This window comes from Arachis hypogaea, chromosome 5 (genome assembly GCF_003086295.3).
Source record: "Arachis hypogaea cultivar Tifrunner chromosome 5, arahy.Tifrunner.gnm2.J5K5, whole genome shotgun sequence".
Taxonomy (NCBI): Eukaryota; Viridiplantae; Streptophyta; class Magnoliopsida; order Fabales; family Fabaceae; genus Arachis; species Arachis hypogaea.
In genome coordinates, this window is record NC_092040.1 from 1,206,135 (window position 1) to 1,317,784 (window position 111,650).

Consider the following 111,650-nt stretch of genomic DNA (forward strand, 5'->3'; position numbering starts at 1 on the left):
ATATATATTGACTTTAAATTTTATCAAACATGTTTCTCAATTATGATTTTTCTCTTCTTTTTTATTTATTAACTTTCAACCATTATGTATATTAGAATTTTTTATAAAGATATAACATAAAAATTCATAGATTCTATTTCACGATTTAATATATAGATTATTTTTATTATAATATATAGAGAGTACTACTATATATAGTAGTACAAAAGTGATTGCTGTATTAGTATTTTTATTAATTTATAATTTTATTTAATTTTAAAAGTGATTACTGTATTAATATTTTTATTAAATAATAGATTTTAATATTTATTTCCTAATTTTTTACAAATTTTTTAACACGAGATATAGAATTCTATGTCAATTTAAAATAATAAAATTTGAAATTAAATATTAAAATTTTATATATTATTATAATTCTAGTAGCTTTGAAATAAATATAATTAACTTTGTTGTTAAATTGTGCTTATTAACCCATCACAATAAGAAAATTAATTTTTAATATAAAAGTGATGAGTAAATATTATCGAAAAGTAACTAATAACAAAAAAATGTTTCTCTTTTATTATTGGTTTTTTTACTTAAATAAAATAAGGAGGAACTCAAAAATACATAAATTTTCTAAATGAAATTCTAATACACGAATCTCTTATTCTTATATTTATAGAAATCGTCCTAGTCTATTAAATTTTAGGTTAATTAGTTAAACAATACATTCTAAAACGATTTATATTTAGAAATCCTTTCAATGAATATAAATCATTTTAAAGTAGTCAGCAAAAAAAATCATTTTAAAGTAGTAAATGTTCACAGATCAACATAAATCATCTCAGGATAAAAAAATAACCTTATTTTTGTCTGAAGACACACAGACAATTACTTTAATATAATCGATAGGAAAAATATGGCGCTGCTCGTTTCATTTTCATAAGATTATAAACAAATAGTAATCAGTTATACTTGTTCTTTTTTTATAAAAAATGAGAAGATTCGAACTCACAATCTCTAATTGAGTATAAAAAGATTATGTCATTTGAATTATAACTCATTGATATAAGTTGTACTTGGTTATAACAGCTTTAATTTGCAATAGCATCATTTTTTTCTTTTTTTTTAATTTAAGAAAATAAAAAACACATATTTGTGCAGTAGTGGCTCTTTTTATACCGTTCAGATTGTAAATATTTCACTTTAGTTTAAATAGAGTTTAAATTTGTGATAAATTAATCTATTAATCTATAAAAAAAATATAATGATGAATAACCAATAATTCATCTATACATTGAACATAACATTAATTGAAAACAGAACTAATTCGCTACAATACTACATCAAGAAGTGCCCCGTAAGTATATGTTACTAATAGAATTATATTTTAGAGATAAATCGGATGTTTAAAAATTTTTAGTTAAATAATTTTTAATAAATTTTAATCATTAAGTCAGTTTTTAATTCTATTTTGTTAGACAAATCAAATTTTTTGTCAAATTTTGATTAAAAAAAAATTAATCTCTATCATTATTTAATAAAAGATATAGCAATTTGTTATCTGAATGTATTAGTTATAACAAATTAGCATACTTAACTTAATTAACATTTATGATTAATAGTTAGTTATTAGTTAGTATATTCAATTAGCCTAAAATATTTATTATGTAAGTTGGTATATAAAGTAGGGTTTGTTAACTGATTCTGTTAACTTACCATTTTATCCAAATTATTTTTTTTCTCTACCAAATAAATTTTAGAATCTTCTCTCTCTACTTCCCTTTTCATTCTTTTCTATCATTCAAGCTTCACAACTCTTTTTCAGTTTTCATTTTTCACATGGTACCAAAGCACAAAGTATTGCTCTTTTTGTGGCAAAATAAAACACATTATTGATACATACTACAAGAAGTATGGCCTTTTTCCGTATTTACAGAAATGTGGAGACATCAATAACACTTTCACTGATGAAAATGATAAAATTAGTGGATTACCTTCCACTGCTGTTAAAAATGGCAAGAATTCAAGTTATAGTTTGACCAATGATCAACGGATTGCTTTAATGTCCTTCCTATAACACAGTCAACTCAATCTAATCACACTATCAATCAAATCAGTAAATCAACTGAGCCAAAAGACTTACAGATCACCAAAAGTACCCTTGTAGCTGCATCTTTATCTGTTAATAAAAAATTTCTTAGATCAGATACTTGAATAGTAGACATAGGTATTACTGATCACATTTGTTTTTCTCTAAATGTTTTTTCGGTCTTTCAAAAATATTGAACCTATTACTGTGCACATGCCTGATGGCTCCATTGCCACTATTATCATTGCTGGTACAGTGATTTTTAATACAAATTTTTACTCAGAGAATGTTCTCTACATTTCTATCTTTAAATTCAATTTTGTGTCAGTTTTACGAGTTACAAAGAGATTGAATTGTCTATTTTTGTTTTTATATACATGGTGCCAATTTTAGAATCACCATCTATTGAAAATGATTATCATAGCTAAAAGCAGCACTAGTTTATATGTACTGGATCACTCAAATGATCACACTGTAGCTCATTGTATTGCATAACATTCATTATAAACACTACATTACACATCCAAAAATACTGTCTTGTCTATACAATAGTCACAACTGTAGCACAGCAGACCAGGGCACTTGAATAATTCAGTTTTGTAGACACTGCAAAAAGATTTTTCTTTTATTAAATGTAACAATAATGATGTAGTTTGTGAACCTTGTCATTTTGTAAAACAGAAGAAAATTCCTTTTCTTATTAGTAGTTCAGTAGCTGACTTGCCTTTCGATTTAATACATGTTGATATTTGGGGCTCTCTATCAATTGTATTATCTACCTCTGGTTTTAAGTACTTTCTTACTATCGTTGATGACAATAGCTGTTTTACTTGGATTAAGTTAATGAAAAATAAATTTGAGGTTTTATTAATTCGGCCCAACTTCATCAAAATGGTTGAAACTCAATTTTCAAAAACCATCAAGTGTGTCAGATTAGATAATGGTCCAGAATTCAATTTGCATAATCTCTTTACTTTTAAAGGAATTTTACAGCAAAAGTCATGTGTAAAAACCTCTCAGCAAAATGGAATAGCTGAGAAAAAGCACCAATACATTCTTATGGTGACTAGGACTCTACTTTTTCAATCAAATGTTTCAAAATTTTTTTTGGGATTTAGCAGTGGTAGACGCTGTGCATCTCATCAATAGAATTTCTAGTCCCATTTTACCCCCTTTTCAAAAATTGCATGGCAAATTATCTGATTTAAAACACATCAAAATTTTTTGTTGTCTTGTTTTTGCATCCACTTTAATTTAAAATAGGAAGAAGTTAGATTCACGAGCTAAAAGATGTTATTTTCTAGGATATAAAATAAAGGGTTGGCATTGTCACCAATTAGATATAAACACTGCATTCCTTCATGGTGAGTTGAAAGAAACAGTGTATATGAAGCTTCCCTAAGATTACCGCTTTTCTTTCCCGATTTGGTTTGCAAACTTGACAAGTTCCTCTATGGACTCAAGCAAGCTAGTAGGCAATGAAACCTTAAACTTTGCTCTATTCTCCGTGTTCACAGTTACCAACAGTCAAAGAATGATTATTCTTTGTTCACAAACACAAATCCGAGTCCTCCTTTACTGTGATCCTCGCTTATGTTGATGATCTCATCCTGGCTGAAAATGATCTCGTTGAAATTCAATCCATCAAGACCATCCTTGATTACCAATTCAAGATTAAAGACTTGGAAAATTTGAAATATTTTCTTGGCTTTGAAGTTGCAAGAACTGCCAAAGGAATTGCTCTTTATTAAAGGAAGTATACTCTAGATCTCTTGGATGAGTGTGGCCTATTGGGCATAAGACCAGCAAGTACGCCAATGAAGTATAGTCTCAAGCTTTCTAAGAGCTCAGAAACGCCACTCTCTGACGTCTCACAATACTATAGATTGATTGGTAGATTAGTATATCTTACTAACACGCGTCCAGATATCAATTTCGCAGTGGGTAAACTTAGTGAATTTCTCAACAAACTATCTAATATTCACCTTCAAGAAGCATATCATGTCCTTCATTATATCAAAACAGCTTCGGTCTCGGGCCTATTCTTTACAGCAGATTCTGAGCTTCGCGTTTCTGGTTTTGCTGACTCAGATTGGGAACAATGCCCTGACACGCGATTCTCCATTACTGGTTTTTGTTTTTTCTTAGGCTTTTCACTCATTTTATGGACAAGTAAGAAGCAATCTACTAATTTTAGGTCATCTTCTGAGGCCGAATATAAGTCACTAGCTATGGCCACCTGTGAAGCTCAATGGCTCAGCTATTTGTTGAAGGAGCTCCGCATCAATCACAAACTCCCAATTTTTCTGTACTGTGATAGTCAATCAATCAGGTATATTGCAGTTAATCCTGTATTTCACGAATGTACCAAGCACATAGAAATCGACTGTCACATTATTCCAGACAAATTTCGTAGTGGCCTGCTTCATCTCCTACCAATCATCACTACAGATCAAGTGACGGATCTGTTCACCAAACCTCTATCCCATGCTCTTTTTGATTTTTATGTGTCCAAGCTTGGCATGTTTGATTTTCATCAACCAAACACTGCCAGATTGAGGGGGCATGTTACCTGAATATATTAGTTATAACATATTGGCATATTTAGCTTAGTTAGCATTTATGATTAATAGTTAGTTACTAGTTAATGTATTCAATTAGCCTAAGATATTTATCATGTAAGTTAGTATATAAAGTAGAGTTTGTTAACTGATTTTGTTAGCTTGCCATTTTATCCAAATTATTTTTTCTCTACCAAACAGATTTTAGAATCTTCTCTCTCTACTTTTTTTTCTATTCTTCTCTATCATTCAAGCTTCATAACCCTTTTCCAACTTCCGTTTTTCATACAATTTTTTAAATTTGTAGATAATTTTATCTTAAAAAAACGAATACGATATAAGAATTGACTTGTTTAACAAAATAAAAATTTGATAATTGATTTTATAATTAAAGTTTATTAAAGACTAAAATATTCAATTTAAAATTTGTTAGAAATTGACTTGGCGTATTACTTTATATTTATGGGAAAAATTAGAAACTGAGCTTATGAAGGAAGGAAGCGGGTGCAGCAACAAACATAAAACAGAGTTTAGCTTTGATATGAATGAGTATAAATTCTATTATTGTATTTATCTTCTGCAGTGCGTATTTATATACAGATGAGCCTAAGAGAAGAAGAGATTACAAGCCTTCTAGCGAGCTACTAGAATTAAAAGCTAAACCAGTAAAAAAAAAAAAAAAGCTAAGCTAACATTTTTTACTAATACACTAATATATCAAGACTCTGTTACATCAGTACTATATGGTTTTTCTGTAGATAATAACTACTAATAAGTTATAACTTAATTAAAATTTTAAAAAAATTTAATATAGAGAACTAATTAAAAATATTTAAATTTTAAAATTTTATTTAAAATATTTGTAAAATTAAAAAAATTAAAAAATTAATTAAACTTTTTTCATATTATATTTTAAATATAATGTATGTGGTCATTATTTATTATTTTTAGTTTTCAGTTCAGTTATTTTGTATTATCGATGTCTGTACGTAATACAAAATTACTATCTACAAAAACTAGTGCTAGCTTTTTGTTAAAAGAAATAAATAAATAAGATTTTAGCTATTATTCTTCCCTAATAATCATAAGAAGAATATATATGAGTTTCAAGAGAAAAAAATAAAAAAGAAATGTAGAGTTCATAAACAAAAAAAAAGTAACAATAGAAATAGGGATTTTTCTGTTTTCTACATATATGAAATTTGAAAAGTATGCTAATAATTAAGAGAAATATTTGAGAATTAGTAATTTTTAATATGTTTGGTTATTATTTGGTTAGTCAGTACAAATATCCAAACAAGAATAATATTGGCGTATTGCCATCATAAGATGCCACGTGCTATATACTAAAATGTTCAATAAAGTCTGGCTACTTGAATTTTTTATCCTTAAAAAAAAATATATATAAAAAAAAAGACTAAAAGCACACATGAAAGTAATTGTTTTGAAAACTTGCACGCTTAAACTAGAAAAGTATTTGAGAACTACCTCTAAATATTAAAAAACAATAGGGACATAAACACAAAAGTAGATGTTTTTACATCTTGTTTGAAAATTTATTTTTAATCACTAATAATGAACCAATGATATGTCTCAAACATGAATATAATGGAATAGAATAACAATTTTTATTTGCTGTTGGAATATGCAAGAAATTATCCAGATGAGATTCATATTTTTATTCATGTCTTTCTTATTCAATAAATTTTTACAAGAATGTTATGTGTCCCAGTTAAATTAAATCATTATTAGGAAAACGATACATATCCGATACACGTCCTCTTTTAAATCTGTTTGTGCATGTAGGGGAAAATTGCCATTTAGAGTTTAACTGAAATTCTTGTAATTCACCACATAATATACCATATTGCATGAAAATGGAGAAATCATATGGAAAGTAAAGAGTGTTCACACCGTCAATTCAGGTACGCGGTGACGTACGTATACGGTATACCATACACACATACATACACACACATGCCAGCTAAACTTTGTTTATTCAATTTATTTATCTTTCTTCAATACTGATATTTATGTGTTTGTAGAAAAACCACCTGAATCGTTATTATTCTTTTCCTTTTCTTTCATCATGTGCTTTTCTTATTAATTATTGGATAACATTTATGAATTCAATTATAAAATTATTTTTTTCGTTCCAGATAATATTAGTCACATTTTTAAAGTATTTGTTTTTTTTTTCAATTTTAATATCTAAATTCTAAACTATAAAATTTAAATAATAAATTTTAAATTTTAAACATTCTAAAAATTAGTTAATACTGACAAATTAAAAATTAGTTATACTTATTCAACATTTATTTAATTATGTTATTTATTTTTTATAAAAAGTACAATGTTTTATTGGCTGATACATACTTAGCTGGAAAATTTTCAAGTTTACTAGAATATTGATTGCTTCCCCCCAACTATTTTACCAGCAATTTTTTGCTTTATTATTAATTGATTTACTTTAATTTGTTACAAGCTCCATGCAATCCTTGTGATGGAGGGATCATTAGTGCATCACCTTCAACCTGCACTGAACCATTAGATATTTATGAAGTATTAATTTGTTGGACAAATAAAATGCTATTTTAAGACAAAATCTATATTATATTAGTTTATATCTTATCCTGGAAAATAGTACTCTATTAAGTACTTAGTAGAACACAATCTAATTAACGTTCTATAAATTTTTAATAATATCTTCAAACCACGTACTATATATATATAGTTAAGCATCACATCAATCAGTTACGCTGAAATTATTTCAGCGCCCGATTATTATTTATTATTTCTCTTAGCCAAGTACATACACCCTGATCTTAATCACAAATTAAAATTACTAATAAAAGCATTATATAAGTTATGTCAAAATTTTTGAATTTCTTAATTTTAAGATTATTTATATTAAATTATTAAAAAAATAAACAATAAAAATGTATTTTTACTTATAAGTATAACTAAAAAATTTTAATTTTTTATTTAGATTCAATTTCTTATCATCATATTAATTTATTGTTCTTAATTTTAATGAGTGTTTTTTTTATTATTTCTCAACCAAAATAGGTTAAACTTTTCTTAGAGTTGACAGCAACTTTTTTATGAATAAAAGTTACAAGATTATTTTTTATATGTTAGAGGCTAAAATTTAGTTATTGGTTCTTATTAAATTTTGAAGACTCAAATCAAATAAAATAAAATGCTATTAATTAATTTTATTCTTATTAAGATTCAGATCAATAAATAATATTGATTAATTTGATTATTATTTAAACAAATAATAAGAGCACCTTATATGTAAATCAAAGTTTATATATCGCACACAAAATACATTATTAAAAAAATAATATTACTTAGAATTTTTTTATTAATAATAGATTTATTATTATAATTATTTTTTAGTGAGAATATATAAAGAATACATGATATATAAAGTGTAATAACTCAACAAATATCTTTTAAAAAAATTTCATTTTTTTTAATAATGAGAAGAACTTATTTTTCTTCCTCTCTCACTCTCTTCTAGTTCATCAAATCATCAATATCACAGCTTGAATAATTGTCTGCGATACAAACACCATTTGGACAAATCCACCCGACACTCAAGGCATAAAATTACGGACATCAGGGCTCTCGATCATGTCACTCGCAGTCTGCTATAATGCATCTACGATGCCACTCCAATACATTTGTCCAAATGGTGTTTGCATCGCAGACTATTGTTCATGCATTACCTAGATTAATTTTTATCAGGCTTATTATTGTAATTATTTGTTATTGAGAGTACACAAAGAGTACATAGTATATAAAGTGTAATAACTCAACAAATATTTTCTAAGAGAATTTTCCATTCTCTTCAACAATGAGAAGAACTTGTTTTTTCACTCTCTTAATCCCTTCTGGTTTCATCAACATCACAGCTTGAACAGTTTAGGGCATGATATTTTCTTCATTGTGCGGCGAGCGTGGAAAGTAACCAAGCTGTGAATCAAATTAAAAAAAAGTTGTGAATTGAGATCCAATCCAATTTTGCCATTTTGTTTTTATCCCTAATTTTTCTTTCGACATTTTCTTTCCCCATTCTTACCTCCTTCTTCAAACTCTATTGGATGAGTTTGATAAGAGGCTATTTCGCAAGATTCTTTCTTGGTGAACATAACTGTTCCGATCAACGAGTTGGAAGGAAGAAGATCTGAATCCTTATTACTGTGTGATTCATTGATTTTTCAAAATGGCAAACATGGCAAACAGATTCTCCTATTGTAGAGGTCGTAGAGCTACATTGACATAGTCTCATTGTAACAAGCAATGCCACACAGAAGATGTATGCTATAAGAAGCATGGTACTCCTCCCATTTCTATCAACGGCAGCAACATAATACCACCATCAATCACATGATCAGAGGGGCATGATGATATGCTCAGTGACAAACAATTCCGGTTCAATTGTCTCAAAGAGAACACTGGAATATCAAGATCTCGGTTCACTCCAGAGCAAAGATTTGCCTTGTTAGAGTTGATCAAAAACAAGAGTGTGCAGCAACAACCTCATAATGCAAATCAAATTTTGACTAATTCCATTCAAACTTTTACTCTAGGTAAAACCATTACATTACATTTTAATGCGAGAATTATAAGTATTATCACTCCAAAATCTGCACCATGGATCATTGACTCCGGAACAACAGATCATGTGACTTTTGACTTAAAAGATTTTGCAAGCTTTCAAAATATTGCTCCAATCAATGATATTGCCAAATGGGACCAAAACTGTTAGCACTATCATTGGCACAATCACATTCTATAAAAAAAATTTTCTCAAAAATATTTTATACATTCCTTCTTTTGATTTTAAATTGATCTCTGTGTCAAAATTAACCTCAAACTTACATTGTCAACTGTTGATCAATGATAAATGTTGTGAGATACAAGATTGATTCACATCAAAGATGATTAGCATTGCTGAGTGTATAGGAGGGTTATATACAATGAGTAGAGAACCAGAATTCTTTCACTTTTCCCATCTTCCAACAAAACAAGTTTCATTTGCAGCAACTACGACTACTATTCATCCCACCACACCTTCACACAGTGAGCACAACAACATTTGGCATCTTAGATTAGGACACATACCCTTGCATAAATTGATTTTTCTGAAGAAGTATTATCCTTTTATAGATTGTATTACTTCAAAACTTCCTTGTGATTCATGTCATTTTGCAAAACAAAAGAAACTATCTTTTAATCTTAGTACAACTAAAATAAAAAATTTTTTTGACTTAATTCATATGGATATCTGGGTCCTATTTCTGTCCCTTCTAATGAAGAATATATGTATTTTTTGACTATGGTGGATGGCAAAAGCATATTCACTTGGATTTTTTTTATGAAAACCAAATCTAAAGCATTACAATTGGTTGTTGATTTTGTAAATTTTGTCAGGTACAATTTGAAAAACAAGTTAAGTGTATAAGGACTGATAATGGACCAGAGTTCACTCTAAAATTCTTTTTTGCATCAACTGAAAATTTACACTAAACTTCTTGTGTAGAAACATCATAGCAAAATGGGATTGTGGAGAGAAAACACCAGCACATTTTAGGTGTTATTAGAGCACTGCTATTTCAATCAGGAATTCCACATTGTTTTTGGTAATACGCAGTTGCTCACGCCATTCACCTAATTAATAGGCTGCCCAGCACTAACTTGGATAATGTTAGTCCTTACAAGCTTTTGTATGGTAACTTACATGACCTTTCATATTTAAGAGTATTTGGTTTTCTTGCATACGTCTCCACATTAATAAATTTAAGAACAAAATTAGACCCAAGAGTCAGAAAAACAGCTTTTTTTGGTTTTAAATTAGGAACAAAGGATTTTCGACTTATTGATTTAAAATCAAACGAAATTTTCATATCCAAAAATGTAACTTTTTATGAAACACATTTTCCATTTTTACATTCCACTAGCACTGACATTTCTGTGGTACCCACTCGTACTCCACAATGCATTGATCTTTTTCAATATAATACACCATCCACACATCCTTTGCAATCACTCACACATACCACACTCACATATTCAAATGAACATTTTTCAAACTCAATGCACTCACCAATTTTCTCAGACACCATTGTACCCATTACCACACCACACACTAATAATTCACCTGCATCACAATACTCTGACATCACACATGACTATATTACTAGAAAATCTGAAAGAGTCAAGAAACCGCTTGCTTATTTGAAGGACTATCATTGTATGACAATCCGTACAGCTCACTCTAGCAACTTTGCCAACTCTAACTCTTTATATCATATCCTACAACACTTGTCATATGATAAACTAACTCCAAAATATAAGTCACTTTCTCTAGTCATCACCTCAAATCTAGAACCTAGCACTTATGAGGAAGCGGCTGCACATAAATGTTGGAGAAAGGAAATACAAGATGAATTGACAGCTCTAGATCAGAACAGAACTTGGTGTCTCACTGAACTCCTAATAGACAAGAAGGCTATGGGTTGCAAATAGGTTTTTCGGGTAAAATTTAATCCCGATGACACCATAGAGAGGCACAAAGTGAGGCTAGTTGTAAAAGGATTTACTCAAGTGCAAGGAGTATATTGTGGTAATACCTTTAGTCTAGTTATCAAAATGACTATCCTACGAGTAATGTTAGCATTAGAAGCGGTAAAGAAATGGATTTTGAAACAGCTGGACATTAACACTGCCTTCCTTTATTGAGATTTGGACAAGGAAGTTTATATAAAGATACCACCCGGTTTGGCGGTATCACAACCAGGTTTGGTTTGTAAATTGTAAAAGTCTCTATATGGGCTTAAGCAAGCAAGCAGGCAATGGAACATTAAGCTCATTCAGACTCTTGTGGATGCTGGTTATAAACAGTTTTTTTATGATCATTCACTCTTCATCAAGAAACAATCTGAAATAGCTTCACTGTCATTCTAGTATATGTTGATGACTTGGTTTTAACCGGGAATGGCATTTGCGAAATCAATTCCATCAAGCAAAATTTGGATGACAAATTCAAAATAAAGGATTTTGGTGATCTCAAATACTTCTTGGGAATGGAAGTAGCACACTCTAACTCTGGAATTCATATTTATCAACGGAAGTACACCATGAACCTTCTCAGGGATTTTGGTTATCTAGATTGCAAGCCCCTCTCTCTATCCCCTTGATTATAATAAGAAACTCTCAAAGGAATTAAGTACCATTTTAACAGACAACACTGTTTGAAGACAGCTCATCGGCCGACTCCTTTACCTCACAAACACTAGATCCGATATCTCTTATGCTGTGGGATGTTTGAGCCAATTTTTGGACTGTGCAACCACTTCTCACCTACAGGCTGCTTTTCACGTACTCCGATATTTAAAAGGCCGACCTGTAACTGGTCTCTTCTTCTCCTCTACTTCTAATCTGTATCTTAGGCTGTGTCGATACCGGTCGCTCCGTTTCCGGTTATTGCTTCATGTTTGGGAACTCTCGCATTAGTTGGAAGAGTAAGAAGTAAACCACAATTGCCAAGTCCTCTGTAGAACTGAATATAGGTCTCTTGCTATTGCCATTTGTGGAGCTAGTTAGTTATCTTTCTTAATGGATTTCATTGGTATGCCGCTTCAAACGTCTATCACTCCATTCACATTGCCAATAATTCCATCTTTCATGAAAGAACCAAACACATTGGAGTGGACTGATACATTATTCGTGAAAAGCTGGTCTCATTCATCTTATGCCAGTTCGTTCCAAGGATCAACTTGCTGATTTTCTTACCAAATCTCTGCCATCGGGTCCTTTTCTTACTAATGTTTTCAAGCTAGCATTGTTAGATTTACACAATTCTAACTTGCAGGAGGGTGTTATCTAGATTATTTTTTTTATCAATAATAAGTTTACCATTGTAATTATTTTTTAGTGGGAGTACATAAAGAATACATAGTATATAAAGTGTAATAACTCAACAAATATTTTTAAGAGAATTTTTCATTTTCTTCAACAATGAGAAGAATTTATTTTTCTCCCTCTTTTAATTTCTTTTGATTCATCAAACTATTAACATCACAGTTTGAACAGTTTAGACATAAAATTTTCTTTAAATAAAATTTTCTAAAACTATCTATCTAAAATAACCAAAGAACTTATTAATATTCATAAAATTATAGTACTATATTGTAGCAAATAGATTATATATGAATATATCATAGTAAATTAAACTCTCTTGAAGTCCTTAATGTGGGGCTAAAATCATGATCATATGGAATTGAATGTTTGGTTATTCAAAGACTGACAAGACTCGTTTTGAAGAATAATATTGATGTCCTTAGCGCTCTTACTTATATGTATTTGTATATATATATTGGAAAGTTTGGGAAAATATGATAATATTATAAAGTACTGAGAAGTAATGAATTATGAATCTGTATGAAAACAGTTGAGACGATTGGAAAATTGGGCAAGCAATAGTGGTTGGGAAGCTTTAATAGCGGAGAGGCAACAAGAAATTGATGCTAATTAAATGCAGATGGAAACTGATTGAGACGAAATTTTAACTAAAACAATTATAAACTTACTACTAGCTACTATTCATTATCTATTATTGTGTGTAACTCAGTTTGATTGTTTCAGTCATCAGTTGTGTAGGTTTGAATTCTGCTTATATATCCAGTAACTCATTGCTTAACAATAAATTTTTAAATAAAATTTTAATTTACGATAAATTAATTTTGGACCAATCAAATTGAAAGATACCGTAAAAATAAAAAAAATTATCTACTATTGTGTGTAATAATATACATGCATATATAACAATACAATCTAATCATCTGTCAATAGCATTTATTGCTGTTTAGGACTTTAGGTACAAATTAAGGTCTCTCGATCATGTTCTAGCAAAAATGATTTTTTATTTGAGGAGAAAAAAACGAAACATATAAAATGGTGATGTTGAATAATGTATTCCTGGTTCGGGAAGTGAATGAGAACTATATATTATTTTCTTTGTTTTTTATTTTATTTTATTTAAATTCAACAACAGATGGAGGCAATAGGCATGGAGAATCTATATTCATGAAATATATATAGTTCACGTATTACTTGTGGGACAAGAGATCACAGACTACTCATACGTTGTTTTGTTTTCTCTATTGTCTTCTTTATTTGGGGACAAAAAAGTAGCAAGCCCCATGTATTCTATTGAAGATGAAAATGAAAATGAGATGATATAACTATTTGCTTTGTGTTTTTATTATTATTTTTAATATTTTTATTTTTAGAATTTTTGTAAAAAAAGGAAAGTAACAACAGAATTATACTTTTTTTTTTTCGTTTTCTTTATTTATTTTTATAAAATTCTAAAACAAATATTAAATATAAAAATATAAAATAAAAATGTAAACTCAAACGTGTTCTTAGATTAGACTCACGATTATTTCATTTTGTTAAGTGGTATATATGCCGCGTCTCTATCTAACTCTAAAGGAAACAAAAATATCTTGTTATATACTAAACCTAATTAATGTAAATTATGAACTAATATATAATATCAATCTACAAGCTATATTTATTAGAATTGAAATTAAGAGTATCTAACTCAAATTCAAAAATTAATTTTTAAAATAAAGAATATCTCATCTTATAAAGTTATTGCATTCAGTAAATAATTATTATAAACTTTCATATCATATTAACATTAAAAATGAATAGACCTAGCCAATAAACTATAACTCAAATTGTATAATCTCTTAATACTCATTAGGTCGTGAGTTCGAGTCTCCCTATCTTTACTAAAAAAAATAAAAAATAAAAAAAATTAATTTTTAAAATAAAAAAATTATATTTATAATAATATTAATTCTAAAAATTATATATAAAAATTCATCTAACTACAAGTTAGTTAACCCACACCCACCACATCTTGTTCAGTGAATCTCTATCTCGTAGAAATAGAAGATATCCATGTCAAAACTAAGAAATAAGAAAGCATAATGGTTAAGTAGTGCTAAGAAAAAGAGAAGCAGTGGCTCCCATACTCGCCATTAATTGTCCTGCGAGAATTTTCCTTGCAGAGAATGTATGCAGTAGCATCATCATCCTTCCTTGCGGTTCAGATCATAATTATAACCGAATAAATTCAATATATATAAATGGTATCTTTTTTTTTCATTATTCCTAATCGAAATTATTGGTGTGGTCATTGTGTGCCACACCATCATTTGATCGCATATAAGTCAAAGACTAGAGAATAGCGACAGATAAAAGTCATGTCCAATCCAAATATCCAACACCGAAACCTATTAAGTAATGATCCATACACTGTATTGTGTCAATTGACTCAACCGTCATGAATTTATGAATGTTAAGTGGGTCACATATTTAGGTTAATAATTTCATTTTGGTGAACTTATACAAACCATACTCTTCATACTTGTCTCATCTTTGTTTAAAAATCTTATTAATACTTATAATTAGGGCCGGAAGTGAGTCGAACTAGATAAGCTCGCCTCATCAAAATTGAGCTTGGCTCACGACTCGACTCATTAACAATCGAGCCTATTTTTTAAGCTCAAACTCGGCTCACCAAAAGCTCACGAGCTGGCTCAAATAATAGAAACATAAATACAAAATCTATAATTTTATATCAATAAATTATAACTTATATATTTTAAAAAATATTTAAAAAGAACAATTTTATATATTGTTTATCTGTCAATAAATATAATTTTTTTATTTATGTCTTACATCAAAATTATATGTAATAAATATATATAAAATTTTAAATAATTAAGATCATTAATATATATAATTATATATTACTATTTCATATGTATATATATAATATTAAAAATATAGACTAAATACATATAAGATATATGTATTAATATATAATCGAGCCAGCTCACGAGCTAATGAGTTGAGCTTATCCAAGCTCAAGCTCAGCTCATTTAATTTATGAGCTCGATTTCAGGCTCAAGCTTGACTCATCAGCTCACGAGCTTAGCTTATCGAGCTATTAACGAGTCGAGCTCGAGCTGGTTCATGAGCTGCCTTGACTCACTTCCAACCCTACTTATAATAGACTATAATAGGGGGAGCGTGAGATCTTATGGCAATTTTTTAGGTTGTATTTGGAAAAAAGATAGTAATAATTGAGAGACTAATATTGGTAGACGAAAATTAAAAGACAAATTAATTAAGTTTTTGTATTGTATTTAGTATAAAATATATTTGATTGGATTATATTTTTGTACTATATTTAATTTAAGATAAATATAGATATTAAGAGTAGGTTTAAAATTTTAAAAGTAAAATAAAAGTATTTTAAAAAAATATTATTAAAATTTTGTTTTCTTCTCAAAAAATTTTAATTTTTAGTATTTCTACTTTTTAAAAGTACAAAAGATACTAAATTTTAGAATTTTAAGACTAAAATTTCAAATCTTGAAATTGACATTTTAATTTTAGTCTCTAATCACTGAATATAATATTAAATTTCAATCTTCTAGTTTCAGTTCCAGTCTACTTAACTTATATACTAGAATTTGTGAAACCTAGTTAGACACCATTAAACTGATTAATGAAAACCAACACATAAAAATTAAGGGTTTTTGATGACCCTTTTTCATTGAATAAGCATTGGCACATGATAATGACGAAGGGGAACTTTAATGGCAGGGGAACTTTAATGGCTGCCAGCATAGATAAACAATTAAAGAGTTATATGATGATTGATGACTACCGACGCCTTGAACCGTAGAGAGTTGAGTTGAGCAACATGAGAAACCCGTCTCCATAGCCATGTGAATTGAAATGACTAAGAGCTACAATAATACCCTACATAACTATATATAGTTATATACCCTTTAATTTGTGAGTAACAATAATGCATTCCACCACCCAAGGTGGTTGTTCTTCTAAGTACTATATATGTTGTAAAAAACTTGAAGTAAACAAATCGTAATTTATATTCATGCGGGAGTTAAATCGTTAAAATTAAAAATGTAGTTGACCCATACATTAATTATTTTTTGTTTCTTTAACTATTTTTAAATAAATTTAGCTATAAATTACTATAAAATATTGTTTAGATAAAATTAAAATAAAAAATAAATTTTTAACTATTTTTAAATAATCGCATCTCTAACACGCTCTTTTGATCATAAAAAATTTTAATATAATATTATAAAATTCTCTAAAAAAATTCAAACCGATAAAAAAAATATATTATCATATTTCTAATATTTTTATATATTTCATATATCAAAACTTTAAAATTGATCATTTTTATTAAAGAAATTTTTTAAAATATAAATTATATATATTTTAAGAGGATAGATATCCTAGATTCCTAGTTTCTCAAACACGGAAAGTAGTGCGCATATCATATTTAAATATCTTAAGAGAATGAAACCTTTTTTTTAATTATTAAAGTTTTAAAATATCTAATTTTACGTTAAAATATTTACATTTAATAACATTAATAAGTGCTAGAAGCATATACTCATGAAACCCACAATAAAAGATTTCAAAGACAGGTTTTAATGTTGCAATTTTTTATTTTTGGATTAACCTTTCTTCTGGAAAAGGAAACTCACCTCGGACATCACAAATATGGATCTGGATCAGAGAAAAAGGCTTCAGGTCGCAGTTTTTGGTCAATGCAATCCTGATCAGGGGATGCAGGGAAAAAAATCAAGATGAATGTTATGGTGCTTAAGTTATGATGGCTAATGTACTAAAAAAGGTAAATAAATAATATTTAATAAATTTTAATTATTTTATTTTTATTTTATATATTTTATTTTTTATCTATAAAAACAAGTTAGGCAATTTAGACACAACAATAAAAACACTATAAAATCCACCAAAAATCAAGTACTAGATAGAAGACGACCTCAAAAAGTCAAAATTGTTAACGTTCTTATCTCCTTTCAAATCTTAATTTATTATACAAAGAAGAACAAATTATCTTACTTGAATTTTATAAGCAAAATATTATTATGTATATATCTAATATTTTAAATGTAAATAAAGAATAAAAATATATAAAAGTAATACACATAATATTTTTTTATTATAATTTATGTATTTAATGTTAGGAAATTATTTAATTTCCTAACTTATTTGTGGGCAATACATATATCAATTATAATCACAAATGATGCTATTTCAAATTAAATGACTTATATAATGATGATCTCATTTATTGTTATAAATGTTAATTGAATAAGTCATTATTACTTTTGATTTGGAATTAAATGAGAATAAAACCGGATATTATCTTTTGTTCCTTAGATAATTATCTTTTTGGATTTTAGATATATTATCTTTTGGGCTTTAGATACTATTTTATTTGGGCTTAAGGGTTTAATGGGTGCAATGCTCAAATATAAATAGACCTTCAGGGTTTCGGTTCCCAATATACCAAAGTCGCCTTTGTTGCTCTTTCCCCATCAAAAGAGTTGCAGTTCAGCCGCCTAGGAATACAGAAGACTTTGGTTGAGGAAGATCGAAAGAACCACAAGATCCAAACTCTTCCAATCATAATTTATGTTTATGAATTCAGGTACGCTTCCGCATTATGTTATATTTTTTGGTGATTCAATATGGATGATCTGGATTATTGAAAATTAATTATTCCAACAAGTGGTATCAGAGCCATCCATAATTTAGTCATCAAAAATATTTGATTTTATTGGATCAATATATATACATATGCGTTGTTTACATTATATTGCACACTTAATAAAATTATTTCTGATTGTGTGTGCATCAATACGTATATATGCTTTACATATGAAACGTATTCCTTCCATACCGTTTTGGATTGCTTTTATATGCATGTATCACACGTTACGCATACATATATATATACTGTTGGTAATTTATTATACATATATATTATTATTATTATTTCGATACGTATATATACTAGTGTTAAACCCGTGCGATGCACGGGCTTATATTTAAATTTGATAAGTTAAATTAAAAATAATATTTTATAACCATATATTTTTTTAAATTTAGTATAACACTATCATCGTCGTTATATAATAAACGTGTTAAATATATTGTTTTATCTTTATTCAAAGTAAAATATAAATAGAAGAGTTTGAAGTTTATAATATTCTTAAACCATAAGGAGGGAGACATGAAAAAAATAAGAACATATATAACTGTAATAATAGCATGTTAATTTACACTAAATTTTGTATAAAAAGCTAATAAAAATTTATCGATCGATAACCTAGTATCTTACTAACTTCATTAGAAAAGCAATTGGCATAGGATGTTGTGCTCCTTGTTACACATTTCATTTCAAATCTGAAAAAAGAGTTATAGATAAATTAGTTATATCTATAGTAAATATTTATACAAAAGTATAAATTATAACATGCTATTAAAATAAAAATAATATTATTCTTACCTAAATATTATTAAAAACCTCTTTGAACACGACATTTGTTGTTGATGACTTTGGATTGCCGTCTTCGTCTAGAATTAAAACCCTGAGGCCACTGCGACTCTTAACTCTTGACAAAGCAACATAAAGTTGTCCATGGGTGAACACTGATTTTGGCAAATAAAGCCCTACATGTGATAATGATTGACCCTGACTCTTGTTAATGGTCATTGCAAAGCATACTGTCAATGGAAATTGTCTCCGTTGGAACTTAAATGGCAATCATGAATCTGAAGGGATCAAGTTTATTCTTGGAATGTACACTTTATCTCCAATATTTCTACCGGTCACTACCGTCGCTCCAATTACATTGCTGCCAAGTTCGTTAACTATTAATCTTGTCCCGTTGCATAAACCTGAAGTCTGGTCTATGTTTCGCAGTAGCATTACAGCGACTCCTGGCTTCAAAGTCAACTTGTGATTAGGTAGTCCCGAACATTTGATGTCATTTAGGAACTCTGGTGTGAACCACTCTTGTTGTACATCTTCATTCTCATCAGCTTGACATGTTGTGTCAGAGCTCAAATACTCCTTTTCCATCTCTGGAAAGATTGTCAAGACAAAATTGTTTACCTTCTCGACACTCTTAAGTGTGGGTGCAAGAATTGCCCTACTCTGAAAATACCTGTAATCTGACATGTTTTGCAACAAATTTGGATATGCAAAGTCTACCAAATGAGAGAGAGGGTCATCAGTAGTTGTAATCAATAGATCATTTGGAATTTCAACTTCTGATTCATCACCAACAACAGAGCCAATATTTCCATTTCCAACATCAAGTATCCAATTAGCAAATCTCTTCATTTCACCTTCATCTTGATCCAAAGAAGACATTAGAAGCCTCATATTCGTATGCAGTTTCAGAACCTTACAAAATGACCACAGATGGGATGAGTGAATAGCGGATGCCAATATATCGTGTCTACTTCCTTTCGGAATCACCGGAAGTATCTGTCTGAAATCACCTCCTAGAACAACAACCTTACCACCAAATGGTTGATGTGTCTTATGTTGATCGGTAACTGACATAAGATCCCTGAGCGTCCGATCAAGTGCTTCAAAGCACATTTTATTGAGCATTGGAGCTTCATCCCAAATTATTAAGCTACTTTGGATGAGCAGCTCAGCCTTCAAACTGCCATGCATGATGTTGCAAGTAGATTCATCAGTAATTGTAATGGGTATTGAAAATCTAGAATGAGCCGTTCTGCCACCAGGTAGGAGTAAAGAAGCAATTCCACTGGATGCGACATTTAAAACAATTTTTCCTCTAGACCGAATAGCAGAAGAAAGTCCATTCCAAATAAATGTCTTACCACACCCACCATGCCCATAAACGAAGTAAAAACCACCAGAGTCTGTAACAACAGCATTGAGTATCTCATCAAATACTAACCTTTGCTCATGAGTCATCTTTTGTTCTGTATATAAGTTTGTATGAGTCAACTCATTTGTGCCATATGCTAACTCCTCCTCTATTAGCTTATTCTGAAAAAGGCGAACATGAGACATCTCAGGATATGGCATTGATTGATAGTCTCTTAAAGATCTCACATTGCTGTTGAGTATCTTCTCAATCTCAATAAGGCAGAGGTTTTTCAATTCGTCATCAGTCATGTTTAGTCCTAGAAAAAGCACATAGTGGTTTTATGAAATATTTAATAAGTAATTCTAAAATAAAACTATTAATATTCTTAATAAAAATAAAGATAATAAGAGAATACAATCTTGATATAAAAAAAAGACATAGTAAAATACCTTGGTTTTTCAAAGCTTTTCTCCTCTCATATAGTATTCCATCAGCCAATAATGTCCAAGTTGCATTCCAAACACGCTCTGGGTTGCTAATGCTATTAGATATCAGTAGCATCGCAAATAATTTTCTCAATTGATGACCAGATGCAAGTTCAGCTACCTCATTAATAGCTGCAATGAATTCCCTATCATCGCACAGTAGTCCCATGGAATAGCAAGCATCTTGGAAGCTAGAATATGTAATTCCATTAACTGTCCTAATAGACTCATATGTTGTGCAACCTCTCTGAACAGCTAACAAAATTCTCATATAATAAATATCACATGTACCCGGTGGAACATAATTTAACCTCCCGATAGAATACCCTCTTTTGCGTGGATGCCATACCCTTAATTCTCTATCATAAACAAATTGATTTGGAAATTCAGCATACGTCAAAGTTTGACCTGCTTCAAATTTTTTATTGGCCTCCATCCATGCTAAGAACATTGTACATTTTCCTTCCTCTTCTTCCACGATTTCTTCAAGATCGTCATCATCTTTAAAGATGATATTTTGCTCTCCAGGCAAATGAAAGGTTAATCTCATCGCTGAAGGCCACATTTGATGAATATCATACGCTAAGGTTCTCCACACAGCCTCACATGCAGACAAATATCTGCAATCATAGAATTGTTTGATCTCGTCAATAACCTGAGCATCCTCTCCACTGGAAGCTTCCTTTGTAACTCCAACTGCTACCCTGTCTGGACCTTTATTCACATACTTGAACAAATATTTGATAGCATTCGACTTGTTGCAGTACTCTACATTAACATGCGCTTGATAAAACATCAGCAGATATGCATTGTATGGAACCACATTCCTATTATCCATATGGACTCCCTTCTTCTCAGTAACCACCCCTGTGTCTCGTCTTCTATATGATGGGTATCCACTATCATCGATAACTGTGGTTTTACTGAATGTCTTGGGATAATATTTGGTGCAGTACCCATCTTTCATGCAGGAAGATTTTGAGAATGCTCTACCACATGGTCCATGAATCATATATGTAGATACAGCTCTAAACAATTTTGGATGCTGAGCAGGATCTGGCAACTCTGAAGATATTAACTGATCAATTTGAGTTGTCGTTGTTATCTTATAGTCTCCACTTAACCATAAAAGAATGTGAGCATGTGGTAGACCTCTTTTTTGGAATTCCACCGTATACATCCCTTATACCAAAAAGACAAAAAAAATTATATGTTATATTTAAACTATCTATTTTATGTATGTGCTTTGATAAATTAAGGGTGATAATAAAAAATCAACAATACGTTAAGTAAGAAAATATTTTGCCATTTATTTTATAACAATCTAAAGGAATATTTCTCTAAAAATAAGGTTGGATGATGAGCAATACCTGCATCTAGCACTCCAAATGGAATTCCTTGCTTAAGATCCGAGATTATCATGTCAAGCTTAATTTTGAATACTCTACACGATATATCCGGCCGGTCTTCAACCTTTAAGTTCCTTGGATTGTTAACCCTGCCAATCTCTTGCCAACTTAAGTTACATGTCATTGTGATGAAGAAGTCTGGATATCCATATTTTTTACAAATTGCCATAGCATCTTGACAATTATTAAACATGTATCTCATACCACCAGTGAAGGACGCAGGTAGGATGATACGCTTACCTGCTTTAGAAGCACGTGTCTCACCCTTAACAACTGCATCTTGAATCCCTTTGTATATATCACTCCTCACCTTAGTTTGGTTGTTTCAGTAGTAGGTCAACCTTTGTGCTTCAATCATAGAAAAGCAATCAACCAAGAACTGCTGAAATAATCTTCCACCATTGACAATGGTTGCATACTCGACCTTTCTCTCTTGTATTCTAAATGCTATGAACTCCCTTAAACTCACACACTGTCTCTTTCTATTTTCATCAACCCTATGAGATTCTCGCAAAGGAATGTCTTCTTGGTAGCCATCTTCACCGTAAGGAAACATCATAGGGTACTAAAGAGGAATAAATGCAGTGTGTGTCTCATGAATCCTTTGCAGATGTCCAGACTTTAATTGAACTATAATATCACGTCCTGCATCTCCAGAATTAAAATCTCCTACTATTAGAGCTGCGACCTCGTTAGAAGATGGTAAATTGTAGACTCTTGCATCTTTTGATCTTTTTCGGTACAACCGTAGTCTTATATTTGCGATATCTCCTTGATTCAGGTAGTTTCTCACTATCCTAAATGTGTGAGCAAGAACATTATGTTGATCGATGATGTCCTTGAGATCTAGAACTAAGGACTGGTCAATGTTGTTGTTGTTTGTTCTTGAACTGTATAAAACATCAATTGAAAAATATTAGTATTCATAATTAACCAAAATCAAAGTACGAACTACCTAAATAAATTTTTAATCAGTTTGGAATGCATGATACAAACCTGAAAATCTCTATCCTGTTTGAGACCTCATTTTCTGTATCATAAATATATAACTGCGCAAATTTTGGTCTTTGTCCCTCAATTGGCACCAAGCTTCCAATTCTGTGGTAGTTTTGTCCACTCACAATGAACTGGGGAGGACCTGTCCCATCATTGATAGAGGTCTCTATTTTACCTCCGAGTGACGTGAAGCAAAACATGCTATTATAAGTTCTTATATTATTCTTAAAGTGTTTGCTTCTCTGGTCTGCTCCAGATATTAAACCTTGCAAGAGCTGAGGTGGACGTTGCAAAAACGGCAGTTGTACCTTCCCTCGCATACAACATATTGAGAACTCAATATTGGATCCTGTTTTAGACTTTTCTGATCTCTCCTCATACTACATCATGGCGTCGCAATGCCGACAAAAAAATTATGGGTCACCAATATCTATCACATCTAATAATCACCAAGATAATAAATTATGTTTCAGTTATATCTGAAAAAATACTTTATATAAAAATATATCTTTCTTTCACCATGTTAAGTATAAAAATAATATTTATAAAAGATTACCGAAGATTACAATTTATAGATTAAAAAGATGAGATCATATAATACAATTTTTTTGTGCCAACCTAAAGGTTTAAGTTTTACATGCACACTAATCAAACAATAAGAATTACAATATATCAATGTTCAAATACAAAAATTATAATATATAACCATATCTTAGTTTGAATTTTAAAAACTTGAACACTAAACGATAATTTTTTGTTTATAAGAAGCATAACAATAGTAAATAATAAACTGCTGATATTGCTACTTCTTAGATTACCTGTATTCTCAGCAACATCGAATATGGCTGGGTATTCAATTTGCACAGAATCATCTAATATAGTCATGTTTTCAGTAATATCCTCAACTTCTTCAAAAATTTTTGAAAGATTTATAGCCAATTCCTTCAAGAATGTTTTTCTTTGTCTCAGGTGTCTTCCTTTTTCAGCTATGCACACTTCTTCTAATTCTTTAGTATCTAAATTTGAATTAGATGTACTTGCTCCTGTAATCATTAGAGATAGTAAATCAAGCACTTTATATTATAAAAAAAAAAGAAAAATGAATATATATTAAATGTTTGAATCAGCTGAGTTATGAATATATATTATAAAAGTAGTATTAAAGATAAAAGAAGTAGAATTTTAGCTTTGTGATAATTACAATCTATCATGCTTATCTTACCTTGTCTCTTTTGAAGTAGCATAGTCTTTCTATTCAGTCTTGCATCCCTTTGCAATCTAATTCGATTTGAGTACTCCAATGAATCTATAATAATTATTTAGCATATATCAAACATTGTTTTTAATAGACCAATTGAAAAGTTAAATATTTGGTCTTTAAGTAATAAAAGCATATATTAACATACGCTGACTTTGCAACTGGTGGATATTGTTTGATGTTTGTTGAAAATGTTGTTGACTTGTCTGATGACATGGGCTATCACATGCTTCGCATGTGATACCTGAATTACTAATATCACTAATATTGGAACATCGTTCCTTTTCACCTACAGAGTGTAGATTAGTAGTTGGAGACCTTGATCGATATGATGTTGGGTTATTATCTAATAAGATAACTCGAGATATTAGTTTTTTGAACATATTTTCTGTTAAAGTTTATAATTGAATAAATAGTAGGAATATCAAAATACATAAAGTGCATGTACATTCACATAAGTAAGTTCCAAAAAAAATCATCCAAAAATCAACCTATATTGAGTCCATTTGTAATGTTCGACAACACCGATTGAAAATGCACATCATTGGAACCATCACTCGAATTTTCTGTAATTTTTTCATAAACAAATTTAGTAACATATTACAAAAACAATGTAAATTAATAATTTATTACTTGTCAATAGCTAAATAATATATAGAAAATATTGTATTTTATGGGCTTTCATTCAGCTAAAATACTCATGACATGTTAGTTATTTTTTGTATGAAGTCTACCTTGAATTGTGGTCCGCTTTGTATTTTCTTTGTCTTTTAATATCAATTTTCTCTTCAATCTTGCTTCTCTTTGGACTTCTTGCATCTTTCAATATATATCTGGAAATACCAAATAAATAATTTTTTTAACTAATTAAAAATATATATACATTATACCTAATACATTTTTATTATCAATTTTTTATATTATTAAAAAAAATAAAGTACACAGGAGTACACATATGGCGGCGTTTATTTTTGGTATACATATCGATCAAAACATAGACATGGGAGTACACAGGAGTACATGTATGGTGCTTGAATACTGAGACAAAAATGATGAAAGACATAGTCATACACAAACATCCATTAAAAACATGTATTTTGTGTTTCTCTAAAATGGTGAATATGAAATTAGTGTCTTCTTATGTCTATGTAAAATCGCATAGGTTTTATTTTCATTGGTTGCTTTAATTTCCTTTTTATTCTCATTTATTCAGTTATGTAAACATATTTTATGGAAAATAATATATATATTTTTTCAAAAGTATCTTTTTTCAAATAAATATAAATTTAATCTCACGATCAATAAATTCAACTTACAGTTAAAATATTTTTTTTTTCATTTCCTTAAATAAAGAGATTGAAAATGAATAACTTATAAGTAAAAAGAGAGAAAAATATGAAAGTACCTCTATTATTGTGCTGAGATAATCTAAAAAATAACAACGTAAACGAAGTAAATAGAGAAAATTTATAAATGTGACAAATAAAAAAAAATTTAAATTTAAAAATAAAAACGGTTAAGAAGTCACTTAATTAGGAATTAGTATTAGAATTTTAAATTTAAAATTTTTAAATAGAGTTTTCTAATTAGCTAGTGCAAATTAAAAATTTTTAAATAAACTTTCTTAATTAAACGTTTGTTGTTTATTAAGAATATAGAAATTTGTTAATTTACAAATAATTTTTATTAGTTTCGTCATAAATAGTATCAATCCTATTATTTATCGATAAAAATAATAAAATTAAATATAATCTAAAAATTAATAACCTTATAAATATCGTAAATTTAGAAAAAAATATTTAAAAAGAGAGAAAAAGATGAAAGTACTTCTATTGTGGAGAAATAATCTAAAAGATAATAATAAAAATTTATAAATATGGCAAGTAAAAAAATTTAAATTTAAAAATTGAAATAGTTAAGAACTTACTTAATTAGAAATTAGTATTAGAAATTCAAATTTTAAATTTTTAAATAGAATTTTCTAATTAGATAGTATAAATTTTATATTTTTAAATAAAATTTTTTAATCAAACGTTCGTTGTCTATTAAGAATATAGAAATTTGTTAATTTAAAAATAATTTTTTTTAGTGTCATCATAAACAGTATTAACTTTATTATACCTTTTCTAAAATTTAAACAGTATTACATTTTTTTAAATAGTATAAATAACCTCACATCTTAATAAGACTATTAATTTTATTTACTTTATTATACTCCTTTTGTAATTAGCATAATAGCTTATAAATTATATAAATTCTTAAAAAATATTCTCAAATTGCTTACGTAAAAATTCAAAAAAAGGTATATTTGAATTTAAATTTAAAATTCTAAACATAATACTTTAATTAAAAATTATAATTAGATTTTTTTAAAAATAAATACACATTAAAAATTAATAACTAACTTAATTGTATCAACAATAATTTAAAGAAGAAATTTATAACTTTATGATATTAAATATTAAATTAGATATTATCAGAATATCAACGGTGAAAATCAAATTAAAAATAAAACCACAAGTAATAACCAAATAACTTCAATTTATATTTAAAAAAATTCTAAATTCCAAACATAAAAATAGAAAAGAACCAAAAGAAAAATAACAACTCAAGAAAAGACAATGTTTCCACCAAAACAAACATATGCTTGACATTATTCTATTAGATAGACTCTAAAAGGATTCCAAAACATGTGCATCCAAATTCTCAAGTTTCTTTCTCAATCTTGATCTTTTTGGAAGTTGAGGTATCTCCTTCTACCTTCGATTCTTCCGACTCCGAGGATAATCGCTTAGTTGGTGTAATAGCATTTTCCAACAATTCGGATTCATCATTGGCAGCAACTTCATTGGAGAATTCAAGCAACAAATTCTGTACAAAATACCACGTTAAATTAAAGACTTCTTTCTAACCTTTGATTTTATCTCACTAATATTTTTTGAATAAAATTAAGATCTAATTTTGAGATAACAAACAAAAAAAAATTATTTTTTGAACAAATACCTTAGCACCTTCTACTTTCTCTCCTTCAATGATTGAGGATGTCTTTGAAATTGGAAGCAAACCACCGGTGTAGTCAACATCCTAAAATTATAATTAATTATTAATTATAAATTAGATACTACTAATGACCAAGGAAGCAAAAAATAAATTAATTTTTAATAGAAAGTACACTTATAATTATACTCACAATTTGAATAGGGTGAGCCTCTTTGAATTTATTTATGAGGTCCACATTATCAGTCATCTTCTTAACTTTATAAGAAGGTGAAAAATGTGGATTATCAGATATTTGAACTTCAATTATGAAGAGAAAGGTCTTATCAATTAGGTTGAGCAAAAGTGTAGGTGTATCCGATAGATCTCTTTTCTGCAGGGTATTACATAATATATTAATAATAAATAATATAAAAATTACCAATAAAAATATCTTCACTAATATTTTTAGAAATAAATATTGATTAGATCTTACCAATAGGAGTGGATCAAGTATCTCTACACAGTTCTTTCCCAAAACTTGTTTTGCCTCCTTGTCAAAGACTACAAAACATGCACAGTCAGAATCATCAATGATACCAAGCTTTATTCGATACCTGCTTAAAAAAGAAAATAACATAAAAAAAGTTAAATATAGACTTATTCAATATCTAATCCAATGTGCATATACTTTAATTTAAAAATAAATAAATAAATAACCTTGGAATTATGGATAAAAGGAGACGGCCACAACTTGAACATTTTAAAGTTTTTGTAAAAGCATATGTGGACCTGTTGCATTCACATTGGCCGTATCGCCAGTCTGGAGTATCCATAATATGACTTATAATAGCCAAGACAACACAAATAGAATTCTGAAAAAAAAATAATGATTTAAATTCCCTAAATTTGGTGAATTTTTTAAATAAATAAGATGAATAAACAAAAATAATCTATGTACAAAGAATTTCAACTATTTTTTTCTCAATTTTTTTTAAAAAAGAAAATTACCGTATCGAATTCTTTTAACTGTTCGATGGTTTTGCCTTGATAAATTTTTAAGAATGCAGCCTCATTTGGAATTCCGCCGATATTACCTCTAGATTCTTCAAATCTTACAAAGCTAGATAAATAAAGTAAATCTTCAAATCTTACAAAGCTAGATAAATAAAGTAAAAAAAAAACTTTGTTAGATAACACACACATAGTATGAAACTAAAAAATTAAAAAGAAAATACCCACCTATTTTTAAATTGGATGACAGTTGTATCTTCAAGATTGAAGAACATCTTTGTGCCATACATGGAATTTTGTAAAACAATCTTTTCTGAAAAATTTATTTTAATACAAAATGAGTAAAAATTCACATAAACAATAAGTAAAAGCTCATATATAAAAATATATTGTTAAAAAAATATGGATAAATATTACCGTTAAATAACTTCACTCTAACAAACTGTAAGACGACAATAGCTCCATCCTTATTGTCAGATCCCAAAAAAGTATTTAATTCATGTGCATAGTTGCCAAAAAGTGCACACTCCATTATTTTTCTATATCAAATAGAATGTTTAATGTTTAAAAAGTAACTACCAATAAAATAATATCAAATTATATATATTTTATATTTTTAAAATTTAAAATTTAATAATAAAATTAAAATATCAAATATAATTTAAAAAATTAATAATTAATTAATTATTTTAAATTTGTAACAAACAAACCGTGGAAAGAATGCTTTTTATTATTTTTTTTAATTTGAATCTTTTTTTTTTTAAATCAATCCGAAGTGATTTTTTTAAAAAATTTAAATAATTAGACGTTTAAAAACGGTGGCTTTGAATCTAAAAAATTTTAACTAAAGCTTAATGTTAGTTAAGATATATTTGTTACTTATTAATATTAATAAAAATATTTATAATAAAATAAGTTAAAATAATAATTTAAAAAGATGAGATTAGCAAAATTTTTATATTTATAAAAATAAATAGATAATTATCCATCATCAATCTCTAATTCGATAACAGTATATTTGGTAGATTTGCCATTCTTTTCAAGAGTCTTCTCATTCCCAATTCCAGCAAGATATCCAACAATATCTGAAATGATTTAAAATAAAAAAAAATTATTGTCAATAAATTTGTAAAAAAAAAAAACGCAGAATAAATTATCAATAAAATAAATAATTATACTTTTTCTAAAATAATAAACTTACCAACTAAATAGGTGCAATCATACCCAGAAGCATTGAGAGTGTCAAAACTCACAAACTTAAATCCATGTCGTGGGATACTCGACGATTCTGGAAGTCTGTGCACATCAGTACGTTGGTTTAAATTAACCACGTATTTATGATGTGTAGTCTTGAAGTAACCCTTATTGAGTCTAACACCAAAATATCTTATTTGGTAAGATATTCCTTCCTCCAGCAAATTCACGAATCGAGACACAAAAGCCTTCTTAACTGAGGCGTGTATTTTTCCTCCCTAGAATTAATGAACAAAAAAAAAAAACGATTAGATGGGAATAAACAAATAAATTTAAAATATAAATAATATAAATTTTAAATAAAATAGAAAAATATTAGTAGAAAACTCACGTCTTCATCGAGCCAAACCATCTCAATTGAGTATGGCAATGGAGAATTTCCGTAACTTGGTAGTGTCTATAACCGTATCACTCGTATACGTACACACAAATTATCGATTGTAGGATTGATGTCAGCAATTTTGTGAATACCAGCCATTAGAATAAATAGAGAGATTTTGGATATATGTAAAGAAAGGGATTGATGTACTTTAAATTGTGGTGCTTTACATCTCTCGTAACTTATACTTTTATAGTTGCATCATAACTAATATTTTTTAAATTTGGTTGACTTTAATTTAAAATTTAAAAAATAACAAACTAAATAAAACAACCTAAACTTAAAATTTGAAAATAACAACTTAAACAAATAATAATTTAAAAATTCCAACATAACGTAAATTTTTATAATAATATAATAATATAATAATATTAGTACGTAATAATCGAAGAATAATTAACGTATATTTTTTTAAAACTCTAAATTTCTTTAAAAAAATTTATGTAGCTGCAATTTAAAAAAAAATTAAAATTTTAAAAAATAATGCTAAAAAGAATTAACAGATATTTAAAAAATAGTGTTATAATATAAAAAAGAACAACCTAAGTAAAATCTAAATAAAATTTAAAAAATAACAACTTAAATAAAATAATTTGAAATTTAAAAAATAACAACCTAACTAAAACAACCCAAACAAATAAAATAATTTAAAATTTAAAAAATAACAACCTATGTAAAACAACACAAACTTAAAATTTGAAAATAACAACTTAAGCAAATAATAATTTATAATTTATAAATATAAATCTAAAAATTTCTAGTAATGACACGTAAGCAAATAAACTCCCAGACTTAACGTATGAGCGCCACGTCAGCAAATTGGCTCCCCATTTGTATTACTATAAAGATGTATATTATTGCGTGCTTATAGTGTATGCCGAGCACGTTTTAGTTTATATATATATATATATATATATATTTATATATATATAAAATTGATACTTATGAAAATTAATAATCATATTTTTTTTAAGGTCTGAAAAGACACTATTAAAATTTAATTTCTTTTAGAATTTAAATATTTTTTGTTGTTACATAAGGAAACTAGTAACAATTTGGATTATTATACCCATCCATTATAAAGATTTGGTTTTGGAATAAATTGATTGAACATTATGCTGCCAAAGTAGCCTCTTTTATGAAAATTGATTTATTCAAAACATTAGGAATATGGTGATATGTAATTCATGCGAATATTGGTCGGCCCAAAGGAAGGTCTATATTTGGCCGAATTACATACACATATTGATGGTAAATACATGTTTGGGTAACTAATTAAGAATAAAGTAATACTTATTATTTATGCGAACAATAATCGGCCCAAAGGAAGTTTATTGTTTGGCCGAATAATAAGCATTGCACACTTTTGTTTATTTTCTATTAATTATGCAGTCAATAATCGGCCCAAAGGAAGGTTATTGTTTGGCCAATTAATAGAAAATATATGCGGTAATAAATAGGTTGCGAAGTTTAAGTTTTCATGTGCGCATTAAGTCGGTCCAAAGAAAGGCTTAATGTGTGACAGGAATTTTGACAATATTTGATTACTGCAATGAGAGTATCACTTACAGTTAATTTTTCTATCCAAAGATTGAAAATTAATGTTGTGCTAGATATCTCAATATGGATTTTTACCCATTAATGTCTAATATTTACTGCATGTTTTTTTTTGTTCTAATCCAGAAACTATGGCTTTAGCTACCAATGTTTCTGCGCAAATTAGCAGTATTCCTATGCTGAATAATTCAAACTTTAAAGTTTGGAAGGATACCGTGGAGATTGTCCTCGGTTGTATGGATCTAGACACAGCTCTTCGAGAGGAGAAACCCACTTCCACTCCGGAAAACCTCAATGAGGTTAAAATAGAGAAGTGGGAGAAATCCAATCGAATGAGCATTATGATCATGAAACGCTCAATTCCTAAGGCGTTTTGGGGCTCAATTACTGAGGATAAAGATGCCAAACAGTTCCTAAAGGATGTTGAGAAATTCTTTGCTAAGAAATTCAGTGCTCACATGGCTTTATCTTCTCAGTATAAAAGAAAGCGTGATACTACTGCGGATGCGCCTTCTCAGCAGGAAAAGGCTAAGAAACAGGATCAAGTTTCAACCTGTTTCTTCTGTAAGAAGGTGGGACACATGAAGAAGGATTGTACCAAATATGCCACTTGGCGTGTGAAGAATGGTATAATTCTCACTTTCGTTTGTTCTGAGGCTAGTTTAAGTTATGCACCTGTTGATACTTGGTGGGTAGATTCTGCTGCTACTACTCATGTAAGTGTGACTATGCAGGGTTGCCTGTGGAGCCGACCGCCAAGTGATGTTGAAAGATACATCTACGTGGCAGACGGCAATATAGTTGCAGTCGAAGCTATAGGAACCTTTAGATTATGTTCCACGAGTGGATTTTATTTGGATTTATTAGAGACATTTTATGTACCGTCATTTAGACGAAATTTGGTTTCTGTTTCTCGTTTGGACAAATCAGGTTATTTTTGTTCATTCGGAGACAACAAAGTCAGTCTCTTTTATAATTCGAATAATATTTGCTCTGGTCATTTGGTGGATAATCTATATAGGCTTAGCTTAAATTCCTATAATAATGAAATACTGCAAACGGGTACAAAACAAAGACTTAATGAGAATTCGGCATCATTATGGCACAAGCGCTTAGGCCACATCTCTAAACAGAGAATTCAGAGGCTTGTGTCGGATGGAATTCTCGGACCCCTAAATTTGGCGGACTTTGAAGTTTGCATTGAGTGCATAAAGGGGAAAAGGACAAACGAAAGAAAATTAGGTGCCGAGAGAGCTAAAGATGTATTAGAACTGATACATACCGATATATGTGGCCCATTCCCTACTGTATCTTGGAATGGACAACGGTACTTTATTACGTTCATAGATGATTACTCTCGTTATGGGTATCTATATTTAATTCATGAAAAGTCCCAAGCCTTGGATGTTTTCAAGTCTTTCAAAGCTGAAGTTGAACTTCAACTTGGAAAGAAAATCAAAGCTGTCAAATCTGATCGTGGTGGTGAATACTACGGAAGATATGATGGTTCAGGTGAGCAACGTCCCGGACCTTTTGCTCTTTTCCTAGAGGAGTGTGGTATTGTTCCGCAATACACCATGCCAGGCAAACCTAGCATGAATGGTGTTGCAGAGCGAAGGAACCGAACTCTTAAAGACATGGTGAGAAGTATGATTAGTCATTCTTCCTTGCCTGAATCACTCTGGGGAGAAGCCTTAAAGACCGCAGTGTACATCCTTAATAGGGTGCTAAGCAAAGCAGTTAACAAAACCCCATATGAAATTTGGACTGGGAAAAGGCCCAGTATAAAGCATTTGCATATTTGGGGATGTCTAGTTGAGGCGCGACCTTATAGGCCGCATGAAAGAAAATTGGACTGCAGGACAATTAGTTGCTACTTTGTTGGTTACGCTGAGCGTTCACGGGGGTACAAGTTTTATAATCCTGCATCAAGGTCTATTTTTGAGACGGAAAATACGAGATTTCTTGAGGATGTTGAGTTTGGGGGGGAAGAAAATATTAGGAATGTTGCTTTTGATGAGGATTCTATAACTGACAATGATCAGGACCTTGTGCCTATTATTGTTCAAGATACAGTTATAGTACAAGAGCACAATGAGAATCCTACTGTAAATCCAGCTACAGTACAAGAGAACAATGAGAATATTGTTGTTGCTCAAGATACTGTTACAGTACAGGAAAATAATGAGAATCCTCCTCAACTCCAACCCATACAGCAAGCTCAACAACCTCAAGAAGTGTCATTAAGGAGATCCAATAGAGAAAAGAGAAAATCCATCTATGATCTCAAACAAGCTTCCTGTTAAATGGTATCACAAGTTTAATCAAGTCATTACCTCATATGATTTTGAGGTAAATATTATAGATGAATGTGTATACCGCAAGTTCAGTGGGAGTAAATATATCCTTTTGGTCTTAGATGTTGATGACATTCTACTTACTAGTAACGATATAGGCTTGTTGCATGAAACTAAGAAATTTCTATCGGACAAATTCGAAATGAAAGATTTTGGTGATGCCTCTTTTGTATTAAGAATCGAGATACTAAGAGATTACTCTCAAGGTATTCTTGGATTATCACAAAAGAACTATATCGAAAAGATTTTAAGTAGATATGGCATGGAAAGTTGTAAACCAATGGATACACCCGTAGCTAAAGGAGACAAGTTCAGTCTCAAACAATACCCTAAAAATGATCTTGAGAGGACAGCAATGCATGATAAGCCTTATGCATTAGCACTAGGGAATTTAATGTATGCTCAAGTCTACATACATCCTGATATATCATTTATAGTGGGAGTGTTAGGTAGATACTTGAGCAATCCGGATATGGATCATTGGATAGCTGTTAAACGCATAATGCGTTATCTAAAGAGAACAAAGGATTACATGCTTATTTATCGGAGATCAGAAAATTTGGAGATCATTAGGTACTCTGATTCCGATTTCATGGCATATGGTTGCGAAACTTTGTCACTAAGCTTCATATAGTAGATGACATTGAAAGGGCCATTAAAGATATTTTGTGACAATAAGTCAGTAAGTACTATACTCCAATAACAATAAGAGCTTGACAAAATCGAAGCATATAGACATCAAGTTTCTTAGTTGTCAAGGAGAAAGTTTAAGAAAAACAGATTTCCATAGGACATATGGAAACAGAGTATATGCTAGCAGACCCATTACCAAGGGATTGAACCCTAAAGTTTTTCATGAGCACACTGCTCGGATGGGTGTCAATATTTATGATGCCTTGGTTTAGTGAGAGTTTATTTCATGCTATATGTCCTATGACAGATATTGAGTTATTTTTCTGCAGAATTAAGTTGATGGTTTATTTCATGTTATATGAAATGTTCATTTTGCAATATTTGTATTGTGTTTGATCTCAATAAAGTTGGACCAGCTGGAAATAGACATGCATGAGATCACTTGGCATGTAATTTCCATATTACTCATCCAAATTTGATCTATGTCGTTAAGTATATTAGGATGGTGATTGGCGTGGTTTAGTCACGGCATTTAATGTGATAAAAGCTGCGGTAGTTCCATATCTAATGTATGAGACGGACCAGATTGTTAAAGTAATGAAAGAAATAGCATTCAGATGCGCGCATAAAGTTTATAAAATGTGATTATGTCAAGAAAGAATATATGTATAGCTCAAGTGGGAGATTGTTAGGAAATTATTTAATTTCCTAACTTATTTGTGGGCAATACATATATCAATTATAATCACAAATGATGCTATTTCAAATTAAATGACTTATATAATGATGATCTCATTTATTGTTATAAATGTTAATTGAATAAGTCATTATTACTTTTGATTTGGAATTAAATGAGAATAAAACCGGATATTATCTTTTGTTCCTTAGATAATTATCTTTTTGGATTTTAGATATATTATCTTTTGGGCTTTAGATACTATTTTATTTGGGCTTAAGGGTTTAATGGGTGCCATGCTCAAATATAAATAGACCTTCAGGGTTTCGGTCCCCAATATACCAAAATCGCCTTTGTTGCTCTTTCCCCATCAAAAGAGTTGCAGTTCAGCCGCCTAGGAATACAGAAGACTTTGGTTGAGAAAGATCGAAAGAACCACAAGATCCAAACTCTTCCGATCATAATTTATGTTTATGAATTCAGGTACGCTTCCGCATTATGTTATATTTTTTGGTGATTCAATATGGATAATCTGGGTTATTGAAAATTAATTATTCCAACATTTAAATCTTTATCGTTGTTTAAACTTTCGATTTTTACTCTTTTTCACGTCTCTAGTCACGTTCCACATCTTATTATTAGGTAACGATCAAAACATTCACATGGTATTAAGGTCAGGTAATTATTTTAATAAAGATATTAAAAATATTTTTTTAAAGATTTTTATATATGTTATATTATTATTAGATATTTTTATTAAATTAGTTAATAATTTATTTTTTAATAAATCAGAATAAAATTGGTTTATTATAGTAATAATAAATCTAATTGTTTGCATTATAATTATTAGATCCAATTTAATCTGATCGAATTACATAATTTAAACCGAATATCTTTAAATTTTTTGATAAAAAGATAAATATATTCCTGATTTTTTATTTTGTGGACATATAAATCCTAAAAAATTAAAAATACAATTAAATTTCTAAAAAAATGAGTTTATTGTTATTGTTATAAAAAATCGATTTTATTCTAATTTGTTAAGAAATTTAAAATAATCGATTCATTAATACGTCCAATAATAATGTGAAACATAAATATCTTTGCAAAAAGACGTTTTAAGTATTTTTACGAGAGTATCTCCTAAGACCAGTAATGAAGCATTCTTTTAAATAATTTTTTTTTAATCATGATGACCCTCAAAAAAATCATTTATGAATAATAGACCCAACACGTAGCTTGTTCATTTCGAGTTGAGAAAGAATTTTCAGAAAGAGGACATATTATAGAAAAAGATATATAAATCTACATATTGTTCTTCATCAATTAATTATTGTAGGTCATGGTTTACTTAAACCCAAACCGATACAGATTTGAAAGCTGAAACAATATGGGTGTAGGTAATGCTTGGTCCTTGTTAATTGTTATCTTCTTTTTATAAGAAAGAAAAAACAGGAGCACATGCCTTAATTATTAGTTCATTTACCACTTTGGTTTTGTTTTATCTTGGTTTATTTGAAACTAATACCTAACAATTAATTAAGTAGGTTATTAGTCTACAAACTTAACTCCAAAGAGAGAGAGTCTAAACTGAAAATACAACCAAAGACAGCGATTTGATCATAACATAAATGTCTCTATCTGCAAAGAGTTTAGTAGCTAGTAGTAGTTTTCAATAAAACTTTTCCCATCCCGCAAATAAATATAATGCTAGCACGTTTTCTAACCCTCTATATTCATTTTTTGTTTCTTAATATTGCACGAGCAGAGACCAAATCTTTAGCAACAAATAAAATCATAAACCTTTTTTGTTTTCGTTTCTAAAAACAATATACTCACAACACTTCTTTTCTGATACTATAGATATTATTACTTATATTATTTATCATCTTTTGATTAATGAAATTCAACTTTTTTGTCTTTTATTTTTGTTTTTTCTTTTTTGGGTTGTTATTGCAGGAGTCGGAACAAGTAGGGATTGACCTAGAGACAAGTTTGGGATACACTTGCCCCCATAGTATTTTTAGTATATATATATATATATATATATATATATATATATATATATATATATATATATATATTTTGTAATTGGTAAGAGAAGAAGTTTATTTGCTTAGTTAAATTTTATCTATTAATATTCTTTGTTTTCTGGATTTTGATAATCACCTTGGAAATTTTATATTGAATATGTATCTTGATCATCAATTTTTAAATATAAATGAGATGTCTCAAAATTGATGATGTAAGAAAATTTATTGTTTATCTATTAATATTTTTTATTGAAATTATTAATTTTGATTTTGCTTATAGCAACTGAATCAGTTAAAATTAAAAATAAATAAATATTTTATTATAAATATTATAAATAGTCGACTTTAATCGGTTAAATTGAAAGAATATTGTTTGGTTATTATATATAATAAAAAGAGAGGCATATACTGGTGAGGCATATACTGGTGTTAAATTGAAGGAATATGTTTCTTTTTTATTTTTGTTTTCAACATGTAAAGTTTTTGACCAAAAACTGCTTCCATCATATATAATATAGGACTGGGCCCTGAGGCACCATCTGTGCAGCCATAAGCCCACAAGAGTTCAACACCTTTAAGCCCAAATTCAGAATTTCTATCCCCTTCAGGCACATCAATCGTGTGATAATGGTCCAACAAAAAAACATGACGAGGTCGAAGCCTCAATGCAATGGAAATTTAATTGCCTCTGGTCCGAGACTAAATAGACCAAAAGAAAAAATTTTTTTGATCCAGTATACAGACCAAAAGATCAAAATTAAAATCATATTTTTATAAAAATAACAATATATATTCAAAAACTATCTTTTAAAAAAAAATGTCTTTTCATGATTTTTAATATGTTTGGATAATTTCTCAAACCATTTTAAATAGAGGTGTGCCAATACACACTTTTAATTAAAATGAATAAACCTAGAAAGGATGGGAATTTGTAAAAGATGAAAAACTGAAAGATTGATACAGTAGAATATGACTATAAATAATATATCTATGATTGTTACATTAATACACTCTTAACTGGGTGGAAGATAAAACAATCACCCACTGCCTTCTTCACTGTGGTCCTGCCTTAGCGACCTGGGACACCCTGTTTCCTGTTACGACTGTTGATCGAAATGGGTCTTCTGATTTCGCGTCGTGGTGGCTGCAGATCACCACCAAAAATCAGGGCGGCGTTGAGACACTTGTTCGAGTTGTGATTGTCTATTGGAAAATTTGAAAAGCCCGAAATAGAGAAGTGTTTGAAGGAAAGAAGACTACAATGGAGGAGATAACTAATGCAGTGATGCGGTACCATTGAGATGAAACTCAGAATTCAGCACTTATCCTCGTGTCGTTACCTTTCTTCTTAGCCATCTGTTTTGTTATGTCACTTATAGTGGGAATTCTCAATTGCTTTTTATTTGTCCCTCTTTGGACACTTGTTTCTTTTTTTGAAAAAATAAAATTTAACTTACCTTTGAAAAAAAAAAAAGAACTGCATAAGAGATTTTTTGTATATTATCGGTTCGGTTTGGTTCGATTTTGGACCAAAAACCAATCGAACCGATATGTTCGGTTCCTATAGATACACAACCGTTCGATATGCTGTTTTTATAACAATCGAACCGAATCGAACCGAACCAACAACAGTTTAGTTTGGTCGGTTTTTCAGTTTTTAATTTCTAATAAGCAAAATATGAATCACAATAATTAGAGGTTCAAAATAGTTAATAAACTAAAATAATAAGAGTAAAACATTGAAATAGTTAGGGGTTGGGAATTTTTGTTATTAGGTTAAAGATTAAAATAGTTAAAACATTAAAATGGATACATATGCTCGGTTCGGTTTGGTTCAGTTCGGTTCGATAACTTACACCCCTATTCTATACATCCCTTCAAACTCATGCTTATTCTATGCAGAAGATGCATCAATTTGCTCACTGTCAAATACATGAACTACGTCTATCTTTGCCCATTCTTAACAAAGCAGATTAAAATCTGAAGCATTCGTATAAATTACACCACAATATTAAAATCGAAATTAAAATAATATCGTGGACTTCGAGTGTTATTTGATCTAGATGGGCTTCCGATCCAGTCTAAGCAAATGGAATTTTTTTATAGGTGGAGGAACTTAGTTTTGCATCATAATGCTACACTTAAAAACAAGTAATATATACACGAAAAATGCTATTTATAACTTATTTATGATAAAAAAATAAATAAATAAATTCTAATAGTTTTTTAATATTTTTTGTTGTATATTTCATTGGATCAAGCTCTTTTGTAAAGAACAAATAAAATAATCACAAAAAAAGTTAATAAAATAAAAAATATTAATATTCATTAATCTCTTATTTTATATTTTCCTCAAATCTTTTTTTTTAATCATTTTTTGCATTTTTATATACCTTGCCTAGTTAGTTAGATATTTTACGGGGAGAAAGCGGTTTAAGATTTCAGAATTAAGACAGAAAGCATCAACTTTTAGGCGCAGACAAATTCGTAATTGTAATAAAAAGAATCGCACGCTGCAGCCACAAACGACCATTCTGTCTCCGATGTCAACCAGAAAGACCAGAGGAGGCAGAAACCACCGTAATCACCACCGTACCCCTCACCACGACGACGACGACTCCTTCACTCCAAAGCCTCTCTACCAACAACATCATCATCAGCAGCAGCATTCCACTCCTCCGACTCACCACCGCCACGGCCACCACAACCATTATCAACAACCAAAATTGCGTTTCGTCAAGAAATCAGAACTTGATTCTTCTGCTTCTGATTCCCTCCTTACCTCCGATCCTGTGGCGGTGCCTGCTGCTGATCACGTGACACCGCTACCACACGAGAACCACAAACAAGAAGAGAACAACAACAACAACAACAACATCAGTGTCAGTGATGCTGTGACAGTAACAAGAGAGGTAGATCACAAGGCTTGTTCGAGCAACAGCAAGGAGGTGGATGACGACGATGCCGATGATTATGTTGTGAATAGGCTTCGTAGGTTATTGGATGCGGTGGAAGAGCCTGCGTTAATGGAGCAGCAGCTCAGTACCAATGACCAATTGCAGGAAGATGAGGTTATTTCAATGTTCTGCTCCAAATTCAATACTATATGCATTCAATTTTGAACATGTTCTTAATGCTTCTGTTGTTATTTGTTCATTTTGCTGGTGACTTGCAATTTCTAAGTTGATGTTTGTTTTTTCCCTAATTTCTCTTTTGCAGTTACTTGTGGTGGAGTCGATATACGGAGAAAATGTTAACAAGCTTGAAAGCTGGAAAGGCCTCCGTTGTTTTCAGGTTTAGCAATCAGCCAGTAACATAGTTTTGCCATGTATATTATCTTTAAAGCTTAACTTGATCTTTTAAAACTTTTATTAATCCTCAGATCCAAATACACATCGAAGTTTTGGGTGAAATTGCCATTATTGCTAAGCTGAACTCTTCTAATGAACTTGATGTTGCAAGCGGCAATTCGGATGACTTCTTTTACTCTTTCAAAGTTCAGTATCTTCCACCAATCGTTTTGACCTGCTTATTGCCCAAGTCATATCCAAGCCACCAACCACCTTTGTTTACTGTCTCTGTTCAATGGTTGGAATCTTTAGATATTTTAAGTCTATGCTCCCAGTTGGATTCTATATGGGCAGAGCAGCAAGGGCAAGAAGTAATATACCAGTGGGTAGATTGGTTACAAAGTTCTTCTCTTTCTCACCTGGGATTTGATAAGGAAATTATCCTTGGTCGGAATGGCGTGAATTGTGTTGGAGATGAGCGTGTTGTTTCAGGTTCCATATCCCTTGATGCTGCTATTCCTTTCTTGCGAGGTTACAATAAAGAGCGGCATAATGAGAACTTCCTCAAAGAATTACATGAGTGTAGCATTTGCTTTAGCGAATATCCAGGTGATTTCCAATCTGTTCTTGACATAGTTCATGTACATCATCAATAAATTTCTCTGTAGTTAGTCTTTCATACACTTGAAGAATGCAACTTTTATGCACTGCCTTTATGTCCATGCTTTCCATGATTTTAACTAGACAGAGTAGTTTATGGGTCCGGAATCATTGTTCATTTTGTTAAAATGAAGTTATTTATTATGCTTGTTGCCTTCTTAAATAAGTTCATGGTATTCAAATATTGATACTGCTCTTGATGAATCATATATATTATTAAATTTTATCTACATTCTTGGCCCTAATTGCTGTGAAGGGTTCTTTTACCCCTTCTCTATTCTATCTTTCTTCACCATTTTCTATATGCTCGCTCAAAGAGGAATAGATGTTGAACCCATTCCTCATGTTTGTGACTTCATCTACTAAAATTGAGAAGTTATCATTTTAGTTTTATTTATTTTTTTGTCATTTAACAGGTACCGAGTTTGTCCGGTTACCATGTCAGCATTTCTTTTGCTTGAAATGCTTGCAGACCTTCACTCAGATGCATGTAAAAGAAGGCACCATTAGTAATCTTCAATGTCCTGATTCAAAATGTAAGGTTATGATTCCACCTGGCCTTTTGAAACACTTGCTTGGTGATGAAGAGTATGAGCGCTGGGAATCCATGATGCTGGAGAGAACACTTGCATCAATGTCTGATGTTGTTTATTGCCCAAGGTGTGAAACACCTTGCATAGAGGATGAAGATCAGCATGCTCAATGCTCAAAATGCTATTTTAGCTTTTGTACTCTTTGTCGGGAACGACGCCATGTTGGCATAGCATGCATGACACTAGATATGAAACTTCAAATTTTGCAGGTATGATATTTGGAGTAATTTTTAGTTATATAATTTGGCTAGTTATTTCGATCTTGGTATCTTTCCTTTTGTTTTTGGAGATCCATAGAGCTTTTTCTTTCTAGAGGAAGTTAGAATGTAAGTAACCAATAATTCTTTGATTCAATAAAACTTCTATGCTTCTTCTCATGTCGTAATTAGAATGGTCAAGTGACCACACATTTTCTGGTGTTCATCAATGTCCTTCCTTGATTGCTTCCAGTTTCCTGATACTAACACCTTCATACATTTCCTAATGTTTTGAGTTGGATTGTGCAGTAATCTGTTTGATTTCATTGCTTTTTGTTATTCAAACTGGTATGATCTATGACAGAAAGTGCTATAGGGTCGTTTGACCCATGTAACTGATTCCATCAAAAAAGAGTATAAATGATTGCATGAAATGTGTTGTAGCTTGTTTAAATTTTTATGTGAGTTGAGTCCTTCACTAGTTACTACTGCCCTGGATGTTGGCATGCACTTTGAGATGTTCTAATCATGGTTTTTGCCAACAATGATATTAAAATCAAACAGTAGTTATAGTTTTCTGATCCCCCCCCCCCCCCCCCTCTTTTTTCTCTTGTTATAGGACCGTCAAAATTCGTCCCAATTAAAGGAAGATCAAAAGCTACGGGAACGGGAGAAGATCAATGAAATGCTTAGTATGAAAGAAATTCATCGAGATTCCAAGTTGTGCCCTTCTTGTAGCATGGCAATCAACCGAACTGAAGGTTGTAACAAAATGAAGTGCAGTAACTGTGGAGCATACTTTTGTTACCGTTGCAACAAATTAATTGATCCATCAGACCCATATGGGCATTTCAGGTATATAGTTTTGTTAAAAGGAGAAGTATATAAAATATTTCTTCTGCATAGTTTGCATTTTCGGAATATTCAAATTCTATTTTCTCTTTTAGGGATGGATCCTGTGAATTGTTCCCACAAGAAATGATTGAGAACTGGCAAGAGCGCATTAACCATCGCCAGGTCGTAGGACAACTACAGGCTGAACTCTTTCGGGAACGCGGCCTGCCCTGTCCTAACTGTCGTCAGTTCAATGCAAAGGTATACAAGCAAAGCTTTCTGTTGGCTTCTTATAAAAATATAACTTGAAATCGTGCAAACTCCTACTTTTAGAGCTCCAAAGTAGATGAATCCAACTCCTATATTGAAAAACTGTGCTTCTATCAACACTTGACAACTTTCTGTTATCCTTTTCCGGATTGATCAACAGGTCGGAAACAATAATCACATGTTTTGCTGGGCATGCCAAAGCCATTACTGCTACTTGTGCAACGAAATTGTGAGGCGCGGGTCTAAGCATTATGGTCCAAAGGGCTGCAAACAGCACACTGAGGGGTAATCTTTGTTTAGCATCATTATAAAACAGGTCATTAGGTGATTCCAGATTAGGGAAGCTGCGTGCAAAAGATGGAAACTATGTTATATACGTCTTCCAGGTTTCAATTGTATTATATCTCTGTGTCTCACACAATTTTGTTTCCTATTATTCTTTTTCTGAATGATCAATTATTCTCTCTTCTATATGTTTTGTCCTTCTAATATATTGAGTCTATCTTCTTCTCCCCTGATTTTGGATAGAGCAAGCATTTACATTCTTTAATTTTAACTATTGTAGACTGTTTACTGTGTGCATGTATTCTCATATCTGAGAAAAATAAAATATTAAGTTTGTGCTTTCAGTAAGGTTTAATTACTTTGTATTTCTTTATAGTTTTATCAAACTTTTAACTAAGTTTTTATCGTCTAAAAATTTGTAATTTGTAATCAAATTTTAATAGTCTTTACTAATAGTTGTCAATCAAATTTTGTAACTTTGCTTCTTACGTCCCCTTTTTAAAACTACGCTAAGCTTCTTTTATAGATGATTGTGTCCGTACCTTTTTTTTCCAAGGTAAAAGTATAATTAGTTTTTGTGATTTCCTATATATGAGATTTTTTAATGTAAAAAACTCTTATTCCATATTTGATTACAATTATGAATTATCTATTCGTTTCTTTTAATTATGTTATCTTATCGTTTATCTATTCATTTTGTAATAGTAGTTGATGTGAAAAAAGAAAATCGTTCCTTTTCGTACTCTGAATAATAATAGAATAAAAGTTTCTCTTTTGAAAGAAAGTAAAAAACTGTTCTAAAAATTCAATTGAGATACAAGATTAACTCATCATCACTTTTGTTGATTCTTAGAATAGAAAAGCAACATTATTTGTTAATTGAAAACAAAGCACAAAGATGATTACAAATTTACAACAGAGAAGGATTAATTATCATAGCACACATACTTAGGGAAGGCATGTCTAACTACATGCACACACAGGAAATAAATATAATTCAAACAACACGATGACGATTGACTTTGCTGCGACGGTAGTTCCATCAATTTGACACTAATAATTCTTGGATCCCAATTTAGCGATTCGACTCTTCCTCTCGTCGGACAGAATCTTAGCATAGCTACATGCAATAAATTAAAGAATAAGTATTATTCATATTCAAAAATAACTACTTGTTAAGTATCTTTATGTATGTATATATAGTTAAATTACCGTATAAGTTCTTGTTGATACGTAGTAGTATCATCTATGGGTTTGAGTTGGAAGGTTATTGGATTGATCCTTTTTAATTTTTTCATCTATCATGTTATTCGCACAATTCACCAGATTGTTCAAGTTTTCTTCAGAAGCATTATCCATCCTATCCATATTTGGGGTCAGAGCATCCGTCTGCAGTAATATATAATGTTATTTAATTATAAATTTTGTACAAACATAATTAATTTAATACCTTTTAAAAGTAAAAATTATAAAATTATTTTTAAGTTGGTTCCTAATTTTCTTTTTTCATTTAAATTTACAACTGAATGTACTTGAACTTGAAGGTAATTGCGCTCAGCGTTACGAGCTTTAAAGACACTATAAGCATAATAATCCACTATGTCAATGCAGGGGATCTTTTTATTGTACCCGTTGAATAATCAATTTCAGCCATCCATCCTATTAGATTCCATTGATTTACTGTGTTAACGGTCCATCCCGGCGCAGCCACTGGCGGTTGAACTCCACAACCCAGAGACAGCAGTAAGATATTGGAGCAGTCATCTACTGTATCCATCATTATGTATAACTCTGAATGCTTCATCTGCTCTTGTCCTAATTCACTTAGAACCACCAATACCTGACAATATATTATACATACATAATGTTGTGATTGGAAATAATAATGCACGTAAAGTTTTTATATAAATGGGCACAAATGATATTCCTTAATTGAGTCTATCAAAATTCAGTTTATCAATGTTTATTAAGTATATTGAAAAGGAAGAATACTTAATGTTACGCTAGTATAATTTTATACTAACTACTACTGTATAAAATGTTTTATATTATAAGTGTATTAAAATTAAACTCTTAGATGTATTTATTAGATAAATGAATAATGATATTATTTCTTTTAAAAGTTTTAGCCAAAAAGAAGCAATATATGAATAATTATATTTTTAACACACTTTTTCAAGTAAAAATTGTTTTTTAAGTTTGCTGATATTTTTGTATAGATCTCCTTTTTCTCTTTTTTATTTGGCTTATGCTAATCTTTTCTTTTAGAATTCATAAAATATCAAATTTTAGATTTTTAGAATATAAAAATTTTGATATCATATAATGATTATAGAAAGCGCATAAATAATTATAGAATAATTTTAATTTATTTATGAGAATTAATTTTAAGCTATATAATTTAGAAAATATAAATTATAACGATTTAATTTACCGGATTACCGGCAGCTGCACCACCATCAATCATATTGAATTCTGTGCTACCATCTTCAGAGGTAAAACAATGTGCTGGGAGATAAACAGGTGCAGCTGAAGTTGATATGCTTATATCTGACAGGAGCCCATTCAAGTATTTGAATTTATCTTCTTGAGCCTGCATGCCACCAACAAACTCTATTTAACAAATTATTTCTAATTTTATTTTTTCTTTCTAGATTATTAGAAAAATGTAGATTTTATATATATTTTTTTGGTTTTCCACGCTATCCCCCAATCCGACAGGTCAAGAACTAATCTGTCGCGGTACTGAACTCCATTTAAGGGTTTGTCTGGCCAATAGGTTGCTGCATGCACAAGGTGGGATTCGAACCCCCGACACTTGTTTAAGCGGACTAGTGACCACTAGACCAACCCAACTTGGCTGTAGATTTTATATATATGATGATCAGCACCTTATACTTTGAAAAAATAGTAGGCCTAAGTCGTAAAACATCAAAGGTTGGGATCACAAGATTGGTCAACGCTTGAACCAATCTAATTGACCCTAATTCTTCTTTCAAAATTTTGTGCAAACATTTTCCATCATATATGGGCCCAGAATTAGGAGTAGGAGCGTTAGGAGGGAAAATTTTGGGACCATCGTCGATATAGAAATTTTTTATATCATCGGTATTATATTTTGGACGAGAGTTGTTTGCATTGGCATCTGGGGCACCCAACATTGCTGCAATGAGGCCACCAGTACTTGTTCCTGCAACCACATCAAAATAGTCTGCAATTCTTGCCTGCTCTCCATCAAGTTTCTATACATAAATTACAGAAATTTAGGTCAATACGTTGTTATCTAAAACAAGAAAATAAATATAGTTAAACAGTAAGCAGTTAAGAATATTGGAACAGCTAGTTTCTATAATTTTAATACCAACAATTATTTAATTATAGCTTTTATAATAATAATGCTAAGTTGTTAAACGTTGAATTACTTTGTTGTAATGTCATTGTACGTATAAAAATATGAATATTAAATTAAATAAAATAATTTTAATTTTTTTTTAGTTGCTGTAAAATAAAAGCATATAAATAATTTTATGGAAATAATGAAAAATGTATTTTTTTAAAACTAAATTAAATATAAATATATATATCTAACCTTAAGCTCTCCCTCTAGGAATTGAAGAACAACAGCAGGGATGAGTCCTTTTATGCCACCTCCATCAATGCTGAGGACAGTTAGTAACTTTCCCACTGATGGAGGTGGTAGCTTCGCTGATGAGTTTAGTCCAGTCAATATGGTTTATTAGGACACTAATTAAGCACTTAAAGAAGTAGAGAAAGAATGAGTCTATAGAAGAGTACTCTAAAACAAACGAAGGAAGGCGTGAATGTAAGCTTAAGGATCAAGCCTATATATAAAGCTCGTGTCATATGATAATGCTTCACATAGGCATTGGATTATTGAAATAAAATACGGATCTTTAATTTTGTTTTGGGGCAGGGGAATATATAAATGAGTAAAGCATTGTTTGAGATTATTATATATTATTATATTGCGTAGTGGAGTATAATAATGTGTTAAAAGTAACATTTATATAAACATATTACAAATGATAAGGTTAAGGTAGGTAGTCGAACAACTAAAGTTCCAATTGCAATTTTTAATCGTTGTTCTAACTTGTAAATAATGCATATGTGTAATAGTTTTATTAGAAGATGAGTGATTTCACTTTTATTTTTTATAATGTTATGCTACATATAATGTTTTTATATATTATATATTTCATAAATTTATAAAAAATGATATTATTAAAATTAGAGTGACAATTTATTTCCATAATTTTAATTCTTTATTTATAAAAATTTGAATGATACAAAATACACTAAATAGTGTATTTAAATGATATACAATACACAATACATAAAATTATTGATTTGTTATGGTTATACCAGCGGTTATTGGAATCTGCCGCAGAATATTATTTTTGCGCCCTTATGTGTTGCGTTTGTAGTTTTGCTGGCATTATATTTAGCGACGGTTTAAAATTATCGTAAATCGGTAATTAAACCATCGCTATCTTCCCTTTATTTTGTAGTGGTAGTAGGAAGAAAAAGGATTTAAAATCTGAATCAAACCAAAAGAAATCAAAATACATACTTAGATGTTGATAGTTGTAAGGATGAGTTTAGTAAAATTTATTAAAAAGTGTTTATTTTTTTAAAGTATAAATTTATATTTGGTAAATAAAAATATTATATATTTTTTAATTTTTAACAACCATGAATACTTTTAAAAATATCTGTGAAAGTATTTTTTCAAATTAGTATTTTTATACTATTTAAATTATAAATTTTATTATATTAAAAATCATTTTAAATTTTAAAAGTAATTTCACCAAATACTATACTTATTAAAAATTACTTTTATTTTTTTATTATCAAATATAAGTATTATAACTTTTAAAATATTATTTTTAAAATGATAAATTACTTTTAAAAAGTGATTGTCACTTTATAGTTCGGTCTTTAGTGTGCATTATGAGTTATAACTCGATTTTATTTGTCTTCATTCTAAGTTTGTAAGATGATTTTAATAACTATTATTCTGACTTAATGACGACCAACGGTTATAACATCAACTCTATTCATCAACTCTATATCTATATAAAGACACCTCTTTCTATATTTCAAATGGGGCCTATATGATAAGTTATATTTTATGTCTAATATTCTATATTCATAGAATTATTATATACCTTTTAAATACTTACTGATTTAAGCGTTGGAGTTCCTTTTGTAGATATCTACTCTCTGTATTCTTTTTGCCGAAATATACATTTTTTAAAAACGAAAAGACAAGCTCGATTTTCTCTAAAACGAGATATACCTCAGAGATGTTATCATACAAAAACAGAAAATAAAACCTATTTTAATAAAAGTATTTGAAAGATAATGTGGTATTATTGAAGTTATATTCTTAGTTTTAACACATATATTCTTAATAATAATGCTATATATTTAAGGTTTTTTTTATGAATTAAGACCAATTAAATTAAAAAATAAAATTTAAAATAATATTATTATAATTAATTTTTGTTGATGTTTGATTAAATTAATTAAATTTAATTAACAAAAATACTTAAGTATATAATATTGAAGTTGTTGGCAATTAATTATAGATCAAATTACTTTCGAGTTCGAATTTTTTTATTTTTAATAAAATAAATAAATAAATAAATATAGTATTGAAGTTGTTGTAAGTCCTAACTATATATAGGAGGGAATATCGTCAGCAGCGCATATTCCGGATGATAAACGACAATAATGAACGTACATTGAATATTATATATTATCTTTATATATTTTTGTTTTTAAAAATGGTTGATAAAAGTTAAGAAATGAAAAAAAATTTGTTTTTAATACTATACAAAATTATAAAAAATATTTTTAAAAAGTTTAAATATTATTAACAACAAAGTCTTATAATAAGGTACTGGGCTAGTGGCGGATAAAGTAGACTACGTAAATAAAAGATGTAAATACATTATTTCTGAAAAAAAAAAGAAAAAGGCATGCATTTTGGCACATTTATTGTTTGTTGACCTCGTGTTGCAGCTAGAATGCACAAATAGACAAATCCGATATTATTATTTGGGGAGTCCGGTTATATGCATAGGTTTGTTTTAAACAGTCACAAAAAAAGGTTTGTTTTAAATTTACATTATATATCTTTTACATTAGTAAAGATACTTTATATAAAGAATATCAATTATAACTAGAAATAATAAGTTATTAAAATAAAATAACTTAATTGCTGCTACAAGTTAAGAAATGTACATTTACTATATAGACAAATAATATAGAGAACATTTCACTTTCTTTTTTTGTAAGATATTAAAATAAGTGTTTTTTTTATTTTATAAATATATATTTTTTTTAACTTTTAAAAAATTTTATCTTTAATCCATTTTAAATTTTTTATATTAACTAATTTTAATTTTATCAATGAAATTTTTTTTTAGTGTGTTTGGCAAATTTCGAATAGTAAAAGTAAAAATACTAGAAAAATCATAAAAATATATTTTTTGAGAAGCTGTAATTTATATCTTTTTTTAAAAGATCTTTTTTCTTAAAAAAAAAGATGTTTTTCATGTAATAAATAAATAAAAAAGTTTTTTTATATTGTTATATCCAAACATAATTAATAAATAAAAAGATCTTTTTGTATGAAATATCTAAACATAAAATTATTTTTACTTTTTTATAAGATCTTTTAAAAAAAACAACTCAAAAAATTTTTTTTTAGAAGTTCACCCAAATAAGCCCAAGTGTTTAATCGATATTCTCACTTCCTTGACGTGTTGTAGAACGAATTAGAATGTCAAAAATGAAAGCCCGCTGACAAGATTTCGCTCAATTGGGCTCCCATTAATGGGAGCTGGGTTTTTTGGGCTTTATTAGAGGCCATTCATGTCCAAGATATTTTGGCTGTTCAGTTTGTGTCTTATTATGGGCTTGGTTATCTGTTGGGTTTAGTTACCCAACCCGTCCAAAAAAAATCAAAATACAATTTCCTGACCAAAAAAGAATATACAAAACATAATCATCCATGATAAAAAAAAATCAGATTATAATCGTGACAGAAAAAAAAAAGAGAATATAAGAAAGGGTAACATATATTGACATTAATCAGATAACAAAATGAAATTGACAGCTTGAAGCCTAGTTTAGATGGCACGTTAAGATTAATGTTACACTGGGTTCGATTCTTATTTTAAGGCTAATCTAGTTTAAGAATTCTACAGTGTGTGTAAGTTGTGTATAATGAGCTGAAGCCCATTATTCATTCACCCTCACCCCTCAGCACCGCAAATCTTAGTACCTCGTCCTACTCTAAACTCTCAAAATCCCTCATAGGCGATAGATTTTATAATGAAAAAGATTCTTATTCCATATTTGATTACTAAAATATTTAGTAACAAAAATAAATTAGCTAAAAACAACCATAATTTATTTTATCTAACTATTTTTTTATCTTTCTGACATGATCGATTTGATTATAATTACTTTTTTTTTGAGAAATTATGAAAAGCTAATGAAATATTTATATAATGTGTATAATAGAAGTTTATGGAGTATTAGAGATATAACCATTAGTGTTACCTTTTTTTATCAACTGAATTTTTTGGGATGAGTAGTATCATGACATGGTATTCAAACGCTAGATCCGAAAGGTTAAGAATTCGATCTTTGATGAACTCTAAAATATGGTTATTCTAGATAGAATGGATCATTTTGTTTCCTTTGGAAGAAAGTAAAAAATTGTTCTAAAAATTCAATTGAGGTACAAGATTAACTCATCATCATTTTATTGATTCTTAGAATAGTAAAGCAACATTATTCATTAATTATTATAGCACACATACAAGACCCATTACCCAACGGGTTGTAGAAACCCAAATCCCGTTGGTTATTTATTCTTGACCTTATACCCTTGTACTGTTCTACATAGGAAAGGCATATATATCTAACTGCATGCACACACAAATCGAAAGGAAATATAATTCAAACAAGACGATGATGATTATTGACGTTGCTGCGACAGTTGCTCCATGAATTCAACACTAATATTTCTTGGATCCCAATTTAGCGATTCGACCCTTCCTCTCTTCGGAAAGAAGCTTAGCATAGCTACATGCAATAAATTAAAGAATAATTAGTATTATTCATATTCAAAAACAACGTAACTATCTTTATGTATGTATATTAATTACCGTATAAGCTCCTGTTGATACGTAGTAGTATCATCGATGGGTTCGAGTTGGAAGGTTACTGGATTGATCTTTTTAACGTTTCCATCTATCATCTTATTCGCAATATTCACCAGATTGTTCAAGTTATCCGGGTCTGCATTGTCCCCCTTATCCATATCTGGGTCAGAGCATCTGTCTGCAATAATATATAATGTTATTGTTTATCTAATTATAAAAGCAATACATTATAAAATTAGTTGGTTCCTAATTTTCGTTTTTCATTTAAATTCATATATAAAACTGAATATACCTGAACTCGAAGGTAATTGCGCTCAGCGTGACGAGCTTTAAAGACACTATAAGCATAATACTCCACTACATCTGTTGTTGTAGCACCGGTAATTTCCAATGCAGGGAGTCTTTTTAATGTAGGCGGATTCGTTGAAAAATCAAGGTCAGCCATCCATGCTATTTGATTCCATTGATTTACTGCGTCAACGGTCCATCCCGGCGCAGCCGCCGGTGGTTGAACTCCACAACCCAGAGACAACAGTAGAATATTAGAGCAGTCGTCTGCTGTATCCATCATTGGGTATAACTCTGGATGTTTCATTTGCTCTTGTCCTAATTCACTCAGAGCTACCAATACCTAACAAGAATATATTATACATACATAATGTTGTCTTTAGAAATAATAATGCACCTAAAGTTTTTATATAAATTGGCACAAATGAATATTCCTTAATTGAGTCTATCAAAGTTCAGTTTATCAAGGTTTATTAAGTATATTGAAAGCAAGAAATTCTTAGGGTGTGTGTGAAATTCTTAGGGTGTGTGTGATTGGGAAAATTATAAATAATTGTTAAGAATTTTAAGATGGGAATATCGTATTCTCATGTTTAGTTCAAAGTTTAAAAAGCTATTCTCAAGCAAGTTTTATTCTAGGAAATCAAAATACGATCATTTTAATTCCCACATTCTCCTTGGATATATTTGATTCCCGTAAAAATGGAATTTGAGTAATAAAATAATATTTGAACCATACACACTCTTAATGTTATGCTAGTGTAAGTTTGTACGACGAACCACTATTACTCTTAATTAGCTCATATTATTAGTTGTATTTAAGTAGATGAATGTATAATAATAGAAGTCATTCTGATAAAAATGTTTAAAACGAATTTTGTAAAGATGTTTTTTAATAATTAAAATTTAACACATATAATTGATTAAATTATGTTATTTTTGTCAAAATTAGGCTAAAAAAATTAATTTGACAAAAAAATTGTGAATCAAATTTTGAATTGGTCTAAATTAATATTATTTTTTATAAAAAATAACTACATCACTTTTATTATAGAAAATAGTTAAAATACTCTTATTATATATATTAATTTTGAGAATTCTAAATTCTAGCATTTTTCTTCTTTGTCGTTATAGGATTAGGATTTAGAGTTTTCAAAAAATATATATATATATATATATATATATATATATAATAGAAGTATTTTAGTTATTTTTTATAATAGGAATATTGTAGTTATTTTTTATAAAAAAATATTAATTTATATCGGTTCAAAATTTAATTTATTAATTTTTTGGTTAAATTGATTTGTCAGGCCTAATTTTAATAAAAAAAACAGTTTAATTGATTATATGTGTTAAATTTTAATTTTTAAAAAATATATTAAAAAAAATATTTTTGACATTTTTATCTAAGTGACATCCATCGTAATATTACTTCTTCTAAAAATTTAAATTGAGATGAGAGATTATATAAATAGTTATATATTTTTAATACACTCTTTTAAATAAAAATAATTTTTTGAGGTTTGTTCTTATTTTTGTATACCTCTTATTTTTTTTATTTGGTTTATGCTTTTTTTTGGAGTTTATCTCAAACTCTGAAGTTTTCTAATATAAAAATTTTGATAATAATATCACTTTTTTCATAAATTTAAGCCAATAGGAAGAAATATATGAATGAGTATAGAATGATTTTAATTTATTCATGAGAATTAATTTTAAGCTATATAATTTAGAAAATACAAACTATAATGATTTAATTTACCGGACTACCGGCCGCTGCAGCACCGTCAGTCATATTGAATTCTGTGTTACCATCTTCAGAGGTAAAACAATGTGCTGGAAAATAAACAGGTGCAGCTGAAGTTGATATGCTTATATCTGATAGAAGTCCATTCAAGTATTTGAATTCATCTTCTTGAGCCTGCACGTATCACGATTCTTCAACAAACTCTATTTAACATTATTTTTAATTTTATTTCCTCTTTCTAGATTATTAGAAAAAGAGTAAAGTGTCGATTTTGTCCCTAACGTTTGGGGTAAGTCCCAAAGTTTTTTCTAACATTTCAACAGTCTTAATTAAGTTTCTAATATTTCAAAATTAATTTAATATTGTCCTACCATTAGAGATCTGTTAACAGAATTGACGGCGTGACAAAATTTATTTAAAATAAAAGTAATATGATTAAGTGTAATTTACTTAGATGTGATTAAAAAATAATTGAATACTATGTATGGTAAAAAATTGATATTATTAAAGAATAAAATTATTATGTATCATTTTTATCCCAACGTTTTCGTTCTATTTAAGTCTCTAACATTTTAAAAATTGTCTCAATTTTGTCCCGCCGTCAATTCTGTTAACGAATCTCTAACGGCAGAATAATATTGAGTCAGTTTTAAAACGTTAGAAATTTAAATAAGACGATTGAAATATTAAAAATAATATTGAGACTTATCCCAAATCGTTGAGGACAAAAACATACTTTAATCTTAGAAAAATATAGATTATATATAATCAGCACCTTATACTTTGAGAAAATAACAGGACTAAGTCGTAATATATCAAAGGTTGGAATCACAAGATTGGTCCACGCTTGAACTAATCGAGTTGACCCTAATCCTTCTTTCACAATTTCGTGTAAAACTTTTCCATCATATATTGGCCCAGGAGTGGTGATATCATGAGGCTTTTCAGGAGGAGTGAAAATTATGGGACCTTCGTTGATATAAAATTTTTTTATATCATCAGTATTATATTTTGGACGAGGGTTGGTTGCATTGTCATCTGGAGCACCCAACATTGCTGCAATAAGACCACCAGTGCTTGTTCCTGCAATCACATCAAAATAGTCTGCAATTCTTGCCTGCTCTCCATCAAGTTTCTATATATAAATTACAGATATCTAGGTCAGTATGTTGTTATCTAAAACAAAACAAAAAAATATAGCTAAGCAGTAAACAGTTAAAAATATTGGAGTAGTTAATTTTTATAATTTTTAAAAAAGTATAGGATATTAATCTATTATTTGTCAATTTATTATCAATAATAATTAATTATTATATTTTAAATATATGTATAAAAAAACACATCTAAAAGATATATCTATAAAGATATTTTTATTAGACATAATAATAAAAAAGATATTTTTATTAGATACTTTTACAAATACACTTTTATTAAATACAGTCATAAATAAATCTTGGTAGAAGTTGAAAAAATACTGTTGATAATATAACGGAATTGATAATTTGAATACCAGCAATTAATTAATCATAGCTCGCTTTTTATAATAATGTTAAGTTGTTGTTACTTGTTAACGTTGAATTTTGTCATCACATGTCAATTTTAGCAGTAACATATCGTCATGTCACGGTTATTTTATTTTATATTTTTAATTATCACTTATTTTATTTTGTACCTTAATTATTATCAAAATAATTGAGTAACATTATATATAATAAGTTTGTAATTATAATTAAATATTGTACGCATAAAACTATGAATATTAAATTAAATAAAATAATTTTATTTAAATAATTTTTTAAAATTGTTGTAAAATAAAAGCATATAAATAATTTTATGAAAATGAAAAATGTATTTTTTTTAACTAAATAAAATATGAATATGTATATCTAACCTTAAGCTCTCCCTCTAGGAATTGAAGAACAACAGCAGGAATGAGTCCTTTTATGCCACCTCCATCAATGCTGAGGACAGTTAGTAACTTTCCCACTGATGGAGGTGGTAGCTTCGTTGATGAGTTTAGTCCAGTCATTATGGTTTATTAGGACACTAATTAAGCACTTAAGAAAGTAGAGAAAGATTGAGTCTATAGAAGAGTACTCAAACAAACTAAGGAAGGCGTGAGTGTAAGCTTAAGAATCAAGCCTATATATAGAGCTCGTGTCATACGATAATGCTTGAGATAGGCATTGGATTATTGAAATAAAATATGAATTTTTTGTTTTGGGGCGGGGGAATAAATGAATAAAGCATTGTTTGAGATTAACACGTGATGATGTATTATTATAATTGCAGTGGAGTATAATAATATGTGTTGAAAGTAACATTTATATAAACATATTACAAATGATAAGGTTAAGGTACGTAGTCTAGCAACTTCTAAAGTTCCAATTGCAATTTTTAATCGTTGTTTTCTAACTTGTAAATGCATATGTGTAATAGTTTTAGAAAAATGGTGATTTCACTTTTTTTTATAATATTACTCTACATATAATGTTTTTATATATTATATATTTCATAACTTTATAAAAAAATGATATTATCAAAATTAGAGTGATAATTTATTTCCGTAGTCTTATTTCTTTATTTATGAAAATTTAAGTGATACACAATACACTAAAAAATATTAGGAAGGAAAAGGCCAAAAGAAATCAAAACACATACACAATCAGCAGATGGATAATATTAAGGATGAGCTGAGTTTAGTAAAATTTATTAAAAGGTGTTTATGTTTTTTAAAGTATAAATTTATATTTGGTAAATAAAAATATTGTATGTTTGTTTTTTAAGTTTTTAACAACCATGAATACTTTTAGAAATACCTGTGAAAATATATTTCGGAATCAGTTTATATTATTAAATTATCAATTTTATTATATTAAAAATCATTTTAAATTTTAAAAGTAATTTCACCAAATACTATTATTATTGTAATTAACCTATACTTATTAAAAACTCCTTCTACTTTTTGTTTTAATTATCAAATATAAGTATCATAACTTTTAAAATATTATTTTGAAAACGATAAATTACTTTTAGAAAATATAACATATTTTAATAAAAGTATTTGAAATATAAAAAAAGTCTTAAATAGTTTAAAATTATATTTTTTTTATTTTTGCCTACTTTATTTATATTCTTTATTTAAGACTGAAATAATTAAACAATATTAGTCATTAAACAGAATACGTGTATAATTATATATATAATTATAAATATTAAATTAAATATAATAATTTTATGTTATTATTTTCTTATTCATTATTTTAAAATTTGTTAATAGACACCATGATTACGATAGGTTGCATTGTTTATCGATATATATGCGTTATTATTGCAGTTATATTCTTAGTTTAAACTTTAAACACATATATATATAAACGAGTTCAAAGTACAGGGGTTGTTGTAGCCATATAGGAGGGAATTATCGTCAGCAGTGCATATTCCGGAGCATAAACGACAATAATGAACATACATTGCCCTTGAAAATGATTAATAAAAGTTAAGAAATGAACAAAATAAAAAATTACTTTTAATACTATAAAAAAATTATAACAAATATATTAAAAGGCATACATTTTGGCACATTTATTGTATGTTGACCTCACGTTGCCCCTAGACGCTTTTTATTTTTGTTATTGGGCTTTTATTAGTGTTTTCAAATAATGGAAGAATTTATATATTTTTTAGTAAAGTACCATTTGTACCCATGAAAGTTGAAAACGCTGACAAATGTATCCACGAGAGAAGGAAACTACCAAATGTAACCATCAATCGTGACATTCGTAGGACGAAACTAACCAAGCCTTATTCCGGCGTTGACTCCGTTAGTAACTCATCTTCCGTGGCACTCCCCGGTGTGACATGGCTTTGGGGCTTCCCAGGTGGAAATTATAAATACAATCACCTAAAAATATAATTGGATTTCGAAATTTAATTTTTTTTAAAAAAAGGGAAATTAAAATTGAACAGTTATCAGAGGTAAACCTATTCGCGCGTTTCACAGAACAGAGGGTAGAGCCCTAAGACTAAACTGTTCATCTTCTCCACTCACAGAAAATCTCCGGCCCTAACGATAATCTCCGTGGTCAAGAGAGGGTGGTTGTTGGTGTGGATCGTGTCAGCTCTTGGAGTTGCGTGGTGTCATCCATAGGTAAGTACTAAGCCTCGATTTCTCTGTCGTTGTTTTCTGGATTTTTGGTGCATGGTTGTGGGTATGAGGTTTTTATTAGGGTGTCTTTGTAGTGGCTATGATCTGGTTGTGAATTGGATTTCTTTTGTGTATACATGTGTGTTTGCAGATGGCAACTATCCACATTACACTAGTCATTAGTCATAGAGGAAAATTTGAAAAGGGTGATCATGAAAAACTGGCATATGTTGGTAGAGAGAAAACAGAGATTGAAAGAGTGAATGTGGACACGCTTAATAAGTTCTTCATGAATGACTTAGTAAAGGACATAGGGTACAATGATGTGAGCGAGCTTTATTGGCTTGAACCTGGGAAGGAGTTGGATGGTGGGTTGAGATTGCTTAGACTAGACATGGATGTGGTGAGTATGTATGAAGCAGCCATTGCCAATGGGAGGAGAGTTGAAGTGTTCACCGAGCATCCAGTTGACGTTCCTGAGATTGCAGAAGAGAACAATGAACCAGAACCAGAGCTTGAGATATTAAATGTTAGTAGGACCCCAGTGAAGCACAGAACCAAATTGTGTGTTAGGAGACCCCAAACCCCAAAGAAGAAGAGAAAGAGAGTGGTGAAATTGAGTGAGACTGTAGGAGGTGTGCTTGGACCGGATGCCCAAACAGAGGATGCTGAGGGAGAGAAAGAAGTCGATCATACCCCAAGAAATACAGCACAACCAGAATTCAGCAATGATCAACCAAATATACCCACCCATTCACTAAAGGTAACCTTCGATGAGGCACCAAGGATCATTCAGCTACCAAATCCACCCACTAAACCCAACTTACCGCAATATCAACCTCTGGAGAAGACTCTTCCACAACTTGAACAACCAAATGTGTCAGCTGCAAGTGAGGAAACTGGAAACCAAATTCCAGTGTCTGCGGAGTCAGTGGCTCCCACTATGGATAAAGGGTCTGCCGAATCTGTCGAGGTTTTCACACAGTACATCCCACAGCCTTGTCAAGAACCTGGTACTTGTAGTCAACCCAGTAGTTCACAGCCGGAACCAGATTTAAATCCAGATGTAGTTGGGGGTAGTCAACAGAAGTCCAAGTGACGATCAACAGTCAGGCCTCCACCTTCAGTGCCTGCCTCATAAGGTTATGGTGGATATAGGAAAGAGACTTGTTCATGTAGGTTTTGGCAACTGACTGGCTTGCCGTGCAGGCATGCATGTGCTGCACTGGCATATCAGAATAGGAAGCCAGAGGAACATGCACATAACTGGCTTTCCATGGAGGCATATAATAGCACATATCAATACGTTATCTAGCCTGTCCCTAGTCAAGAATACTGACAGCATGTTGATCTACCTCCTATATTACCCCCAGTATACAAGAAGCAGATTGGGAGGCCAAAGTTGAAGAGAGACAAAAAGAATGACGCCCCAAAGGAACCCCACCCAGATCCTCATAGGGCCCCCAGAAAGTATGGCCCCATCACCTGCAAGTATTGCCTAAAGGTAAACCATAATTCATATGCTCTCATTACTTGTGCTTTCAATGTCCACAACTTGAAAATTCATGTTACATGTATTGCAAACTGGACACAACAGTCGTAGCTGTTCCAAGAAGAAGGAAGCCATGGCTGGGAGTGCTGGGGGACAAAGTACAAATCCACACCCACCTGCTGAGGATGATGGGGATCAGGCTGCTAGACAAGAGGAGATGTTCTGGGAAGAGAATCTGGAAGCAGTTGAAGCAGCTGAAGCAGCAGCATCTTAGCCACCAAATGTAAGTCTAATGTTGTATTTTACAACTTCATTCTAAAAGTTCTTAATGAAATCAATCATATATTTCTACTGTTGTAGGAGACAAACTCAGTTCCTCAACCCATTCCTAATCCAGTGAGGTCTCCTTCAACTAGGCCAACAACTACAAAAAAGCCACCAAGGAAGGAAAAGAATCTGCGAAGACCACCACCAACTACTCACCAACCACAGTCTGCTCCAACAACACCAGCTATTACTACTCCATCACCCACGGCCTCTGATGTCCCACCCGTTGTGACAACTCAAACCATGCAAGCTGCCTCCCAGGGGACTACTTCCAGATTCATGGAATTCATGCCTACTCCCATAAGGAGAGGATCAAGCTTAACTCCGTGGCCTCAGCCTGCCTTCCGTCATCCACCAAAAAAGAGGTCAACAACTGCACACTTGAAGGAAGGATCAAGCGGCAGCAGCAACTCCACTCCAATTCCTTGAAGCAAGAGTGTTTATATTATGTTTTTTTTTCTTGGTACTGTGCCATGGCAGTTTAGATTACAATTATTGGATATGTCACATACTATACCTACAATTGCTTATGTTTTGGTATTCGGTGTTTGTGCATGGTCATTGTTGAAAACTCATACCTATAACTAGTATAACTTGAACACTTCAGTTGCTAAATTTCTACGTACTTATGAGCTTATTTTGCATGTCTTTCATGTTATTTTGGAACAAAAAGTAAAAAATGACTTGAAATTAGTATTAGTAATAGATAACTTCTGCAAATTTACAAGTCTTATAAGACTATTTTTGACATTTTCTGTCTTCCACATGTCTACAAATGACAGATACATAATCGAACATGGGTATTTTTGTCAAACCCTAACACTGCAAACTGCTTGGGCTCAAAACCCCTTGAGAGTCAAATACAAAGTGCAGACAACATTACATACCACCACCATTGATATAATCACAAGCCAAAACCTAACTTTACTAACTTCAACTTCACACCTCCCTAACATCATCAGCATCTTCAGTTCAACGTTAGCATCATTAGCGTCTTCCTGCATCTTTCTTTCTGACAGTGCTCTCCTCAAACCCTCCCATTGCCCTTCGATTTCGTCTACCCATGCAAAGAAGTTGCAGTCCGAGTTCTATCCATGGCAGAAAAACTAAAATCAGATACCAATTCAACTCACAGAGAACAGGATGTAAAACGAGTTACCTTCCAATTGGGACAACGTACGAACCACCTCCCAAGATTCATCGCCGTCCCTGACTGTAACAGCGTCACCCCCAACCCACAGAGACATCTCCCATTAAACTTCCTATCATGCACCCTTCCTGAATTTGAGCTTCCAGACACACTACCATTGCCATTCGAAGTTGGAGTAAACAGTCTTCGCCTCGACATCGGTATAATTTTGAAGATTTTTGTGAATCTAGGGTTAGGGTTCTTATTGGGGATGGAACAAGCTTTGAATTTGGGAAATTTTGGGGTTGAGGATACATTATAACGGTCACACAGCTCAGAAATCCACGTAAGAGGCCCCCCAAGCCATGTCACGCCGAGGAGTGCCACGGAAGATGAGTTACTAACGGAGTCAACGCCGGAATAAGGCTTGGTTAGTTTCGTCCCACGAATGTCACGATTGATGGTTACATTTGGTAGTTTCATTCTCTCGTGGGTACATTTGTCAGTGTTTTCAACTTTCATGGGTACAAATGGTACTTTACTCTATATTTTTTTTTTTGTTTAATTATTTTGTTGTCGATGAGTTTGAAAAATTTTAAATTAAATTAGTGATGACTAAACATTATTAATATAATTAATTACAAAATTATTAACTTGATTTTGGTTCATATGTATTAATTAAATAATTTTGCTGTGCAGATTTTGCTATTGGGCCAAAAAAAATTGCCAGCCCAATATGAGAAGGAGAATCAACCTTGGTTATGAAATTAGTATGTGAATGTTGGCTGAATTATTTTGTTAATTGGGCCAATATCTTGGTAAACAAAGCCCAGTACATTCAGCCTTGAGCAAAAATTGTTATATTAAGTGGCTGAATTGTTTTTATAATTAGTTGGGCCAGATTCAATCATTACTATTAGCCTAAATTAATCTTTTGCTAGACACTAGCTTGCTTGGTCCGAAATGAAGAAAAGAGAGAAAGTAAATGCTTCTTGCTTCCAACGGATCTCTCTCTCATATGATGGATTCTAAATTTAATTCAATTATCATTAATCACATGGGAACCATGAGAGAGAAATTAGCAATTGATTTGATTATTATCATCAATGCTACACGCTACCTAAAACAGAAAAATAGAAGTGAATTAATTCATTTTGATTTCTTCATTCAAATCCATTAAAAGTTTTCTCTTTTCTCTCTTATCTCTCTTCTTGCATTCGGTCACTTCACAGAGAAAGCATGAAAGCTTTTGCAAGCTATCAGAGTAATGAAGAAGAAGCTGGAAGCAAGCCAAAGACCATTGTAATGATGACAAGAAAAAGAAAACAAAAAGTATGCTGTGGCTGAGATCTTCACCCAAAAGGAGTAAAAGATTTGGTGAAGTAAGCTCATGCTCTCCATACCAAAAATAGAAAAAGATTTTCTCGGTCAGAGAAAGAAGATCTCAGAGGCATGGCTCGTCTCTGATTTGTGCTCACCCATCACAGAAGGTAGCTAAGGAGGTTACGTGAAAGAGGAAGCAAAAGTGGAGTAGAAGGAGCTGTCATACATCAAGAACGCATCAAGGGCTAGGAATCCTTCTTGGAGTGCAAGTCAAGATGGATGGCTCGGATTGATGAAGTTTGGTGTGAAGGGAAAACACAGAGGTAATTGCATATTGGGTTTTACATTCAGTTATCTCTCCTCTCTCTCTGGCCGAACCGGTTTTGCATGAAGAAGAAGAAGTTTAGCTTGGTTCAACAGTTTCAACCGTGGAGGCTTCCCCTTCTATAAATAAGGGAAAACAGCCAGGGCTTGAAGTAAGGAAAAGAGTGAAAGCACAGTGTTCACATAGCTACCTAAGCTAACAAAAGTTCTTCTCCTTCAATGTTTTCTATTTTGTAATTTTCTGTTTAATTTTGTCTATCTTGAGTCTCATGGAAAAAGGCAAACAGTGAGGTTTGTAAGAAAAAGTCATAGAGCAAAAAAAGACAAAGTGCATAAAATTAAAAGAAAAAGCTATTGATGTTCTTAGAGGTCCTTTGTACATCTGTGTTGTGTTTCATGATTCTGTGAGAATCCCCTTACAAGTTGGGTTAGCACTTAGCAGTTGAAATTTTGGTGGGTTACCAAGTCAAGTTCAGTTTTGGGAATAGATTCTGGACTTGTCCCATATTGGAAGGGTAGTTCCTAGGGAGAATTGGTGTTTGTAATCAAAGATGATTATAATGAAATTCCATCATTGATGTGATGGAGACTGGATGTAGGCTGCATTGCACTTAGCAGCTGAACCAGGATATATCTTGGTGTAATTTTCTCTCTCTTCTACTCCATTTCTGATTCTGTTGCATAAGAGACAAAACTGAAAAATATCTCCTCACTGGTCACGAGACAAAACAAAAAAGTCTCTTGGCTAGGCACAAGACAAAAACAAGAAATATCTCCTCAAGTGTTCTGAAGGACAGCAATAGTAACTAAGCGAAAAAGGAGTTAAGATTCAACCTCCCATTCTCTTAGCCACTGATAAACCATCATTTGTTTCTATAGTTTCGCAAAATTTTCAATTATATTCTTATATTTTTTTTAATTGAGTTTTTGTACCAAAATTTGTTTTAATTGGGTCTCTATATTTATTTGTTTAATTGGATTCCTGCACCAATATTTTTTTTAATTAGGTTCCTATATAATTAAGCCAATTACTGTTAAGAAGGACCTAATTGAAAAAAAAAATTGATGCAGAGATCCAATTAAAAAGAAAAAAAATATAGAGACCTAATTGAAAATTTCACAAAACTATAGAAACCAACATAGTAATTAAACCTTTTTTTTATGTGGAGTGTACAAATTTAAGAGATAGATTTATGATTTTAAAAAAATTAAATGTCCAATTCTGAGTATTAGATTTAGATTTTTTTTTGTATTTTAATATTAAAAATATTTTACATGTGTAAATTAGACTATCTGATTTATATTATTTTACGATAAAAAAATATTTATTTCAACACAAATCAGACTCTTTAATTTGTGCACTATAAAATTTGACCCTTAGATTTCTTTATTTCTCCAAATCTCAGAATCTGATTTGTTACTTAAAACAAAAAAAAGAATTAAATTCATATAAAAAATATACTAATTATTCATTATGATAAATTGCACACAATTTTTTTCTAAGGTTGCAAGAACTGGACCGGTCAATGAACCGGTAGAGTGACTGGTTCACTGGTTCAAAAGTTCGATTGAAGTTTAACCGGAATTCAATCGATTTAATTAAATATTAAATAAAATTATTAAAAATTAAACATACAATGAAACATGTAGCATGACCTTTTTTGTTACTATAACAATATCTGGTAAGTAAACTAAAATCTGATCTCTTCTTATTCTTTTCAAAATTAAAATAAGAAAAATCTAAACCAACGTTTAATTTCCTAAATTTAGGGTAAAAGGAGAAATTAAAGAAAGAAATTATTGTAGAATTAACAATGCTGAAATGGAAGGGAATAAACAAAATTAATCATACCACCACCAACTCTAATTCAAAAGTCAGAACTCAGAACACAACAAACAGAACAAAATATCAACTCACTCCAATTCAGATTTATAACACAGTAAATAGAAAAAGAAATAGCAACTCAAGAATCAGATCTCAGATTTCAATAACTCGGTAAAATTAACAAAATACACGACCATAAATTGAAGCAAACAGAGTTAAATCTTTAAAAAATAGAACCTCAAAATCATAGAAATTAACAAAAGGGAAAAACTAAAGCAAAGTAATGGCGACCAAACTGACAGACGGAGGAACGAAACAGGCAGCAAGACTACTAGCAAGGGAGGAACGATGAGACAGACGGGATCGAGCAAACTCACCAACAATGGAGGAATCCAGCCGACCGCGCTTCGATCTGCAAGTCCACACGACGACGAAGATGAAAATGATGCAGAGAAGACGAGGATGGACGGCCAAAGGTGACGACGTGGAGGAGACGATGATGGATGGCCAAGAGCTTGAAGCACCCTCTATCTGTCACTGCCAGCGGCAAGACACCCTCTGGCTGACGAGAAGAGTTCGGCGACGGCGAAAGCAGTGACTGCTGTTGGCTGAGAGAAAGAGGGGCTGCTGACTGAGAGAGAGAGGGAAGTAGCGCCGTAGTGGGTTAGGAATTTTGTGCCATTTTGGTGAGTGAGACTGATGAGAGTGAGGGAGAAGGGAGAAGGGATTTGGGCAGAGAAGAGAGCAGAGATGAGTTGTTGTTGCTGATGAGTACGATGGGTGATTTAGAGATTAGGGTTAGCTTAGTTCGTTTTGCCTTTTTTTTCTTATAGGGACAAAACGACGCTGTTCAGAGTTTTTTTTTTTCAAACTAAAAAACTGGACGATTTTGCCAGTTTATCGGTTAACTGTCGATTCGACCAATTTTTTACCGATTTTTGTTAGACAATTTCTGAACTTACTTGGACCGATTAAGTAGCCGATTCTTAATTAATCCGATTGAACCGGTCGGTCCGATGCGATTTTCAGAACCATGTTTTTTTCATATTTAAAAAAATTAACCCTAAAATGCACAAATAACAAATCTGATATTATTATTTGGGGAGCTATATAGTCCGATTGTATGCATAGGTTTGTTTTAAATTTACATTTTATATTTTTTACATTAGTAAAGAACATAAAATGTACATTTACTATTTAGACAACAACTATACAATATGTATATTAAAATTAACTATTAATATCAGTAATCAATATAAAATATATATTAAAATATAAAATATAAATTAAAAATAAATTAAATAATATATATATTTATATATAAATAATATATAATATTAATATTAATGATAAATTTTAATATATAAATAATATTTTTATTTAGACAAATAATATATAAAAGCTACCAAAATTAAACATAACTAAAATATTTTTGTAAGTCATACATATTTAGTTCAGATTATAATTAATGAATACTTGTATTTTTCTACGCAAAATATTCTTAGTATTGAAATGTATATAAATTGTAAAGCCAAACTTTCTCGTAAGGAGAATTGAGATATTTAATTTTGGCTTGGTTTAGTTAGTTTAGTAAAACTTTTTATAAATTTGTTTTATGTTTTTGAAAAGTTTAAATTTTTTGTTTTATATTTGGTAAATAAAAAAATTATGTATTTATAGATTTTAAAAATTAAAGACAATTTAAAAATTTTTGATGAAAATACTTAAAAAATATAAAAGTTAGTTTGTGTTTATTAAAAAGTCTTATAATATAATTTTATATATTAATAAATATCTAAATTTATTTTTATATTAACATAATTATTATATCATCTTTTTAAATTTTAAACATTATTTTACTAAATATAATTCTTGTTTGTGTTTATTAAAATTTATTTTTAATTTGATTTAACAAATATAAATACTATAATTTTTTAAAAATTATATTTTAAAAACAAATTTTAGTAAAAAAATTTTAAAAAATAAAAATTTCATCAAACCAAAATTTAGTTTTGTTAGTATATCAATCGTATTTTGAAATTTTTTATTTGTTTTTTTAAATAATATATTTTTTAAAATTAAACTCAAGAACATTATAATTACATAAGACTAATTAAAGAACCTACTATTTTAACTAATCTTAATTAATTATTATAAATTATTAATTATTTTAAAGCATATTATAAAAAAATGTGTTCGGTTGAACGGTTTTCGGACGGTTCGGGTGGAGATTTGAGGAGGCGGGAACTCTTCGTTCGCGATTGTGCTGGGATCGGATCTGCCGGGTAGCCAAGCTCTTGTTATGGAAAGAGGGGGTGTCACCTGCAAAGACACTCCGACGCTCTAGTCAGTTAGTGTGCAGGTGAGAAATAGGTTGAGTGGAATGTGTGATGTACCTTGGGGGAGGGGTAGGACCCTCCCCTTATATACTATGTCAGATGTGGGTCCCACGAGGGCAGAACCCACCTTCCTCGAAGTTTCCTTGTACAGCTGTGACGGCCAGCTGTCCCGGACGCGTGCTCGGGCCAGATACGAGTACATCATTCGACCATTCAAGTCGGGTGGTCAATGGGTCGGGTCGGCCCAAGTTCCCTTTGGGCCAGGCCGTAACAGTGCCCCCAACGCGTCAGCAATAGTCGCGTGGTGATAAACCTCATTTTTAGGGTTTATCTTGTATCGAATTTAGAGTGTTTTGATAACCTTTTCTCACATTTAGCCTATGAATTAGCATGGTTTTGTTATCTCTCCCATATTTATGCTTAAGTGTAAAAAACATGCTTTTTAAGCCTTATTTTGATGAATTCTAATTTCTCCTTGATTCCATAAGATGCCTTGATGTGTTTGCTAGTAATTCCAGGATTGAAATAGGCTAGGCATGGATCAAAGGAGCAAGGAAGGAAGCATGCAAATGGAGAGAAGCACAAAAAACAAGAGAATTGATCTCAGCCAAGCACGCGCACGCGCACAAGGCGCTCGCGCGCACATTGCAGAATTGGCCAGGGACGCGCACGCGTACCGTGCGCGCACGCGCCGATGGTGGCACATGACTTCATTAATGCAACACGTGCCTGGCGATTTGAGAAGGTTTCTGAACCCATTTTTGGCGCCAATTGCTAGGAGAAAGGAATAAAAGGATGAAGGTTTAAGGGGAAGACATTATGAGAAGTTAGTTACCAATTAGTCATAGTTTAGCTTTAGAAGTAGTTAGAGTTAGAGAGAGAAGCTCTCACTTCTCTCTAGAATTAGGATTAGGTTTAGGTTAATCTCTCTTCTTAGATCTAGGTTTAATTCATGCTTTGATTCACTTTTCATTTACCAATTCTTAATCTTCTCCTCTTCCTCTTTCTAGTTATGTGCTTTAATAATTGTAATTCTTCATTTTGTTTTGGATAGATTGTTGTTCCTTTGTTTCTTTCAATAATGCAATTTGAGGTAATTCATGATAATTGTGATTTCCTTGATTGTTGTTGTTAGTTCCTTTCAATAATTGTTGTTAGATTCTATTCTTGTTGTTGATTTACTATGTTTCCCTTTTATGCCTTCCAAGTGTTTGATGAAATGCTTGGTTGGATTTTAGTGTAGGTTTTGTTCCTCTTAGCCTAGGTAGAGTAATTAGTGACTCTTGAGTTATCTAATTCCCTTGTTGATTGATAATTAGAAGTTTCTAATTGATTTGAACGCCTCTAAAGCTAGTCTTTCCCTTAGGAGTTGATTAGGACTTGAGGAATCAAATTGATTCATCCACTTGACTTTCCTTCATGGTTAGAGGTTAACTAAGTGGTAGCCATGAACAATTTTCATCACAATTGAGGAGGATAACTAGGATAGGACTTCTAATTTTCATACCTTGCCAAGAGCATTTTATAGTTGTTAGTTTATTTTCATTGCCATTTACTTTTCATGCTTCTTATCCAAAACCCCAAAACAACTCAAACCAATAACAAGACACTTTATTGTAATTCCTAGGGAGAACGACCCGAGGTTTAAATACTTCGGTTTATAGATTTTAGGGGTTTGTACTTGGAAAAAACAAATTTTTGTATGAAAGGATTATTGTTGGTTTAGAGACTATACTTTACAACGAGATTTCATTAGTGAAATTCTAAACCGTCAAAAAATCCAATCATCAAAATGGCGCCGTTGCCGGGGAATGCACATGAGTGCCATGTTTTTGGTTAATGTAAATATGTGAATATTGTGAATATGTTTGTCTTTTGTTTGTTTGTTAGTTTTCATTAGTTTTAGATCTCTATTAGTTTTGTTCTTATTTGCCACTATGAATTCTCATCCTTGTGGTTTTGGATATGACTATGACTATGTTGTAGGCGATGAAAACTTGAATGATGGCTCACACTATAGGAAAGATGAATTCTTAGGAAGGGAACCACATCCATATGAGCAATCATCATGGCAACTTTCCCCTTCAAGTTACTATGATGGTAATCTTTCCTATAATGCATATCATTCCTATGGATATGATGATTCTTATCATGGTTATACCACTCAACCACCATCATTCTATATACCATATTCTCAACCCACACCTTATTTCCACCAATTGCCTACATATGATCCAAATATATATTCTACCTATGCATACCCTTGTGACCATTATGAACAAGCAACCCTTGGATCACCACCACTCCAACATCTTTACCCTCCACACCAAGTTCCCATGGATGATACACTTGGTATCATTCTTCAAGAGCAAGAAGAGCTCCAAACCGCACTCACGAGTTTCACCTCTACCCTCCAAGAATTTACGTCCCGTATAATTCCATCCTCTACCAATAACCAAAATAACTTTCCACCTCAAAGCTTTGATGAATCTCATTTCCAACTATATCATGATTTCCCCTCTCCGCCACAAACCTCCACGGAAGCATATCAATGTCCATTGATCCAAGAGCAATATGATCCTACTTATGTTAGTAAAGCGGAACAAGAATTAAGGGATCGTTTCGAGGAAGAAATGGATTGACTTCAAGCAACCATCCGTCAAAAGATAGATTCTTGGGATTCATATCACAAGCAAAATGAGTTCACGGATGATTGTGAAAAAGCAACCAAAGAGGGAGGTATGAGGGAGACTTTAGAGTCTCAAGTTGAGCACAAGGAAATGGAGTGTGTGTTGCAACAAGCGGAGGAAATGAAGATTGTTGAAGATAAAGAAGTGGAAAAAGACCTAGAGGAGGTTAAAAAAGAAGGAAGTTCCATCGACGAAAATAACTCTACATCAAGTGACAATGGTGATCCTGTTGAAGCTTCTCCCATCGAATGTGAAACCGATGTTGAGGAGGTTTTGCAACCTCCAACACATGACTTGATCAATAATAAAGGTTTGGAGGAAGTTAGCAAACAAGAAGAATTTAAAGAAAGTTATCAAAAGATGGAGATCATCATGGAAGAGCCAAAGGAAGTGGAACCTACAATGTCAAGACCATTGGATATCTTCCTTGCTAAGTCGCCGTCCCAATTACAAATTGAGTGGGTAATCATCTCATCCTTTAATTTTCTTGGCCCATATCAATATGCGTTGTTAGAAACGGACGGTCAACTTAGAACTCTTTGTGGGCTAGAGAGTAAGAACGAATTACATGTTGGTGGACAATTTGAAGCAAGGTGCATAAAGGATGGAAGATCAAACTTTGAGTTTCAAAAGTGGAGTGAAGCCAAATTCAATGGAATTAGGATGATGAGTATGAGTTACAAGGAGAATTCAATAAGTTTGTCACCCTATTGGAAGCATGAAGATCAAGAAGAAAAGGGGTTGACAATTAAAGTATGGGACCCCGGAACATACATAGACCACTATCAACTTAGGGGCCTTGTTACTTGCTTAGGCCCCCTTGATGACCTTGTACGTTTAAATTAGGATCCCGGAGGCTATTGGAAGAGCAAACACTGGTGGGGATTCGAAGAAGAGTTCAAGCATAAACCACCCTAGCAAGGACTCCACCAAATGTCCAACTTAAGGACTTAAACTAAAAGTGCTAGGTGGGAGACACCCCACCATGGTAAACTCTCTCCATACTCTTTTAATTTGGCTTAATAAGTGATTTGAGTTACCATTGTAGGTAGTTTTTCATCTCATAATTAGCTTGTTTGTGTACAGTAGTTGCTAGCATATTAACATGTATGTTGTGCTTAGTAGAAATAGAATAAATCTCAAAACCAACTTGCATTTTAGAAAGTTTGTGATTTTGACTAAATAAGGAGTTGTAGGCACCATGAGGAGTCCTTGGGCAATTTAGAGCTTTTAGGCATTTTCAAAAAAAAAAACGAGGAGGGAAGACGCGCGCGCACAATGTACGCGCACGCGTCCCTGTGCGGATGCACCACCACCCACATTCCAGAGAGTTAGGCTTCTCTTGGGCAACCACTATGCCATGAGCCCAACCTGACCCACGCTGACGCGCACTACGTGCGTGCGCGCAGATTATGCGAACATGGAAGTTCACGCGGACGCGTACCTACCGCGTCCGCGTCGATCCGAGGGGTTCGTATTCCTTTCTCTGCCTTCCAAATGGCGCTTCTGGGATGGATTTCCGTGGTACCGTCGCAGCTGCATCCGAATAGTTGGGCTTCAATCCGCTGTTTCGAGATGGTTTGTGAATATCTCGAGCTGCCGGTGTCTGTGGACGTTTTTCTTTTCTTTTTCAACCTTACAAACCCTTCGAAGGAAGGGAAACATAAGAAGGGGTTCATGTCCTTCCGATCTGCCCAAAGTCGGAGGATTTTTGGCTTGTTTGAGGACTCCTACCACGGGTTCAAAGATAAGTATTTCAAGGTGCGTCCCGTCAAAGGTCATCATCCTTTCTGGTTGTCGTTAGAGGGGGAACGCCTTATCCCGACGTATTGGAGCTTCAGGGCGGGGTCCAATGCCTTTATTAAAGTGTCCTATAACGGTATGTCTGCCGTGGACAAGAAGATTGCCGACGTGTTATTGGCAGTCTTCGGGAGAAATCATGTGAATCCTCACCTCCTCATGGGTGAACAGGAAGTCGGTCGGAACTATATTTGTGAGCAGTTTTATCTTGAGCTTTACTTTCGTTTCTTGCTTTTTCCAATACTCCCTTGTGACTAAACCATCTTCTTCCTGTTTCAGTGGGGATGTCTGTCGAGGTGAAGGGTCTCCCTGACTTGTTCCAGACGTTTTTGTGCGCAAGTGACGATGAGGCAGCCAACGAGAAGTCGGCTGCTCCCCCCGAGGATAAGAGCAAGGCCACTTCCAAGCAGGGGGTTGTGGCTGATGAGGTCGGTAACCCGGTTCAAGATGCCCTGGCTCGCAACAAGGAGGTGCGCGTTTCCCCTTCCGCGAAGTGGTCGGTACTGGGAGTTCGACGTCCAACCCAGTAGCCGACAATGAGGTGGAAGAGGTGCCCAGCCTCAAAAGGAGGAGAGCGTCCAGTAGTCCCGAGGGGGTTCTTACTGTGATGGAGAAAAATTTTGACGCCGGGAATTTCATAGATGCTCAGTTGATTCCCGGCACTGAAGAGCATTTCCACGAGTCATCTCTTACCGGGCAAGCGAGGTGGATGTATCGTACCCTCCTACGCGGCGCAGTGATAGCTCGGAAGGCCGAGTTTGAGCTGTCTGGGATGGAATCTCTCCGCAAGAGGTTGAAATCTGCCGGGAAGGCCAACAATGCTTTTAAACGCGAAGTTGAAACTCTTCGGGAGCAACTTACCCAAGCTAATGAGAAGCTCCAGGCCGCCGAAAATAAGGCCTCTGCTGCTGAGAAAAAATTGGAACAGTCTGATGCCACTGTTTCACGACTTGTCGAGCGGGAAATGGCTTTGGAAGGTAAAGTCGGTGTGGCTCAAGGGCGGGTGACCGCATTAGAGAAAGAACGCGACGAGGCTGTTCTGGCGAAGGAGGCTGCCGAGACTGAGCTTGCGGGGTGGAAAGCAAAGTATAAGGAGGTCGTTAAGCAGGGGAAAGGTGCAATACTGGCGACTGAGGAAGCCCTTAAGGCTCAGGTCAAAATCGTTGCCCCTGACTTCGACACGTCGGCAATTGGTGTTTTCAAGATGATCAAAGACGGCAAGATTGTTGACATGCCTAGGAAATGATTTGTTATATTGTGTAACTTCGTGAAACTTTTCATAAGCTGTTTTGACTTTCATGAACAACTTTTTTGGGTCGTTTGCCCGTCTTATTATAGTTAACACTTTCCTGTTCATCTGGTTGTGTCGCCGTTTATATTCAGCGTTGTTATTCGTACTAGTTTTATCGTATTGATGGTATTCTGGCTGAGCCAGGTCGTGGCTCTTTAGTGTAGCCGTTTGTTGTTGCGGTAGTTGACGGGCTCCCGGGGTGATCAGTCCCGGGGCCGCATATTATCGTCACGCTGTGTGGAGTTCATTTGCGCAATGGGTTGTCCAAGAAAAGTAAACAAACAAAACTTTTGACAAGTATATTTTAGTCGGTAATTGCACAAAAGGTTTATAAGCCAAAGCGAAAAGTACAATTTCTTGGATTGGCTACTTAGCTCGTTTGGTCGGTAGGTCGTTACGCGTGCTAGGAGTAGAAACTTCTCAAGTTGCTCGCGTTCCACGTTCTTGGGATCTCTTTACCATTGAGCATTTCCAACTTGAAAGCGCCTTTGCCAATCACCTCTTTAACTCTGTAGGGGCCTTCCCAGTTTGCCGTCAATTTGCCCTCTCCTGGGGTCGGTAAGCCGATGTCGTTGCGCCTTAAGACGAGGTCGTTTGGTTCAAACTCTCTTCTGAGTACTTTGGTGTTATAGCGCAGGGCCATTCTTTGCTTCAGCGCTGTTTCCGTCAGATGGGCCATCTCTCTGACTTCGTCTATTAGGTCCTTCTCCACAGCTTCCCCTACTCCCTTCAAAAGTAGTCGTGGGCTCGTTTCCACGATTTCCACGGGTATTACCGCGTCTAGCCCATATGTTAGTCGAAAGGAAGTTTCTCCGGTGGATGACTGTTCGGTTGTACGATACGACCAAAGGACCGAGGCGAGCTCGTCGGCCCAAGCACCTTTTTTACCATCCGGCCGCTTCTTAAGTCCTAACAGGATGATCTTGTTTGCGGACTTAACCTGTCCGTTTGTTTGGGGGTGTTCAACTGAGGAGAACTTCTGCCTTATACCCAGGCCGGTCAGGAATTCCGTGAACTTCTTGTCGGTAAACTGTGTCCCATTGTCCGAGATAACGATCTCTGGAATGCCGAACCATGTTATCACTTGTCTCCACATGAACTTCCTGCAATTAGATGAGGATATGCTGGCCAGCGGCTCGGCCTCTATCCATTTGGTGTAGTAGTCAATGGCGGCTATGAGGTACTTGACTTGTCTCGGACCAACCAGGAAGGGCCCCAAGAGGTCGACTCCCCATTGTGAGAATGGCCAGGAAGATGTTAACAAGCTTAGCTCGGAGGCCGGTGCCTTGTGAAAATTGGCGTTCTCTTGACACTTGACGCACTTTCTAACGAATTCTTTAGAGTCTGCCATCATTGATGGCCGATAGTATCCAGCCTGGATTAATTTTCTTGCTAGGGCTTTACCCCCTATGTGATGGCCGCAACATCCTTCATGGACTTCCCTGAGGACGTAGTTCGTTTGGTCGGGGTGTAGATATTTCAATAGGGGCTGGTTGAGTCCTTTTCTGAACAGCTGACCCTGGATGATCGCGTACTTGGCTGCTTCCCTTCTCAGTTTCTTAGCATCTTTTTCGTCGTCAGGGAGTTTGCCATTTTCTAAGAAGCTGGTGATAGGGTCCAACCATGAGGGGCTTAGCCTTGGCAGGTGCAGAGTGACTGCCGGCTCCTTCATCATACCTTGGATGAGAGATCGGTTACCTTCTCCCGATTTTGTGCTAGCCAGATTTGATAGAAGATCTGTCCGTGTGTTCCTTTCTCTTAGAACGTGGTGGATCGTGACCTCCTCAAACCTCTGGCTCAGATCCTTGACTTTTTTCAAGTACTTTTGTAATAGTGCGTCCCTGGCTTGGTAGCTCCCGTTTACTTGGGAGGTGACGACTTGTGAATCGCTGCATATTTCCAACCTTGTCGCTCCAACTTCCGTTGCTAGGGCTAAGCCCCCTATGAGGGCTTCGTATTCTACTTGGTTGTTCGAGACGGGGAATTCGAACTTGATCGATTGTTCGTATACGACCCCGGCTGGGCTTTCCAGGATGATCCCGGCTCCCCCGGACTTCTGATTGGAGGCTCCGTCCACGTGGAGCTTCCACCGTGTGCCCGTCTCTTCGGTTGGATCTCCCATCACTTCTACCAGGAAGTCAGCCATCACTTCTAAATAAAAAAAATAATTATAAGGACTAATAAAATTATAAAATCTATTATTAAAGGCATATATAGTACATCTATACTAGTTTTTTAAACACGTATATAATGCACTAAAAATATAGAGATTCTCACTTTATTAAAATGTGCTGTATAACAAACATACATTCATATATTCAAAAAATTTCATTGTATGCATGGCTTCTAAATTTAATGTACGTATAAAATATGGTTCCTCACAAAAAAGTTAGTTTATAAATGCATTTGGCATTTTTATAATATTTGTCTCTATAGTATCATCAGCTTATTAAATATGTCAATTAGTTTTAAATTGTTTGAATTTAATATCTAACTCGATGAACGATATTTGGGAGGAGTTTTAATATATATTAAAAATATCTTTTACATGTTCGTTTCATCGATTACATATTTAATTTGAAATTGAACGAATTTACTAAATACTAATATATGATATTTGTACAAAATATATTGGTATTCTCCTTAATATTTGAAAATCTATCTTCTTACAAATCACATCTTGATATTTGAATTCAAATGAGAATATGAAATAAAAGAATAATATCAAATGAATTCTCACAGACAAATTTTATCGTTTTGTATATTTATAACAAATCTAATCATGATAATATATTTTTAATATAATTTTATCTTCTATTTTATTTTTTTGACTCACATTGAAAACACAATCTCACTGTAATTTTTTCAAAACAAAAGAAGAGAGTATAAGGAGAATTTTTAAGAAGAGCTGAGGGACCAAAGAAGAAGAGGAGAGTTCTAACAAGTGATTTAGGCGTGAGATATATATAAGCATACAAATTGAACGATCTAATTTGCTTTTAATGTTTTCAAAAATTTTTAACAATACAAAATTAGATCTACCAATTTAAATGCTTCATAATTGGAAAATTCTCTACACCAAATAAATCAAATCGTTCAATTTATGTCTATCTTTTGTAACAAAAAAAATCGAACAATCTAATTTTTTTTCTATAAATTATAGAAAAAAACAGCTACTACATCAATATATAACACATCCCACTTCTGTATGGTGGCATAGCACACGTATAATCTTCATAGCACACATTAAGACTGTATTTTGAAGATTTTTATATAAAAGTGAAGTAAACTCTTATTTTTTATTTAGAATTTTTATAATTAAAAAATAATGAATATTTTATATGTCTTAATTTTAAATATTTATATTTTTAACTTTATTTTATAAATGAAAGAGAATTAATTTATCTATTTTCAATTTTTATTTAATTAGCATTTAATTGAAACTAATTTATAAATTTGTAATTGATGAAAGGTATTTTAAAGATGAATATTTTATATTTAATTTGATTTTTAATTATTTTTCTATCTTTTATTTATTTTATAAAATTACACTACTACACCTAAAATTTTAATAAAATATCTAATCTAACCCTAATTTTATCTAAATCTAATTTTCTATCCTTACACACACTAACACACACGTCGCAACCTCTCTCACTCACAGTTACACACTCAACACCTGAAGAAAGAAAGAAAGAAAAGAAAGAAAGAAAAAGAAAGAAGAGAGGAAGAGGGAAGGGGGCCACGGAGAGCAAGGAAAGGGGGAAGAAGGGAAGGCGGTGCGGTGGGCATCACTACCACCATCGCCGCCGCCGCTGCTAACAAAGAAGAAAGGAATTCTGAGAGGGAGAGAAAGAGCACGGGGTTGAGGGAGCAGAGAAGTCGCGCCGCCGCTGCATCGCGCCTCACCGCCATCGTCGCGTTATCGTCGGACCTTGGAGGGGGACCACGCCACCGAGCCGTCGCCACCGAACTGCCCGCGAAGAGGGAGAGTGCGTGAAGAGAGAGAGGGAGCCGGTTCTGCCACCACCGCCGCGTCCAGCCGCCGTCGCTTGCTCCGTCACTGCTCCTGGAGGTGGGTGGCCGAGCTTCTACTGCCGTCGAGATCCATTGCCATTTCAGTTGCCGTCGCCGGGTCTAGTCGCCGCTGCTGGAAGGATGGCCGCCCTTGCCGATCTGCCTACCGCTGCCACCAGAAACCGCCACTGAAGCCTAGGTCTGCTTGGTAAGCTCTAATCTACCTCAGATCTTCTTTTTTGTTAAGTCGGTTCTACCGTGAGTTGTTACTAAAGTTGTCTGCGTCAGGTTATATAGTCACCGTTGATGAAGCTCACCAGGGTTGTTCGAAGGTTACTGCCGCTCTATTTGGTTCTGCCAAAAACTGCCGCTAGAACTCTTGTTTTCTTGGTAGCGTTTTGTTTCTGAAACCCCTTGAAATCCGTGTCCTGTTATAATCTGTTAGAGATTATGAGATGTTGGTACCGTAGATTTGAGTTTCGGTATTTGTGCGTCAAAATTAAGGTTGTTGTTGAATCACCAAAACTTCTGGTAGTCGCTGTCACTAGAGGTAGTTGTCAGAGCTGCCGCCTGATCGGTTCAGCAGGTTGTTGCTGCTTCGTTTCTCGTGGTGCGATTATTTAGTTCTGTTCTAATTTGCCGTAATATTCCATTACTAATTTTATTTTAATTCTGCTCAATATCAATTTCGTGTTAAATTCCAATTTATGTCAGAAAAGTGTTGTTGCGACGATTCTTGATACCGCTGCTGATATTGCCTAAAAATAAACAAGGTTGCTGCCGCTGCTGTAAAATTGAAAATAAATAAAAGAGGAATTGATGCGTGTAACTACTGAGCTTTAACTAAATCGAGTTAGGGATTTTTTAAAAAATCTATTTTACATTACAGAGTTGTTATAAATAGATATTGATGCAAAAAGATATACTTCTGTGATTATATTTGTCTTGTAAATGTGATAGTTTGTTAGACTGAATTATTGGTTGTTTGATTGCGTGAGTGGTGTATGGTTGTTGATAAGAAATCGGTTTGAAATGTTATTTACTTGATTATTATGAAAAGTAGATTTTCTTGGTTTTGGAGTTTATTTGGTAATATAAATGAATCGATTTTGGAAATAATTTGAGATATGAAAATAAATTGATTCTAGAAGCGATTTGATTTTGAGTTAGTCTGATTTTATAAATGATTTAATATTTGAGCTGGTTTGATTTTAAAAAGAGTTGTATTATTGGAATTGGTTCGAGTTGAAAATAATTTGATATTGGAACTAGTTGAATTGTGAAAAATGATTGAGATTTAGAAATGGTTGAGAAAAGGTTTGAGAAATGTTTGGATGGGATCTGAAAAGGGTGACAGAGTCCGAATTTTAGAGGAGATGCTGCCGAAATTTTATAAAATTGGAAGTTTCATTTGGAGTATTTATTTAAAAAGATTTAGTTTTTAAACATTATATGTTTTAAGATTGATTTATTTAGAAAGGAAAGGATTATGGTTTGGTTTGGGATTGCTGTTTAATGGAATGGAAAGAATGATGATGAGGATTGACTTTGAAATATGATGTTTGAATGAATTTTAAAAAGAGACATGGATTGACGAATGGTGATGGTATTAAGAAGGGCTTAGATAATGATGAATGATGAATGAATTATTCATATGACTTATGAATTTGAATTATCTGAGACACGAATTTTTCTGAAAAAATGCAGTGGCTTGCCACCATTTGCTCCAGGTTGAAACTTGATACTCTGTTGATCCTACGACGTAAGGGTGACCGAGCACTTATAAATTCCCGAGAATAGTACCCCATTACCCCATTGAGCGATTATATATATATATATATATATATATATATATATATATATATATATATATATATATATATATATATATATATATATATGAGAAAAAGTTATGCATAGATTCATGGGGATGCGCGTCGGGGGACAGTCTAAGGTTTTCGGATTTGTCGGGTTGGCTGGATAACCGACAGATGAGCTCATTAGCCATAGGACAGGCATGCATCATATGCATTTGTATGCTTTGCTTGGGTTTGAATTTTGGTTTGGTTTGCCTATTTGTTAAACTGTTATTAACTGCTACCTCAACTATTTGCTGTAACTACTACCAAAACATGTGTTTTCCTTGTCTGTTTTGCCTGTGTTTGTCTTGGTGTGCTACATTTGAGAATGGACTTTGGTGCTGAATTAATGATTGTGTTGATTGATTGCGTTGGTTTTTGATTAAGATTTTCTTATAAGAAAAGAAAGGTTTTGGATTTCTGAAAGGTTAAACATTATTTCTTTGAAAAGGTTTTGAACGATTAGCTATTGATTTTTAGAAGATTCATAAGGTAATGATAATCACTGAGCTTGAAAACAGTTTTCTTATTAAATATCTTCTTATGACAATTCTGAAACTCCATGGTAAAACCGTGTGGTTGGGTTCTCACCCCCTACAGCTTTACCTTTTTAGGAATCGGAGGAAGGAGCATTATGGAGAGTTATACCGCGTATTGGTTTATATGATGTTGTGTTAATTAGATAATTTTTCTTCCCTTGTCTTTTTTATTACAATTTTGTAAGAGGGATAGGAGTTGTATGTTTTATATGTATATTATGTTATAAGCTATTATGGAAGAAGTCTTGTAAATAAACCTATGCATGTTTGTTTTTTTTTATGTAAAGTATTTATTTTCGGTTTTCAATAAAGTCAGCAATTTAAGCATATGAAATTAGTCGTAATACTTTTTGCTATCAGAGTAGCGCAGCCGAAAGCATAACATTCTGATAACGAGAGTATTACAATTTATAATTACTGTGTGCATGTATTCTCGTATCTCAGAGAAAAATAAAAGAGTAAAATATAATTAGATTTTTAAAGCTTTTAATTTCAAACTAATTAATTCTTAAAAGAAAATACTAATTTAATCTTTAACAATAGTAAATAGTAGACACATAATGTCCTTCTAGTTATTAATGTATTACATAAAATTTAACAATGATGTTTATATGTACCGTTATCTACTGTGACGTATTTATTTATGAAAGATTATCGTGCAAATAATAATTTTTGGAGTGAAATTTCACCTATTTTAATAAGTCGTGATAAATAGAGAGTAGTTGATAAATATTATATGAAAACTCAAAATATAATAAATATTTCACCATCAAAATTATATGTTTCGATACTTATGTAACAACAATGAAATATGCACCACTATAGATAATAAAATACATGAATAACTCTGTTTTATTTTGCATTATTCACTATCTAAAAGATATATATGTCCATCGTTTATTATTATGTGAAGGACTTAATTGATACTTTTTTTATTTAAAGACTAATAGAACCTATTTTAATAAGTCGTGATAAATAGAGAGTATTTGATAAATATTATATGAAAACTCAAAATATAATAAATATTTCACCATCAAAATTATATGTTTCGTTACTTATGTAACAACAATGAAATATGCACCACTATAGATAATAAAATACATGAATAACTCTGTTTTATTTTGCATTATTCACTATCTAAAAGATATATATGTCCATCGTTTATTATTATGTGAAGGACTTAATTGATACTTTTTTTATTTAAAGACTAATAGATCTAAAGTCGAAATCCTCAAACATCTAATTCTCATTTTATCCAAAATAAAATATTAACTTTGTGCTTTCAGTAGTAAGGTTTAATAAATGTTTGTGTAACATGGCTTTAGCAGAAGGAAGTCAAGTAGGTGAGAGATTTTATAATGTAAAAGATTCTTATTCCATATTTGATTATAATGACTCATTCGTTTTCTTAATTATATATGTTATCTTATCATTTATAAATTATTTTGAGTAGTAGTTGATGTGAAAAAATAATCGTTCTTTTTCATACTCTGAATAATAGAATAAAAATTTCTCTCTTGGAAGAAAGTGAAAAATTGTTCTAAAAATTCAATTGAGATACCAAATTAACTGGTCATCACTTTTATTGATTGGTCTTAGAATAGTAAAGCAACATCATTTATTGAAAACAAAGCACAAAGATAGTAGTATAGTACACATATATAGGGAAGGCTTATCTAACTGCATGCACACACAAATTGAAAGGAAATATAATTCAAACAACACGATGATGATTATTGACGTTGCTGCGACAGTAGTTTCATGAATTCAACACTAATATTTCTTGGATCCTAATTTAGCGATTCGACCCTTCCTCTCGTCGGACAGAATCTTAGCATAGCTACATGCAATCAATTAAAGAATAATTAGTATTATTCATATTCAAAAACAACTATCTTTATGTATATATATAGTTAATTACCGTATAAGCTCTTGTTTATACGTAGTAGTATCATCCATAGGTTCGAGTTGGAAAGTTACTGGATTGATTTTTTTAACGTTTCCATCTATCATCTTATTCGCAATATCCACCAGATTCTGCAAGTTAACCGGGTCTGCATTGTCCATCTTATCCATATCTGGGGTCAGAGCATCCGTCTGCAATAATATGTAATGTTATCTTATTATAGATTTTGCACAAACATAGTTAATTTAATACCTTTTAAAAGCAATAGATTATAAAATTATTTTTAAGTTGGTTCCTAATTTTCTTCTTTCATTTAAATTCAACTGATAAGAATGTACCTGAACTCGAAGGTAATTGCGCTCAGCGTTACGAGCTTTAAAGACACTATAAGCGTAATAATCCACTATGTCTGTTGATGCAGCACCGATACTTTCCAATATAGGGGATCTTTTAGTCTCAAGTTGAATCATCCATCCCATTTGACTAAATTGATTTACTGTGCTAACCGTCCATCCCGGCGCAGAGACCGGTGGTTGAACTCCACAACCCAGAGACAGCAGTAGAATATTGGAGCAGTCGTCTGCTCTGTCCATCATTGGGTATAACTCTAGATGTTTCATCTTCTCTTATCCTAATTCACTCAGAGCCACCAATACCTGACAATAATATATTATACATACATAATATTGTGTTTACAAATAATAATGCACGTAAAACTTTTATATAAATTGGCACAAATGATATTCCTTACTTGAGTCTATCAAAATTCATTTTATCAATGTTTATTAAGTATATTGAAAAGAAAGGAATACTTAATGTTAGGCTAGTATAAGTTTGTACTAACTACTACTACTTTTAATTAGCTCGATCATATGATTATTATTTCTTTAATAGTTTATATTATTCAAAAATTTATATTAAGAAAAAAATATACGAATAACTATATTTTTAATATATATATATATATATATATATTTTTTAAAGTTTGTTTGTATTTTCGCATAATTTTTTTTATTTGACTTATATTTTTTTTTGGAATTTATTAAATATCAAACTTTAGATTTTTCGAATATAAAAATTCTGATGTATTATTATGTCATAATGTCACTTTTTATAAAAATTTAAACTAACAATAGCAAGAAGTGCATTCTAATTTATTCGTGAGAATTAATTTTAAGGTATATAATTAGAAAATATAAATTATAACGGTTTAATTTACCGGATTACCGGCAGCTGCACCACCGTCAATCATATTGAATTCTGTGTTACCATCTTCAGAGGTAAAACAATGTGCTGGGAGATATGTAGGTGCAGCTGAAGTTGAAATGCTTATATCTGATAGGAGTCCATTCAAGTATTTGAATTCATCTTCTTGAGCCTGCATGCATCACCAGCCACCAACAAACTCTATTTAACATATCATTTTTAATTTTATTTTCTCTTTCTAGATTATTAAAAAAATATAGATTATATATAATCTGCACCTTAAACTTTGAGAAAATAACAGGACTAAGTCGTAATATATCAAAGGTTGGGATCACAAGATTGGTCAACGCTTGAACCAATCGAGTTGATCCTAATTCTTCTTTCACAATTTCGTGTAAAAATTTTCCATCATATTTGGGCCCAGGAGTAGTCCAATCATAGTTATCAGGAGGAGTGAAAATTATGGGACCATCATTGATATAGAAATTTTTTATATCATCAGTATTATATTTTGGACGAGGATTGTTTGTATTGGCATCTGGAGCACCCAACATTGCTGCAATAAGTCCACCAGTGCTTGTTCCTGCAACCACATCAAAATAGTCTGCAATTCTTGCCTGCTCTCCATCAAGTTTCTATACATAAATTTCAGAGATCTAGGTCAGTACGTTGTTATCTAAAACCAAAAAAGAAATATATATAGCTAAGCAGTAAGTAGTTAAAAATATTAGAGTAGCCAGTTTCTATAATTTTAATACCAGCAATTAATTAATCATAGCTTTTATGATAACGTTAAGTTATCAACGTTGAATTTTTTCATCATGTCAATATCAACGTTGAATTTTTTCATCATGTCAATTTTAGCAATATCATATCGTCATGTCACGGTTGTTTTATTTTATATTTTTAATTATAATTTATTTTAGAATGAATACTCAACCTAGCTCTTGATAATTCTTTTGAAGGATTACGAGATTCTCAAGCAAAAAGAAATATTATTTTTAATTTTTAATTTTTATTTTTATAAGACTAATTAGCTCTTAAAAAATATTGACAGAAGAGCTAATCAGTCTCATAATCAGTCTTATAAAAATAAAGATCAGAAAAAAATATTTTTTTATTGAAAATCTCGTTGTCTTTTAAAATAACTATTAGGATTGTTTAATTATTTTATTTTATTTTATTTTATTTTGTACCTTAATTATTATCAAAATAATTGAGTAACATTAAATATAATAAGTTTGTAATTATGAATATTGTATTTATAAAATAATGAATATTAAATTATTATTTTTTTAAATTGCTGTAAAATGAAAGCATATAAATAATTTTATGAAAATAAAAAATGTTTTTTGTTTTAAAACTAAATAAAATATGAATATGTGTATCTAACCTTAAGCTCTCCCTCAAGGAAGTGAAGAACAACAGCAGGGATGAGTCCTTTTATGCCACCTCCATCAATGCTGAGGACAGTGAGTAACTTTCCCACTGATGGAGGTGGTAGCTTCGATGGTGAGTTTAGTCCAGCCATTAAGGTTTATTAGGACACTAATTAAGCACTTAAGAAAGTAGAGAAAGAATGAGTCTATAGAAGAGTACTCAAACAAACGAAGGAAGGCGTGAGTGTAAGCTTAAGAATCAAGCCTATATATAGAGCTCGTGTCATACGATAATGCTCGAGATAGGCATTGGATTATGGAAATAAAATATGAATTTTTTGTTTTGGGGCGGGGGAATAAATGAATAAAACATTGTTTAATTTGAGATTAACACGTGATGATGTATTATTATAATTGCAGTGGAGTATAATAATATGTATTGAAAGTAACATTTATATAAACATATTACAAATGATAAGGTTAAGGTACGTAGTCTAGCAACTTCTAAAGTTCCAACTGCAATTTTTAATCGTTGTTTTCTAACTTGTGAATAATGCATATGTGTAATAGTTTTAGAAAAATGGTGATTTCACTCTTTTTTTTTATGTTACTCTACATATAATGTTTTTAGATATTATATATTTTATAAATTTTAAAAAAAAATGATATTATCAAAATTAGAGTGATAATTTACTTCCGTAGTCTTATTTTTTTGTTATGCTACGTGTACATTAAAATTAGCCACCAAAATCAACTATCAGTATCAAATATATGCCGAAATATAAATACATGTTAAAAATAAGTTAAATCACACATGTATTTATATATAAATACATTAATGCTTGATTTTAATAGCTGATTTTAGTGTATAAATAGCATTTTTGTTCTTTATTTATAAAATTTAAGTGTTAATACACAATACACTAAAAAATATTAGGAAGGAAAAGGCCAAAAGAAATCAAAACACATCCACAATTAGAAATTGGGAGTTACTCAGATAAAGACGTTTAAAACGTATTTTTTTAAAGACATTTTTTAATTTTTAGAATTTAATATATATAATCGATTAAACTGTGTTATTTTTGTTAAAATTAGACCAGATAAATCAATTTGACTGAAAAATCGATAAACCAAACATTGAACCATTCTAAACTAATATTCTTTTTTATAAAAATTGACTACAATACTCTTATTATAAAAATTGACTAAAATACTTTTATTTTATATATATTTTAAAAATCCTAAATCCTACCCTTATGATGGCATAGAGAGAAGAAAATGGTTAGAATTTAGGGTTTTCAAAATTTATAAAATAGAAATATTTTAGTCATTTTCTATAATAGGAGTATTGTAGTCATTTTTTATAAAAGAAAATATTAATTTAGACTAGTTCAAAATTTAGTTTATTGATTTTTTAGCTAAATCGATTTGTCCGGTCAAATTTTGATAAAAATAATTCGATTTAATCAATTACATGTGTTAAATTTTAATTACTAAAAGATCATCTTTAAAAAAAGATGTTTTAGGTGTCTTTATGTGAGTGGTTCCCTTAGAAATTACTTTTAAAAATGAAGAGTGCTAAGGGCCAGCAAGTTTTATGATTTATAGCCATCAATTAGTCATTATTGATATTTTTAATAGTGTGAGATTTCATCCAATAATGTAGAATTACTCACTTTTCTTTTGCTAGTTAAGTGCTAGCCAAATTTAAAAAAAAGTGTTGACCCTAAACTTTCTATTTAAAAATTATTTTAAATTTTAAAAGTAATTTCAACAAATACTATTATTGTAACCTATACTTATTAAAAATTACATTTATATTTTGTTTTGATTATCAAATATAAGTATCATAACTTTTAAAATATTATTTTGAAAACAATAAATTACTTTTAGAAAATATAACATATTTTAATAAAATATTTGAAAGATAATAAAAAATAATCTTAAATAGTTGAAAATTATATTATTTTATATTTTTTAATTTTTTCCCATTTTATTTATATTCTTTAATTACGACTGAAATAATTAAACAATATTAGTCATTAAATAGAATACATGTATAATTATATATATTATTATAAATATTAAATTAAATATAATAATTTTATGTTATTTTTTTTTATTCATTATTTTAAAATTTGTTAATATACACCATGATTACGATAGGTTGCATTGTTTATCGATATATATGCGTTATTATTGCAGTTATATTGTTAGTTTAAACTTTAAACACACATATAAAAACGAGTTCAAAGTATAGGGGTTGTTGTAGCCATATAGGAGGGAATTATCGTCAGCAGTGCATATTCGGGAGCATAAACGACAATAATGAACGTGCATTGCCCTTGAAAATGATTAATAAAAGTTAAGAAATGAACAAATTAAAATAAAAAAATACTTTTAATATTATAAAAAAAATTATAAAAGATATATTAAAAGGCATACATTTTGGCACATTTATTGTATGTTGACCTCATTGCCCCTAGACGCTTTTTATTTTTATTATTGGGTTTTTATTAATGTTTTCAAATAATGGAAGAATTTATGTATTTTTTTTATGTGAAGGGCACAAATTTAAGAGACAGATTTATGATTTAAAAAAAAATTAATGTCCAATTCTGAGTATTAGATTTAGATTTTTTATTTGTATTTTAAAGAGACCATTTCGATAAAAACATAAAAAAAATGTCTTTTTTTAAAGACGTTTATATGTGTCATCATTGTATTATTAGATATTTTTTATTAAATCGGTTAATAATTTATTTTTTAATAAATCAGAATAAAATTAGTTTATTATAGCAACAATAATAAACCTAATTGTCTGTATTATAATTATTAGATTCAATTTGATCTGATCAATTTACACAATCTAAATCGAATCATGTTTAAATTTTTTGATAAAAAGACAAATATATTCCTGATTTTTGTTTTAAAAAAAATGATCTAGTAAGTTATGTGAATTAGTCGGTTCGACCGGATCTGATAACAATTGAGTTTATTGTTATTATTATAAAAAAATCGGTTTTATTATAGTTCGTGAAGAAATTAAAAAATAATTGATTTATTAATACGTCCCATAATAATGCGACACATAAATATTTTTACAAAAAAATATTTTACGCGTCTTTATCAGAGTATTTTCCGTATTTTAATATTAAAAAATTTTTAAACGTGCAAATCACACTCTTTGATTTATTTTATAATAGAAAAATATTTATTTCAACATAAATCAGACTCTTCAATTTTGTGCACTATAAAATCTGACCCTTATATATCAAATAGATTCTCATATACAAATTTTATTTTTTTGTATATTTATAACAAAATTTAATTATAATAATATACTTTTAATATAATTTTATTATTTATTTTATTTTTTTGACTCACATTTTGAAAATACTCCATTCTCATTGTAATTTTCCAGAACAAAGGAATAGAGTATAAGGAGAGTTTTGAAGAGTTGAGGGAAGAAGAAGGAGAAAATGAGAATTTTAACGAGTAGTTTAGGCGTGAGGTACATATAAACATACAAATTAAACGATCTAATTTATTTTTAATCATTTCAATTTTTTTTAATAATACACAAATTAGATGGTCTGATTTAAATTTTTTCAAAATAATAATAATAATATTAATATCAAAATCGGACCTATTAATTTAAATGTTTCAGAATTTAAAATTTTTTTACACCAACAAAAAATCAAACAATCCGATTTTTCTCTATAAATTAAAAAAAAAACTACTACCTCACCGTATAACACACCCTATTTCTGTATCGTATCATAACACACATATAATCTATATTCAAAAAAGTTTCAACCATTGTAGACTATTTATAATTACTGTGTGCATGTATTCTTGTATCTCAAAAAAAAATAAAAAGAGTAAAATATAATTAAATTTTTTAATATTTTGGCTTCGGACTAATTAATTTTAAAAAAAGTATTAATTTAGTTCTCAATAATAGTAAACAATAGACTCATGATGTTTTTCTATCTGTTAGGAGTTATAGTGCAGTTAGTGTGATAGCTGTTAATTCTGTTAGAGTTAGTTAGTAAGGGATCCAGCTGACTCAGCAGCTTCTAGTAGCTTCCATAGTTTGTTACAGTTTGTTAGATACTCTTGTGTGCATATAAATAGCAAAACCTCACATGCTGCAATTCAGTTGTTGATTTGAATGCAGCTTCACGTTTTCTCTGTTTTTCTCTTTCTCCCTCTTTCTCTTTGAATCACTCCTTTGAGGCCTGGTACCTTTCATGGTATCAGAGCTTCCAAGCTTCGCTGCTTTGCTGCTCATTCAACAATGACACAAGGATTCATAGCCACTCTAATATCAATGAAACTGGATGAAGACAATTTTCTGCAATGGAAGGATCAAGCAATCTCAACCATAGAAGGGAATGATATGCTGAGCCACGTCACAGGAAAAGGAATTCCTCTTCAGTTTGTGCAGTCGGCTGAAGGAACAGACACCACCACAGTGAATCCAGATTATTAGAAGTGGAAGAGGCAGGATGCTCTTCTCAAATCTTGGCTACTTGCTTCTATGAGTAAGCCATTTACAACAAGAATGGTAAGTTGTGTATATACGAATCAAGTGTGGAAGAGGCTAAAGGACCATTTTTCCTCTCAGATCAAGGCTAAGGTGATGCAATTGAAAAACAAGCTTAGCACACTCTAAATTGGAGGATCAAGTCAGTGCCAGGTTTTTGAGCAAAACCTTGTGCTACCAGCCTGGCTTTGTGCTTCTGAAGTGAGCCATCTGCATTATATTTAAGCCTAAACACCCATTTGCTTCCAATTGCCTCCCTATCAGGTGGGAGCTTTACCAGCATCCATGTATTGTTTCTTAGAATGACTTCATACTCTAAGTCCATTGCTGCCTTCCACTCAGGAGTCTTGAGTGCTTGCCTGACACTTCTTGGCTCTATACTGGCCAGAAACAGTTTTGGTTTCACAATACCTGCTTTACCTCTAGTCAACATTGGATGAATGTTTTGGGGAAGGGTTGTGGTTTTTGGATCCGGTTGGGGGAGTGTTGTGGTGTTTGGTTCAGGGTTAGATAAAGGAAGGACAATTTCAATGTCATTGATAGGAATAGGAGTTGGGATTGAGGAGATTGCCACTGGTGCTGTGGTTTCTGGTGAAGACTGTTGATTAGCACTTAACTGACTTAAGGTGTTTAAAGAGTTGTTGTGTGGTGTAGAGGGTTGAGAGAGATTGGTTGAGGTTGTATGTTGGGATGAGGTAGGCTGTTGGTTGGTAAAGGGAGCCTGAATGGATGCTGAGACTCTTGGGATTGTAGGAATTGAGTGAATTGGACCTGCTGCCTCAAGGTTTAATTTCTACCTGCCTGCTAAAATGGAAATTGGTCTTCAAAGAACACCACATTTGGTGTGATGATGACCTTTCCCTGTTGAGTAAGGCATTTATAGCCTTTCTGATCAGTTCCATACCCAAGGAAAGTGCAAGGAGAGGATCTGAAGTCCAGCTTATGTTTGTTGTATGGTCTCTAATGTGGGAAGCACAAACACCCAAAGACTCTGAGTTGATCATAGGAAGGTTGTTTGCCAAGCAGTTTCTCTGTTGGTGATATGCCATTTAGGACCGGTGTTGGAAGGATATTGATCAGTTTTGCTACTGTGCAAAAGGCTTCACCCCAGAATCTTGTAGGCATGGAGGCTGTTGCCAATAAGGTGAGTTCCATTTCTACTATATGCCTGTGCTTCCTTTCAACGGACCCATTTTGTTGATGAACATGAGGACAAGTAAATCTGTGTTGAACTCCTTTGACCTGCAGAACCTGTGACAAACTTCTATATTCGGCTGCATTATCGCTTTGTAACATTTTAAGTTTAGTATTCAATTGCAGTTCAACCTTTTGTTGGAAATTTTCAAAGACTATTTTTAATTGAGCTCTGGACTTAATTAGATAAAGCCAAGTATATTTTGAAAAGGCATCAACAAAATTAACATAATACCAATTTCCATTGCTGTCTGGCATTGGGGCAGGACCCCAAATGTCTGAATATACAAGGTCTAAGGGATGAGTGTACTCAGTTTGTGAGGAAGGAAAAGGGAGCTGATGGGACTTACCAATACAGCAGGCTGAGCAACTTATTTTAACTGGTACAGTGGGGAATTTACAGACTCTTAGGACTTTAGACAGCACAGTATGGTTAGGGTGACCTAGCCTAGCATGCCAAACAAGGGAATCAACTTTATTACTATTATTCCTTACTGTATTAGCATATGCAGCAGCAAAGCTAGCTGGTGATTGCATCTTGTTAACACTAGGAAACCTATAGAGGCCTTTTTCCACAATGCCTTGAAGCATAATCTTCTCAGTGTCCTTATTCTTTACATAGCACCTATCATCATGGAATTCAAAGAAAATTTGATTGTCACAGCACAATTTATGCACACTCATTAGATTCTTTGTTATTTCAGGTACACACAGTAAGTTTCTCATGTGAAGTAACTTAGAGCTCAAGTTAGTCTTGAAATAAGAGTTTCCAACAAAAGAAATGTGCAAACCTGTTCCATTGCCAACTACTACTTGCTCATTTTCATGATATTCTTCTTTCTCCATCAGATTCTTCTCATCATGTGTCATGTGATGTGTAGCTCCAGAGTCAGGGTACCAACTGGAGTCATGAGCTGTTGCTGGTGTTGCTATGAGATTGCTGAGATTTGCTTGTGGTTGAGTGTGCTGATTTCGCCCAGTGTTGCTGTAACTTTCACCACCAAAGCCTTCTTCCTCATATTGATCCTCACTGTACCTGAACCAGCAAGTTCTTGCAGTGTGTCCATATTTGTTACACAGCTGACATTGTGACCTATCATACTCGTAGCTTCTTGAATTATACGTTCTGCCTCCTTTGTTGGCCTGCCTGTTTGTATCGGATTCTTGCATCACTATCAATGTATCACATAAAATTTTAACGGTAGTATTTATATATACTGTTATCTATTGTGATGTGTTTATTCATGAAAAATTATCTTGTAGATAATAATTTTTGGAGTAAAACGTCACCTATTTTAATAAGATTCATAATAAATAGAGAGTAGTTGATAAATATTATATGAAAACTCATAATATAATAAATGCTTCACGATAAAAATTATATGTTTTCATATTTATATAACAATAACAGAACATACACCACTACTATAGATAATAAAATATATGAGTAATTTTGTTTTGTTTTACACTATCTACTAATCGAAAGATATATATGTCTATCGTTTGTTATTGTTAAAGGACTTAATTGATATTTTTTTATTTAAAAACTAATAAATCTGAAGTCAAAATCCTAAAAAATGTAATTGTAATTTTATCCAAAATAAAATATTAACTTTGTGCTTTCATTAAGGTTTAATTACTTTGTATTTCTATACAGTTTTATCAAACATTTAACTAAGTGTTTATAGTTTAAAAATTTATAAACTTCTTTCATAGATGATCGTGTTTGTACTTTTTTCCTTGGTAAAAGTATAATTAGTTTTTTTTTTATATACTATCTTTAATATTCACATATTATATAAGAATGTGATAGTAACTACACAAATAAATGTTTGTGTAACATCGCTTTAGCACATGGAAGTCAAGTAGGTGAGAGATTTTATAATGTAAAAGATTCTCATTCCATATTTGATTATAATTACTCATTTGTTTTCTTAATTATATATGTTATCTTATCATTTATAAATTATTTTGAGTAGTAGTTGATGTGAAAAAAGAAACGTTCTTTTTCGTACTCTGAATAATAGAATAAAAATTCTTCTTTTGGAAGAAAGTAAAAAATTGCTCTAAAAATTCAATTGAGATACCAGATTAACTCGTCATCATCACTTTTATTGATTGGTCTTAGAATAGTAAAGCACGCAACATCATTTATTGAAAACAAAGCACAAAGATAGTACACATAGAGAAGGCATATATATCTAACAGTAAAGACTCACGTGCAGTTTGTTTTGATATGAAGTTGATATAGTACAGAATCGTTAGACAGTAATTCAGTCAAATTTGTCAAATTATCTAACGATTCTTAAATATCAACTTCACATAAAGACAATTGCACTTAAGTTTTTACCATATCTAATTGCATGCACACACAAATTGAAAGGAAATATAATTCAAACATCACGATGATGACGATTGACGTTGTTGCAACAGTAGTTTCATGAATTCAACACTAATATTTCTTGGATCCCAATTTAGCGATTCGACCCTTTCTCTCGTCGGACAGAATCTTAGCATAGCTACATGCAATAAATTAAAGAGAATAATTAGTATTATTCATATTCAAAAACAACTATCTTTATGCATGTATATTAATTACCGTATAAGCTCCTGTTTATACGTAGTAGTATTATCGATGGGTTCGAGTTGAAAAGTTACTGGATTGATTTTTTTAACGTTTCCTTCTATCATCTTATTCGCAATATCCACCAGATTCTGCAAGTTAACCGGGTCTGCATTGTCCATCTTATCCATATCTGGAGTCAGAGCATCCGTCTGCAATAATATGTAATGTTATTGTTTATGTAATTATAAAAGCAATAGATTATAAAATTATTTTTAAGTTGGTTCCTAATTTTCTTTTTTCATTTAAATTCATAAAACTGAATGTACCTGAACTCGAAGGTAATTGCGCTCAGCGTTACGAGCTTTAAAGAGACTATAAGCATAATACTCCACTACGCTTGTTGTTGCAGCACCGATAATGTCCAACATAGGAGATGTTTTTAGGTTAAAAGATGCATCAAATTCAGCCATCCATTGTATTAGATTCCATTGATTTACTGTGGCAACGTCCCATCCCGGCGCAGCCACCGGCGGTTGAACTCCACAACCCAGAGACAGCAGCAAGATATTGGAGTAGTCATCTGTTCTGTCCATCATTGGGTATAATTCTGGATGTTTCATCTTCTCTTGTCCTAATTCACTCAGAGACACCAATACCTGACCAGAATATATTATACATACATAACATTGTGTTTAGAAATAATAATGCACATAAAGTTTTTATATAAATTGGTACAAAGGATATTTTTTAATTGAGTCTATCAAAATTCAGTTTATCAAGATTTATTAAGTATATTAAAATTAAAGGTGAAAATTCATATGTAGTTAATTTCATGAAAATTAATAACTGAGAGTAATTAGATGAAAATTAATCTTTGACTGATCTTAGTTAAGTTGTCTGACCTAAATTTTCACTATATTAAAAGCAAAGAAAATGTTATAAGCTAGTATAATTTTATACTAACTACTACTCTTAGTTCATATTGTTAGATGTATTTAATTAGATAAATATAAATATATTATAATATTACTTTTTTCAACAGTTTTAAACAGTAAAAATAAAATATATGAATGATTATATTTTTAACATATTTTTTAAGTAAAATTTTTTTAAAATTTGTTTGTATTTTTGCATAAATATTCTTTTTCTCTTTTTTTATTTAACTCATATTGTTCTTTTTTTTTTTGGAGTTCACCAACTATAAAATTCTAAATTTTGTGAACATACAAATTTTGATATCATATTATGTTTTCAAAATCTTAAATTAGTAAAAAAAATATATGAATGATTATAAAATGATTTTAATTTATTTATGAGAATTAATTTTAAGCTATATAATTTAAAAAATATAAATTATAACGATTTAATTTACCGGATTACCGGCAGCTGCACCCCCATCAATCATATTAAATTCTTTGTTACCATCTTCAGAGGTAAAACAATGTGCTGGGAGATATGTGGGTGCAGCTGAAGTTGCTATGCTTATATCTGACAGCAGTCCATTCAAGTATTTGAATTCATCTTCTTCAGCCTGCATGCATCACCAGCCACCAACAAACTCTATTTAACATATTATTTTTAATTCTATTTTTTCTTTCTAAATTATTAGAAAAACTATATATATATATATATATGATCGGTACCTTAAACTTTGAGAAAATAGTAGGCCTAAGTCGTAATACATCAAAGGTTGGAATCACAAGATTGGAGAATGATTGAACCAATCGAGTTGATCCCAATTCTTCTTTCAAAGTATCGTGTAAAAATTTTCCATCATATTTGGGCCCAGAATTAGGAGTAGGAGTGTTAGGAGGGAAAATTTTGGCACCGTCGTCGATATAAAATTTTTTTATATCTTCAGTAGTAAATTTTGGACGAGGGTTGTTTGCATTGGCATCTGGGGCACCCAACATTGCTGTAATGAGGCCACCAGTGCTTGTTCCTGCAATCACATCAAAATAGTCTGCAATTCTTGCCTGCTCTCCATCAAGTTTCTATACATAAATTTCAGAAATCTAGATCAGTATGTTGTTATCTAAAACAGGAAAAGAAAATAAGAAATATAATATAGCCAAGTAGTAAGCGATAAAAATATTAGAGTAGCTAGTTAATTAACATTTTTATGATTCTTTAACATTTTTCTAGTTTTAACACTAGCAATTAATTAATCATAACTTTTATAATAATGTTAAGTTAGTTAACGTTGAATTTTGTCTTGTCAATTTTAGCAATAACATATTTAAAATTATTTTTGAATTTTGTCGTCATGTCGGGGCGGTTATTTTATTTTATATTTTTAATTATTACTTATTTTATTTTGTGCCTTAATTATTATCAAAATAATCGAATAATATTGAAGGTAATAAATTTATAATTATAAATATTGTATGTTTAATTTTAAATTATTATTTTTTAAAATTGTTGTAAAATAAAAGCATATAAATAATTTTATGAAAATGAAAAATGTATTTTTTTAACTACATAAAATATGAATATGTATATCTAACCTTAAGCTCTCCCTCAAGGCAGTGAAGAACAACAGCAGGGATGAGTCCTTTTATGCCACCTCCATCAATGCTGAGGACAGTGAGTAACTTTCCCACTGATGGAGGTGGTAGCTTTGATGGTGAGTTTAGTCCAGCCATTATGGTTTATTAGGACACTAATTAAGCACTTAAGAAAGTAGAGAAAGATTGAGTCTATAGAAGAGTACTCAAACAAACGAAGGAAGGCGTGAGTGTAAGCTTAAGAATCAAGCCTATATATAGAGCTCGTGCCATATGATAGTGCTTTAGATAAGCATTGGATTATTGAAATAAAAATATGGATGTTTTGTTTTGGGGCGAGGCAATAAATGAGTAAAGCACTGTTTGAGATTAACACGTGATGATATAGGAAAAAGATAGAGACGAGCAAATTTTGTAATTTTTAGTTATCAATTAATCATTAATAATATTTTTAGGAAAAATATAGGGTACTAACATATTATCTGTCAATTTATTGTTAATAATAACTAATTATTATATTTTAAACACATATATAAAGAGACACATCCAGAAAATATATTTATAAAGACATTTTTATTAAACACAGTTATAAAAAAAATATTTTTATTAGACACATCTACAAAGACAATTCCATCAAACACTCTTATAAATAAGAATTGGCAGAAGTTAGCAAAAATATTGTTGATAATGTAGCGAAATTGATATTTTTAATGGTGTGTGATTGTATTTAAAAACATAGAATTATTCAATTTCTTTTTAATATTTAAATGCGGACCAAAATTTAATAAAAGTACTAATTCCCTAACACTTTTCGATAATATATATATTACTATAAAAAAATTTAAGTAGTCAATATTTTTAAGAGAATAATTTTACGTCATTAAATATAATTTTATATAATCACAAAAAAATATAATTTAATTTTATACCATTAAAATTATTAATAATAACTAATTAATAATTATAAATCACAAAATTTATTAGCTTCATAAGAATCTTCTTATTATAATTGCGGTGGAGTATAATAATATGTGTTGAAAGTAACATTTATATAAACATATTACAAACGATAAGGTTAAGGTACGTAGTCGAGCAACTTCTAAAGTTCCAATTATTGCAATTTTTAATCGTTGTTCTTGTTAGAGAATCATTAGAATTAATTTAGATCAATTAGTATCGTCTATATTTATATAATATATTTGTACATTAATCGTAAGATTCTATATCTTTATTACTTTGATTCATTTAACACATATAAATATCTCTTATATATTGTACCTCAGAATACAACTCAATAATACACTTTTCATATTATTCTCTCAGTCTCTTATTTCTATCAGTTCTAACTTGTAAATGCATATGTGTAATAGTTTTAGAAAAATGGTAATTTCACTTTTATTTTTTTTATAACGTTACACTACATATAATGTTTTTATATATAATATATTTCATAAATTTATAAAAAAATAATATTACTAAAATTAGAGTGATAATTTATTTCCGTAGTTTTATTTCTTTATATATGAAAATTTGAGTGATACACATACAATACGTACACTAAAAAATAGTGCGAAGGAAAAGGGTCTTAATCAAACCAAAAGAAAAATACATACAAAATGAGATGGATATATAATATTAAGGATGCATGGGTTTATTAAAGTTTATTATGTTTTTTTAAAGTATAAATTTGTATTTGGTGAATAAAAATATTATATGTTTGTTTTTTAGTTTTTAACAACTATGAATACTTTAAAAAATACCTGTGAAAATATTTTTTGAAATCAGTTTATACTATTTAATTATAAATTTTATTATATTAAAAATAATTTTAAATTTTCAAAGTAATTTCACCAAATACTATTATTATTGTAACCTATACTTATTGAAAACTACTTTTGATTTTTGTTTTAATTACCAAATATAAGTATTATCACTTTTAAAATATTATTTTTAAAACGATAAATTACTTTTACAAAGTATATAACCTATTTTAATATAAATATTTGAAAGATAATAAAAAAATAGTCGAAACCAATTTAAATTTTTTATTTTATTTACATTCTTTAATTATTATTATTGGAATAATTAAACAATATTAGTTATTAGATATAATAAATATATAATAAATTTGTTAAAAGAAATATAATAAATATATAATTATATATATTATATATAAAATTATAGATATTAAATTAAATATAGGTGAAAAGTCAGGTCTAGTCGACTTCACATAAAATTGATAGTTGAGAGCCGTTAGATAAAAATTTAGTCAAATAAGCCAACTGCACCTGAGTTCCAGTTTAAATATAATAATTTTATGTTAGTACTTTCCTATCCATTATTTTAAAATTTGTTATATACACCATGATGAGTCCATGATTACGATAGGTTGCATTGTTTATCCATGTATGTGCGTTATTATTGCAGTTATATCTTAGTTTAAAGTTTAAAAACACATAAAAAACGAGTTCAAAGTATAGGAGTTGTTGTAGGCTTTTAGCCATATTGGAGGGAATATCGTCAGCGGTGCATATTCCGAACGATAAACGACAACAATGAACGTACATTGCCATGCCAGCACATTAATTATTGAATATTATATATTATCTTTACGTATTTTTATTTTAAAAAATGATCGATAAAAGTTAAGAAATGAAAAAAATAAAAATTTTAATATAATAAAAAATATTTAAAAAATTTAAATATTATTAAAACATATTAACAAAGTTTTATCCTACTAAATAGAATGACTATGTAAATAAAAAAGGCAAATTCATTATTTCTGAAAAAAAAAGGCATGCATTTTGGGTTTTGGCACATTTATTGTGTGTCAACCTCATGTTGCACCTTGAATGCACAAATGACAAATCCGATATTATATTAGAGTAAAAATTTTAAATAATTTTTTATAATTATCTTAAAAGATAATCAATATTTTAATAAAAAATATTATTTTAAAGATATGAGACTAAATTAATATTTTTATATTAATGAATAAGTCTATATAATATATTAAATTATGTTAAACTATTGATTTATTCATTAAAAATTAATTAGTGTTGATTAATTTTTTTATTAGGAGTTTCATTGTTTTTTAAGAGTATTGTCAAGATCGTTTAATTTTTTTGTATTATTTTTTTAAATATATCATCTAAATTTATTGGGTAAAAGTAGGGGTGTTTATAGTTCGACCCAGTCTAAAGACCCGACCCGGTCCAAAATATTTTAGGAATAATTTAGTGTGATTTTACTGGGTCTATAGTGGGATAAGGGTCTCAAAAATAGACTCGATTATTATTTCAAGCCGGATCCAGGTCAATGCGAACCCGGGTTCACCTAACTTATGTACACCCTAAAGAAACTAAAAAAGATATATATGTTTTAAATTAATTTCAATATTATGTTATATTGATTATAAGCTTATTGTTTTATTTTTAATCACACTTATTGAATTAAAAAATAGATCAAAGAAGAATTAAATTAGAATTTATGAACAAATTCAAGTTCAAATATGAATATCAACTTTTTGGTAACAAGTTTCTTTTTATAAATAAGTACATCATAAATAAGTTTCTTTATAAATAATTTCTTTATAAATTATTGTTAAAGCTTTTTTTTGTTGGTTAGATGGATTGGATAACTCCCAATCCTAGTACTACACAACACACTCACACACTCTTTACACACTTACCAAATATTTTCTTCCTCGATAGTATTTGAATTCGGGACTTTTGAGGTGGGGAGGGGGAGATATACCATGTGAATTATGACTCATTGGCTATTGTTAAAGTTTTAAAGACCCGGTCTAGATCCCGTATAGTTGTGGCCTAAAAATGTTTAAATTTTATCGGATTTAAGGCCGGATTAAAATCTAAAAAATAAACTTGATATATGTTTAGGGCTGAATTTAAATTAGAACAAATCCGATTTCACTCAACGCATGAACATCCCTAGATAAAATTAGAAAATATTAATAATTTTTAAATTATTTTTATTTATAAAAAATAAATATTAGTGATTAACATATCATATAAATATATATTTTTTAATTATTAGATTTTTAAACCAATTTAAATTTTATAATTAAGCTCTTATTAATAATAAACATTAAAAAATATTTATAAAGTGTTAATTTTCTATTATATTTATTCTTTGCGGATATCATGATGGAGAAGCGAGAGCGTGGAGCACATAATGAGAGATGAAGTTGAGTTTTTTATGATATAGATTATAGCGAGAAACAGAGAAGGGAAGAAAGAAAGAGTTTCGTAGAAAGGTGAGAAAAAAAATATTATTTTGTGTCATTCTAAAAAAAAGGAGAGACTCACGTTTAAGAAATTAACAAATACTGAAGGTATCTTTAATTTGAAAATAGAATATTTTATTAATCTAAACGGTTTGTTGTTATGATAACGATCTAATTATAAAATTTAAAATATTTTAAAAAATTAATTAAGCAAGGAATACTTAATGTTACGCTGGTATAATTTTGTATTAATTATTACTACTCTTACTTCGTATTTTTAAATATATGTAATTAGATAAATGTGTTATAATATTACTTTTTTAAAAAATAAATTTAAAAAAAATAAACAAATAAATAATTATATCTGTAATTCATCGTCTCAAATAAAAATTTATTTTACGTCTATTTATCTTTACACAATTGACAGGACAATACTATTAATTAAATATGGACACACAAGAATAGTGATCAAGCTACAAACACCATTTGATAGGTACTTCTACTGTATGCCATGAGATGAAAACTTAGATGTACTCGACTTTAAATGAAGTTGATAACTGAGAGTCGTTAAATGATTTAATTGATTTGACAAAATTTTTATCCTACGACTCTCAATTATTAACTGCACGTGAAGTCGACTGCATCTGAGTTTTCACCTATATATAGCGCGTCATTATTAAAATTAGATTTCTTGGTTTAAATACATCTTAAAAGAAATTTAAAGTTTATTTGAATGAGCTTTTAAAAAAATTTCTTTTTTTTGATGATTTATTTAAAAAAAATAAAAAATAAAAAAATTATGTTTGAATATCTCATAAAAAATATATTTTTATTTATTAATTATTGTTGGATATAACAATACAAAAATATTTTTTGTTTATTTATTATGTAAAAATATTTTTTAAAAAAAATATATTTTTTAAAAACGATATAAATTGTAACTTTGTAATTTTTTATTTTTCTAGTGCTTTTATTTTTATTACTAGAAATTTACCAAATACGCTAAAAAAATATTTTTTATTTGATTTTTTTTATCAATTTAATGGCATCCAAACAAGTACTTAAAATAAAAAATAATTATTAATAAACATACATTATTAGTGGCACATTATTTATCAAAATCAACTATCACAGTATAATATACATTAAAATATAAAATAAACTTTAAAAATAAATTAAATTATACATATTTAATAACTAATTTTAGTATATAAATAATATATTTAATCAAAGAAATATACATTTTGTTCATTATTGACTATTAAATAATGAGTATTGACCTCAAATTGCACCGAAAATGCTCGAATCCGGTATTATTTGTTGGGATAAAGTATATTTTATCTCTAAAATTTTTAGAAATTATAAAAACCTTAAGATTAATGACTTTTAATTTTTGATCTATTAAATATTTTAACTATCAAAAGTTAATCAACAATTCTCTTTCTCATTCATAGGTCCAATCAGTCCAGACTAGACCATATTATAGTTTACTAGGTTTGTGTTACATAAAAATTTATAAGTCTAATTTTGGTCTATTATTAGAGACCTTTTTTTTTTAATGGATTGTTATTTTAGAGGCATAGTCAGACCTTAGGTATGTTTTTTGAGCGTGTTTCATTTAAAACAAAATTCAATACTTGATGTGATATGAAATATCTTAAGTCTAACTTTAAAATTTTGCATACCTTAAAACTTTTTTGTTTACATGGATTGGATTATAATAAATTGGACCTTTGAATCTATCTAATTAAAAAAAATTCAGTTTTGAGTCAACGAAAAATATAATTTTGTCGTATAATTTTATGAAAGAAACAATTGGACCAACTCACTAAGATTGGAAGGATTTTTGATAGCTCAAGCCTGATCTATATATATACATATCACTCACCTTTACGGCTTTACCAATTATCTCATCCACCTGTAGCACCACTACTACTTAATAATCAACGTTCATCCGCTGTCAATGAAAGTTAGTTTATATGGTATTCCGCCTCTTCCTCATCTTAAAGATCTCTAGCTCAATTCTTACCAACGACAATCCAAGAAGAAAAAATGATAAGGATGTGAGAAGTGTGTGAATGTGTGTTGTACTTATAATTGAAAGTTGTCTAATCTACCTGATAAAAAAAAATTTCTATTATCTGGACTTTCAAGCTAGATAAGAATGTCCTAATAACTTTGTTCAACATTGAATGAATGTTATGAGGTCTTACTGCAACCTTGGAGACAAAGAACTCAATGTTTACATGTCCTAGGTTGGAGGGATTTTTTTTTTAATATTTTAGTGTGGGATCAAATTTTTCAAGAAATAACTTTTGAAGTAGAATGATCATGACGACAACGAACTAATTAGTGATAATGATTTTAGTTTTTTACGAGGCATTGCTTTAGTAAATTACACATGCAACATTTATAAAATTCATGTACTGCTTGTGAGATATTGTTTAAATTTTTAAATTTTTCATTATTCAAATTGTTTAATGTCTTTTTTTCTAGAATTTTAAATTTTTTTCCTAAATGTATTTTTTTTTTTACTTAAAAGAAATAAACAAAAACTAAGAACGAGAAAAAAAAAAAGAAACTGCTTAAGAAAGGCAGTCCTGCTGAATATTACTCTCAAATTCTTTCCAAGGCAACGAAAGCTCCACTTGGGGAGAAAGGGTCCTCACTGCGGTCTTTGCCATGATGTCTGCTACTGTATTTACATCTCTCAAGATCAACCGAAGATCAGCACGCCATTTCCAATACATGATATCTCGAATTTTTAACACCAAAGGATCAATAAACCCAGAGCAATCTTGTAAATTATTGACAATAGTAAAAGCCTCCACACAATCTGTCTCACATATAATGTCTCTTTGTCCCGAGTCCCATGCTAAAAGAAAGCCTCTCCAAATAGCAAACAACTCTCCTTGCAAAATGCTACGACTCTCAATTGTTCCCAGACAGCCTCGTTGCCACCTTCCCTTCCAATCTCTACTAACACAAGCAAAACCAACTCGAGCACCACTGCCAGGATAGCTAGCATCACAATTAATCTTAAAGGTACCCACTGAGGGGGGAATCCAAGAGCCACTAATGGTTGAGGGGATAGACAGTCGTTGCAACTCAAAAATATTTCGGAGCTCCTTTTCCAAGGACAAAGCCATACCAATCACCTTGTCTGTGGTCCAATGGTCGTGAGGATGAAAGATCTCGTTATTCCTCGAACGCCAAATCCACCAGAGACCAGAAAAGAATCTAAAGGGGCGCTGTTTGCTATTATGTAAGAACCAACTCATCAAATCCACTGGTTGATCGGAGATCCCTAAAGCTTGCCAAACAAGTTGGGCTTTTGGACAATTCCGAATACAATGTAATATCGATTCCTGACCTGAGAAACATCGTGGACAGCTATCCGTGTGCGAAATGCCCCTCCTAAAACGAAATGTAGCAGTAGGAAGAGCCTCCCGAAGACATAGCCAGGCCAAAAATTTGTGCTTTTCCGGAACATGTTGACGCCAAAGCCAAAGCCAATTACCCCTATCCTTCTAAATAAACATCTTCTTACTGAGCCACAAATAACCACTATGAGCATCATAAACCTTTAAAACCGCACCAGTCCAACACCAACCGACCTCTGAACCAGCTTGAACATCTGGGTTGTAAGAGTTAATGTTGCTCTGCAGAGACTGATTCAGAGGAGAATAGATATTCTCAAGGTTCCACTGTCCAGATGACCGAAGGTCCAAGATCCTGAGATCCGAATCAGAAATGTGAACATAATCCATCTCCTAACACAGTCGCCCCTCTCTTCTCCATTTAGAAAACCAAAAGTTCTGTTCCAAATCCCCAATGCACCAAATAAAACCTTCCTTCAAGATATCCCAAGCTCGACATATACTCTTCCAAACATAAGATCCCCTTTCTCGAGACCGACTAAGACAATCATCCTTAGAAGAATGGTATTTCTCCGTCAACAGTTGAACCCATAGCTTATTGGGATGGTGAAAAAGTTGCCAAACTAGTTTTCCAAGAAGAGCAATATTGGCACAAAAAGGATCTCTAATTCCCAGACCTCCAAACTTCTTAGGGGTGACCAACACTTTCCAGTTAACTAGATTCAGGCCTCTACCATAAGCTTGACCCTTCCATAGAAAGTTTCGCATCATGGATTCTATCTTATTAGTTACTCCTTTAGGGAAGAGAGATACTTGCATACGATAAGTAGGAATCGCAGTCACTACCGAGTTGAGCAAACAGAGTCTACCTGCCTTATTAAGCAATCTCCCTTTCCAGCTGGCTAGCCTTCCCCGAATCTTGTCCAGAACATCATTGAAAGTTGCGCGTGTCACCCGAGAGCGATTAAGGTTCACCCCTAAATACTTGCCCAAGTTCTGGACAAATCTGATGTAGGAGACTCCAGTGAAAATCTCTTTTCTTGTTGCTGAAACATTCCTAGAGCATAGCGCTTTAGATTTCTCCACATTAACCTTCATCCCAAAGGCTCTGCAGAAATTCTTTACAGAAAAGAAGCAAATCATCGGCAAACATCAAATGAGAAATTCTTGGACCCCCTCTAAAAACCGCAACCGGCTTCCACAAGCCCTTATCAACTTGCTGATTAATAGAACAAGACAATCTCTCCATACACAACACAAACAGATACGGTGATATAGGATCTCCTTGCCTAAGACCCCTGCTCGGAGTGAAGCTTTTTAATCTATCCCCATTCCAGAGGATAGACAGTGAGGAAGTAGTGACACAACGCATAATCAGATTGACTGTCGGAGGAGGAAATCCAAAACTCACCAGGGTTTGTTTCAGGAATCCCCAATCCACTCTATCGTACGCTTTCTCCAGATCAATTTTAAAGGCCAAGGTGTCTTTCTTTGACTTTTTCTTCTTCATGAAATGGAGAACCTCTTGTGCTACAATGATGTTGTCTGGGGTTCCTCTCCCCGGGATAAACCCTCCTTAAAGGGGCCCAATAATCTCTTTGAGATGGGGACGAAGTCTATTGATCAGGACCTTCGTTATAACTTTGTAAACCACATTACAGAGACTAATTGGTCGGAAATCCTTCATGCAAACTGGGTTTTCTACCTTCAAAATAAGAACCACAAGAGTTTCCATCATCCTTGGATCCATATCCAAACCAGAGAACGCATGATGAACCATAGTCCAAACATCAAAACCAACAATCTCCCAGTATTCTTTAAAGAATAAAGCTTGAAACCCATCAGGGCCCGTGACAAACCCCAATTTGACGGTTTATCTTGTATTGATTTTAGGGGGTTTTATAACCTTTTACCCACATTTATTCAATAAAATAGCATGGTTTTGTATATTCTCCTTTAATTGTGCTTAAGAGTGAAAACATGCTTTTTAGGCCTTAAAATAGCTAAATCTAATTCACCTTGATTCCATTAGATGCCTTGATATGTTTGTTAAGTGATTTAAGGTTTAGGAGGCAAAGATTGGATCAAGGGAATGAAGAAAGAAGCATGAAAAGTTGGAGAACTCATGAAGAAATGAAAGAACCGAAAAGCTGTCAAGCCGACCTCTTCGCACTTAAACGACCATAACTTGAGCTACAGAGGTCCAAATGATGCGGTTCCAGTTGGGTTAGAAAGCTAACATCCGGGGCTTCGAAACGATATAAGATTTGCCATAGTTGCTACACGTATGGTGGCGCGAACGCGCATAGTACGCGCACGCGCCGTTGCTGCCATATGGTCCACTTAAAGCAACACATGGCCAGCGATTTTAGAAGCCTTGTGGGCCCAATCCAACTCATTTCTGATGCTATTTAAGCCAAGGATTGAAGGGGGAATGAACATACTTCACACACTTTACCATATCTAGTTACCATTAGTTTTAGTTTAGTAGTTAGAATTAGTTTCTAGAGAGAGAAGCTCTCACTTCTCTCTAGAATTAGGATTAGGATTAGGATTAGTTCTTAGATCTAGGTTTTAATCTTTGCTTTCTTCTACTTCTACCTTTCAATTCTTTGTTGTTACATTCATCTTCCTCTATTCTTTTGTTGTAATTTCCTTTATGTTGTTCTTATACTTTGATTGTAGATCCACTTTTGTTCCTTCCATTTTCTTTCAATTCAATAAGAGGTAATTCATAATAGTTGTTCTTCTTTGCTTTTCTATTGTTGATCTCTTGCCTTTGTAGTTAGATCTCTCTTTAATTCTTGCAATGCATGTTGTTTACTTTTATTGCCTTTTATGTGTTTGTTGAAATGCCTCTTCTAGATATAGTATAGATTTTGTTCCTCTTGGCCTAGGTAGAGTAATTAGTGACACTTGAGTTATCTAATTCCTTTGTTGATTGATAATTGGAGAGATTGCTAATTGGGTTGGGGTGCACTAAAGCTAGTCTTTCCTTGGGAGTTGGCTAGGACTTGTGGCTCAAGTCAATTCATCCACTTGACTTTCCTTTCTTTATTAAGGGTTAACTAAGTGGTAGCAATGAACAATTCTCATCACAATTGAGAAGGATAACTAGGATAGGACTTCTAGTTCTCATATCTTGCCAAGAGCTTTGTTAGTTGTTAGTTTATTCTCATTGCCATTTATATTTCTTGTCCAAAATCTTAAAAACCCCAAATATGATTCACAACCAATAACAAGACACTTCATTACAATTCCTAGGGAGAACGACCCGAGGTCCAATACTTCGGTTATTAATTTTAGGGGTTTGTTACTTGTGACAAACAATTTTTTGTATGAAAGGATTATTGCTTGGTTTAAAAACTATACTTCGACGAGATTTTATTTGAGAAATTCTAAACCGTCAAAAATCTAATCGTCAAAATGGCGCCGTTGCCGGGGATTGCAATGGTGTTATGTTATTGGTTATTGTATATATGTGAATATTGTGAATATGTTTGCTTTTTGCTTCTTTGTTAGTTTTTAGTTTGTTCTCTTTATTTGTTACTATTTTTGTTTTTGCCCTCTCTTGCTATCATGAATTCTCACTTTGGCTATGAGTGTAGTTACAATTATGTTGTAGGTGATGAGAACTATAATGAAGTTGTGTATCAAGAATGGGATAATCAAAGGTGGGAAGAGCCATATGCTTATGATCAATCCTCATGGCAACAACCCCCACCAATGCACTATGAAGAAGAGCCATTTTTAGATGCATACCAATCAAATGGCTATGGTGAATCTCCTTGTGATTTTCAAGAACCACCACCATATGCCTATGAGTCATATCCTCAACATGAACTTCAACCACACTCACAAGCTTATTTTCAACAAACACCTCCATATGACCATGATCCTTACCCACCATACCAACCTCCTTTTGAACCATATGAGCCATACATGGAACCACAATTCCAAGATTACTACTCCCAAGAACCACCTCAATACACACCACCACCTTACCAAGAAGAACCACCTTCCTATAATGAACCCTTTCTCCAAAATGATGAACCCTCCCATCCACCCCAATCTCTAATGGATGAAACCCTCGGCGTTCTTCTTCAAGGACAAGAGGAGATGACAAGGGATGTGCAACAATTCATGACCACCTTAGATGAGGTGGTAAACCGGCTAGCATCCCAACTTTTGGACACTCAAGGAACTCCCATGGATACATGTGGAGAATCTAAAGAGGAGCATAGCTTAAAGAAGAGATTGGAAACGTCGGTGGAAAAGGAGAAATGCTACTTTGTGTTAGAACAATTGGAGGAACCTATGACCATTGAAGAAAAGGAAGAAGTGGTTGAAGACTTAGGAGATGCGGAACTTCCATGGGAACCTAGAGTTATAGAAAACCCCTCCAAGAAGATTGAAGTTGATGTTAAGGAGGAATGTGCACAACCTCCAAGGCATATCCCATATGAAGACTTGGAAGGAGTAAAACAAGAATTGAGTTCCCTTGGTGATGGAGATCATGCATCCAATCTTCTTGGTGAAGAATCCTTTGAATTTGAAGAACCTTCTCCCAATGAATTTGAAAGTGATATGGAGGTAGATTTCTCTCGTCCTCCCATTTATGACTTGAGTGATGGAGAAGAGTTAGATGAAGTTGATGAACAAAGGATTGAGAATGAAGAAGTTTATGAGGAGGTGGAGGCAATCAAGGATGAAAACAAGGGAGTAGAGCTTGCAAGCACAGTGGAGATACCTCTCCCCAAGCCACCACCATCCATTCTCTCATTTAAGTGGGTAAATTCCTTATGCTCAAGCTTTATTATTCCCCTTGAATATGGTTTGCTTAAGACGGATGGTCAACTAAGACATATTTGTGGCTTTAAGAGTAAAAAGGAGATGGTTAGTGGTTTGAAATATCATTCTAGGTTCATTATGGTTGCATGCTCAAAGCTTAATTGTAAAGGTTGGTGTATAACTAGAATACATGGGCCTAGAAGGATGTTTGGTCACTTTTTTGAGAATTCACCTTGCTCACCACCCACATGGATTAATGATAATCAACTTGGAGATGGGTGTGAAGACAAAATATGGGATCCGGGAACACATGAGGATCAACATTGGGAGCCCATGGTTTGTGAAGAACTCCATCAAAGCTTGGAGATATTAATCTTGAACGATGGAGCTTATTGGAAGTCCAAGCATTGGTGGAAGTTCCAAGATGAGTACAAGCACAAGCCACCTTGAGAGAAGCTCCCCATAAGTCCAACTTAAGGACAATAAACAAAAGTGCTAGGTGGGAGACAACCCACCATGGTAACTTCTTTTCATTTCCCCTTTTTGTAAATATTGGTAAAAATTAGTTTAATTTCGTGTTTTGTTTAGTTAGTTGAGTATCCTTGGTAGTTTAGCATGTCAAATAAGGTTTTATGGTATTTTGGTAGATGCTTGGAGGTTTAGAATGCTTGGATTGGTGCAAAAACATAGCAAAAAAAAAAACTTTGAAAAACAGAGCACCACCCACGCGTACGCGCACCTCATGCGTACCCGCACATCATGCATTTTGGACCATCCACGCACGCGCGCCATGCGTGCGTACGCGTGGATTGAGAAGTTCCACATTCCATACATTTTCCAGAGAGTTAGGCCCGCACTGTGCGCGCGTTGTGCCTTTGGCACAACCCCACTTGCGCGTACGCGCACATGACGCGTACGTGCCACTCTCGAAATAAACCATCCGCGCGCGCGCGGCATGCGCGCGTACGCGTGAATTTCCTTCCTTCACCGCATTTCTTTTCTTCTCCTTTTTCTATTTCTTTCCTTCTCCTTTCTTCTTTCCTTCTTCTACCCCTCATCCAACACTTCCAAACACCATGGATAACCATTTATTTTAGTTAGTTAATTAGTTAGTTAATTAGTTAGTTAGTTAGTTTGTTAGTTAGTTTTAGTTTAGTTTTCATTTTATTTTCTCTCTTTTCATCATAAGTGTTGGATTATTGACTTTGTTTACTATGCATTGCTTCCCCCTTATTGCCTAAATGCTAATTTAGCATTAATGTTTTTAGATAATCTTTGTTGGATCCTATGATTGAGGTTATATTTTGCTACTTGGTCTTAAGTTTTTCATGCTTATCTTTTGAAAAATACCAAGTGATGAGAATTGCCTTCGAGCTTGTAACTCTTCTTGAATTACATGATTTGGCCACCATGTGATTTGAGCCTTATTTTGTGATTAGGTAACCTCTTGATGGATGATGTTATGCATTTACCTTAATGCATTGTATTTCATGATCATATGCATCCATATGTGTTTGACTTGAATGCTTTCATGCTTCTTTAATGCTTGTTTTACCTTACAAGTTTACTTAAAGCATCTCAAGCATACTAGAATGAGTAAAGTGCATGCTTCTTTTGTGACATAACTTTTATGCTAATGTGTGTTCTAAACCACGCAATTTAGAATTCACACACCTATTTGTCATTAATGTCACACTAATTCACTCACTCAATTCTAGTGATTTACCTCATTCCAACAAAGTATGCTTCCTTGATTTTGTATTGTCTCATCTTATGGTGTTATATTTTTGTTTTTCACAAATGATGCACCACAAGCAATAACGGAGGCAAGACTAAGAACACGTAGCAATCCGGAGAGTCGCCGTACCCCCTTGCTCATCTTTGAGTGCACCGAGGACGGTGCAAACTTTTAAGTGTGGGGAGGTCATCCGACCGATCGGCGATTTTGGGTGACAAATTTCTAATCCCAATACTTTTGCATTTCATTTTAGGTTCTTAGGATTTTTACTTGCATTTTCTTAGTTTTTGCATATATATACAAAATAAGCTTAGTCAAAATAACGAAATTTTTCAAGGATTTCTATCTATAGGGCACCAATTGATTTGAGTGAAAAACTTTTCATTAAACTTGCTTGAATTATATATCTTGTGGATCATATTTTTGAGCTAAGAACACAAGCAAGTGAGATTTGAGCCTAATGGTGTGGTTACATAACCACCCTATAACCACTTATTTTCCTTCTTGTGTGCATTATTCTCTTTCTATGAATGTAATCTTTGATTTGTTTGATTCTTTATGTCCATTATTTTGTGTATTCATGCATTTATATGATTGAGGCCATCATTTCATTAGCTCACTTATCCAAAAAGCCTTACCTTTTATATTCCTTTGTTAGCCAATTTGAGTCTACGCTTAACCCACTTGTTCTTATTTTAGCACATTACAAGCCTTAAAGCGAAAAACAATAAATGTCCTTATTTGGATCTTTGATTAGCTTAGGCTAGTGTGTGTGAGTATCATTCAAGTGTGGAAACCTTGGGACATTGGGTGAATAAAAGGGTAGTTTTGTATTATTATTGAAAATATTTGGAATTGGGTACATACTCATGTATTGATCAATTGTAAAACCTTATGCATTGAGATTCTTGTATATAGAAAGAAAAAAATGAGAAAAACAAAAAAAAAGAAAAGAAAAATAATATGGAAAATAAAAAAAGAAAAAAATAGAAAAAGAAAGAAAAAGAAGAAAAAGAAAGAAATAAAAAGGGGACAAAATGCCCCAAATCAAAGTATAGTCCAATAAAATCAATGCATAGGTATTGTGAAATTAAAAAGGAATACATGAGTATGTGAAAAAGTGAGGAATGGGTAGTTAGATTAGAACTTAATTGTATAGGATGTCATAGGTTAGGTGGGAAGTTTAAGCTTATCAAAGATTCAAATTTCAAACTCACTTAACCAAATATGCATCCTACCTTGACCCTAACCCCATTACAACCTAAAGAAAAGACCTCATGATACTTGTATGCATGCATGAAATATATGTCGATTGTTAGAAGAAAAACAAATCTTAGAAAGCATAATTAGGAGAGAATTGAGTGAATCAACCCTAAACACTTGAGTGAATAGAGTGCAAATACATCCGGTGAGGGTTTGATGCTCAATTACATGTTTCCACCAATGATCATCTCCTTTCATGCAAGTTTGTAAAAATATTTAATAACTCAATTCAATTGTGGTTTGGCATAGTTGTTAATACCTTTTGCCCTTGTGCGCATATATGCTTCTTGGGAATTAATTTATTTTGACCAAGCAATTGCATTCATGTAGATAGTTGCATATAGGTAGATTGCATTTAGTTAGTTTTCATTGAATAAATGTTGATCCCTTTGCTTTCTCTTGGTTTAAGCATGAGGACATGCTTGGTTTAAGTGTGGGGAGGTTGACAAACCCCAATTTGACGGTTTATCTTGTATTGATTTTAGGGGGTTTTATAACCTTTTACCCACATTTATTCAATAAAATAGCATGGTTTTGTATATTCTCCTTTAATTGTGCTTAAGAGTGAAAACATGCTTTTTAGGCCTTAAAATAGCTAAATCTAATTCACCTTGATTCCATTAGATGCCTTGATATGTTTGTTAAGTGATTTAAGGTTTAGGAGGCAAAGATTGGATCAAGGGAATGAAGAAAGAAGCATGAAAAGTTGGAGAACTCATGAAGAAATGAAAGAACCGGAAAGCTGTCAAGCCGACCTCTTCGCACTTAAACGACCATAACTTGAGCTACAGAGGTCCAAATGATGCGGTTCCAGTTGGGTTAGAAAGCTAACATCCGGGGCTTCGAAACGATATAAGATTTGCCATAGTTGCTACACGTATGGTGGCGCGAACGCGCATAGTACGCGCACGCGCCGTTGCTGCCATATGGTCCACTTAAAGCAACACATGGCCAGCGATTTTAGAAGCCTTGTGGGCCCAATCCAACTCATTTCTGATGCTATTTAAGCCAAGGATTGAAGGGGGAATGAACATACTTCACACACTTTACCATATCTAGTTACCATTAGTTTTAGTTTAGTAGTTAGAATTAGTTTCTAGAGAGAGAAGCTCTCACTTCTCTCTAGAATTAGGATTAGGATTAGGATTAGTTCTTAGATCTAGGTTTTAATCTTTGCTTTCTTCTACTTCTACCTTTCAATTCTTTGTTGTTACATTCATCTTCCTCTATTCTTTTGTTGTAATTTCCTTTATGTTGTTCTTATACTTTGATTGTAGATCCACTTTTGTTCCTTCCATTTTCTTTCAATTCAATAAGAGGTAATTCATAATAATTGTTCTTCTTTGCTTTTCTATTGTTGATCTCTTGCCTTTGTAGTTAGATCTCTCTTTAATTCTTGCAATGCATGTTGTTTACTTTTATTGCCTTTTATGTGTTTGTTGAAATGCCTCTTCTAGATATAGTATAGATTTTGTTCCTCTTGGCCTAGGTAGAGTAATTAGTGACACTTGAGTTATCTAATTCCTTTGTTGATTGATAATTGGAGAGATTGCTAATTGGGTTGGGGTGCACTAAAGCTAGTCTTTCCTTGGGAGTTGGCTAGGACTTGTGGCTCAAGTCAATTCATCCACTTGACTTTCCTTTCTTTATTAAGGGTTAACTAAGTGGTAGCAATGAACAATTCTCATCACAATTGAGAAGGATAACTAGGATAGGACTTCTAGTTCTCATATCTTGCCAAGAGCTTTGTTAGTTGTTAGTTTATTCTCATTGCCATTTATATTTCTTGTCCAAAATCTTAAAAACCCCAAATATGATTCACAACCAATAACAAGACACTTCATTACAATTCCTAGGGAGAACGACCCGAGGTCCAATACTTCGGTTATTAATTTTAGGGGTTTGTTACTTGTGACAAACAATTTTTTGTATGAAAGGATTATTGCTTGGTTTAGAAACTATACTTCGACGAGATTTTATTTGAGAA

General features: G+C 31.4%; 9 protein-coding genes across 11 annotated transcripts; 1 reads left to right on the plus strand and 8 right to left on the minus strand.

The window, feature by feature from the left end:
* Window positions 1-20,256: 20,256 nt before the first annotated feature.
* On the minus strand, window positions 20,257-28,395 carry LOC140184638 (uncharacterized). The gene is made up of 15 exons (XM_072236572.1): window positions 28,280-28,395; window positions 28,083-28,176; window positions 27,344-27,454; window positions 24,728-24,872; window positions 24,548-24,631; window positions 24,144-24,368; window positions 23,326-23,638; window positions 22,972-23,219; window positions 22,703-22,866; window positions 22,570-22,639; window positions 22,291-22,467; window positions 21,377-22,102; window positions 20,885-21,175; window positions 20,443-20,751; window positions 20,257-20,333 (listed from the first exon to the last, which is right to left on the minus strand). The coding sequence occupies exons 1-15, from the start codon at window positions 28,393-28,395 to the stop codon at window positions 20,257-20,259; spliced, it is 3,150 nt and encodes a 1,049-aa protein (XP_072092673.1).
* Window positions 28,396-29,554: 1,159 nt separating this feature from the next.
* LOC112799886 (uncharacterized) lies at window positions 29,555-38,076 on the minus strand. The gene is made up of 3 exons (XM_025841876.1): window positions 37,999-38,076; window positions 29,775-30,045; window positions 29,555-29,658 (listed from the first exon to the last, which is right to left on the minus strand). Exons 1-3 carry the CDS (start codon window positions 38,074-38,076, stop codon window positions 29,555-29,557), a joined length of 453 nt encoding a protein of 150 aa, XP_025697661.1.
* A 1,760-nt stretch (window positions 38,077-39,836) lies between these two features.
* On the plus strand, window positions 39,837-43,935 carry LOC112800035 (uncharacterized). The gene is made up of 7 exons (XM_025842071.3): window positions 39,837-40,533; window positions 40,682-40,756; window positions 40,845-41,361; window positions 41,829-42,214; window positions 42,822-43,057; window positions 43,150-43,297; window positions 43,467-43,935. The coding sequence occupies exons 1-7, from the start codon at window positions 40,006-40,008 to the stop codon at window positions 43,593-43,595; spliced, it is 2,019 nt and encodes a 672-aa protein (XP_025697856.1). The 5' UTR covers window positions 39,837-40,005; the 3' UTR covers window positions 43,596-43,935.
* Window positions 43,936-44,803: 868 nt separating this feature from the next.
* LOC112800036 (patatin-like protein 1) lies at window positions 44,804-46,337 on the minus strand. The gene is made up of 3 exons (XM_025842073.3): window positions 46,026-46,337; window positions 45,221-45,431; window positions 44,804-44,980 (listed from the first exon to the last, which is right to left on the minus strand). The coding sequence occupies exons 1-3, from the start codon at window positions 46,188-46,190 to the stop codon at window positions 44,952-44,954; spliced, it is 405 nt and encodes a 134-aa protein (XP_025697858.2). The 5' UTR covers window positions 46,191-46,337; the 3' UTR covers window positions 44,804-44,951.
* Window positions 46,288-47,321, minus strand: LOC140184639 (patatin-like protein 2; the record flags this gene model as incomplete). Its single annotated transcript, XM_072236573.1, has 2 exons — window positions 46,288-46,833; window positions 47,181-47,321. Coding segments are annotated over 2 exons (552 nt in total), but the record flags the coding sequence as incomplete, so codon positions are not given.
* Window positions 47,322-51,363: 4,042 nt separating this feature from the next.
* LOC112800037 (patatin-like protein 2) lies at window positions 51,364-83,683 on the minus strand. 2 transcript variants are annotated; one of them, XM_025842075.3, is made up of 6 exons: window positions 83,441-83,683; window positions 54,609-54,968; window positions 53,849-54,007; window positions 52,088-52,426; window positions 51,799-51,973; window positions 51,364-51,715 (listed from the first exon to the last, which is right to left on the minus strand). In XM_025842075.3, the coding sequence occupies exons 1-5, from the start codon at window positions 83,576-83,578 to the stop codon at window positions 51,917-51,919; spliced, it is 1,053 nt and encodes a 350-aa protein (XP_025697860.1). In that variant the 5' UTR covers window positions 83,579-83,683; the 3' UTR covers window positions 51,364-51,715; window positions 51,799-51,916. The 2 variants fall into 2 exon arrangements, with proteins under 2 accessions (XP_025697860.1, XP_025697859.1); XM_025842074.2 differs by lacking the exon at window positions 83,441-83,683 and adding an exon at window positions 55,725-55,952.
* On the minus strand, window positions 80,488-81,598 carry LOC112800038 (patatin-like protein 4). Its single transcript, XM_025842076.2, has 3 exons — window positions 81,180-81,598; window positions 80,857-81,032; window positions 80,488-80,775 (listed from the first exon to the last, which is right to left on the minus strand). The coding sequence occupies exons 1-3, from the start codon at window positions 81,459-81,461 to the stop codon at window positions 80,709-80,711; spliced, it is 525 nt and encodes a 174-aa protein (XP_025697861.1). The 5' UTR covers window positions 81,462-81,598; the 3' UTR covers window positions 80,488-80,708.
* Window positions 83,684-89,653: 5,970 nt separating the features above from the next.
* On the minus strand, window positions 89,654-90,487 carry LOC140184650 (uncharacterized). Its single transcript, XM_072236592.1, has 2 exons — window positions 89,964-90,487; window positions 89,654-89,797 (listed from the first exon to the last, which is right to left on the minus strand). Exons 1-2 carry the CDS (start codon window positions 90,340-90,342, stop codon window positions 89,787-89,789), a joined length of 390 nt encoding a protein of 129 aa, XP_072092693.1. The 5' UTR covers window positions 90,343-90,487; the 3' UTR covers window positions 89,654-89,786.
* Window positions 90,488-91,256: 769 nt separating this feature from the next.
* Window positions 91,257-94,489, minus strand: LOC112800039 (patatin-like protein 2). 2 transcript variants are annotated; one of them, XM_025842077.2, is made up of 6 exons: window positions 94,246-94,488; window positions 93,382-93,732; window positions 93,111-93,269; window positions 92,065-92,394; window positions 91,772-91,947; window positions 91,257-91,691 (listed from the first exon to the last, which is right to left on the minus strand). In XM_025842077.2, the coding sequence occupies exons 1-6, from the start codon at window positions 94,381-94,383 to the stop codon at window positions 91,625-91,627; spliced, it is 1,221 nt and encodes a 406-aa protein (XP_025697862.1). In that variant the 5' UTR covers window positions 94,384-94,488; the 3' UTR covers window positions 91,257-91,624. The 2 variants fall into 2 exon arrangements, with proteins under 2 accessions (XP_025697862.1, XP_072092692.1); XM_072236591.1 differs by lacking the exon at window positions 93,382-93,732 and having other exon boundaries at window positions 94,246-94,489.
* Between the last annotated feature and the right edge of the window lie 17,161 nt (window positions 94,490-111,650).

Bases quoted from the DNA above. Each gene is read 5' to 3' on its own strand.
- LOC140184638 (XM_072236572.1), bottom strand. From the start codon at position 28,395: ATGGATACTCCAGACTGGCGATACGGCCAATGTGAATGCAACAGGTCC. The intron at 24,632-24,727 runs GTTAATATATGC...TAATTATTATAG, and splicing joins CAGTTGCAAAGTCAGCGTAT to ATTCATTGGAGTACTCAAAT. The intron at 20,334-20,442 runs GTAAGACATTTA...ACCTGGTGGCAG, and splicing joins TTATGGGCATGGTGGGTGTG to AACGGCTCATTCTAGATTTT.
- LOC112799886 (XM_025841876.1), bottom strand. From the start codon at position 38,076: ATGTGCCTGAAGGGGATAGAAATTCTGAATTTGGGCTTAAAGGTGTTG. The intron at 30,046-37,998 runs GTGCCTCAGGGC...CATTAATTCTAG, and splicing joins GGCTTATGGCTGCACAGATG to GGAGGAAAAATACACGCCTC. The intron at 29,659-29,774 runs GTAAGTTTATTA...AAATCATTTCAG, and splicing joins TGATTGCACCTATTTAGTTG to ATATTGTTGGATATCTTGCT.
- LOC112800035 (XM_025842071.3), top strand. From the start codon at position 40,006: ATGTCAACCAGAAAGACCAGAGGAGGCAGAAACCACCGTAATCACCAC. The intron at 40,757-40,844 runs GTTTAGCAATCA...ATTAATCCTCAG, and splicing joins AAGGCCTCCGTTGTTTTCAG to ATCCAAATACACATCGAAGT. The intron at 42,215-42,821 runs GTATGATATTTG...CTCTTGTTATAG, and splicing joins TGAAACTTCAAATTTTGCAG to GACCGTCAAAATTCGTCCCA.
- LOC112800036 (XM_025842073.3), bottom strand. From the start codon at position 46,190: ATGCAGGCTCAAGAAGATAAATTCAAATACTTGAATGGGCTCCTGTCA. The intron at 45,432-46,025 runs GTAAATTAAATC...ATATATTGTCAG, and splicing joins GTGCAGCTGCCGGTAATCCG to GTATTGGTGGTTCTAAGTGA. The intron at 44,981-45,220 runs GTACAATAAAAA...ATATTACTGCAG, and splicing joins TGAAATTGATTATTCAACGG to ACGGATGCTCTGACCCCAAA.
- LOC112800038 (XM_025842076.2), bottom strand. From the start codon at position 81,461: ATGAAACATCTAGAGTTATACCCAATGATGGACAGAGCAGACGACTGC. The intron at 81,033-81,179 runs GTACATTCTTAT...ATATTATTGCAG, and splicing joins GCAATTACCTTCGAGTTCAG to ACGGATGCTCTGACCCCAGA. The intron at 80,776-80,856 runs GTAATTAACTAT...GATTGCATGTAG, and splicing joins TATAAACAAGAGCTTATACG to CTATGCTAAGATTCTGTCCG.
- LOC112800037 (XM_025842075.3), bottom strand. From the start codon at position 83,578: ATGGCTGGACTAAACTCACCATCGAAGCTACCACCTCCATCAGTGGGA. The intron at 54,969-83,440 runs GTTAGATACACA...ATTTATATATAG, and splicing joins TCCTTGAGGGAGAGCTTAAG to AAACTTGATGGAGAGCAGGC. The intron at 51,974-52,087 runs GTATATTCAGTT...ATATTATTGCAG, and splicing joins GCAATTACCTTCGAGTTCAG to ACAGATGCTCTGACCCAGAT.
- LOC140184650 (XM_072236592.1), bottom strand. From the start codon at position 90,342: ATGCAAGAATCCGATACAAACAGGCAGGCCAACAAAGGAGGCAGAACG.
- LOC112800039 (XM_025842077.2), bottom strand. From the start codon at position 94,383: ATGGCTGGACTAAACTCACCATCAAAGCTACCACCTCCATCAGTGGGA. The intron at 93,733-94,245 runs GTTAGATATACA...ATTTATGTATAG, and splicing joins GCCTTGAGGGAGAGCTTAAG to AAACTTGATGGAGAGCAGGC. The intron at 92,395-93,110 runs GTAAATTAAATC...TATTCTGGTCAG, and splicing joins GTGCAGCTGCCGGTAATCCG to GTATTGGTGTCTCTGAGTGA.